General features: G+C 42.4%; 11 protein-coding genes across 13 annotated transcripts in view; 4 read left to right on the top strand and 7 right to left on the bottom strand.

Moving 5' to 3' along the window:
* Positions 1-1903, top strand: part of LOC121621515 — a 2659-nt gene extending 756 nt beyond the window's left edge. Inside the window, exon 2 of the mRNA XM_041958029.1 lies at positions 1-1903. This exon is cut by the window's left edge and continues 165 nt beyond it. Coding sequence (XP_041813963.1) covers positions 1-901 — 901 coding nt within the window. The 3' untranslated portion in view covers positions 902-1903.
* LOC121621514 (septin-9-like) overlaps positions 1-37639 on the bottom strand; it is a 67421-nt gene extending 29782 nt beyond the window's left edge. The window contains exons 1-3 of one of the 3 annotated variants that reach the window (XM_041958025.1): positions 37340-37639; positions 26945-27007; positions 7354-8100 (exon numbers count right to left, since the gene is read on the bottom strand). In XM_041958025.1, the coding sequence (XP_041813959.1) occupies positions 7354-8100; positions 26945-27007; positions 37340-37361 (832 nt within the window). In that variant the 5' untranslated portion in view covers positions 37362-37639. Of the gene's footprint in view, positions 1-7353; positions 8101-16283; positions 16537-23726; positions 23858-26944; positions 27008-37339 lie in introns of those variants that run through there. The other 2 variants (XM_041958027.1, XM_041958026.1) reach the window with 2 other exon arrangements.
* Positions 37640-42305: 4666 nt separating this feature from the next.
* LOC121621176 lies at positions 42306-45404 on the bottom strand. The gene is made up of 4 exons (XM_041957527.1): positions 45221-45404; positions 44751-45083; positions 44039-44154; positions 42306-42909 (listed from the first exon to the last, which is right to left on the bottom strand). Exons 1-4 carry the CDS (start codon positions 45285-45287, stop codon positions 42823-42825), a joined length of 603 nt encoding a protein of 200 aa, XP_041813461.1. The 5' UTR covers positions 45288-45404; the 3' UTR covers positions 42306-42822.
* Positions 45405-51925: 6521 nt separating this feature from the next.
* Positions 51926-61795, bottom strand: LOC121620678 (jupiter microtubule associated homolog 1-like). The gene is made up of 5 exons (XM_041956836.1): positions 61632-61795; positions 59058-59200; positions 55200-55348; positions 54458-54488; positions 51926-52482 (listed from the first exon to the last, which is right to left on the bottom strand). The coding sequence occupies exons 1-5, from the start codon at positions 61685-61687 to the stop codon at positions 52340-52342; spliced, it is 522 nt and encodes a 173-aa protein (XP_041812770.1). The 5' UTR covers positions 61688-61795; the 3' UTR covers positions 51926-52339.
* Positions 61796-62228: 433 nt separating this feature from the next.
* On the bottom strand, positions 62229-68486 carry LOC121620625 (small ubiquitin-related modifier 2-like). The gene is made up of 4 exons (XM_041956751.1): positions 68387-68486; positions 66850-66981; positions 63942-64013; positions 62229-62940 (listed from the first exon to the last, which is right to left on the bottom strand). The coding sequence occupies exons 1-4, from the start codon at positions 68405-68407 to the stop codon at positions 62878-62880; spliced, it is 288 nt and encodes a 95-aa protein (XP_041812685.1). The 5' UTR covers positions 68408-68486; the 3' UTR covers positions 62229-62877.
* Positions 68487-69235: 749 nt separating this feature from the next.
* Positions 69236-76760, top strand: nup85 (nucleoporin 85). The gene is made up of 19 exons (XM_041956748.1): positions 69236-69373; positions 69750-69840; positions 69946-70102; positions 70244-70314; positions 70404-70447; positions 70829-70898; positions 71063-71184; positions 71397-71531; positions 71960-72082; positions 73138-73269; positions 73365-73471; positions 73605-73688; positions 73821-73886; positions 74098-74249; positions 74360-74477; positions 74773-74873; positions 75661-75812; positions 76321-76422; positions 76555-76760. Exons 1-19 carry the CDS (start codon positions 69341-69343, stop codon positions 76651-76653), a joined length of 1959 nt encoding a protein of 652 aa, XP_041812682.1. The 5' UTR covers positions 69236-69340; the 3' UTR covers positions 76654-76760.
* A 66-nt stretch (positions 76761-76826) lies between these two features.
* gga3b (golgi associated, gamma adaptin ear containing, ARF binding protein 3b) lies at positions 76827-84759 on the bottom strand. The gene is made up of 17 exons (XM_041956386.1): positions 84699-84759; positions 84106-84190; positions 83952-84027; positions 83767-83865; positions 83543-83666; positions 83352-83455; positions 82561-82641; positions 82256-82393; positions 81799-81880; positions 81593-81718; positions 81232-81480; positions 80619-80701; positions 80375-80514; positions 79928-80214; positions 79607-79776; positions 78840-78950; positions 76827-78441 (listed from the first exon to the last, which is right to left on the bottom strand). The coding sequence occupies exons 1-17, from the start codon at positions 84736-84738 to the stop codon at positions 78331-78333; spliced, it is 2106 nt and encodes a 701-aa protein (XP_041812320.1). The 5' UTR covers positions 84739-84759; the 3' UTR covers positions 76827-78330.
* Positions 84760-84976: 217 nt separating this feature from the next.
* Positions 84977-86848, top strand: mrps7 (mitochondrial ribosomal protein S7). Its single transcript, XM_041956757.1, has 5 exons — positions 84977-85034; positions 85489-85680; positions 85788-85851; positions 85954-86121; positions 86227-86848. Exons 1-5 carry the CDS (start codon positions 84991-84993, stop codon positions 86446-86448), a joined length of 690 nt encoding a protein of 229 aa, XP_041812691.1. The 5' UTR covers positions 84977-84990; the 3' UTR covers positions 86449-86848.
* Positions 86733-91965, bottom strand: mif4gdb (MIF4G domain containing b). Its single transcript, XM_041956758.1, has 6 exons — positions 91844-91965; positions 90958-91073; positions 90683-90792; positions 90216-90371; positions 89680-89772; positions 86733-89393 (listed from the first exon to the last, which is right to left on the bottom strand). Exons 2-6 carry the CDS (start codon positions 91034-91036, stop codon positions 89166-89168), a joined length of 666 nt encoding a protein of 221 aa, XP_041812692.1. The 5' UTR covers positions 91037-91073; positions 91844-91965; the 3' UTR covers positions 86733-89165.
* A 187-nt stretch (positions 91966-92152) lies between these two features.
* slc25a19 (solute carrier family 25 member 19) lies at positions 92153-96191 on the top strand. Its single transcript, XM_041957693.1, has 7 exons — positions 92153-92250; positions 93126-93287; positions 93473-93628; positions 93755-93925; positions 94862-95042; positions 95137-95267; positions 95352-96191. Exons 2-7 carry the CDS (start codon positions 93156-93158, stop codon positions 95565-95567), a joined length of 987 nt encoding a protein of 328 aa, XP_041813627.1. The 5' UTR covers positions 92153-92250; positions 93126-93155; the 3' UTR covers positions 95568-96191.
* Positions 96192-97953: 1762 nt separating this feature from the next.
* On the bottom strand, positions 97954-131627 carry pitpnc1a (phosphatidylinositol transfer protein cytoplasmic 1a). The gene is made up of 9 exons (XM_041957653.1): positions 131580-131627; positions 111159-111307; positions 107702-107790; positions 105659-105666; positions 103016-103087; positions 101550-101645; positions 99550-99705; positions 98914-98977; positions 97954-98264 (listed from the first exon to the last, which is right to left on the bottom strand). The coding sequence occupies exons 1-9, from the start codon at positions 131625-131627 to the stop codon at positions 97954-97956; spliced, it is 993 nt and encodes a 330-aa protein (XP_041813587.1).
* Between the last annotated feature and the right edge of the window lie 11149 nt (positions 131628-142776).

The following is a 142776-nucleotide window of genomic DNA, read 5'->3' as shown; positions in this document are numbered from 1 at the left end:
CAACGAAGTTGACCTTGACAATAACAATGTCATATGGCTGACCTTCAACCCAAACAATGGAGATTATGGCTCACATCATTATGGCAACTATGAGGGGGTGTTGGACCCACTGCCTCGAGGAAACATCAGATACCGGTACTACACTGTTGGTAATCTCTATCAAGACACGTCCGTGCGACTTCCATCTTATGTTGTCAATTCCCCAAGAGAGTACGCAGGAGGAAACAGGGACAGGATCATAATAAGAGTCCAGGAGCAGAACACAGGACGGGCAGCTTTGCAGAGGATAGACCAAGTGTACATCACACAGCATTATGACACTTCTGAAGATCTGGGGACATCTTATGATCCGGATCATACCTACCAGATCACTACTAACCTCTTAAGACAGATCAGAGAGTTTTCTTTGAGAGACAACCAAATGCCACTGCTGTATCTCAGAAACCGCTTCAGAAGTAATGCTGATGATTTAAGCATCAGAAACACATGGGGTAATCTTGCTTGCCTTGGACTGCTCTTGTTTATTGTGATCGAGGAAAAGTACTCCTCCAACCAACACAACAACAGACCAGGAAACAGCAACAGACCAGGAAACAGCAACAGACCAGGAAACAGCAACAGACCAGGAAACAGCAACAGACCAGGAAACAGCAACAGACCAGCAAACAACAATAGACCAGCAAACAACAACAGACCAGGAAACAACAACAGACCAGGAAACAACAACAGACCAGCAAAGATCAGCAGCAGACGGGAAATCCACTACAGACCAGAAAACGACTACAGATCAGAAAGTAGACAAAGTCACTGTGGTTGTTGTGGTTTGGTAATCTGCTGTTTTTTAGCACTACTTTTGGTTTCGTTAATAATTTTTTTGTGCGTCTATTTTACAATGAGGTGAGGAGAAACAGGGGAGAGCAATGCTGCTAGACATTGTTTAAACCGACGTGTGAGGTGGTGCTTGGAAAGGATGATGAGGACCAGCACTACTTATAAGTCAACTGGGAACAATGAAGTTATGCACGGAGCCAGGACAGTGACTTTAAATTCTGGCATTGAAAACAAAACCTAAACTGAAAACAGAAACATTTGTATTAAAACACCTGTGTTTGAAAAAAAAAAATATTGGCATAGAAAAAAGTTCCACTAAATGATCAATGGTCTGATAAGGACAGAATCAGAGAACAGAATTGATAATGTATCATTTCAATCATGGTTTTGTATTCCTTCTGTAGTGTTGACATTGTGTGTTTATCAAATCATACTCAAGTCACTTTTAATGTCTAAGAGAACTTCCAACTAAATTAATGAATGTGACAAACTTGTTTATTATTGATTATGCACTTACAATCTTGTTTTGATATTGTTTCCGTTCTGATGTGACAATCTTCTTTTTTTTTATTCATGTCAGTCTTCTCTCTCTGACAGTTTTCTTTCACACTGACAGTTTCTATTTAGAGTCACTGCTTTGGTGTGAAGGGGAGGAGCTAGGAGAGTATGCCAACACGCTTGTGATCAGAGGCCCCCAGTTAAACCCACTCATCTCAAACTGTGAACCGTAAAAGGCTGAGAGACTTCAGAATTTCAGTCTTACCTCGTCAGTCCTCACATTTCATTCAGACTACAGGACCAGAGTAAAAACTATCAGTGATGAGCACATCTTAAAGGTGTCGGAAATAAGTTGGTGTCATGTTTGCTTGGACTGAAAACCTGCAGACTTTGTACTTGGCTGATGGAGAGTGCAAACTGCTGTGATGAACAAATGAAACAAATGAATGAAAGGCTCTATGGTCTGATAAGGAAAGTCTTCATTGATGAAGTATTAGCTTTAAAAAAACAGGAGAGTATTTCACCTGTGTTCTTTCTGTAGTGTGGAAATTGTGTTTATTAAACTATACTGTATCAGTCAGACTCCGTCCCTGTATCTGTCCTTGTTTTTATTTTAAGTTCAAGGAAGCTGGATGAGCACAAGTTATTTGTGTCTAATCATGAATATAGGTGAGTGTCTGTGTTTTACAACAGCATGTATGCCTCATGCAAAACACACACCCACACACAGATTAACAATTTATCAGCGAGACCATTTCCATCCCTTGTGACATGCACAAGTCCCTGTTTCTAGCCAAGTCCCAGGCAAGCTTATCAAAAGGCCTTTATGTTTGTGTGAAAGAGATGAATACTGTTTTAATGTGGTGAAACCAGGAGAGCACTCAGCAGGCCAGCACAAGACCCAGCAGATCATAAGATAATGAGTCACCGCTAAAAACTGTTGCAGACTCAGCTTTAAGAAAATACTAATCAAACGTTCCTCTCAAGAGTGATGGAGTTCAGTGCCAATTGTTAATGACAAACAGGCTCTGCAGTTTGAAAAAAAGTCTAAAAGCTGATCCATTCAATCATCTATGCATAACATGTGAATACATGTTTTGTTTGATAACCAGACCAATGCAGAGAAAAAACCTCTCATTTGTGCCACAAAATAATATGAATAAAATACAGAGGGACACTTGCTTTTGTTTTTGTGCTGATGAATTACTAACTCAACACCGAAAATCACCAGTCATTGACATTTGTGTACTTTTCTGTGCACAATGGTGACTTTTCATGCAGAAATGTAAAAAACAGAATAAATAATAATAAAATAAATTCTAAATAGTAGGCACAGTTTCACAGTTTTTGTCTGACCAACAATCCAAAACTTAAAGATGTTTAATCAGCAAATTCTTACATTTGAACAACTGGAGACTATCTGACTGGTGTTTTGAAGCAAAATCAACAATCAATCTATATAAAAATTGTTGCTGATTAACATTTTGACTACATGAAATAAGTTCTTCTCTCTCTCTCGCTCTCTCCAAAGGAAACTTAAATTGCTAAGAGGTCAGCGTCACTAATGACAGCATTTGGCAGGGTGGCATGGGAATGGATTATGTTGACATTCTGGTCTTGCAAGTGCTGCGTTTGGGCTCACTGCCACACACACATCCACACACACCTCGTCTTCACAGGTGTAATCAACAGCTTTCCAGTGCAGCCACCTTATTATTAATGACAAGTCATGAGAATAAATGGGTATTTTAGTTGATTTAAGAGGGTATAAACTCACTGGTATGGTACTGCAATATCAGTGTACGTCCATGCACAAACATGATATTAATTAATTCATTACCCGTGAGTGGTGATATCAATGTACTGAAATGACCACCCATTGTCCAAATTATCCAACAGCTAAGTAAACAAGTGAAGGGAAGTCAACTTTATAGAGCATTTTTAAATGCACTTCCAATGATTAATACCCCTGTTCAGACCATTTTATATAGTATTTTGTGTAATCAGAATTAGAATTGGCTTTAGTGGCGAAGTATGTGCACACATACAAGGAACTTGACTCTGGTTTAAACACAGCACTCATTGTACTCGCACAGGAAAGAGGATATACAGCACAACAAGGACAAAAATACAAAAAAATGTAAAAACTGAACAATAAGTGAATTATTTATAAAAATAAACAATACATGTTACATACAAAGAATGATAAGATGATAATAACAAAATATACAATGAAAATTACGATGTGCAGGCATTTATGTTGACAGCTAAAAACTGTGCAAAACTGTACAAGTATATAAACTGGCTCTAGTGTGTTTAAGCACAGGCCTTGTACAGCAAATAAAATGTTCCATGATATAAAGAGATCATTGTGTGTGTTGTGGCTAACATACAGTGGCTTTGGTCACTTGAGCCTCCTTATTTATTACTGTTTATTATCGTTCAGACGGACATAGACCTGAAGCAAAACACTACACAGGGCTGTACTGCTGTGTTGGCTTAACGTAGTGGTGAGAGGATGAAATATGACACAAGAAGTTCAGTTTTAAGGGTTATCTGACACCAAGGCACAGCACAAACCTGGAAAGTTAAAATATCAGCAATAATTTGCTCCAGGGTCTCGATGCTCGCTATTTAAACAGTAAAATTAGCACAATGCTACAAGATACACACTACAAAATATTCTAGCAGGAGAATTGTAGCAAAAGTTGAGCCAGGATCAAATTGTTGCTAGAGATCCCTGTGTCCTCCCAGCTGTGCCAATGCAGTGGTCTGACTGAAATGAACCTGCATTTTTATAAACATAGTTTGATTGTCAGAATACATACTAAATGTTCTATTTGTTGTCCTAATATAGTTGTTGCATTTAATTTCTTCACCTTATGTAAAGCACTTCAAAGTGCCTTTGTGTAAAAGGTGTCTCACCCTGCATTGTTTTACCATGCTGACCTCTGACCTCTGACCACAGGACTTGCCTTGCCTAAGATGAAGTGTATGCATCAATATCACCACCAGAAAATACCTGCAAAAACATCTTCTCGGAAAAAAAAATCTAAGATATTCTTTTACTTTCACCTGTTTGGATCACAGTCCGTCAGGGATCCATACTCCACAAGTCAGTCATCCTTATTAAATGTTAGCCAAGTTTATGCTTGCAAAATAAAGTGCCTCTTCCCAGATGTTAAATTGACTCTGTAATATGCATCAGAGTGGCCAAGACAAAATAAATCAAGGTCAAGGCATGGGACAGGAAACTAAGATGAGCAGTGTACAGAATGAATGAATGAATGTGTGTCTGTCTGTAAACAACATGAGATCATATCCTGTTGAAACACCACAAGACTGGATACAGCTGCTCGTCATTATAGCCAACAAATCAACCGAAACGGAGCATGTCATTACAGCACCTTGTACTTTACAGCCGCCACAAAAACAACCAGCTTATCGTTTATCAGCATGTTCATCAGTCACCCTCCCCTGGGCGAGACATTCTTAACCTCGTCATCTCTGTGAGGATGAATGTATACATTGAACATGTGTATGCACATGTGCACAGAGACACAAATGCACAAAGAGCCCAGAGGCAGGTAGATCCAAGTGAAATATCACATGAGCCCTCAAGCAATGATCTAATGGGCCACACAAAAACTCTTCACCAGCGTCCACTGGATACAGCGCTGAACAAGCTACAGCAAAAGTAAACAACAAGATACACAGTAAACTGAAAACATTCAGTTTTTCCTTCTAAAAACTACAAAATATTTACAGAAATATAACTACTTAAAAAAAGAATTTGTCTGAATTTGTCCGTGCTGTGTGTACTTATTGAGGAAATGGAAAGTAAATTGTAGTTTTAGGCATGTCGTCAAAGCAGTGTGGTCTGTCGGTTTAGTTTTACTCCCACATGGCTGGAGGTTTAAGTGGGCTTTTCTCATTTTGTTTTCTCCCTGCAGACAGACTTTACAATAAGTCGCACTCTCTTTCTTGCATGCTTTATGCCTCTCTCTGTTTTTCTCCCTCTTCCCTCCTGCCTACTGACCTTCCTCTCTTTCTCTCCACCTTCTATCTGCTCCTCATTTCTTCCCAAGCTTCTTTCTAGCAGGGCCTCCTTCCCTCTGCATGCACGACTGAGCAGGAAGGTGGTAATCTGAGCCAAACGTGGCAGAAGTTGAGACTTAATCCGCTCATTTTTCACTTTCCCTCCTTTCCCTTGTTTCCCTTCTACTGACACAAGGCCACATTTCAGATTTCAGCATGTATATTTGTTGACTAATTCACCAACACTGTGGTACTTAGGAATCTTTAGTATAGAAATATCCTCAGCAACGGGGCAGATATAAAATTAAATCCCTAGCTCTGTGCAAAGGAAGTGCGGTGAATAGACAGAGACACAGAGAGGCAACACACAGCATAAAAAGTGGAAATTGGAGGCTTTCTATTTTTATGTTTTACGACCTCCAGATTTGGAATGTATCACCTCCCAGCCGCCTACGCCTGGATACTACTCAGCCAGTGAGAGGAACCAATGAGCACAGCTGTCTCCAGATAACAGTGTTACACACACACAAACGCACGCACACACACACACGCACACACATGCACATGCACGCACACGCCAGGGTAAAGATGAGTTGCTCTAATGCTCTAAGGGAAGAAAACAGTACAAACACTTCACCAGTAATTCAGCTAAAGGTACGGAGTTTGTCCTGAGGGTGGTGCTAAAAGAAAGGTCATGGGGTAACCTTAATAATTTCAACCACTAAAGAGAAGGAATGTCCAGAGCATGTTTCATGGAAATCGAGCAAATAATTTTTGAGATACCTTGTTGTGCACTGCAGTGTTACTGTACACACAAGCTAAGATTGTCCAGATAGTGATGTTTTAACAATGTTTTTGGATCACTTTCTTTGAAATGGCAAAATTTCAATTACTACAAAAACATCTGATACTCAGTTTGAGCTTGGCATCATCTCCCTACCACATGTTTGGAAGGTTAATCAGCAGTAGTTGCTTTGTCTTGACAAAGATAGACTTTGCATTCATTTAAATAATAGCATTAAAACAATAAATATAGTGGTGAAGTATAACTTTTTACACTACAAAAGTCCTGCAAACAAGGAACAGACACACAAAAGACTAATACTCCAGTAGCTACCAAACGTCCAGTATCACTAGCATCTTGATAATAACTGATTAAATTACATCAACAAAATTAAACCTCCCTTTTAGAAATGAGTAAAAGCACATACTGCATATTTAACACATATGAACACAATATTAACAGTGATTTTAACCAATGACTGATTCAAGTTCAAGTGAACAGTTGCTTGCCTGTATGCGTTCTTTTTTAACTGCTGTCGTGGGAGCAGCCCTGTGATTCTCATCATCACCCTCCCTGACCTACATTCACAGTTAGTCTAGACTGACAAGCTCACAAGGACTTATGCTTGTGCTCTTTATGGTTGGTATTGTTACTTCACAGCTGCCTCATAGGTGTAATGGAAAGAGGAGAAATCCAGAATAAACACAAAATTAAGTCAGTAAAGATTTAAATTCGTGTCACACTGAATTACAGAGCTCTGTTTCATAAGTTTCAAGTGTTCAGTGTGTGGTGTGACTAGACTTAGTTTTAGAAAAAAGATAAATATAATGTATATGAATCAAAGTAGAAATATATTTAAAAGTGATTTATATAACATGACTGTTGAGTTTTTTGCAAGATTAAGTTAAAATGAAACAGTCATTATCAGAAAAGAGAAACTTAGCAGCAACACGGGAAAGCAATGATCAGATGATTTCATCACAGTGTAATTGCTGCCAAACTGTTGAAAGTCATTGAATTTAGAAAGACAGGCCATTTTGAAACTGGATACAACAGAAATGAGGACAGTCAAGCTGCACTTAAATCAAGAACACAAACAGACTGTATGTGTAAATACGCTAAAATGCCTGCTTGAGCAGTTCACTTCGACATAGTTTGCCCTGGACAAAAGCTAGTTTAGAAAACATACTGAAGGTACTTACTGTCTGTTGGTCTGGCAGTGGGCAGCTCCGTGACAGGTGACTGCACCCTCTCCACCCTGGGCTCTGCCAGGGAAGGCAGGGGAGCACTTGGTGCAGGGGGTGGATGGTTGTTGTTCTCCACTGCAGTGCCTGGGACCAGACCGTCTGGCTGTCTGAAGACAGGCATCTCTGGCCTCCTGGAAGTCCCCTCAACTTGGCTGAGGATTGGGGACGGGGGCTCCGCTCTTCTCTGAGGGGGCTCAGGGATCCTTGAGACTGGGGCTGAGGAAAGCTGTGCATCCATTCTCCTGGGAGGGGCGGGGGGCTCAGTGGATCGTGTCATGCTGAGCTCTGCCCGCCTGTTTGTGGAGCTGGAGATGGAGTTGGAGGAGCTGTCCAGGGAGCTACTCCGACTGCTAAGGCTGACCTCGGGCCGTTTGAGGCCAAAGCGGGCGATGCCAGCACTGGGTGAGTTGTCAATCTGCTTCGAGGAAACCTCAATGGAGATTTCTGTGCGGCGGGAGGAGGCTGTGTCAGAGTTGCGACCCGCTGCTAACTCAATGCGCCTCATGCCGGTCTTTGGGGAACGTGGATTGGAGGACTCAGAGGGGGAAGGCCTATAGTCAGAGTTGCGGGAGCTCAGGTCGTAGCTCCGCTGGCTGGATGTGGAGGAGGTGGATGAGCGGAGGGGGTTGGTGGTCCGACGAGACAGGGGTGAAGGGTGTGTGGATGAATCCGTCTCCTCCACCTCAAATGACCGTTTCAGCGCTGAGAAAACACAAAACATTTGTGGTCAGACAAATAACCCATACAGATGCTACACCAGCTCGAGTTGCAATTCATCCATTGTTAAAGCATCTCAAGATTATTATGTAGAAAAAACTTGATCACATTCAGATAACACCAGGACCTGAAGCAGTAATTATTCTCATGACTTTTAGTCTGGTGAAACAAAGCAGCCACATTCAGTGTTGGCACTGTACAGAGTTTGTTTTGGCTCAGAGAAAGTCATTGATACTCTATAAAAACTCTGGGGCAGCAACTCAAATCAGCAGCAGTATCTTTATAGGACAGGGAAAATGCCCAATTTAACCAAGTACGAGAATAATTTCTTGACTAATTCTTTGTTGTGTTTGAGCAAACGTATAACGCAACTAGAGATGAGAAGCAAATAATAATGTATAAATAATGTGACTCCGTTCAGCCTGACAGACAGGACAGGCCCAAAACACCTGCATACAAACAAATTTCACAAGCACGCTTCGCAAGTCAGTGAAAAATACAGTTAACCTCATTTTACATATTGTTCAAAACAAACTACGATGAACATGCTAATCTTACCGGATTTGACACGCTTCACGTAGCTCGATAGCATGGTGTTTGTAATTTAATGCACTCGATGAAAATATTTCTTTATTCTCACCGATTGTGCTTTAATAATACACGCACAAACACAACTTTGCCGGTGAACGAAAAAAGGGCAGTATTTAATCCTCTGACTAAACAGTTAGTTAATTCACACGGACATGTTCTCCTTCCTCTCGCTAGCAAGCCGGACACCTCGCGCACCTGTTGACATGACGACTGCCAGACTGACCACGCCTCGCGAGCGCTCTAATTGATCGCGAGGTTCCTCAGCCCCGAGGAAAGGGCAGATTCGTTAACGTCACTTAACTAACCAGCCCTCTCCTCACATATAAATGTAATGCACCAATATTACGCCACCAGTCTTTTGGTTTAGTTGTTGTTGCCTGGTAGATTTCACCTCACATCTCACCTCAGCTCAGCCCAGAAACTGGATCAGCTACAAACCCTGGAGCAACGCGGTCTCTGTCCCAGATAAACACCCGAGCCTGCACCAGCCTCTGGCCTGCTCGACTACTGACGAGCCAAGCACCAGCATGGTAGAAGACCCTCTTCCGGGAACTCACTGTTTTCACATCCTTAATTTGTTTTAACAGGTTTTTGTGTCTGATATCAGACAGGCAAGATCCAATGTATGCTGAAATAGTGGTTTCACTGGGTGTCTTAATCAGTAACATTAACCTTAACCCTATTTTCCTTTATAAACATATTATGTAATGTATTATCAATATGTCTCACCTTGTGACATTCACACTTCACACTTCCTTTGTATGTTAGGCCCTGGTGTCATGTGTCCTCAAATGTTTGTGGGATGGTTTGCCATGTTCTCAGTAAATCCTCCAGAATACAGGAAACCATAAACATAAAATCCTGCACGATAACTGTATGTGACAATTTTGGTACTTGTCCACTACGCCATAGACCGCTGACAGGAAAAATGAGAGACAATGACAAAAACATTGTGACTTAGACTCAAACTCTAGTGGTATATGCATGTAGAATGCATCACAGATGGTTCCCTCTCTGACAGAAAGCTCTTTATGTTGCTCACGTGGAATAACATAATTCTATTTGAGAAAACTGGCCTTGAAATTTTCCTGTAAGAAAGGCTCGTCAGTGTGCTCTGTGCTTCTTTAGGTATGAGAACTAAGCACTGGAACGACAAACCAGTCACAATGAAATTACATGTAAAATTCATTGGATGCAGTGGCGAAGGCCTGAAATATTTGAAGTTAAGGTGGAGAATTTCTTGTCAACAAGGACAGGAAATGAGCCTCTTATGGAGCAGTTTACAGTAGCTATCCATGTGATGCTCAGCTTTTAAGGGCAAGCGCTTGAGCTGTGGAAGTATTCAAGTGTGCCACAGACCACTTGAAACTGTGTTTGACTGTGATTTTGATATAATGACCTGTTTGCCTAGAATTGTGCGAACTGCATGGTGTGTGTGCCTGCTCGTGGTGATAGAGGAGCCCAACACAGTGAGGTCCTCATAGACACAGTGGAGACAGAGGCCCTGTCAGTTATGTTTCTATCTCTCTGTACGTGTGTGTGTTTAAACACAGCTGTAGAGTAAAGCAAACACAGCGTGGCCTGCCTTAGTGGGAGCCAACTTCTCTGCCTCTGTTAACGTCATACCACACTGCACCCTGGGATATGTGCATGTGTGTGTGTGTGAAGGTAGATGGGGAGGTCACACATTAATATCTCTCTCTTTGTGTATTTATGCAAAGAAGATGGCACTGTTACTTTGCCTCTTTAATATCTCAGTCACTATTAATGTGCCTGCATGTTTATGTATGACTACGTGTGTTTGTGTCTGAATGGAAATACGTGTGTGCAGGTTTGGATTTTTTTTTAATTTTATAGCTGTGTGTGCGTGCGTGCATGCGTGCGTGCGTGTGATATCAAGAACAAAACTATTTGATGTCTTTAAGCTGCTGTATGCTGCTCTGAGACTGATAGCGTGATCACAGCCCTTTCAGCCAAGCTAATACCAATGAGCACCAGTATAAACCAAATGTCAGCCTCAGTCCTCTCTCTCCCTCCTACTCCTCTACATAAGCTCTCTTTACCTCTCATTTAACCTGGAATCGAAACAAAATCTGCTTTGAAGATTTTCAAACCCCCTTAATTTTGGACACCATTCGATATACTGTAAACTTGCTTGCAGACTGAACTGCCAAATAAGGAAGGACTTGCAGCCAAGCATGATGTTTTTCAGCTAAGACACCCTGAAACATGGTTAAACTGCCAGAAAATCATATGATGATGACACTCCTGTTCTCCAGCGTAGCATGTTACATTATTGGATGAGCACCACATGGACATTCTCTATGCCCCTCTGAGCATGACAATAGATGACTTGGGCTGGCCAACAAGATTTAGTGCTGCCTTTTGTCTTCAAGTGTTGAGGAAAAGTGAGAATCACTACAGCATAAGCAGGGATAAAACTGCTAATTAAACTACAGAGTACAATCTCCAAACTGTGAGTACTGTCACAATCAGCCATAAGTATTAGCTCTAATCTATATTGTGGTATATTGCGCTTTTTCATAAAAACAGCCCTGTTTTCGATACTATTCATGATTGGCATGTGGTAGCAATAGCCATTAAATATATTTTAATTTTGTGGTTATTTCTCTATAGTGTAGTTTTAATTGTAAATGTCCACCGTTCTGATGGCTCAAATTGACTTTGCACGCATTGGGGGTTCCTGGGAAACGAGGCATGCATGTTAAACAGTGTTACTGCTTGTAACTCTCATTTCATCAAAGTCAGCCTCACTGTTTACTGTTCACTCTCCCACAACCTTATCAGAGCTCTGTTAAGTTCCCGCTAATGCAAACACAATATGTTTACCCTTTGCTGCTCCTGCTTCACACTGGAACTGTCGACTGCTGAAACACGGGATGGCTTTTATTGTGAAGCTGTCACAGGAAATGCAATGAATTTGTCACAGAGGTTAGCACCAATCATGATTGTTTCCGAAACGAACAGCCTTTTTCAGCATTTTCTTTCAGTGGATTTTTTTTGCAAGTGATGAAATCAGAAGGAGCCACAGATGAGGGATAAGGTGATATGAGGAGCTGCAGTGACAGGTTGCAGACCTCCAACTCCTTATAAGAGTAATCAATAAGTTTGTTTGGCTGCGCTGTAAACGTTGCACTACTGTTAAAGTAGCTGTTAATTGAGTGTTTGCTGCAGCATTAAACTGCTGAATTAACATGTCAAAACTTTACAATAAATCCAGTTTGAAATGTTGAACACTCACAACTGAAGTCACTCATGCTTGTGCACTCTCTAAAAACAGTTCTGCAGATTACCACAGTAGACTAAAAAGGCTCTGCATGTCAAAATGTCCTTTGGACCACTGAAAAAAAAAAGTCGGCCCTTAAATTATAGTCTTATAGCCCAGCTCTGTTTTCTGGAGGTGTGTATTACAGTTGTCGAACACTCTTTCCATTCCCTGCAGAAAAAAAACTTCCATCTCAATAAACAGGACGAAATCGTTAATCACAGGCTACTTGTTTTCAGCCATATTATGGAGCCCGCTAATAGCTCGCCTGTGGCTGGCTTCGGTGCAGGTTTCACCCCACGTGTCCAGCAGGGAGGAAAAACAGCAGAAGCTTTAAAGCCTGACAAAGACCTGCTGTGTTCGCTCTACCTCAGAGTGACCCTCAGTCCTTCCTAGCAGCTCCAATGCTGTTGGCGTCACTAGCAGGAAACCTGTCCTAGCTGGTGAGTATAGAGCGCCCTGATAATGCTGATAAGGATGGAGACTCCTGGGGACGGCTATCATCAGCCTCCGCCAGAAGACACTTCCTCCTCTAACACACAAGCTTTATCAATGATCCTCCTCATGGGGTTTTGTTAACCCCATGCTCCTGTTCTTAGCTGCTGAACCAGCGTCTGTCAGCTAAGGGGGTGTACACTGGAGCACAGCGCATCGTTGTCTTCATTAACTGTGTCCAACTACCTCACGTCTCACTCACATGGAAAAACACACCTCATATCATCATAATGAATGTAAACAACAAACATGGCTATTGTTAGTATCCACAGCTGTCAAGCCAACATGTTAGTATATTTAGAATAGTTTCTCTTCTATTCTTGTGCAATCACCACAGCTTTAGCAATAAATCTGCCTCGCCTTGAGGAAGACTCGGATCATGTGTGAGTGCTCACAGGTAGAAAACCAGACAGGCCATGAGATGATTGAATAGACTTATCACAGGCCTGCAACAGCCTCATATTTTATTTTATTTTTTGGTCAGATCAATTGATTTATTGATTGCTGTCAGGATGTAAAGAGAATTTCAACAAGTAGAAGAAAACATGCTTCTAAAGTACGCTACCAACTCTAGCGTTAATAGCACAGTTTGGGTGCATTATGGGTTACACAGCAAGTTCAGTTCCTGAAAAAAATCCAAGACCACAGCTAAGTGGCAGTTGCCTTATAATGACAGTTTTCATTATGAAAGGCGTTTGAAAGGCGATCCCTCGTCAAATTTCTCACCATCACCATGAAACACTTCTGCCCTACAAAACAAGGTGGGTCCCCTAATGTAGAAGAGATTGTTAAAATCTTGCTGTGGAGCGCCTTCGTAGCCGAATGGTTACAGCGCATGCCACATGGCCGCATGTCTGTCGCCATTTTATTTCCAGCTGGCGACCTCCGCTGCGTTTCGTACCACTGTCTCTCCCCATCTTCCTGTGTGCCTCAACCTGTCACCATCTAATAGAGGCAAAAAGCACCAACGTTAAACATCATGAAGGTGTTCTATCAATAATCTTCAATACTGCAACACCTCATGTCCTGACACGTTGATTAAAACTTTAACGCCATTTCATCAGCGGCTGTCAAAACTTGCGTTATTGTGATGGTTCGGATCTGTAAAGATGGATGGATGTGTAAAGAAAGGCCCGGCTGTGCTGAGATCCGCTCCTCCGCTGCCTGCCCCGACATTTTCACCCACCACAGAAATCTACTCCTGTGGAATTTCCTCTCACTGGATCAGTGAATGACCTTAACATGCAGACATACAGAGAGTAAGAGAGGGAACGAGACTAGTAGCAGTGGCAGCTTCGTGGTACCATTGCTTGAAATAGAGTCAACTTAAGCCAGCTATCTTGCACACATCTGCTTCATGGGATATTAAACTACTTAACGTCTCACGAATATAGGTATTATAATTTGAGAAGGGAACACAAGGGGCTTTTCCAAGACAAGAGACCTCTTGCAAGGAGCTGTAACAAAATGACACTGTATGAATGTGTGTGTGTGCGTGTGTGTTCATTCTGCTGAGTGGAAGGCTCTGGTCAATGATCTGTGTCGGTTTGCGAGGGTGAAGTCACAGCTGAGGTCATCAACCTCATGGACAAGAAAAACCCTGTTTTCTGTCTCTCTCAGCTCACTGGTATCATCGGCTAAGGGCCAGTTTTAGTGACATGGCAAAAACACACACTGATGAAAAAAAAACTTACTCTTCCTACTCCTATTCACAAATTTACTGTAGTGTATACATGCTGTGTTACAGTGGCAGTGGCTTGCACAAATGATAATGATCCATGTTTTTCTGCAGTGCTGTTTCAGAGCTCTAATCATTTAACAAGCATATGATGTGAATATATTTGTACGCACACCTTTCACAACCACTGCATTATCATCGAATTGTGATCTAATGATAGTATCTGACGTATCTGTGAGCACTGTGGTTTGTCAGCATACTGATACTCCATTGTCTGAAAGAGTCCGGGGCAAATATTCATAATGTACCATGCACTTCTATATTAAATCATGAGAGCAGCAAAAATGCAGCCATAGAAAATAAATCGTAGTCTGTACTGCACTTTGTAGGCATGGCCTTTTTTATCTGATCTTCCTCTGTCAGTGAAATGGCTCAATCAAAGGTTTGCTAACACCATGAGCTACTAGTCATACCAGACCAAGTAAGGCTGTAGCAGCAAAAACCCCTGAGTGTAGGGCATGAAGAAAAGGTGTGTTTTACTGCCTCTATATTCAGCTTTTTACTCGTAAAAGGAATATTGTGCTGTTTTTTTCTTTCAAACATTACATAGTATCACTTTAAGATGAGCTGTCGTGTAATATGGTGAATTAAAAAGCAAAATAAAAGTGCAAACATCTTTTTGAGGATGTCTCTCTGTGACATTTACTTGATGATGATATGGACACAGTGAAAAGGCCATGTGGCATCATGATAATAACCATTTTAACATGACTGAAAGTAGTGTCCAACTTTTCTTTATAACATATTTTTACAGAGAAAAGAGCTGAATGGAACAACCTCTTGACCGTAGAATACTCTGTTATTATTGCCTTTTCAAACACACTTTAATATTTTGTACCGTCCAATCTCGTGAAAGTGGAATTTTTAGATTTCAGAATGAGTTCTGTTTTTTTGTTTTTTAAAAAGCAAGCGAGAAAGCTACTCCGCCGCTGTAAGACAAGAACCTAGAATGATTTACTTTCCAAACCTGATTCTTATCGACATGTTTGCTGCATCTGAGCCACACAGGGCCATACATCATGGTGCGTGGTGGTGACACCAAGGTATTACCACACACTCAGCCCAAGCAGGGTCAACACAGACCATTGACAATCACAACAGTAAACCATTATGTGGGGGACGTCTGAGAGCATGACTGAACCACGTGGTTAAAGCACACTTCTTCACCCCGATGCCTCTCTTTTCTGGACACCACTTATCTTTCTGCTCTGCTGCACTGTGTAAGCCAGAGGTTTAAAGACAGGGGGCGAGGGAGAGGGAGGCCGAGAGATTCACCATACATACCACAAGCAAACTGGTGTTGACAGAGGAGCAGCTCCGGACAAGTGCGGATGCGTTCCTAATGGCTATGTGTTTTTGAGAGACAGGAGACAGATAGTCCGACAGACAGGTTGGGGGAGAGGTGTCGGCCCGTCAACCCCCGCCCACCCTCCTCGCATCCACCAGCAGGCCAAGGGGAGAGGGGCCGAGGATGGACGAGCTGCTGAGAGAGGAAGAGGGGAAGCTGTAGGATGAGGAGGGAGGAGAGGGATGACAGGGGGAATCTGTGGGCCACAGTCATGAAAAAGAAGAGGAGCAGAGGGAGCAGAGGGGGGAGGTGTTCCAGGTGTTCCCCTCCCAGCCGTATGGTCAGTTGCTGTCTCCTGAGTGCTCAGCGTACAGTATACACACACACACACACACACTCATATGGCCTCTCTATCATGAAGGTTAAAGGCTAAATCAGTTGCACACTTTCTTCTCACCCCTCTCACACTCGGTTACATACATGACAGCCATAACAAACACGCTCGAGCATCTCAACCAGAGTCAAAGGGCGGTAAAAAGCAACAACTTTTGGCACGATTTCCCTTTCAAAACACCACAGCTCACCGCAGAAGTCAACGAGCCCTTTGCACTCTCCGTTTGTCCAGATCCGCTCCCTTCTGATCAAACATGTGGAAACTATCTATAGTGTCCTCATGGCAAGGTTAAAGAACGCCTCGCTCCACAGAGTGACAAGAAGAAGAAAAGCCGTGGAGCAGCAGAGCTCAAGAGAGAAAAAGTCAAAAAACTAACCTTCAAAGTCTGATATGATCCCTTCCAAGTGAGCGTTGACAGTGGAATCAGACATTTTGGGGAGTAAGTGTGTATGTGCGGGTGTGTATAATGCGAGAGAGAGGGAGCAGGGTTCCCTTTCCCCAGCAAGGAAAAGTCTTCCTGGGGCGCAGTCCCGCTTTTAAACAAATCCCAAATTAGGAGCCTGTGCAAGAGAGAGGAGGGGAGAGGAAAAAAACCCCACAAGAGTTGAGCAGCTCACTGATCCAAAGCCCCTCTCTATCTCTCCTCTCTCACTCACAGCAGCAACTTCTTTTTCTCTTCTCCTCCTTCTCAACTTCCAGAGCTTGGAATGAAGAGCAATGACAAACCCCCACCCTCCCTCTCCTCTCTCTCCCTCTCTCTCTCTCTCTCTCTCTAGCTAACTGTCTTCCCTCCCCCCCATTTCTCCTTCCCTCCATTCCTCCCTCCCCTTCTGCAGCCGTCCTCTCAGACTGCTTCCTTTCTTTGAAAGCTCTCATTTTTGACTGGGCTGGTCAAATTATACGCAGGCTACATTCAGACACACTTCCTGTTGGCCCGATCACATGACTAACACACTCTGGGCAGCTGATGAAACGCACTGAGGTTTTTTGAAGCCTTACTCTCTTAAATATGCCAACATCAGCATCGTATGAGCACACAAATCAAGGCACTCAGTTAAAAAAGCATTGGAAAAAGACAGGTCTCCATTTAAACACATCTTACAGTGGATGGAGTGAAAAGTTGCAGTAGATATAGAAATAAACGCAGAGTGGACACAGAATGATACTGTTGACTAATATGGTCAGGACAGGCTCACGCAGGCGGTTAGCAGATCGTCTGACATGCTCAGTCGGTCTGGAGGCAGACATCAATAAATAAGTAGCCTAATGACTTAATGACCATGTGAATGAGCCTCTGTGTGTGGGGGCGGAGGGGGAAGGGTGGACAGGGGCGTTGGTCACAGGTCACAGGCCAATAGCGACGAACCACTGCTGCTGGAATCGTCATGAAAATTAACCATTTAGCAGTGGAGGAAGTGGTACCCAGACCTTTCACTTTGGTAAAAGTAGCAATACCACAATGTTACAAGCAAAAGCATTAAAAATTTTACTGAAGCAAAACTACAAAAATATTAGCATCAAAATATACTTACAGTACAAAAAGTACAGGTTCTTATTATGCAGAATGGCCTATTATATATCATATTATTCTATATATTATTCTTTTACTGATGTATTAATATATACATTAGTTTAATGTAACAGCTAGTAAAGGTGGAGCTATTTAACTATATATACTGTTGTGTAGCTGTGAATTTCATCAAATATTTAATCACAATTTATTTGTTGACTATATTTCATATTATTAATCAGATTCTGCAAAGTAGCTTATTAGGTTATGGAATAAATGTAGTGAAGCAAAAAGTCCAATATTTGACTCTGAGATGTAAAGTTCAAGCACCTGGAAATTAGTACAATACATTACTACAACACTGACCAGGCAGTATGTACTAACAGTAGTGGTGTGTGTGTGTGTGTGTGTGTGTGTGTGTGTGTGTGTGCATCTTCTCACAAAACTCACAACTCTCTTTTCAAACTGTAAAGATTTACTGCTTTCAAAATAAGGGCAGCCCTGAGAGACACCAACACCTGAGGCAAAAAGGCGTTTGGAGAGATGACAGAAAATAGAGAGATATGGAAAATAATTTGGATTTAAGCTGCAATAAATCATTCGGGCTGGAAAGTGACAGGAAAATGAAACCCTCACTAGTTGTTGTCCCATGTGTGATTTATCATGAAATGTTTGGGACTGAAGTCCTGCATGTCTGGCAAGTTTACAGCCAATTTGTTGCTTACATTGGAATCCAAGTTTGCATTTTCTGTTGATTTAGGCATGTTTACCAATCCTAAACACAGATGTGCGCAAGTGCACAAGCGCACGCTGACTGATTTAAAAACAAATATGAGGCTTTACTGTACTAAAACCTGCAATCAGATTAATCTTACAGCACATTCCCCCGCCATTGAAAGTATGTAACCCACAAAATGCGTGAGAAAACTCTCTAATCGTCAATGAATTTCTGGCTGACATGAAAACTGAACCTGGGCCAGTAAGTTTTAAGTCAGGACAGGTGAAAGCTTTTTAAATTGCCAGACTGTAAGGACACATAACTTTAGGCTTGATTGTTTGACAGAGCAAAGTACAGTGACCATGAAGACAGCAGGGGTTTAATGTGCTGCTCAGAAGTCTTAGGGCAGTCTTCCTAATCATCCACTTGCCCCACCCAAATGTACACACATCTGCATTGCTCATACTTCAAGTGTGTTTCCTTGAGGTATGAACCCCACAATATCTGACTTTGTGTCACTTTCTCCAGTAGGGGTCAGCGTTGCTCCTATAAATAAAACACGTCACTATGGGCAATAGTGGTAGTGATAGCCCTGCCACCAGCGTACAGTAATGTGATCTGGAAACAGATAAAGATGGAGACATGGAGAGAATCCTGCTCTGGACACACCCTTCAACCCACACACTTTCTCCTGCACATGTGTGTTAGATTCCTCCACTCCCTGGCACACACTCCTGCTCAGACACACACCGAGCTGCATGCACACAGGCAACAAATATGTGCGTGGCAGCATGCACAAATACCAACATGCACACACATACACCATGCACTCAGCCCAGCAACCAATCCTTTCACTGAAAGACACACACACAGACACACACACACACAAAGAAAAGCAAACTTCCTTGTACTGCATAGCCTTGCAAGCCCCAGCAAGCCCAGAGAGCGCTAATCCAATCTGTTATAACAACTGTCACACTGGGAGAGGACTTTAATGTTTTTTGCCCAGATCTGTAAGGAACTTAATTCATATCATAGCAGTCACAGTGATGCAGAATGCTGTGCACTGCTATGAAGACAGTTTCAATCTGCCATCAGCAGAGCAAACCTTGGATACGCTATCTAATGGCCTAAATGTTTGCACGACTGTAAAAGGTTATGCAAGGTCATGTTGAGGCCGTATATCAGTGCTGATATCTTTAGCTAATTATGGTGCGAATTCCACTACGGTGACTCTTCTTTCTGGAAAACTTTATTGCTGCGTCATAGTTATCTTCCTTCGAACAAAAGGGAGGAGGGGTTGCTTCTAAAAATCTAAATCCCTTCTTGTCATCGCTGATAATGAACTAATGAGGCAGTAAACATCCAAAGTCATCGGGAGGAGATAGAGACGCTGTCTGATCGTGATTCAAAAATTAGTTCTGATAGTGAAAGTGATGATAAGTGACGGCTGTTGAATCCAAATAATGAATCTCTTGGGGGCTCAGGCTTGCTGTACATTACTGTAGTGTATTTGAATGCACAGCTGCTGGTGTTGTATTGCACTGCAGCCCAGGGATGAAGAGAGACAGAAACAGCCGCCTACTGCTTAAAGAAACCCAGACCACCACGACTCTAAAGTGGGTCCTGCCCTCTTGAGAGCTGAAAAATGAGAGGAGCAGAGTGGGAGGAGAATAGGATAACTTCTATAAATGGATGCCAGGCCGGCGTGGCAGTTGCTAGGGCGATGCCAGGGCTACAGCAGGTTGCGAACGTCAGCAGTCGGTCTGAACATGAACGTGCGCACACAAAGGCAGTAACAGGCCCGCGTGCCTCGGCGCCAGTCTGCCCCCTCGACTGTGGTCCGGCATGTGCCAGTGGACAGACATCCTGCAATCTCTGGACGCTGACAAATGTCTCAGTGGTAACCAACCTTATCAACAACCTTATTTGCATAGATGCAGGTGAAAACCATTGTAATATATGAAATACCAGATTTTGATCACAATTATCTATTAAGGTTTTCTGCAGATTTAATGAATCATTTTTCACCACCACTTCAGTGGCAGATGGAATATGGGAAAATGGAAGAAATTAAAGGATTTATATAAATGACAAGTTTATAAAATTAGGTTTTCAGGAGGTTACGTGTGACCATCATGTGGCTGTTTTATATTGTGAATAATGAGCAGTGTTTGATCAGGTCATGTCAGGTTTAGACAGTCATTGTTATTTCAAATGTTCCCAGTATCAGCAACAGAGGAAACCCCAGCTTCCTGCTGAGTCCATCCTAAAACAACAAAAGCTTTGTGGGGCTCGATACAGACGACTCACCCATGAGTCAGGCTATATCAAATAAGCCATCTGGAAGAGGTAAAATCTGTGCGTGCTGTGTGTTGGCAAGTGGACTGATGTGACTAGCTGGCTACCTCAGCTCTGTTTACATGGCAACCCCCATAATAGGCAGCTTTACCTGGCTCTGGACTTCAGACGGGAGAGATACAGGAACAGGACATGAGAAGGGGTGAGAGGTGGGGAAAGGTGAGCCAGAGAAAGAAAGATAGATAGAGAGATGTGAAGTGACACTGAGCCCCCCCATGGTTTTAATGGAAACTAGGAAGTAGGAGCATTTGTCCCTGCTGTGTGTGGAGGAAGTTAGACTGAAACACAGAAAGAGAGCAGTTTTAGCATGACTAATGGAATCAGCACCGCAGGTAGTGTAAACATAACCAGAAATGTTAAAAAATGTTCGCAAACAAAAGAAAACAGAACACTGCAAGAGGGGTCTGCATTAAAGGGGGCCAGGCAGTTTCATAATATTACCCACACACACTCACACACACATATGAAAACCCCTCATGTGGCCCCAGAGCCCACATGGTGAAGTAGCTTCGTCTAAAGCATATGCACAGCTGTAGTGACAGCAGCTGCCCTTAACCAAATGTTAAACAGCAGCACCCAGCCAGGCTCTGCTAACTTTAATCAAATACAGCACCTGTTGGAAACATGGCTCGACTGGACTGCACGTACACACACACACACACACTGGCATACCCCCTCAACTGCTTTCACTCATTGGTTTTCTTTGCAGTGAGAGGTCCCTGTGTGTGTGCGTGCGCGCGTGCGTGTGTGTATCGACAGTCCGCACACATGCTGCTGCCTGCATGTGTGTGTGTTCTCTCACGCATGGGATGGAATGGCTTGGTAAATAGAGAGAGCAGCTGTCCTCCATCATAGATGACTCTCAGTAGGCCTCTCTCTCTCTCTCTCTCTCTCTCTCTCTCTCTGTCTTTCTCCCACCTCCGCCCTCGGCTCCATCGCTCCACCGGGTAATAACACTGTTTAGTACGTCAACAAGCCAGCATTGTGATCGCCATCCTCGCTGCTCTCGCCGCATTCACACATTGTTCTGCTCAGCACGTTGCCACGGCAACCCACCCAACAACACCAACCGTGTCTCACCAGGAAGCAGCATGGTTCGCAGTTTCCTTCAATAAAAACTCTCCTTAAACCTATAGAGACTCATACTGAAAACAAGTCAGCTGTGATGAAGAATACAACCAAAAACAACACTTGTTGCCTTGTGTGAGAGTTCACAACTGAGGGAGGCTGGCATAAAAGGAGTATTTTGGATTACTCAACTCAGCAGCTCCACCTAGTGGTAAAAGCACATTTTACAAATTAAACAGAAAACTTGCAGCACAGATTTAAGATGACTGGCATCTTTTTACTGAATTCATTGAAAGGTCTGAGGGTCAGCTAAGCTACAAGTCATGAGCCTGAAATCTCAGTCCGAGCTGACTGTTACTGCGTCATACAGACTCTCATAAAGCATCATCAGCTGACCTCACTCTGACTCGAATGAATGGGCCCCTTTAGGCTTCATTCACAATCTCTGTGTGGCTGATGGACAGTTTCCGTTGGGAGAGTCATCGCTGTTGATTCATATGAGAAGAAAACACAGGAAACAAATGGGGAGACTCGCAAATCAGCATCAACACCAGTGAGGGAGGAACATTACGGAGAGGTGAGCTGAACTGATTTAGCAGAGGCAGATGAGAGGCACTGTTGATACATGCCCAGATAACAGGACAGTTTTTATTCTATGTCACATAAAATATAATCATGTGACCACAAGTGATGGATGGGATTGCCATGAGCTGTGCACACACACACACACACACACACACACACACACACACACACACACACACACACACACACACACACACACTAACACAGACACATACACACACATGCAAACACACAGTGTATGTGAATGTGAGTATCAATGCATAAATACTCCAGTGAACATTCATTTAAAGCAGAAACATACACAAAGTATGTCCTGCTGAAGCTGTTACAGCTCCTTGGAGGAAGCACCTGGAGACAAGGGGCCAAACCGAGAGAGAGAGAGCGAGAGAGAGAGAGAGAGAGAAAGAGAGGAGGGAGGGTGATACCTCCATCTCACACACACACACACACACACACACACACACACACTTGTCAGTGGTCTCACCTTCATCCAGATTTCTCACTTCATGTAGGTGCTACAAGCTCTGCTCAAACTGTCACAACCGCACACACACACACACAAACGCGCTGCAGCAGCCACTTCACCAGTTCCACTCCAGCACAGTTTTTTTGTGCCGTTTTAACAACAAAAAAAACTCATAAAAATACCATTAAGAAGCAGACAGCATTGCCTCACTAATGACTTTAGCATAATGTGCAACACACACACACACACACACACACACACACATGCAGACAAACTCTTATCAATTCAATATGTATATTGTTTAGAGCATCCAACAGGGAAAATGATGCCAGAGGAGCAGAAAAAGTAAGGACTGTTTTTTGCAGAGTCGCCTGTCTCTTTGCTAGTGGACTGAAGCAGGGCTTTCTCTATCCTGTTAGCTAAAGGAGGGACTGACTGATGGCCGGAGCGGGATCAGAGCCACAAGGGACAAGAGTAGTACTGTTTAAACAGAGCTCTTTCCTGTTTTCACACCAAAGAAGAATGAGAGAATGCAGATGGAGAAAAAAAAGTGGGAGAAATGTCTAAGAAATAAGTGCTGCTTCTGTGTCACTCCACCACAGAACCGGCCCTTCAGAAAGTTGTTTTTTTTTTCCAGCAAGCTCGCTTTCACGCAGGGATCGTAAAAAATTAACACGCGTAAAGACAGGCAGACAGAGACGGGGACTGGAAAAGAGGTGTTGACCGAGCGACAACCTGTAAGGACAAAAACATTTAACTGGAAACAATGGGACAGAGGGGGTGGAGACGGTGGGCACAAACAAGCCTGCAAGCATAACAAGCACAGAACAGATAAAGACAGATAAACCAAAACAGGTCTGCTAAGCTGCTACACAAACCCGGCAGAGCTCCCGGCTCCGGCTCCAAACCCCAAAGAAAACATGCAGTCAGCAAACAGGACAGAATGAGAGAGTGGAAAATACCATAGAGGGGGAAAACAGAGGCAGGCTCTTACAAAATAGACACTCGATCACATTGAAAAAGCTGATTGAAGAGCCTTTAACTACACTTTGTTCTCCATTCAGAAGTGTGAACTCATCTGGGCTGACAGTTTCCGGAGAGTTTGTCTTACCTGAGAATTTGTCCCCCTCCATAACCAGATCACTCCCTCCACAGCCACATGTAGTGTCTGCTCTTTGACTCCACTCTCTCTCTCCCTCCCTCTCTCTCCCTCTCTCTGTCTTTTTTTGGACTTCCCTTTCTCTCGTCCCTCTCTCCCTCCCTCCCTCCCTCTGTTCCTCTTCCTCCTCTTCTTACTCTCTCTTTCCTTTCGGGCTCTCTGCTCTCCCTCCCTCTCCCCCAGTTTGATTCCTTCAGTGTGTCCTGCTAATGAATTCAGAATTACGACATCCCCATGTGCTGATCATATGTTGCATTCGCCGCTCTCTCTTTCTCGCTCTTACTCGCTCTTTCCTCTGATGAGACCAAAAGACTGAAGCAGCATTGTGTCTTGAAAATAGAAACCATTAGCTCTGCCATGTGACATGAACAGGCTCCTTACAGACTAAAATAACCGGCTGGACTTGCAAACTCTTCTGTCAGCTAACTTAAAAGGTTCCTTGTGTGTGTGTGTGTGTGTGTGTGTGTGTGTGTGTGTGTGTGTGTGTGTGTGTGTGAGTGCGTGTGTGTGTGTGTGTGTACAGTTTGCCTGATTCATTTGATACCAACAGCAATCTGGTCAAGCTGGAGTGAAAGACGTTCCCTGAACTACTTCTAGACTTCCTCACGATGAATCGCTCTGCCTTTGCGAGCGTGTGGAAGGATGACAGCCTGTTGAAATAATACTGACATTCAAAAACATTACAGGACGGAAGCAAGGACTCACTCTATGAAAACACACTTCCCAAAAATGTTTTCAAGGGTTAATGCAGGGGAGGAAAAATGACAGCAAGAGCAAATATTCGAGACAGAGGCAGAAAAGGGACTAGTGGGTGTGCGTCTCTATGTTCAGGAAACTCAGATGACCTCTGACCTTTGGCACGCCCCTCATGCTGCGCCGGGGGTCAGATGTCACATGGCAAGCGCCTGAGCCCTGATAGAGAGATCAAACACACTCAGACATGTCAGTCTGGTGTCTTGTGCAACACTCATCGCTCCAGTGACCTTGCGTACTGCACGCCCACCTGTGTGTACCATGTGTTTGTGCATTGTATTTATGTAGCTGTCTCTAGTCAAATCTTTATTAATTATATCATTAAAGCCAGCTGCCTCATTTCGATGCATTTGGTGAAGAAATAAGGAAAATTTGTACATTGGCGGCCCCTGATGGTCATAATATGAAACTCTCATGGCCTGCAAGTTGTAAGTAAACAGTTTACATTTTAACATAAATTCCCGCTTATTGAAGAATAAAGATAAATTTGATAAAAAATATTTTGCCAAATGAGATAAGGGGGAAAGGAAAATGTAAGTCTAGCTTGATGAGTCCTTATTAAATGTACTAATAGTAATAAATCAATAAAATAACATTAAATTATCACTGTTTGACAAAATAAGCTCAAAACAAGAGGATGCTATTTCACCTTGTAGACATGCACACCTCAAATTGTGATCAGAACTAATACTGTGTGCGTCCCATGCAGCGGGATCTGCTGACTGCCAGATGGGAATAAACTGCACATTGACAGACAATAGGGACAGTGTTGGATAGACCTGTGTGTGTTTATTTGTGTGTGTGTGAGAGTGTTAGTGTGTATGAGTGGAGGTTACAGTAAAGCATTCTCCCAAACACCCGCCTGCTGGCTCGTAAATCTGCCCCGCTGGCAGATGTTTTGTGTGAGGGCATCTCCCTCCAAATGCCAGTGAGCGAGCACACACACACACACACACACACACACACACACACACACTCACGGTGGCAACAGCATCAGTGGAGGGAGGTCTGCTGACAAGCAGGGCCTTATCCCCAGCCTTAAGCACCACCCTGTGTGTGTATCCGGTTATGCATATATGCATCTGTGTATATATGTATGTGAGTGTGTCAATGTGTACTTAAGTAAGTATACATTGACTCAAACTCACGACCAAATATTCTACCCAGATACTCATTTGTGCGGACATAAACAAACACACACAACCACCACGCACTGTCAGAATGTGTTTGCTGTCTCATTGCCTGTCAGCAGTCTGTGGGATGAGTGCACATCTTGGGGCCTATATGCTAATGCTAATGCTCATGCATGTCAGTTGATGGTGTTAAAATGAACAACAAAGGAAATGTGTTACAAGTCGCAGCCTGCATGCTGCAAATATGTTGAAATGAGCAACTGCATGACACATGGCCCCGCACATGGCGGGTTTGTGTCTTCACATACAGTCTACAAGCTATGCGTACAAATCTTGTGCATGTGTGTGTGTGGTGTGCGTGTGTGTGTGCTTCAGTCCCCCTCCTCTCCTCTGTTTCCCTCTTTTCTATGTGCTGATGCTGCAGAAGATGCCTTAGTGGTGAGCCACAGCTTCAGCCTGCATACCAATACTGTGTATTAGCTACACAAACACAAAACGGCACAAATGGCACAACTGTAACTTTTATCTATTTGTTGCACGGCTTGAAATTGACATTAAAACCCCTGAAACCATCAGAAAATTCCGAAAATGTGATTTTAGAAAGTTTTGCAAAAGTATTAGTGGGTGGAGGAGGATGCAAAATAAATCTTTAAAAACAACAAGTAGTGAATGAAGCAACAAAGAACTTTAATTATGCCACCTTGTTTGATCATCTGTTCCATTTAATTGACAGAAAGACAGACAAATAAAAAAAAAAATTGAAAAATAATATTAAATATTATATTAAATTTATGCACACACAGAACAAACACACATAAATACAGTCATGGACACAGTCACATCAGCATGTGCACCAAGACACATATGTGTTTGTCAGACACTCTGCCGTCCCTCTGCCTCTAAAACTGTGTTTATTACTGCGTCATATCTATGATCTGTTGTTTACCTGTTATCAGCTGTTGTCTGGGCTGGAGACAGTACCTGCTCTGCCCTCAGTGTTACCACATCCCTCTGCTGAATGTCAATGGCAGTGACTTGCGTAACACTTCACAGGAACTGTGACTGACTAAGTGGAAGCTGTAAAAGGGAGTGTTGACTTTGACAGTGACCAAATCTGGATGGATGACAGACATGTAGACATGGATCTGTCGGTGTCCTCTTTTTCAGATATATGGATGCAATAAATATCCGTTTGTACGACTACATACGTACTGAATGTAGGATGGAAGGATGAATGGATAGATGTATGCACAGATGAAAATGACAGGGGTGCAGTCTACTTACTGGGACTGGTGATGCCAGATCCCTCTCTTTCTGGTCTCCTCACCCGAGCGCTGGCTGATCTCGCTGTAAATGGGGACAAGGATGGAACGACAAATGAGTTGAGTCAAGAAAAACTGTGCTGCAACCAACAGATGTACCATTACACTTCATCAACAAGAGGTTCAGCTTTCAAACACGGCTATTGCACAAGCTCTGAAATTAAGATATATACTTCATCTTCCTCAGTTCTATGTTGACTACTTTTAGAAATATTAAGGCTTACAGAGGACCAGCCTCAGCGGCAGGTTTTTGACTGATTTTTAGCTAATGTTCTGGATAGGAGCATCGGCCATCTTAACAATGCAACAAAACATGTATAAGCACAAAGTGGAAACTTCTCATTCGCCTCAAGGCCAAATCATCTACAGTTGTCATGTGGAAAAACAAAGTCAGCCGATGTTTGAAAGATGGCTATTATTGTTTGACCACAGAGAAACTGACATTTGGCTATTGGAGGAAAGCCGGACATCTTTTTTTCCCCCTCAATTTCATTTGTGGCTTGTTTGTAGTTTTATAATTGTGTGGACGATGTGGAAATAACTCTTGCATGTGGAACAAAATGCATGAAGTAGCATAGTAACAAAATTGACTAAAAAGTGCCCAAGCAATGCAGAGGATTAATGATCAAAGCCACTATTTTTAAATCACTGTCAGCCAAATTCATCAGAGTGAAAAGTCAGAGGGGTAAAGGCAGAGAAAAAGCACTAAACACCAGCAAGTAAATCAATATGCTAACTGTAATGGTCAATAAAAGCATAGAAGAAAATGATGTCTGCAGGGGAAAATGTAAATAAAGCAAGGTTGTCTTCTATTGATTTCATCTTTTCAAAGGAGTGACAATTGTAGGGAACAATTAAGGATAAGAAGAGACAGACACTCTGTTGTCCTCAGTTGCCCGCTTTGTTATAGTTCTGGTCAGCGTCCAGCATGCTCATTTTGGAAAACCGAATGGTTGGCATCGTTCTTCATGCCCAGTTAACAGCTCCCAGCGCCAGCAGACAGGGCTTGCATGACGCTGGCTGGTTTAGGAATCAGAGGAATGCCACTTCCTCTTGGCCGACGGTCTGGTTCCTGACACTAGTGGAATGCTCCGAGTAATCTCCCATCGATCGGCTCTCGTGTGTGTGTGTGTGTGTGTGTGAGTTCAGTTCTGCTGAATCACCGGCCATTGAACGAGGCGGGGAATGAGCCGAACAGTGACACAAGTGTTGTCTGTTCAGATGGGTGATTCAGCTCCACTAGAAAAATGGTGATCTATTTTCTGTGAAGCACATGAGTAAATGGTTCTTGTGACTGTGCGCTTTAATATGTCAGGGAAGTTCTTATACCAAAGGTAAAAGGGTCACAAGGGGGTCACGTGCTATTCTTCATGATTTTGTTTTTCTGTATTTTTAGCCACAGAGTGAACATTGTGAATGTCGGACGGTGAGTTGCTAGATTGGTTGGGCTTTCCTTCGCTTTCCTACAGACTGAAATATCTCTTCAGTTATTGGATGGATTGTTCTGAAATTTTGCACAGACATTCATGGTCCACAGACAATGAATACTAATGACTTTGGTTATTTTAATTACTTTTTCCTCTTGCGCCAACAGAAGGTCCACATTTATCTTTTTTAGTGAAACGTCCCCCTTTGGGATGATTTGTCAATTACTCTGATGATTGCCTTAATCTACTGCTAAAAGCAGGTACCAATTTAATTTGGCCAGTACCTGCAAAGCTAATGACCAATGGCCAATCAGCCTCATTTTTAGTTTGTGCTTAATGCTAATTAGCAAATGTTAAGAGAGGGACGTAATGTCAACATGTTGGCACTGTGAGCATGTCATCACACTGATGCCGGAGTCAAGCCTCTCAGAGCTGCTAGCATGGCTGCGAACATGGCTGTAGACTCTTTGTCTTCCCTGATTACCGAAGACATTAAACCAATTAGTCAACCTAACATTAGCTTTCCTTGTGAACAGAAATCTGTATAAGTCATCATTTCATTATATAGTATGTTTCATGTAAGCGAAGAGTAGATAAAAAGATGTAATATAGTAGCCCTTCCTTGACGGATACACAATCTATTTATCAATAACAGCGCTTGGTGTTGAGAATAGCTTGATTAAACAGTGAAGCAATTAGCTCAACGATTCTTGGAACAGGTGATGGCACAATAACTAGATGCTGCATCTCTCATAGGTCAACCATGTACTACTTCTTCCCTCCTTTCCACATCAGCCAGTAGGGCTGTTCAGATGAGGTAAGTTCATCCGGTGGTGGGTGAGTCAGTCGTTCCATCCTGTTTTTAAGTTCTTAGAAATACTTCCGACCGCAAATCTGTGGGCAACGTGACACTCATTTTCTGCCAATAATGCCAGCAAACATGGTGGTTTTCTGCCTGTGTTTGTACTGGTTTCAACACAAAGACAGCTGGTTCGTACGTGCCACTGTATGACTGGAAGACGTGACTAAAGCATCTGTGAGTGTGTGTGTGTGTGTGGGAAAGAGGCAGAGAGAGAGAGAGGGAGAAACAGGGTGAGAGAGGGACTGGTTGGTCACTCTTTGAGGGATGAAAGCCATTAAAAGAAACTACTGTAAGTGTGGTGATGATGAAATGTGCAGTATTTGCTTGCCTCTGCGTCTGCTTTTTTGCAGAAACTCCTTCAGTACCTCGGCACGACCACTTCTCTCTCTCTGTCTTCACAGACACAAATCAGCATCCTATTAGTTCTGCTCCAAGAGACAGACTATTTGTGCAGCAGGTGAGACCAAACTAATCAAGCCAAGATGCTACTAAGCTACAACTTGAATGCTTAAAATATGAGGTTAAGTGCAGCTGCTAGTATGGTTCATCAGATTTCAATTTGGAACAACCCCCTGCTCACTGTGCTACCAACTATAGTCCTACATGTTTAAATTAATCAACATCATCATTCCAGGTTATACAGCAGAGTTGTGGTAGTGTGTTACAATCATATAATTCTTCTCCACACAGTTTGCTGGAGTGAAGACTGTGAATTAAATTGGCAGAGGAGCCGGGATGCTTTAAAAAGTGGAGACACTCTCATTATTTTGAATTTATGTCATGTAAAGATAAGAATATTGAAGTGAAATGAAATGGTCAGTGTGTACATGTCCAGATCAGAATAATCTCTCAATAGCAGTAAAGTCAGCAAAGCACTGAAACAGACTAGAATTACAACCTTGCAGTTTTACGTCTCCACCAACCAGTCAAGTTGAATTATACATGTCTGTCCACACTCAAATAATATATGTGGGGAAGACTGTGAGGGTATTTAACAAAATGTATTAAGTGTGTTTTTTGGTGAAATGGTAGTTGTCACTATATTGACATGTATGATTCCAGTAAATAATGTCCAGTGAGAAAAGTGTTTTTTACAGAACATTATGATGTTTCAGTGACGTTGACCTTTGAGCTTTTGGATAGAAAATGCCATCACGTCATCATTTTATCCTATGAGACATTTTTGTGAAATTGTGTCATAATTAGAGCATGAATTCTTGACCTGTGGCCAAAGTCATGTTCTATGAGGTCACAATGACCTTTGACCACCAAAATCTAATCAGTTCAACCTTGAGTCCAAGTAGACGTTTGTGCCAAATTTGAAGTAATTCCCGCAAGGCGTTCCTGAGATACGGGCAGACAGACGGACTGCCTGAAAAGACACCGCCTCCGGCCGCGGCTGTCACCAGCAAGGAGGCACACAAACATGCCTGTGTCGAACTAGAAGAAAAAGTCCATGTCCTGCTGTGGTTCATGGTGAGAATGTCTGAGCTCCTGCAAAACAGGTTCAGATCAATTTTCAACCATCTGTGCAGCAAAAAACAGGAATTTAACTGAAGAGACTCGTGTCAGCATCGTGGCGGAAATGTCTCCGCTAGAGTTTTAAGCTAAATGTTGATCTAATTGATTTAAATGTCAGTAACAGAGCTGCCTCTGACTTCAATGTTGATTCAGAGAGGAAGTATTGAGTCAACCTCTTTTAACTTGCTCTAAGTGCAAATCATTAATCTTCCACAAGCCAACTGATAGCACCGTCGGTCTATTATATGAGTGTGTACACATCTACGTGTGTTTCAGAGCATTACGCGTATGGAAAAATGACAGAACAAATAAGACAGAGTTAAGCCTTGCAGCCAAAAAGCATGCCTGTACCTATTTACTATTTTAGCTGGGAGTGCAGCTTGAGAGAGGTGAGGTGAATGCACACACACACCCTCACAACACAAAGTGCTTCACAAAGAGTGAGCAAAGTTTGCCATTGCAACAAAGTAATGTGCCACAGAAGCCGTAACAACACCACAAAGTTGTGTTGATGATACCCGGCATTACGGTGATAAAGTGCAACACAGCCAGGAGCCAAAGTCCTGACAGACATAAAGCAAATACACATTAGCCAATCACAGCGAGCTTAAATACAAACTGAAGGAGTGACACCTGCAAAGTTAAACTGTATGCTGGCACAAAGGCGTGTGTGTGTGTGTGTGTGTGTGTGTGTTTGTGTGTCTACATGCAGGAGCTGTGGATGTGCTCACCTGCTCAGTCTTGTCTGGGGCCACAGAAACACACCACACACACACAGCACATATCACAGCTTGAACAGGTTTCATAAAAATCTCCACTATGATCCACGTCTTTTTTCACCTCGAGGGGATTTGTAATCTTCTGAGGTCATATTTGCCTTTTGAAATGCTATGTATAACAGAGGTCATTACACACACATGATACATGAAAAGAATAAAAGCAGAGTTCATGACAAAAGGAAAAGCTCACTTCGAGCAGTTCTGTAAGTCACTAGATACCTGCATTTATTCTGCTATTGTGGACCAGAGCAAATGCATGACTGCCTGTGTATTTACTATAGGCCTCAACTGATTGATGTCAATTGCACTGCTGTGCACACGGTGAAGCCATGTGTGTTTGTGTGTGTGTGTGTATGTAACATGACCGGTCAAGTGCATGGCTATGCCTGAACAAACATGTCAACTGATTAGTTATTGGTCTCAGATGACTACAGAAGGTAAACGGAGTGCAAAGGGTGCAGCACTTTAACGTGCTTGAAACACAAGAGCAATCACACACACACACACACACCAATGAAGACCTGCAAACAGATATACATACCATGGCGGAGTGATGCGTTAACTTATCCTTTATTGATCCCTGTAGGGGAAGTCATTCTTCATTTAATTCTTCATAAGCTATATGAGGAGCAGTGGGCAGTCAGCTCCAGTTCTAAGCCAGTGTCTTGCTCAAGGGCACTGAGAGGAGAATTAACCTCCACGTTTTTGGGAGAAAAACCCACTCAAACACAGGGAGAACATGCTAACTCCATTATGAGGTATGCTCTGTCTCTGTCACACACGCAACTATCGGAGATTTTTGTGTTTGCATAAGGAGGCGACGAAGTGGATGAAGGATCCTCACCTTCCTCCTTTAGTGTCCTCACTCTTACCCTGTCCTCTATTATTTCTACTTTTCCCTTTCGGGCAAGGTGCTGTTTTGATTTGATTAAACATTAATCTACTGTGTGGCAGTCATTGTTGGAGTGAAGCTACAGTGCTTGTGATTTTTTAAAACCTAGTCAGTAATATCTGTCATTACATTCTGCCCACAGGTACAAATCATTCGTCACTAAGCACCGTTCTCTTCTTGATCTACTGGCTTTGTTTAAAAAAGCATTAAGCCTTGTAAGCTTTGTCAGATTTGTTGGAATTTATCAATTCATTTTTTAAATGATTTTCCTGAAATATTACTAAATCACGATATATATCAATATCACAATATATTGCGATTTTGATATTTTGATATATTTATATATATCCTTGAATATTCATTAAAAGTCACAAAAAATGTTTAAAATTCAAGCCGAAAACCCAAATGTTATAAGAAACGTGAGGTTCTTTTTATCAGATTAAAGACCCAGGAAGATAAGAATTACATTTTATAAGTGTTCCTGTGTTTATTGTTAATTTATCTCTTGTTATGTGCTTAAGATCTTTAGGTCTTTATTTCTCTACAACACCATATTTGAAAAGCCATTTTTAAGGGATCCAATCAAATTTAAAGGATCTGATATAAAGCTCTTGTAACTATACCCTACCCACATTAGCACCACTTGGAAATACATCATATGATGGAGACTAAAGATGTCCTAATCACCATGTGAAAATGCTATCATCACCAATCCCTCCCTCCCATGTTTCTCTGCTCATTGTGTTTTTATGGTCCTCATTACACATGTTAGGGGTATGCTGTAAACATGGCGTTTCACAACTATGTCTGTGAAATAAAAAAAAAGACAGCAAGACAAACTGAATGGCTAGACAACCATTTTTCAAGCTGTTTTCACAGTCCAGATAAGACCTTTACCTGGATGCATTCTTAATGAGGAAGGACCGCGCCGAACACACCCACACACCCACACACCGGCAGACTCGTACACACATGTGCTCACACATACACTTGAGGAAAGACATTGGCCATGACCCTCAGCTGCACTCCTCCCAAATGAATAGCTGTTGTTCTGGCGCCAAAGGTATGAACCGGCAACACCTTTTCCTACCTCTGCGCTTTCAACGCGAACCTATTCCTCAATCACCGCACTCGCTGAAAACCAACACCGCTTTGCCAAACACACAGTCACCTTTCAGTACTCTTCACAATGCAAACACAAGCCCAAATATATAAAAGTGTTTTAGGCCAGGGTTAGACAGGATACCACAGCAGTCTATAAAACAATACTGGTGCAGCTGATAAGGATCAGCCTTCCTTCTTGTAAGGCTGTTAAAACCCACAGAGTCATTTAAATAGTCAATAGGGCTTTATGGGTCGAAACTCCCTCAGGAGGCACGTAGTTACTGTATGTCACAGGTGAACTACAGAAAGAGTGTGTTGTATCTATGTGCATGTTCACAAATGTGAGAATGATAAAAAAAAAGAGAGATTTCAGCTTAATCAATGTTTTTAAGTGTTTTAGCATTTGTTCTTTTGCAGGGATTTTCATGTTTGCGTGAAGGCCCATATACAAACAAATATGCTTTTACATAATGTTCTTTCAACTCCCAGGTAGTTATAATGCCATAAAGAGTGGTTGCCTTGAATACAGCTCTTCTATAAATGAGATCAAGACTTTGCACGCTGCCAACAGCAAGGCTCAGTGCAACTAAGACGCATTATCGTTCTAATTCAGGAGCTCTATCTCCACACCAATAGGCTTGCTGAACAGATATGAATCACTAACACTTAAACTAGTTGCAATAAAATATTTATTCATGTCACAACAGGATGTGGTGGCTCCTGCCAAACAGCAGAGCTGCTATTTCTTGTGTGGGCTTTGTCTCTGTGACCTGTATATTAGTGGTAAAGTCCTTCTAATTAAGTCTATAAGTTAAACACTGAACTTAAATTTAAGGTAAGTATGAAGTATTTCAATTAATACAGCTATTTGAAATGCTGAAATATGTGTGCGCCTGTGCATGCACTTTATCATTCTAATACACATCTAGATGTCAGAGCACTAGTCCCACCACACACCAGAGCCTCTCTCAGCCTGCTATTATCTTTTTACAGGCTCTCTCCTGGCCTCAGGCCTACAGTACAGGCAGTCTGTTGTATCAGTTGACACCCCCAGCAGCAGCGGCAGCAACCAGCATCACAGAGCTGCATTCTTGGCTGCAGATAATAAACACAGAGTGGAGTGGACACTTCAGAGCAGGCTCCACATGGCTGAGAGGGGAGGACCATACACAGCAGAGACAAGACAAAGACCGCAGGTCTCCTGCAATCAGGGGAACTCCACATTCCAGAGCATATCTATGACACTGTGCTTCAAACGCTATTGAGTATAGTGTAGTACAAAGCAGTTAAAGTAATTGATAAGTTAAATACATCTAAGCCTTGTCCACAACCAGAGTGGTTTGCAATTTATTGCCTATCTACCTTTAAAGAAAAATCCATATTCATCACAAAAAATACCAAATTCTTCCAAATGGTGACCGAAATAACAAATGTAGCTCGCGCATTACAAACAACACACAACAACATACAACAACATTAGCTCAGTGGTTAAAATCTGTGACTCATTTTGAAACAGGAACCATGTAAATTGGCTCTAAATATCCACATGATGGCTAATACATGATACTGTGCTTGTGGTTGCTAAAATGTGACCGCAGTCAATTCGTCAAAGTGAACTTTTTGAAGAGACTACAACTATATCTTAGGGGAAGAAGGCTAGTTTGCTTTTACTGACAACACTGAAATCCACATTTTCCCTGACACCGCTATCTTGGATCATAGAGAACTGTACATGCATGTCCACGTGTTCCAATAGCTTATTAGTCCATTATTCACAGGCTTCTAGGAAGCCAAATTGAGGGTTAGACCATCCTCGGCATGCTCTGCTAGATGACAGGGCAAATATGTCTCAACACAGTTTATAGCTTGACTTTCAAGTTACCAGCTAACAATAGCTTTAGGCTCCGTATCAAAGCCGCGCTGACTCTCCAGTATAAACAGGCTAAAAGCCGTAACGCAGCGCGGAGTGAGGGGTTTGTCACACAGGTACAAGCAGAATTAGGTGTGTATGAGTGTGTTTTGAGTAGGACATAAAAGCACATACCAGGGGGAGTGTAGCCCATTTGGAAAATAATGGCTCTGTGTGTGCGTTGGAGTGGGCTGTTATTCATACAGGTTACTCATTGATCCAGACAACTTGAGGGAGTGGTGTACAAGGCAGGGATCGGCTCCACGAGCAGGGTTCAGCTGCGAGGGGTTGCATGAGTGAACACAGGCACACACATGTATTCATATAAACACCCCCCCCATCCCTGAAAAATACGATACATACACACATTTCAGTGCATAAACACTTAAACTTCATATGTGTGTTTGTGAGTGTATGTCTGCGCAAGGGTATTTGCCTACAAAACACAGGCCGACCTTCCTCTCTCAAAGTCACCCCTCCACATCTCTGATGCTTGTTTAAACACCCCTGCGCGATAGAGAGGAGGGCATTTCACAACACACATCAGACTACACACATGCTTTGTTATTAGACTATTCCCCCAGTGAAGCTCCGACAAAGAATGTGACAGCTCCACACATGTCGCACAGCAGAGGGAGAACACACACACACACGGGAGGAGGAGAGGCGGCATGACCCAACATGCACTTGGCTCTGATGGAAAACCGTCGGACAATCCATCGCACAAAGACTCGGGGAAGAGGAGCCGGGAGAGTCGGCATTCCGCGGGATATGGTTGTGTACACTGGACTGAGCCGGAGCTTAGAGGGAAAGAGAGAGGGGGGTGGAGGAGGCTCAGAAGAAGATGGAAGTGATAGTAAGCAGTACTGGAGAGAAAGAGGGGGAAGAGGGGGATGAGAGAGGAGGAGGTGGAGGGGAAGAGAGACAAAGTAAGGAGGGAGGAAGAAGATCAGTCAGAACGTATACGGCAGCGATGGACTACTTAAGGGTGACAAGGCAGCCCAGTGGTTAGTGAGACCATCCCTCAAACACAAAGCCTTGATTCAGGCCTCAAGGCAACAGTACTTTCTCTGCTGAGGCGTCTACAAGCAAGACAGCAACACCTTATCTGCACAATCATTATCACCACAATACAATGGTGCAGAGATCTTTGATGACTGGCAAACTGTCCCATATCCAGTTAACCTCATAAAAGACTGTTTCGCAATAAACCACAATCAGATCCAGCCAGTCCCAGAATAAACCCATCCACTGCGCACTGCAGATTTGATGCAGATGCATAAATCAAGTCACCCTCCAGGCTGTTAGTGGGGAGGAGTGCAGGAACTGCGCCATAAAGCTGTCAATCAAAAGAGATTAACAGGGTAACTGTCTCATGACTGGAGTAAAAAGGATACTTAAACCAACTACAAATTAGTCCTTGTTTTCTGTGGTACCTTTTCACCGTCTTCTTTGTTGTGTTCTTCAGTGCCTGAATTAAACTTACATTTTGCCTGAAGACTTAAGGCAGAATGAGCTGCAGCTGTCTGGGCCACCTCTCTGTCATGATGTCATGTGTGTGACGCTACAGTCAACACATCACCTGGCCTTTTGAGAGATTCAAAAGGAATAAGTTTGAAATGCTCACACCTGTGGAGGAGCAGCGATGGAAGTTATTGCTGTTAAACATTTACCTGTAATGTTGTGTTAACCCGTTCTCTATATGTGTTTCCAGCTCTTACACACTCATGCATACACACACACACACACCAGTGCTTTGCAAGTAGGAGCCTTTTCCTGTAATCAGGCTACAACTGCAGCCTGTTGGTGTCTTACAAGAAAACACCTTCACCCATTGTCCCTTTATTTAAAAGCAGCACTTACCTGTATATGAAGATTTCCTCATGATTGTTGTTTCCTCTCTTAGTCGGCACGTGTATTATAACTGATAGAGTTGGTGAGTCGCTCCGGTTTCTCTCTGTGCGCCAATGGGACGTTTTGCATCCGCAGCTTTTCCAGGTTGTTTCTTTCTGTGCGCACCTCTCTCTATTTCTCTTTCTCTCTGTGCCTCTCTTTCCACTTCAGCTTTCCAAACTCACCTGGGCGCAGCTAAAATAACCTCTTATTGAGCTTCCTGAACTTATTCCCGTCTTGATCTCCACCGCGAGCCACTTGGGGAGACAGTCTGTTGGGAATGGATACAATCACACCTGCGCTCCTGACGCACGCCCAGTCCAGGAGCGGGAGTGGTTTACTGTACAGTAACTGGGGGGGCTTTCACACGCGAAAGCTCTGTAAAGGCATGTTTGAATAATGTTTGATGGGGGCTTGTGGTTTAAAGGTAACTATCTGAAACAAGTTAAATTAACAGGACAGCTCAGTAATCCTGCAATTCAGACATGCTCAGGTCTGGTCTGTTGCGCAACATCCAACGCGGGCACGCGCGCACCCAAATGAAAAACGTCATCCAGCAGATGATCAGACATGATAATGATCATTAGAATTAAACACAGAGGATGACTCTGATCACTCTCCATGTGTGTTTATGTTAAAAGGAAAATTTATCAAGGAATTCGTGCCGCACCAACACATGTATGTTGTGTGTTGTGTGTGTGCGTGTGTGTGGCATGGGGCATGCGGGGGCAATTTGTTTGTCGTCTAAACACCGTGGAGGGGGTGGGGCCACCATGTGTTGAGTTAGCCCACATCCATTCAGATATTAAGCTGCGCTGACGCCCTTTAACCTTGCAAAATTCCGCGTGTCAAACTGTGGCGACCTGCTTCATGTTCATAAGACCTGAGCTCACATCCTGCCTCACAGAGCCGCAGGTCTGAGCTGCAGAGACCTCTTGTGGCTGCTGCCTGCATCCTCCTCCTCATCTTCTCAGGACTGATCTCTGGTCTGCTTTGACACAGCAGGTCTCTGTATTATCAGGCACGTCCACTTCTCCACCCTGCATTTGTTATTCATGCAGAGTGACCCCTGCTAAACTAAGTGGGACAACAGCTCATATTAACTTATTTGAAAGCATGCTCAGGTTTGTCCCTGATGACAATGCTAAATGCTAACATCACTCTTTGGGGTTTCATCAGTGGGATTTGATTAAATTGCTTGGCATGAGCTTTCCCTAATTAAAATGTTAACACACAGAACCAAGTCACTCATCGTGGTGCTTCTTGGAACTGATCTGAGTTTTCAAACAGGAAAAACATAATGGCAGTTCATCACATTTCGCCAGAGGTAGCCTTTGAAATCAGTCTCTGTTTTTCAGAAAAACAATGTGTTTTTCAGAGCGTGTTCGTCAGTGGCGTCATTAACTGTGAAACCCTGCTGCTGTGTTGACACTGAAATTTTAAAGAAACACATCAGCACTCACAACTGTGGGTGGACCTGCATGCTGTCTGACCCAGAAAAACATGTAAACAAGATCCCGAATCAGATAGCAGTCGAAGGTGTGAGCAGTAATTGCCATCATTGATTCTGTGGTTGTTTATAGACACTTATTTAGTACCTTAAAGCAAGACCTTTGCTGAACAGCTGCAACCCACAAGAGACGGGAAAATCTAGCATAGCAGTAGCACAAGGGGTGATGAGTCAGCAAACTGATTGAGTCATATTAGCTATGCTGGAATATTTACTTGAAGTTTGCTAACATTAGTTGATATTAGCACTATTAGCTATTGGTCATACCAGGTGGGTTTAATGGCTCAGGACTTTAACTTTACTTTGTGGGGGGAAGGATGCATTGCTTCTTTTAAAGTCACACAGTCTCTCTTTAAGATACAGGTTTGCAAGGGAAGCGGCACAAAAAAAGAGTGAGTCATCGCAATTCTCAGAAACCAGATGAATGTGCTTGTTGTGCAGCGACCAGAGATGGACCGAGTGTACCTCACTGTTAAAGGTTGATGAAGGTGTTGTGGTGAAAGCTGGAGGCTTTAGGCTCAGCCAGAGAGAATAAAGACATTCTCAATGATCACGCTGATGTCGAAGCCTTTCAGCGGTTCAGTAGTTACTGAATGATTGGATAAACATCTAAAAATAAAATAAATATGCACCAGAATAAGAAAACTCGAACAGTATCAGGTCACCTTTAAAATGTCTTTACTTCAAATCTTAAGTTGCCAGAGTGAAAAGGCCACGCTGAGTCAGTTTCCTTTGTGTTCTGTAAGGCTTCAAATGTGGGACGGCCTGGATCACCAGGAGACATGAATCTCTCGCCATCTCTCTGGCCTTCTGCAGGAACAGGATAATATCCCATAACTGCTGATTCAGAGGTTCGGTGTCTGTGTACCAGATGTACCAAACAGCGGTGGATCACTAAGATATCCAAGGTTTCATGTCTTTCATTGTCATTTTAAAACAATTAAAATGAACTAACTCACTGAACTGAACTCTAACTAGCAAACTGAACTCGGCCGAGTGCTTGTTAGAACTTGTGGAACAGCTCCAGAAGTATCCATGCAGCACATCACCCATCATCATAACACCTAATGATGGGACCTGTGGTCTGACACAGTGTCAGATCTCTGCAGCAGCGGGAGGATCCCAAACATCTGCAGCGTTCACGCCGAGGAGAACCAAGTCAAATGTTCAGCAGAGACACTTTGGCCCACATTCAAGATTTGCTGGAGGATGAGCGTGTGCTGCATCAGCACAGCGAGAACACCAGAAAACCACACCGTTCGCCAACCACTGAGAGGGGAAAGCTGCATAATATTGTTGCTCAAAAAACAAACCACCGTGCACACGCCATGATCTTAAACCCAGTGCCTACAATCTGGAGGCTTGCCATTCAGAATGGCTGCTGTAACTGTTGCATAAACAAGATGTGGGCAACACCTTCAGCGCCAGTGAGTCAAACGTTTAAGTAAAAGGAAAGAGTTCTTCTGTGAATCATATGTAAAACTCGACTGGGTTAGTTCTGATGGACTGGGCTTAACTAATCTGCAGAGCTAATCAATTGATGAAAATGCTAAATTCTTCCATATAGTTTCAGGAAATAGGTTGCAGCATAACATTACTTCTAAATATACCTGTGCAGATATAATTATGCTGATATACCCTTAGGAAAAAGAAGATATATGCAATACATGCTGTACATGTACACTTTAAATTAAACATTTACAATGTTACATTTTGCTTGAAAAGGCTGACTTGTGCCTCTGACCTATGCTACGACATGTAGGGCCATAACTACATCCTGTTGGTACAGTAAATCACCTGATCTAAGCCACGTATCTCACAGGCTTTAACTACATACACACGCTGAGTCTACCAAGAAGTCTTTCAAACATTATAGGGCTTACATGGAAAACACAAATCAGATAGAAACCAGCCACTTTGAGTCAAAAGTTTTTTTTCACACAACGTTCCTACATCTTTAAAAGCACCTGGTGAATGTCACATTTTCCGCTCTGACCTCTACTACTAAAAGCAGTTTCTCACAAATTCTGCAGCAGAAAAACAAGAAGCGATGTGTACAAACCCTGTGTGTGTGTGTGTGTGTGTGTGTGTGGGTGGGTGGGTGGTTTATCAGCCCTGATACAGAGGCTTCTACGTTAAATGTGGCTTCAAAGTAAAAATGGCATTTCCTCTCTTGTTTCTAAACATGCATCTCAGGACCTATTGGCTGTGTTAAACTGTACTAGATTATTATCTCTTCCAGTGTCATTCAGTATTTTTGTACCTCAGGTTCTTGCATACCTTATCATTTAGATGCTTCCTGTTACAAGTTATGGCAGGTAAAGGAAGTGCTGCAGTTGCACAATCAGAAGGTTTCCACACTTTATGAAATGGGACGTTTGAGTTAAGACAGAAGAAACCAGCCTCACATTAACTGGACTATCGTGGTGAAGATGTTCTTGACTTTTCGCTGTTTTTCTTGTAAGAGGGGTCTACATTTCCGTTCTTTTGCCGCCACTCATCTACCACAGTTTCCATTCCTCGCTGGACCCCTTTCAAGACGTTTGTGGTCCCCTTATACACATACGCACACACACTAACACACAAACTGCAAACTCGGCCTCCTTCATCCTGACACTTAGCCCACATACAGATGTAAACACACATTTCACACTTTAGCGCTTTGGCTGATCTTTGGTGTTCGCTGCAGCGAAAACAAAGTCACATCTTGTGACCACACAGACGCAGCACACAAGTAAACATGCTCGCTGCCACGACGACATAAGATTTTTTTGTGTTTGTCTGACATTGTTGACTCACGCTGTGTGTCTCTCAGGCCTGACTTATATTGTTTGAACTGCTCCTTGATTTACAGTGCTTGAAGACACGGTGTTTGCATTAGTGAACACATGCACTAAGCTCAACTTGGCACTGGTGATAAATTATTGCGCTGTTATTCAACAGGTTGTTTCTTCTTGTGTGGTTCAACGCTGACTGGGAGAAAAGACATTTAAAAAGATTTTCATGCAATTTCAAAAACAAGTTTTTGAATTATCCTCCATCATAATAAAGGAGCAGTGTGTCAATCATTATAGAATTGTCTTCAGAAAACCACATGACTGATGGGGGATGTGGTGGCTGAATCTGTGTTAGAATTTTGAACCACAGACTTGCTGTATGGCTCGTTTGTTGGCAACACCTGGGCTAGTTGCTGCCGTCTCACCTGCTCTGGTGCACCTGTTTTGATTTTTGCATTCATTTGTACAATATAATCTTGAAATGAACTCACTTCAGATCATTTTATGCCCTTTTTGAGTTGTTTTTTGAGCTGTGTCTCATTGTGGCTTAGTGTTGGTGCCACAAGCATCCTGGTATTATGAAAATCAGTTTTACCATTTCAGCTATTTCAATTAGGTATTTACGAAAAGTAAATAAAAAAGTAAATGATTTCGCAAAAATTTATTTTATTTATGTAGACAGCAAATTACAGTTATCATTGTTACAATACACAGTATCTATCTTTTATTATATTCAAATTAATCCTGCCTTTAGTAATACAACAAGTCATCTATAAAAATAAGAAATTACTGAAATTAAAAAAGACATATTTACATTAAACATGCATATCAGACTCTCATGACAAGGACATGTCAGGGTGCAGTTCAGGTTGTTTTGCCACTTAAACACAAGACAAACTGACATTTTGTGCTTCTTTACTTTCATTTGGAGCTGTGTTATGTATTTTTATACATTGTGCCAAACTGTTGTCGGAAAGTGCAGTTGTCCCCACGTTGTTCAGTAATACATTGCCTCAGATGTCTTTCACTGAGTACACTCAGACACGCACAAGGCCTGAAGAGATGGCGGAGAACATGCTGAGTTGCTACATTGCTTCACATGCATCACTTGCACCTCAGCAGTGCAGAGATGGAGTTTCAGGTCGGTTACTTGCAGGATGACATTTTTAGCGCCTGAGTGTTCCACGCATGTCCTCGTAAACATCATTGCTGGTGACGTGCCTTTTTTTCACTGTGCTGCGCAGAGTCTTTGTCTGGTAACAACAGATATTGTTGACAACATGTTAGATGCAGGGCTATCCCATGTGAAAAATATTATACTTATTGAAGAATGTACTAAGTACACTTTGTGTATTTTTGTCACCTTCAGGTATACTTAAGTGTACTCAAGTTGTACAACAGTGGGGATTCAACAGCATTCAAAACACACTTGCAGCACAGTTGCATTATATCACCATTGTGCTAGAAATACACTTGAATATACTTAAAATGTAATGACATTAAAGTACACTTTAATTAAGCATACTAATAGTGTACAACAAAGGATTGAAAATTAGTATTTAGTACATTTTATTATTATTAAAAGTATTTGTAATCTAGTACACTACAATTTATAACAAACAAGTACTTTAAAATTCCACTTTAATGTTCTTATTTTGCACCTTATTGTTCCTATTGTTCTTATTTGCACCTCCATTTGCTGTTTGCACCCCCCACCTTGTGTGTACTGTAGAGCTTCTGTAAAAGTGAATTTCTCCATTGTGACTTTAATAAAGTCTTATCTTATCCATCTTATCTTATCTTTAAGTACTACAGAGTTAGTATATTAATTTTTAATATTAATATGACCACGTTAAAACTACACTTTTTAAAAGTATATGTAGAACATACTTTAGATTAAACACAAAAAGTAAAAGTGTACTTGTAATGACTTTTCTTTACTTAGACTATATTTCTAATACACTAAAGTATGCTACTTTTGACCTGGGATTATACAATGAGTAATAGGATTATTGTTCTATGCATTTTTTGTCTTAGCTCATAGTTTATCTTTACAATGTGCCAAACCTGTCTACAAAGTGTCATTTTAAAGTGACACACTCAAAAGTTTGTATATATTCATATTCACATTCACTTTTTCCACAAATGATTTTAGGTGTATTTGTCAAACTGTTGTACTGTTATACTACTGTACTGTACTGTTGAGCATAACGAGAACGTGTTCCGTTGAGAAAAACAGGAACATGGAAACATCCCCCAAGATTCCAGTAGGACTTGTGAGTCATAACAAAAAACAGTCTAATCAAGAAATGCACACAGACACCTACACACACGCACAAACACACACACACGCACACACACGCACACAAAACACTTTGGTACCTTGAGGATGATCCATATGAGGAAGCCCATGATGATGCCAAGCAGCACAGCGGCAGAGATCACAACAGACACCAGGACCAGGTTCTGTTTCTCTGGCTCACACTTCTTCACCGTGTCTGTTATCAACACACAGTGTGTTTATCTGAGACTCGAGCTGTCAAGGTTTTCTTTTTTCATAATGCTATCGTTGTGTTGGAATTTTGGGTGGGAATATTTCTTTTGCACATTGCTGAGGTCACTTTGCATTTTGAGGGAAAATCTTCCAATTTCCTTAGAAAATGTTGTTTTGGAGAATATACACACTTTCTGTTGCAGTCTTCTGTTTGAAATGGTGCAGAAAAAGCACAGAATGCGTGTGAAGTGACTGTGAAACTATTTACCTTTTATTTAAATTAGGTCGAGGAGTCATTTGTCATTTGTAGTCATGAAGTTTCACTTGCAGTGAAGTGGGTAGAAAGCAGGGATTTAATCTAGTATAAATTACGTGCCTGTGACTTTGCAGTAGTATGAAATACTCCTGAACTGGTTACAGATAGTCTGTTAATGCTTATGAGAATACAATACATCAGTTGCCGACTACTGCAATGCATGCTTGCTGTGTGGATCATTATTAAACTGGCATTCAGAAGGAACTTCTGTCGTGTGGAATGATGATGAAGTTGAATTGTAAGAACTGAAGGTTTTGTGAGATAATATGTAAACTGAGACTCACCCGCCACCACCAGGAGCACTGATCCGCTGCCTTTCTTGCTTACGGATTGACTGGACTTGAGGTCAAACTTTGAGTAAAAGCACCAGTACGGCCCCGTGTCACCTGAGGTCAGGTTTCTGATGAGAATGTCCACGCTGGGGAATACTCCGTGTAGCTGAAGTCTGCCCGTGAATTCTTTAGAAATGGTGTTTTTTGATGTGTCGTTCTCTATGACCAAAACATGGTCTTCCCCGAGGCCTCTCTTCAGAGTCAGGAACTCTTGGTCTGGATCAGGAGATCTGCACTGGATAGTGACAGATCCTCCAAAATCTCTCCACACCACTCCACCGCTCTCTGTGTAGGGAGACACAAAAACAGTTTTGTCTCATTTCACATTTTAAAAAATCTTTCTGAATCCACCCTACCTGGCATTAATTATCACAACACAGATTCGTATCATCCTTAGGCATTATCCATGTGATCAGACTTACCTGGGCCAGTCAGCGCTGTGCTGGAGAGACAAAGGATGGTTACGAGTTTGAACCAGACAGCGCACATGCTGACAGACTGTCATACAAGGTTCACTTGAATTCTAACTCTTCCGTAGGAAATGTATATGTTTTCACCCACATCACCCAGCACGATTACTAGCAGCAGCACGTGACCTACATCACAGTGTTTGTGGGCGAGAAGCTGACAGCATAGACAGACTTAGATATACTGTAAAAAAAACAACTTTGCTCTGCAGCAACCCACTGAAAGTGAAGATGAAAGCAGGACTGCTTTTATCAGGCAAGACCTTATCATGGTATGTTTTGAGCGCTTGCACTAGTGCAACTGCAGCATTAGCAGAGGGTGAAAGGTCCCTGTTTCACAGCAACAGTGCCTGTTAGTGGCAGAAGAAGAAACAAGTCTGAGGAAAACCAGAGTGCTTGAAAACCAGAGGTGGAAGAAGCATTAAGATCTTTACTCAAAATACAACAATGTAAGACTAGAGTAAAATCTCTGCATTCAAAATCCGACTTCAGCTACATGTACTTCTAATATCAAAAGTACTCATTCAGCAGAAAATGAGGATACATTTTACCACACAAAATTCTGCAAGAAGGAACGCTACAGCAGGTCCTACAGTCCTACAGCTGTCAGAGTGTTCAGCTCCAACGTTGCTTAACATAGCACTGGTTTCCATATTCAGACTGTCTTTTGCACTGATGTATGATTTAATTTTTTCATACACAAATTCCCTTTCATACACAATTTACCTTCCAATAATTACTTTCTTTATTCACTCTCATTGACTACTCTACCTATCAGTACATACTGATATTCTACTGTGACATATATTTATTACTGTGCAATATCATAAATGCTGTAGTCACCTCATCCACCGTTTTGCAATTTGTGCAAAACCTGTGAAATCCTGTAGTATTTTTGGTAGTATATTTTTACGGCAATTCTTCTTATAGTTCTTGGCAGCAACTTATATATATATATTTTTTTTACATATTTTTCTTTTATATAGTAATTTGTATAAATGTACAAATATATTGTCAGCTTTTATTTTGTAGTTTGTATTTCTCTATCTCTGTTGCAATTTTTTTTCCAACTGCCGCTACTGCTGCTGTAATACCCAAATTTCCCCAGCTGGGGATTAAAAAAGTCCATCTTATCTTAAATTAGTATTTTTTTAATATTTGAGAAAATTTTACCTCTTAAAATAAAGCATTTTAGGAGTTTAAAGGGGAAATGCCTCTTTGGTGAGGAACCATTGTGTAAATGTGTAACATGTAAATGTATAAATGTATGAATTTTGTAAGCTTATGGTATATTTTTAATGTAACATTTTAATATCTAAAGTAACTAATAACTAAAGCTGTCAAATACATGTAGTGGATTAAAAAGTAATAATAAGCATTTAGCTCTGAAATACAGTGAAGTGGACGTATGAAACTGCATAAAATGAAAACACTTGCATACGTTTAAAAGGTGGGTTTACTCTAAGTAGATGCACTCATATACAGACAGCGGTGGTGTTAATGCCAGCCAATGCACATACATATATGAGGAGAGACCACATCCCTGGCTCAGTGTAATCACCAGATGTGACATCAATCAATACTCAGTTATATGAAATGAATTTAAAGGGTCAGTAAAATTCTGCACAGACAGACCGAGACAAAAAGTAGCACAGTCATCCCAGATTTGATAAAGCTTTATCAATTCAAAATGACAAATGAAAAAGACTTGTTGCGACAAATCATAGTTTAATTCTAAGGCATAACACATGTGATCGGTTTTACCTGAGGCCCAGGTCAGGGCTGTGCAGGAGAGACAAAGGAAGGTGATGATGGTAATGAGCTTTAACCAGGCAGCAGACATGCTGACAGTGACGGTATAAAAACACTTCACATGACTTATGAGGCCTGATCAGGAAACCTCAGAGAAATGCTTGTGCTCACACCTCAGGATTCTTGACCAAAACATGTGACCCTCGCGTGTGAGTCAACTAAATTGTGAAATGCAGACATGTTATATGCAGTTCATTGTAATGTGAGATTGGCAGCTCTCTTTTTTTACCGTCTCAGAAACAATTGTTCTCAGAAGTCACATGACTCACGCTGAAAGTGAAGCGGGACTGGTCTCCACGAGACCTCTCTGAAGCAGCAGACACAAAGAGAGACATTAGCACTGCCTGATGTGTTTTTCAGAGCTTGCACTAAGGGGATAGGGTGTCAAAGCATATTCCAGAGCGAAAGTAGGTCAGAAGTTTAGTTTTACAGTGTTTGCATTGCCCTCTAGTGGCAGGAGAACAAACATGTCTGAGTGGTAACCATAGAAGAAATACACCTCTAGTTAAAAGCTATTTAGCATTATCACTATATAAACCTTTGATAAATGTTTTATTAACACACTGTAGTTCCAAGCCGATAGAAGTGTTCCCTGTATGTGTGTACGTATTCGCCAACAGCTGTAAATCACCCTGCAGGCCCGGATGGAGGGAGTGGAGGCTGTTTTATGAACACAGAATAAATGACAACACAACACAATACTAGAAAGTCTGTCTTCATTGGAGAAGGTACAATTGTTGACAAACAGTAGATATTAATAACCACTTACATCTGCTTAAAACTACCGTATAGTGTGTTACAAACCATTTTAATGTTGATGTAGCGTTCATAAATGCTAAATCAGGAGGTTAAAGTGTTACTGATATAGGATGCATTAGGACACATGGATATACTCATATAAAGATAGCAACAGAGAAAATGGGAGCTAATGCTATATTTGAGATCTATAGGAGGATAAATCTCCAGATATGACAGAAAACAATGCTCAGTTAAGTGAAGACACGCCGAAAGGGTTGACTCATGCCCCCATGCCCGTTTTATTTGCTGAGATTTCTGCCTCCACGCTAATACAGTGGAGGTCAATGGAAATTTGTTATTTGTGCTCACAGCACTAAATACTGATATTGAACAAAATTCAACAACAACATGTCTTTGAAGAGCCTAAAAAGAGACTAATTCTATTTCTACTTATTCTTAATTCCAAAGCAAACAAGAAAAAAGTGGGATTGAAACACTAAAATGAAAAAAGCCAAGAACATGATCCTACAGTTAAAACCACCACACATGAGCCTCTTTATTAACCAAAACCTGAGCTCAAATTTGGCTCTTGCACGGTGTGTAAAGGTGGTCCCCCTCTGAATACATCCTCAGAAACCCACTTCCTCATCAGTAGGCACATTGAAAAGCATGAAATCGCATGGACTCTAAAATTCACTCAGGCATGCAGCCAATCTCTCATTTAATGACACAGAGTATAAAGTGAGAAAAAACTAAATAAACACATCATCTTTTTGCGTAACTTAATACTGAAACAAAACATCCCACCACATATCAGGACACAGTATAGCCATGTACAGATTGCTGACAAGGTTTAACAGCACAATTCTGTATCTAAGATGATGATGATTGTTGTCCGAAGCTGAAATGACCTCAGCAAACTCCATTAACATGTCAATGTCCTGAGGGAACCTGAAAAACTCCACATCAATAAGATCAATAAAGGCTTCCGCAGTCTTTGGAGATGAATTCAAAAACACACACCCACCTCCTGCTCCCTCTGCACCCCTCTGGGACAGAATAAAAAAGGTCCCTGTCCATCCCACCGCTCTTCCCCCCATCAGCTCCCCTCCTCCAGTCTCGTCCAGTTAAGAAGGTGCACTGTGAGCCGGAGCAGACGCTGCAAGGAGGGTTTTTTATGCTCCCTTTGTTACTACGGAAACAGCCCTGTCCATTTGCCAACCAGTGCTTCCTGTTTAGGGCTCCTGGTGGGTGGGAGGTGTTATGTGTTTTTGAGCCTGCAGGACAATCAGGAGGCTCTGTCTCTGGTCACAGAGAGCACAGGAAGACAACAACAATAGAACACAGGGACAACATTAACCTAATCATTTAGCTTTTTCTTTATAGGCCTACGATAACAGAATAATGAGTTATGAGGATACTGTTGGGCAGCTTTCATGTAGTAGTGTACTTCCTCCCACAGGTCTCCTTCCTCCTCCTGCCTGCTAGTTGCTGAGTCAGTACAGTATGAATGTGGCTGTTGATTGATTGACTGATTGCCATGCCACTCAGAGATGACTCATCTCATTTCCCCTCATCGCTTCCACACTCTGCCATCATTTTCCTTTTGAGACATCTCCCGGAAGACACACGGGCCTCATCTGGAGAGCACACGGTATAATGACCCTGTCAATACACTGACAGCACTGAAACGAGCGAGCATGCTTACGCATTCATCACAGACATCAATTAAATGACTCGGCATATGGCTCTGGGGGGAGGACAATGGTAATCTCCCGTCTTTCCAGAAAGATTAGCAGGATGATCGAGGGGGATAGACAAGAGAGTCTGTTTCTAATGTGGTTTTACTGATTAGCCGTTGACCAGGACAAAACAGCAAACTGCAGTGTTACATTTGTTTGCTACAACCAGCGATGGAGCCAATGTTCAGATGTTTTACTACAGCATCCAAGATCCATGAAATGTTCAAATGTGGATCAGTATATCAAATTATTTTCTGTCAACTGACAAATCAACTGATGGTTTTAGTTGTGCTTCTGTTATAAATAATAATAATTCTGTTATAAATAATAACAAAATTGAATTTCTAAGATGAGTAGTTGTCTAATCTATGTACGTTTTGTGTGTAGTAATCTTATTTTGTAAAGTAACCAGTAACTACAGCTCTCAGATAAATGTAGTGGAGCCTAAAGTACAGTATTTCCCTCTGAGATGTAGTGGAGTAGAACTAGAAAGTTTCATGAAAAGAAAAGACTCAAGTAAAGTACAAGTAACTCAAATTTGTACTTAAGTACTTGAGTAAATGTACTACAGCAGCAGCAACAACAACAAAAATGCTGTTGTACACCATCAGGCGAAGACTGAGGAAAGCACCAGAGATCCACGCTGACTCTGTGCCTTGTGTCTTAAGGTATAATGAAAGGCACAGGACTTTGCCTGTGGGTACAGCACTTACTGAAAACAAGCCTCCATTGACTGCACTCCAACATCCTGGCTTTTCTCCAGGGCAGGAAGTTCTTTTCCTGATCTTGAGTGACCTCTGCATGCCTTTCACTGCAGATGAGGGCTTGAAACACGCTGCTGCACCGCAGCACTCTTCGCGGGCTGCTCAGGGTTTGGCTCTGAAGGAGCTCCAGTTGTTGCTCAGGAGGCTGAAAAGAAAGGGACTGAAACTGTTCTGATAGCAACTTTTATTCAGGTCTTCCTTTTGGTTGACACCTACAGCATGAAGCTAGTCTGCAGGCATATGAAGCATGCACAATACAGCGGGAAGACACTGTTTGGTTAAGCCCATGATGAGCACAGCTTGAAAACCTGCAGAAAAATACTAAACTCTGATGCTCAAATGACCATTTCTGTCATTCCCTGTTATTTCTAAAGAGTGTGTTATCATTGCTAAGATGATCTGCCCTCTGGGCCCCTTCAGCTTCACAGTAAGAGGCTTACGAGGACTCATCAAGTCAACAATGCAAATCAAAGTCAAGGAGTTAAGACAAGATGACTTGAAATCCAAGAGGTTGTAGCTCTATGTATGATAAGAAGTGACATTCATGACTATTTATGCATTTGCTGCCAGTGTGAAGGTGTGTTGTGATTTCCTTTTTGCATTGCATACCAACAAAGACAGTAAATACAGTTCACTAATTCAAGGGCTTAACTGAGGTCCTGAAAACATACAATTTGCAGTTAATTCCTGAATTTTGACATGAGATACTGTATATGGATAATGACAGCAACTACGGGTGACTATATCTCATCATAATAAGGACAAGACAAAATTTCTTCTCCAAGAAAAAAACTTTCATTAATTGATGTCATGTTATTCTGCATTTGGTAGGTAAATCTGCAAGAGGGTTGCAGATCTACCTACCAACAGCAATGAGTCACCACCACTTGTGTAGTGCTTGATTCAGGCAGTAACTCATATGAACTTTTTACTGTGCTCTCTGAACATGTGAAAATATGAAAAGGGACAATATTGGATAAGTCTGATATGTCTAATTAAAACCAAACCAACAGATGCTGGTAAAGAACAACTCCTGTGAACTGTATGTGCTTCTCCTGGGGCTTAAGAAGGCAATAAACTCAGACAAGCATTTCCAAATAAAGCCATCTTTGAGGAATGCTGTTCACGGTAATGTTTCATAAGTAACATTACATCTTGCCTGAATCACATCACCTTTTGAATGCAACTTTTGTTTCGAAAATCCCAACTAGCCTTTTTGACAAAATGCAACACCTATCTGACATCAGAAACGCCGCGAGGAGAGCCAAATATCCAGCGTATGATGTCATGACAGATAGTGCAGTTTCTCTTTTGGCAGAGCTGGAGGCAGCTTTCGTGATTATTTTGCCTGGGCAGGTTTCCAGTCACAGAGCCTGTCTCTGCTCTCGACGGCCAGTCTTAAGACTCCATCTCACTATACAGAAATAATATTCAGCTCCATGTGTTGAGCCATTCATGCACGAGAAAACTGAGGAGAAGCAACAGTACTGCTGATTTTATGCCCACATTTCACGTTTTATCTAAGTCAATTGCAATACCCTACAATAAAGTAACTTGTCTGTAACTACCAAAAAAAAAAAAGAATCAGCCACAGGAAATTCATATCAATCTTTATTGTATTTAGAAATCCACGCATCAAATCTTTTTTATTATTTTTTCCTTTACCATTTACAACAGGGAAGAATGAGGGACAAGCTAATCGTCATGCCTTTCCCAGCAGGCTCGATGCACTACAGGATGGGCTGAAATGGAAGGGTGGGGGGAGGGGGAGATACATAAAGTGCTTTTGTCAACAGTTTTCTTCTTTTAATAGAAAAAAGGATCAAAACAAAAGGTTTGAGGGTGGAGGGAGAGGACACGGGGGTCCGTGGACGTGACAGCACGAGTGCATGTGAAGTAGGTGAAGGAGGGAAGAAGGTGACAGGTCGATGAGGAGGAAGAGAGTGATGGGGGTATTTATTTTTAAAAAATAAAAAAAGCGTTCGAATGAAAAAAAAACAAAAAAAAAAGGAGAGGTCTCAACCCAGGATGAGGCTGGACTTGCCCCCAGGTGGGTTTCTTCGGCCGCCCGTGGCGGCGTTGGCACCATCCGACGGGTCAGAGGGCTGTGGCATCTCCTTCTGCTGCTCTTGCTCCTGGTGCTCCACATCGTCAGGACACTCTGCAGATGCAGCGAAGAGACAACATGTTAATCCAAAGCATGCAATAGTGGCTGATATTTAATGAATGCAATCACAGGGTGTTTCCGGATCTTACTTCAGAAATCACTTCAAAGAGAACTGCTACTCTTATATTTAAAAACAAAAGTCAAGACTCTGATCTTAACTAAATGTTGACTTATGTATTCACTGCTTTTTGGTTGTGAAGGCTGGAGTACTAGAGTAAGGTTAGGCAGCTCTGTAATGAAATCACAGTGCTGAATTATTGGGCTCTCGTTGTCCATTAGTGCCCGAATTACTGTAGAAATGTGCAAATTCAAGAGGACTTTTTCAACTTAAATGTCAAAAATAAGGTCAACACTTTATTTCATGTCTGTTTTTAGGCTGAATGGACACTCAAATATTCTCAGCTTGATATAAGAACAAGTGGAGTGCTGCTGTGACGCCTGCATAAATTATGGGTTTATGAAGCTGATGACACAGATATTGGGGCTGCACAGGGCGGCCTGGTCGATCCAGAAGCTCCCATATTTAAAATATCTGGGCCAGATTCTCTAAGGCTTTTGCAGCCTTTTGTCAGTTGCAGATATGACTGGGGTTGAAGCAGGATACCGGCTTCATGGTATACTCCTGGTATGAAAATTGACAGTTATCATACCAGGTACATTTGCTTGTCTACAGTATTTAATTCTATTGTATTAGATGTTATTTAAAAAATTAGCTCAAGTTGATATGAAGATTCATGTCTGTCAGGACAAAACCAGTCCAAACAAACCCCAAAAACCTCCTGATTTAATTAAAGGGTCATTGTAATCAACAACAATAATATTGTAATAACATATAAGATGGTTATTGTACCATGAAAAACGGTTTCAACCCTCTACCCCAAACATGTGTGCTGTATTTATCAAACAGACGCACCTGGAGTCACAGTTTACGAGTCATTTGTGCTTGTGTTTAACAGGTGTGCCTCTCTCCTCATCTCATATGCATTTAAAGGAGGATCGTGGGTATAACAGCACGAGACATGTTAACAGAGGATGACTGTTTTCCACTGGTATAACTGTTATACCTTTGTGGAGGAAAATAACAGTAAAATAAAGCAATGAGGCTTTTATCAATGAAACATAATATCTGATTACTGAAATGAAAGCTAATAGTGATCAGTGTCTTGTCTTGTCTTATATCACTTAAGATCCTTTTTGTGCCCAATTAATGTTTTTATTGCCTAATGTTGCTAATTAGATGTATGCTTAAGATTAGAAAATTAGAATTCTATGAGTAATATCTTGAGTCATAGTAACAGTTTCTTCTCAGGCGGAGTTGAACCATGGCCTTGTTGTTCACTTGTTTCAAAGAAATGTGTGAAATGAAACAAATCACTCGTTACACTGTTGATAAACTGGCTGAAGCCCTCACCATTTTTTGATGGACATATTACCAGCAATACACGTATATAACGCACTTCAGAGAGCACACACACATTCCAATCGTATTCAAAAGCAGCAGTGAATAAGTGGTTTGATTTCTAAAAGTCCACTGAGATGTGCGGTCAAACCCTCCATTATCTGAGGAGCCAGCCGCTCTCTCACAAACATGCACCTGGAGGTTAATAAAAAGCTTTTCATACTAAGTGAAGCCTGCCATCAAAGAACAGCTGCTTGACTACAGACCATCCTGCCATCATGACAGGGGGAAAAAACACATCAAAGAGATAATGTGTTGTTGAATTAGAAAGGGAGATTGTGTGTACTGTATCTTCAAGGTACTGTAAAAATGATGGTATGCCATCAGCATATTGGACAAGACAAGTCACCAGAATCTGATTTTTCTGAGGAAAGGAGGAAATACCTGATTGGTTATAGGGCACCATTGAGCTATTCACTGAATAATCTAAGCCATGGACATTGTGAGACTGTGACAGTTAAAAAAGTTCAACCCCTCCTTATAAACATTTCAAGAGTTCAGGATACTTACCATCATTTGCTTGTTCTTGGCCATTTTCAACCTACAAAGAAATCATAGGACAATGATATCAGCTATTGTTACTTAACCAAAGTGACTTTTTTCATTTGTAAATAAATAAACATGTTTTTGTCCATGTTCCTGTTTTGCCATATCTGAATCCTGTTTCTTCTACTTTGTGACAACACAGTGACCTCAGCAAACAGGCTCTGGACTGTGTTGATACTGTTACAACAAAGCCAAAACAGAAAGTAATGCTTCTTTATCCAGACGCTAATAACAGCAGCTGTGCCATCACCAGCTAATTATCAATAATTAATAACACACCTATTGAGCCCTCTGTCCCTGGACATATTATATATTTTTAGTAGATAAGTCATGCCTTCATTTACCAGGTGGACCCCTGCCCTCGCATTATATCTCCTGACAGATACCCTGTCTGACTGTTTCTTCATGGCTCTGTTAAATTGGTCATTTAGAAAAAAAACCCACCCATGTCAGGCAGTGAGGACTGGCACACTCCCAGAGTAAAAAATTAAACCTCCATAGGGATTACAAATGTCAGTGGAGAATATCTATCAAACAACATCCTGGGTCAGTTTCAAATAGATGGATAAAGTCATCCTTCCCCCACTGAATTTTCCACTGAACTGTTTGGAATTATACTTAATCTATGACTGAGTGCTTTTCAGCTCCCAAACTAGGCTGTGGCTCTGTTTTGGAAACAGCGCCTGTCAGACTCAATGAGAGGTACCTCTTGTCTCTGGGTCCAGACCAAGGCTGCCCCAGAGTTGTGGATGGTGGTCAGTTCCGGTTGAGGGTTCTTGGGGAACAGAAGAGGCTGCTGGCATCTCCTAAGTGGGGCTGAGGGCTCCCCGCACAGGGTTCCTGTGGGTGACCCGCCTGGGAAGGTAGGAGTGAGACAGACAGAGCAACAAACTTATTTAAGCAGAGTAAAATACACTAGCTGTCATGCGTATATTTAAATGATCCCTTTTTGGCCGGTGGATAAAATTTAAGATAGATAGGAAACTCAAGAGACAAATGATGAAACATGACTAAGGCTTCCGAGCAGCAGAGTCATACCATATGGACACTAATCCAATTAGCTGCAAAGCCAGCCAAGACCCCAATGTTTCTAACACATGAGTCTAACCATGCTCACCACAAGATTCATCTTCTCAAATTTGATAAAACATCAGCTTTATGAGGGAACTGGACTGAAAAAACATGAGACAAAATCACTGAGAACCAACAGGAAACATCACCAAATCCGCTTGGGCGTCTGCAACAGACCCAGAAACATCGTGGAACATTTCCAGGCAGACGATCTGATTGCCAAAACTCACATAACCCTGTAGCGCCTGCATTTTCCTTTAGCAGAAAGAGCATTAAAACCCAGTGTTCAACCCACTGTGGTGAAGCAGGCCGTGCTAACCAAAGCCACATAAGGTAACAGCCCAGCTCTAGCCCTGAGGGCCAGGGAGGGGACAGACTGTCTTTGTCAGGGGAACAACGCTGCTGAGGAAGCAGAGGAGTGGCCATTGTTGTTAATAGACTGAAGTGAATCAGCACTGTTGAGAGCCTCTATCACTCAACAAGGGCTCCTTCATTATTGGCTCCACATTTCTGTGTCTGATCAATTCTCTGGACAGTGAACGACAAATAGCAAACAGAAGAGGATTAAACTAGATTCACGGGCTGGACAGAGATGCATTATGTTATCATCACTACAGCACATAGCCGTCTACTTAACCTTATAGCTCTCCTGGGCCCATGATATAAATGTATGATAACGCTGACCTCACCGGTCAACAAGCCTGGTGACAGGAACAGCAATCATGCTGCTGCTGATAGTCTTGGTCTCCTCTCTGATTAGGGAGTGCTTAACATGTGGTCAGAAGCTGAGGGCACTTTAACAAACCAACAGCTCTGGTATCTGAAAACCATAGAATCCTGAACAACAACCTGCCGTTATGAATAAGAATAAGCTACTCCTTGTGGAAGCCATGAAGACACCTTTAGGTTGGTTTACTCAGCTTTTGAGATATCAGTTTCTCTGGTTTCTGCCATCACCCCGACACCATTAAAGCAAATGAAATTTCAAATGTTCAAAGCATTAAAAGACAACTCCTGAAGAACCCAACAACAGGTCTTTCAAGAACTAACATCTTAGTCACTCTGGATAATCCACAGATGTTACTGTGAACAGTTCTCACTGGAAATATGAGTTACTTAGAATTAGTCCCTATTAACTGTTCACAGTGCGGTCTATGGATAATCCAGAGTAAACCGGACATTATCCGAGGCTGAGTCAGGGAGTGGATATTTGAATTCTGAACCACAAACTACAACATAAGCTCTTCTTACAGTCTATGTAGACCTTCACTGGTCATGAAAATCAGGCCTGCCCGATGGCTCAGTGGTCAAAGATGTGTGGCACTAAAAGGGAAAATTTACCCCGAAATCAAAAATACATTTTTCCTCTCTTACCTGCAGTGCCATTTATCAATCTAGATTGTTTTGGTGTGAGTTGTTGAGTTCTGGAGATATCGGCTGTAGAGATGTCTGCCTTCTCTGAAGTATAATGGAACTAAATGGCACTTGACTTGTGCTGTTCAAGGCCCCCAAAAAATACATTTGAAAAACTCAGTGGCAATATGTCTTTCCAGAAATCATAACCCAGTTCCTCAAGATAATCCACAAACCTCATTGTGAGTAGTTTCAAGTAGGAACTATTTTCTTTCTGCCTTTCTACACCTGATAAAAGCAAGTTAGCCCTTATCTGACATTGCTAGCTTAGTATATTGTTTATAGCTAACTGATACTGCTAGCTAACGTTACCGCTCAGCCGAGGAGGACACCATTCATGTTTAAGACCCATGCAGTCATGAGCATGACTAGATGCTCGCTTACAGATATACAGTTGGTGGGTGTAGCTGGGTCATGATTTCTAAAATGAAACAGTTGTTGAGTTGTTGTTTTTGTGTATTATTATAGCACATTGAGTAACATAAGCCAAATGTCATCAAGTCCCATTATATAATCAAGGGAAGGCAGACATCTCTACAGCTGATATGTCGAGAACTTAGCGAGTCACACCAATACTAGATGGATAGATAGCATGACAGGTAAAACGAAAAAAAAAAAACAAAAAACAAACACACTTTTTACTGTTGGGGTGAATCATCTATTTAAATGCAACATTTTTTTCTTTATATGTCCTGTAATTCTAATTTCAAAAAAAGGCTAAATGCAAAGAAGTATCTTCCAATTTCTGCAGGTGTACACAATGACAATGTCTTTTCATGACAAGGCTGATGGTGTTGCAGGACAGTATTCACAACAAAGTGCTTGTTGTTCTAGATACTCGAGACATGTACTAAGCATATAAAAAGGTGTATTTTAAAAAAGGATCTTTGCAAGAGAGCGTGCCAAAGCAAACACACCTGTTCATCTAAAATAGGAGTTCATATCCAGGTCAGACAGATTGCACAATGCTTATAAAACCTGTTCGAGTAATAAAGTTTGCTCATTCAGGCATAAAGAAATATCTTCATCCAGTTGTATCCGTTAAAGGGGGACAACTATGAGATGGCTACCCTGAACATGACCTAGACCCAAGTGAAACAATGCAAGCAGGAAAAGGTTTTGCTGTGAGCAGCTGCAGGCTGTAGAGGTCAGAGGATGGAGTAATGATTTTAGGGTAAATGCTTCATTGTCCACACACCAAGAAAATTTGATACACCATGTTTTCTATAAAGTGGCCAGTGTGAAAACATGTGATCCTTGGCTTGTGAGCAACTTCAAAGCCCTGAGCTGAAATGGAATCCTGCTGCTGAATTTTCCTCTTTACGCACTTTATCAAATCTTTGAGCCTTAACCAAACGTTGCAATAAAGATTATGCATACTGAAAAGTGATTTATGGCTAAAGCTTTACCTGGATTATCATAAACATATTGGCAGGCCCAATAATGACAGACTGCATTGATTTTTCATTCGAGCCTCTGTGGCTGTATGTTTGCAGTGACCTTGACAACTCAAAGCCATTTACAGGTCTCATATCCCCTTCTGCTGCGATTGCCTGCTGCTCCTTGTGTACTCAAAATAAAGCTTCCCTCGTGTCTATACAAGGCCACACATTTCACCAACTGACACATTTTTTTAGCTGACCTATTTCTTTCCATTGAGGGCCGATCCTCATCCCATTTAACAAAGCCTGGCTTCAAATTACCCTTATCCCAGTACTCCAGGGCTTTTTGGCTATTACACTTGTGGAATGTTCTTTCTGACAACCTAAATGGAAAAATACTAAATAATACTCCACTTTGTATCTTTTCCTAGCTCAAGTTAGAAGAATTAATTCCATGGTACTTGGTGCTTCCACGGTGCTTTTTGCTTACTTAAGGCTTCTGGTAGCTCGGTCTAGTTTTGCACGATTGATCTTGCCCTTACATAAGTGCTTATACAGCCTCCCTTGTGCAAAACTCAAATGATTATTAATTTTAATTAACATTAAATCCAAACCCTTTTGTCTTTATTCAGTTGGCTTTGATACGGTCACATGGAAAATGAACTAAAATAGGCTAGAGTGAAATTAGATTGAGTTACTGGGTGGATTGTTCCTCCGATGAGCATGGGGGTCCTCAGGTTCTGCAAAGATGCTGGAGGCCATCTTGCTCTTGCGCTGGGGGGTTGCATTGTCATCTGTGCCGAAGGAGAAGCTTGAGTCCCCGCCTGGCGGTCGTAGTACCCTAAAGAGCAACAAATGACGGATTATAATGTCATTTGATTGACATCGTGCTCACATGCTCCCAACTGCCACCTTTTTCACCAGACTAAAAAAAACTCATGTCACATGCCACTGATCAGCTGCACAGTGGGGGGGGGGGAATAACATGAACTAAAAAAATCAATAGTCAAATATAACATGAGGACGCCTCAAGCTACGTAGAGCCTTCTCCCTACTCCACCCCAACCCTTTTATACACATACCACACACACAAAAACTCACAAGCTACCAGCAAGGTCTCTGCTCTCTAAGCCCCGGCTGTCAGCCTGTCAGACAGACAGTCACAATCTCTGCCCAGCAGCTGACTCCAGTCGCATATAATCACAGAGTTAGCTGGCTTGCTGCTGCCTCTCCTCAGCACAGATTCCTTTGCAGTGACACAAGAGGGGTTGGTGTAAGTTCCTGGTTGCATTATTACTCCATTATTAAACGAGTAAATGAAATTTGATGCCTCTTTTGGGTCAATATTTCACAACAGAGGTGAAAAGTCTGAGGTGCACAGCTAATGTAGGTCATCTAATAAACAGACGCTTCTAGAACACTATAGAAGGCGTGCACGCAAACCAGTGCTTGATAAACAAAGCCCACTTTACACTGACATTCCTTCCACCACAGGCTGAACAAAAGGAGCACGATAATGAGCAGGGAAACCCTTTTTCCTTGCCGTGCTGAAGGACAGTTGGGGTGGACGACAAAAACTGATGTGTTTGCAGAGGCCGTGCTGGACCCCTCCCTCTTTTTTTCCAGCAAACTCTCCTCTCCTCAGAGTCCCTGAAGCCACCAGCTGACACACTGAGCAGCTGTCCAAGGGCCAGGCGGGCAGATGGAGTCCAAAAAACAACTCTGCTCTCCAAGCAGAACTACAAAAGAAAGCAAGCAGAGGAGGAAAATCCACGCAGGGTGGACTGCACCGACGTGAATTTTCTCAATCAATTCTTCGTCACACTTGGCTGTGACAGTAATGCCTAAACCAGACTTCACCTCCCGGCCAGAGAGGATGAGCTCATGCTTTCCACACGGATTGCGATGGGGGGAAAAGCTTTCAGCTGCCTGGCAGCAGACCCCACCCTAGAATGAAACTGCAAATAATATCAATGAAATGGCATTAATGTTCAGAAGCTTTAAGGGCAGCTTCAGGCAGCTGGAGCAGCTCAGCTCCAAAAGCAAAGATGGCATGCCTGATAAGGCAGGGCAGGAGGCTTTTGATGGCCTACTAAGATTTTAGCCTAATTCTGCTCAAGTTGCTGCCGTACGGATCTTTTCCGTCGACCAGCAGCAGAAATGACCAGCAGCTCATAAGGGGGGAGGCTTTAAGGAGCAAAAGCGAAGAGCTAAGGAAAGATTTACAGGCTTAGCTAGCTCAAAGCCCCCACCCAAGCCCCCGCATCATCCGAAAACAGCATGCGGCTTCAACACGCTTAAAGACTGGCCGAGATTTGACGCGATCACTCAGAAAGCGCTGGTAGTAAGTTATCACTTTTCCCCAAAATCTGGTTTATATGTCTTTAAAAATCATGCAACATTACTGAGCCACCCATAATGTATAGTTGTTTTCTTTGCATTGTTTTCACTGTAAAGGGGGCAGGAATGGATCCAGACGAGACGCATCACTTACTGGAAAGCTGTGACTGCGTGTTTGGAGGATGAGTGGCCCTCTTAAGGTGTTTTCCATGAGTACAGAGGTGGTACAGATAGTGTGCGCCAAGCGTAGACAATAGCGCAGACATATCTATTGAAAGTACAAATTGACATTATTTTAATTTTCTCTAAACTTCCATTGGCCGTAACCAACAATGAGCCGTATCAGTGATAATGACATGTGCAGACCAAATTCTCGTCTAGGATTCTTCCTGCAGTCAACCACATATTTGGACTCTTGCTCCTGAGCTGTATCTTTGGTCCTCTGTTGAAGAAACTGCTACCAAACCCACAGATAATAGATTAACTAACGTTCAACGTTCAGCAAATCACCACAGGGGAGCAGCCCGGACTTGAACTACAGAAAAGTTACCTTGCAGTCGACCACAGCCAGTCGAGAGGTAACGTTACGACCATTTCTCCCAAAAAATAGATGGTAAACATCCCTTCTCTTCCTTCTCCCTAAAACTCCCATGTCTAATTATTCTACAGCGCTCAGACAGGCTAACCTAACTAACTTAGTGTAGCTAAAGGCTATATGGTGCATCAGTCACCCAATAAGATTAACTTAATTGGCAAGACGATGTGACACTTTATCTAAATCCAGAGAAATCCCTCGCCATGCCACCAGCGTGCTAATGTAAGGTAGCAGGCTGCCTTTCGGCAAACGCAGAAAAGAGGCGTTTGCTAGCTCCGAGGCTTGCCCGCATCACACTTCTTTTGTTCCTCCATGAAACGTTTTCAGCTTCTTTTACCTGGAGCTGCTTTTAGAACCGGGGCTCATTCCTTGAAAGGTGGTGGTCGTCGTCATCTTTATGGAGTATTTCGATGTCTTGGCTGTAACAAATAGTCAATGAGAAACTAATTTAAAAAAAAGTCCTACTCCTTCCCCGCAGAGATGCGACAGGATGTAGACTCCACCCGACACTGAAAAACATAACGAGGACCAGATCCGTTGGTTCTGCGGTGCCAGCCCACGAGACCCATCCCACCAGCGTTCGGTCAGCTCTGATTGGACAGAACATCACAGAACTCCTCTCTCATTGGACAGAACCTCAGAGCTCGCCTCTCTTGTTGGTGGCAGGGCTCGGCTTCATGGCAGTGATCAGACAGCCCACATCCTTGAGGGCTTTTTTCCCCCGTTATGTGGTCTACTGGCATTGATCATGACTATCTGCGAAATGTTTTAAATTGTCAATAAAAACGTCGGTAAATCTGGATCCTCGGTTGAGGATGATCCTGGGACTATACGCAAAAATGACTGCCTGGACTTGTGCTCTTGTCATACTTCCACAAATACATTTTACAGTGGTTGTATTTCTGCCCAGACAGACAGCCAGACAAAATTAATGGAAATTTGGAAAAAGACAATAGCTTTATTTTAACAGGCATCTTAAAAGACAATACAGTCGTTTATTTAACTGAAACAACTTTTCAGGCTTCCCAAAATTCAAAACTTGGCCTAGTTAAACAATGAATCCAAACATTTCTCTACACGTCCACTATATAAAAATGTAGAAAATCAAATATTTATTTCTGATGATAACAGAAAACAAGTGACATTCCAGCCCCATTCCCAAGTTGGGTATACAGTTCACTAACACGAACAGATTTGCTGGACACTGACCAAGCCTGGCGCAACAACCTTTGATCAGTTCAGTCAGTTTTATTAATTCTCACTCTATCACCCGTCCTATCAGTCTGCAACCTTAGAAGAAGCCCTTCAAACTGCGAAGGGAAGTCCTCAACATTTATCACAATACAGCATGAATAAACAAAATTCAGGGTGATCTGGATGTGGTTTATGTACAAAAACAGAAAAGTAACAAGGGAAAGAATGACATTACTATACAGCAGTTGTGTGTAGCAGAGAAAAGACGACTTCTTCTGCATGGAATTCTGTTGCGACAATAGGACAAGTTGCAATGAAGCAGCTGCTGTGTATCGCAGGCTGGGAAGGTTGGCTGTGTTAAGAAGGAAAATAGTGATGCGTGTGGCTGATTAAATCAGGCCTCCCGTCTGTTGTTGAAACACATCAATTGTATCTTCATCTTCCATTTCCAACTGTTAAGAGAGAAAAAAAATATTTAAACATGTGTCACGTGACTGAAGTTCTGTCCAATTTGTGATAAATTGGGCTTATATTAAACAAAAAGCGTAAAGTGACAGGAGATACACTGTATAGAGGGGAGGGGGGAAGAGCAAATGTCAAATCAAGATGTTGCAGTGACATGGTATGTGCCCCAAGGCTGACAGCATGCTCTATACAAACTCGACTTTGTTGTTTGCATAAGCAAAATGGTGCCATTGCGACCCAAATGAAACACTGGATTTGGATGCGATGACGGCCGTGTGCATAGACAGGCTTGCATAGCATTGCAGTAAAATGCAATGACACACAAGTTGTGTCTACACCAGCCACTGATTTCAGCAAGTCTATCGGCATCTGTATAGTGTCATACTCAACACAAGTTCAAGAACATGGTAACTAAAGTTTAGCTTTGTGTGTTCGGACGGCCTGAAGCATCTACATGCTTGCCATGCCAGCACTTCCTAAACTGTGACTGTCACAAAGACCTCGTGTGTGTCTGCTTTCAGCCTACAGACATTCCTACCACATACTGTGAGGCGACCTCCTGTATATTTCACTTTTCTCCTGTGTATTAAACTTTTATGTCTGTGAGTGTCTTTACGTTCTGCAGTTTAATTCAAGACCTGGTCAGACACTGGACAGATTCTGAGGTATGTGTGGACTGTGATTACTTTGTTTTCCATCATATTTTCAACATAGTAGCGAAAAAAGGGAACACCAAAAATGACTAATATGAGCTCCCCCATGAAAGGCCACAGAACAGAATGTATGAAATGCAGCATCTACGCCTGATGATTAGGATGCTTCAAATGCATCAGCACGAGTGATGACGCACGTGGAAGTGCATGAAGCTCATATGAGTCTGCTACAAACCCCCGGCACAGAGCGCCCCATCAGTGTGCATTGTTTTCAAAGCACACTATTCCATCAGTTTTAGGTGTTTACACTCATTGTTTCACGACTTCACACTTACCTGTGCTGGTGTGTCTGTCTCATTTATTGGCTGTCCATCAAATCTGAACCTGATTTGCCTCATTGCAAGTCCCTGGAGAGACATACAAATAGAAATGTTTGTTGTAAATCAAGCCTGCACCACCAATTTGTTACACGGACAGTGCTAACCAGACATTTACCAACTCTTTGAAGATTCAACAGCCTGTGTCAGTGGCTATGACAGCTATTTCACACGTTAAACCATTTTTTAAAGTTTAACTTTTAATTTCCTCTGTGAACTTGATGTAAATATGATATAAGATTAAACGGCCGAGAACCACCGAAAACGAAATGTCACTGTGAGGTAAATGCATAAAACCACTGAGTTTTCTTTTTGTTTCATTGTAGCTGAGCGGGTCTCACAAATGATGGGCTGGAGTTATCACCTCTATTAGTACTACAACTACTAATAATAATATAGAAATACATTTAAGCGTGCAGCATATTCCAAACAAAGTTATAAAGTGTTTTACAGTCAGACGTGTAAACAAATACAAGCACAATACATTGCTATTACTTTTGGGCAAGACAAAGAAAAAGTGGTTTGATTTATAAAGATGTAGCAAAATCAATTAGACAAGCCACAAAAAGCACATACAGCAGATTTTAATGAAACCTCTGTTCTAAAAGCCAAGTAAATAACACAGATATTATATTATAGCACATTAAAGGAAGTACTGTCTTGTTAAACGTATGCCTGCTGATGTTTGAGGGTCACAGAAAAATAGTGAGTTACACTGTCTGCAGCGAAACACGAATAAAGGAAAAATGAAAAACATCTGGTTCTCACTGATTTTTAAAACTAAGCTGCATGACAAACATGTCTCTTTTCCCCGCTGGCAGTCAGAGGAATAGACAACACTGGTGTTGGGTTTCCATTCTTCCAGAGTTGAACACTCATTTGACTTTCAGATAAAACAGGAATGTCAGAGGTTGTGTTACATTAGATTTTCTCTTCTTCACTTTTAGGTACAGATACTTCACAATTTATTGTTATCATCAAACCTCAGGATTGTTTTTGTGGCCATAACAGTGATTGTACAATTTTATGAACTGAACTGGCACACGTCCCAATGTTCCCCAAACTCGCTAGAATAAGTCATAAGAATACGTCAGCATTCTTGCATCCCATTATAGGAAGTAATCTGGCAAAGGACAACTTCAGAAGTGATTTAGCTCATAACGGCTGACAGAACAGATTAGATATCTCTTGTGATTAAGAAGTGGAATCGCAGAATGAGGAGCAGATAAGGAGGTTTGGTTTGGGGGGTAGAGAGAGGGACCTAAAGTCTCTTAACTGTGTTCAGCTATCAAGGGAAGATTTGCATTGACTCTGTAGCCCTAACAACATTCAAGCAGAGCTGGATCATACCCAATAAGCAATGAACAATAACTCTTTCAGGAAAAAAATGAATAAAACACGATAGCGATGAATTACTCTTCAATCAGCATCATGTGGCTTTTATTTTAGTTTTGAACTTTCAGCAGACTGCAATATTTTTAGGTGGTTTATATGTGATGTGTTGAGTTCTCCAACATACCAAACCGTGACCTTACCATTAAGTAAATATCTGCAGTCATGTCAAATAAAAACCACAGTCAAAGCTTTTCTTTACCACATCACTTATATGGTAAATAGGACTTTAAATTGCCAAGACATAAAGAGGTTAAGATTGCATTATTTAGAACACTGTGCAACAAAAGGTGAAATTACGAGTCAACAAGTGCTTGCAAGGGTAAAAGGGCTGAAAAGAATTACTCTTATCATAGCCTTTTTAGTCTTCAAACAAGATTAAACATGTGCATACTTCAAAGCTGTTGCTTCGAACCATCAAGCAGTTCAAATAATTATTTCCATATGATGTAAATGCAGCATAACTTAGCAACATGGCTCTTCCCAGCCCTCCTCCACACCGTCTATGCAGTTGGAAACAGACTTCTCTATTGAATGGGTGAAAATTCAGGGCTACAAAGTCTGTGCTACGTGACAAATATTCCACTCTGATGTCTTTTTACTGGCAAACATTTTGACATGTCATGGCAGGAAAAGCTCAGGATAGTTAATAAAGTTAATGATAGCTGCATTACATTCAGGTGAGCCAGTTCCAGGGCCCCATTATTTTGCAGGCTGACTCACTGGTGCGACTTACTGGGACACTTGAACGGAAGGGAGCCACCATTCAAATGTTATGCACTGCATGGAGTGAAAAGGCCAGTTAAGAGACGGCAGGAGTTTTGCTAAAAATTTAAAAGAGGGACTGTAGGTGTCATTATCAAACATACTGTTCCTAAAATCCAATAACTAATAACAATACAATAACAACTAATAACAAATCAATGGTTGCATTAAATGCAGTGGGTGTGAGTAATAGTGGAGTTGCTACACCTTTTGGCTCCAAGATTAAGATAGTTGTTGGGGGCAATGTTGTCTCAAAACTACAGCTCAGCATTAAAGACAAATTCAGAGCAACTCCAACGTTTTTTTTACCTACAATACAACATTGCTCATTCCATTTGAGATGTTATAGTGGTAGCTAAACACATCTTTAAAGCTTAACAGCTTATAACAAAGTAAAAGTAGGCCACAAGATATTTTACTCATGTAGTATGCTTTCTTTTTGATTGTTAACAGTTTTCTTGGGGTTGAAATGAATTAAAACATCTCAACAAGCACACAGGCGATGGGGCGAATATCATAGCTAATTATCTTTGCACCACCATTTGCATTATGTTATTTGTTACACATGTTTCACAAGTCAAACACACACCATACAATAGCTCTATGCCCCCCCAGAACCACTGCTTCTGTAATAAATTTGCAGCATCATCCTCAGCGCTCACAATCAATCAGTGGTGCTTGTTGTGTGAAGATGTTGCGCCGTGCCCACCTGTCTCTCGCAGTAGGCTTTCATGAGCTTGATGAGCGGCGTGTGTCTTTTGATCTTGAACTGCACTACCGATCCATCCTGACCCGCTACCTTCAGGTTTATGTGTTCGTTGTTTTCTGTCTTGACTGCTTCCTGCAGGATGAAGTCAGAGAGAGAAGAGCAGTTAACATACAGTTCTGGAAGGAACCAGACTGGGAATAATTGACCTACAACAAAAAAATATTCAACAACAATACAGTGTATTGGCAAGCTCTAATTTGGCAAAATCTGTACATTTTATCGATCACAAACACATTTCCTGGTTATAGCTTCACAGATGTAAACACCTGCACAATTTCCTGTTACTATCAAAAACCCAATACTTTATCAGGTGCTGCAATGTTAGACCAGTTTGGCCTCTTGTAACTCAGGATGGGCAACTATCATTATTGCTGACATTTTACAGACTCAACTACACTAAATAAGTAATTGATAAAAGAAAAAAAGGGAAGCAGTCACAGATTAGATGAAGATCTACAGCAGGCATCTCAAACCGGTTCCATAAAGGGCCGCGTGGCTGCAGGTTTTCATTCCAACCCAGGAGGAGAACATCAGGCCGACCAATCAACATCAAGGGATCACTTAGTTATCAGCTGAAGACTGAGATCAGCTGATTAATTGATTCCAGCCAGGTGTGCTCCTCCTTGGTTGGAATGAAAACTTGCAGCCACACGGCCCTTTATGGAACCGGTTTGAGATGCCTGATCTACAGGTAACAGGTGCTTACTTCAGAGTGGATGAACTTCACCTCCAACATGTCATTAAGGCAAGTGGGAAGTATGATTACATACTGTGAGTCAAGAGGCTTGAAAACTGGCTTTGCTCTGGAGTTTACACTCAGGCAGATATCCCTTTAGAACATCTGGTTGACTTACAAGATAGTGCCAACAATATTTTAACAATATTTAATATACTAGATCTTTGTATCAATCATGATGATTAACATGTTGTTTAGTTCTGCTAAAATATGGTTTGTAAAATGTATTTCCAGAAAATGTATTTTTGTAAAGATGCACATTTTTCCCGGAGCACATTTTGCTTTTTGTTTACATTCTTCTTCTTTCAGCGTCTACAAAGTTGGCCACAGCCTGATGCGAGCACCAGCAAAACAAAAGAGAAGACTGTAGTTTTGGTGGCAGCAATTCTTCCACGCATACCACATCTGAGGGCACAAACTCTCTCACTTGCAAAAATGAACACACACAGCATAAGCCATTCAAACACGACAACAAACCCTCGCACTGGTAAACTGAGGCATGCACTGAGGATGACACCACCTGGTTGGCTGTGATCAAGGAGAAAGCGATCTGCGCGCCTGTGGATGCGCGTTCACAAACCTTCCGGTCTATCAAAGTAGGTATAGCTGGTAGTTGAAATTTAGCTCTCAACTTTAACAAGGTAAGGAGAACATGTGAAAATGTCCCTTTTATCTATGAACCTCTATGCCACAGATCTGGTTAAATAAAATGGGATATTGGTACAACGTGGAGACACTCACCTTTGGTTTTTCATCAGCCATGGTCACTCTTTTGGCGCTTCTCTACCCTGCCACACAAAGAATACGAGTGCGCGCACGGTTAAATATTTCGAATCTAACGTGCGCGGCCACGAGCCAGTGCGCGTCCACAGCACCGGGCTTTGACTGGCTGCAGGTAATCACGAGGATGAAAGCGCAGTCTGGGCATGGGCGGGAGAGTCCCAGTGCGCGTTAAAGAGACACTCAGCAACACATGAACGCGCATAGCGATGTTTTTCTTTTTCTTATCAGGTTTGTGAAGGTATAATTATGGCACAGCATACACCTCATTACCCTGCTGACCTCTCATCACTGTTGCATGGTTCAGTCATCATCATGATACAATTGACAGACTAGTAATGTAGTATTTGCACTTTTTGTTTTTCTTTTTTTTAACCCTATAAATCCCAGCGGCCATCTTGTTTTTCCGTGTGATGATGAAGAGCCACTAAAGCTACATTAAAAGGATTACATTTACACTTAAAGAAAGGGTATTTACATAGGTCAAATCAAAACACTGATTCTTCACAGAATTCAGCAAAAAATATCTGTATGCTTTGTTTGTACATGGATAATAGAATAAAACAATTTCTATATTTTGATAATTCATTACTTCCCTCTGGTATGTGAACCCAGTTCGCACGAGATTTAAAGCAATTGATTATCTGTATTAATGCACTTATTCATTATGTATTTTATAGTTATCTATCTATATTTCGGGGCAAAACCATTAAGAGCCAAAGGCAGCAGATGGAAAAACAGGCAGGAGGAAGGGCAGCCCTTTCATGGCGTCATCACCCATGCGCCGCAAGGGCTTTCGAATGAACGAGAGAGGCGCGTAAGCAGCATTGCACCTGTAGTTCATGGCGTGAAGTGTTTACAGCCGAGTATTTAGTCATTTTCTATACATCAGTGTATTGATTAGATTGTTCCCTGATGGAGGAGGTGGACGTTGAGCCGGCAATCACCGTAAGTAGCCGCTGTAGCTTAGCTTTCTCTCTTTCCCTCCACTGAATAGCATTGCTAACAAGCTAGCTAACTATCGCAACAACATAACCGAATGTCCGTTAGTGTAAGTTGAATACGTATACAAACACAGAAAGTCCCAAAACGCCTTTCAGAAAAGTCAGGCACATTAACGCTTAATAACAAAAATATATACGTCTTAATGCGTGTCAAACGTGTCAAAGTAGTATAAACATACATACATACATATATACATTATGTATACAACAGTAGGAGGGATTTAAGTACAATTTAAGTTGATACAAAGTTGGAAGATTTGCTATTTTGCAGAAAACAACTTGAGTCAACAATTTACATCTTTGCATTACCTCTTTTACAGAACATTCCTGCAGCCAGTGATGGGACACATTTAGGATTTGCATGGGGACCTGGTGATATCCTTGTGTATGAGACCCTTTACAAAGCATCAGGTATGTATAGATGTTGATACAAACCCTCGCCTAAGGTCTCACACTCTCTCGCCCTCATTCTTGCCTAATGTCACACTTTTATTTCTTCCTGTCCTGGGTTTTCAGGTGCTGCAGGATCAGGATTCCCCGTCATCCATGAGGTCAGGAAAGATGAGGACATATATTCCCCTATTTTACGCAAACTCTTCAATGAGTCACATCACATCTTTGTTGGCCTCCAGACAATTAGAGAGGACCTCCCCAGCAAGAACAAAAAACCCCAGTAAGGACACCTGATGAACAAGTCCTCTCTTCCTGTGCATGTTGCTGTATTGCTTTCCTTTTGCCATATACTTGCAAAAGGTAGATGAAAGACCCACATAAGTGACTGAATATCATGATTTGTTTCCATCTTGCTCCTTAGATTTGTTAGTATCAGTAAAAACTATAGATCTGTGATACGAGCCTGTATGGAGGAGCTTCAGCAAGTTGCAGGTGATAATTTTGAAATATAATTTTAACATTTTAGTTCTTAATGTGATAACATGTGGATAATAAAATTGACCCTTTACCCTTTTCTGCAGTTTCTACAAAAGTTGCAGAAGTGGCAATGCAATATGGAAATCAGGTGTGTACTACTACTGTATCTGTGTGCCATACGATGCAGAGATGTTGCTTCCTTATGTGAAAAGCATGCAGGATGCCATTTGTGTATTTTTGTATAGTATTGTAAAGTTATAGATAAATATATTATAGAGTATAGTTATGCAATCATTTAGTATTACCATTAGTTATCTTTTAGTTGAATGGTATTGTAATGATATAGTAATGCACAATTTGTAATGGCAAGAACATTTTATTTGTAAATAATCTACAGTAAGTGAAGGGACAATTAATGCTATGGTGCTATGGCAGAGGAATACATATCCGTTATAGGCTGAAATTCACTATTGCATTATTTTGTTTCTATTTACACGGTCCTAACTCCGCCTCTGTTCTGGTGTGACAGGTGTCCATCCTTTTGGCCATAGAGCTGATCTGGAATCTGTGTGAAGTGCTGTTCATTGATGCTGCTCCTGGTTAGTTTGATTTTGTGCTTATTGCGAAGCTCCCTCTTTATTTTAGGTATACATTTTATAACTTGACTTTGAGATTATGAAAACACCTATATGTGTGCGTGTGCGTGTGTGTGTGCGTGCGTGTGTGTGTGTGTGTGTGTGTGTGTGTCCGTCCCTTCCCTCAGCGGGTTCCCTGCTGCTCCACCTTCTGGACTGGGTAAGGTTACACAAGGCTGATGTGGATGAGAAGGCGCGAGAAGTGCTGCAAAGTGAGAGCCCTGCTGAGCACCATGACTATTGGGATGTGGTAGGTGCAACACACTCACTCACTCACACACACACACACACACACACACACACACACACACACACACATTTATGTCTTAAACCTGAAAATATAAAATATGCACACCTAGCTATATGCACACCTAGCCCTCATTTTGAGCAGAGAGGCTCTCTCCTCTCAGACTGATCCTCAGCATTTCATCTGTTACCTTGTTTTATGTCTGGACTGTGCAGGTGGTGAGTTACGTACTGCAGGGCAGGTTGGAGGAAGCCAGACAGATGCTGGTCAAGCAGGCCACCCTGCAGCCTGCTGCCAGGAACATGTACAAACTAATGGACACTCTGCTCAGCAAGATGCCCTTCTACAATGTAAGATCATCTTTCAATGATTTATTTCATTGTGTGTCTTCAGTTGACCTTGGTAAGATGATATTTGCATGTTATTTTATATTCCTTCTAGCCAGAATTGGTTCACACATGGTTTGTCAAGTGTAGAAGGTGCACAACAAGATTTACCTGACAAATTGGTGCCGGATTATTACAAGCCATTTTTGAAAAAATGCAAGGTAGAGGACAATACATAGAAAGACAAAAAAAAAACAAAAACTTTTCGCTCATGCAGGGAGCAAAAATACACACCAGTTCCTGATACTGGCACTCCCCCTCTGTTCACAGATATCAAACAAAAGCTTCAATTTGTTCATTCAAAACAGGGTTGACTTTTATATGATTCAGACTAGCTCATAAACCAACCAGTTGAGACATTCACCTCTGAACTTCCTGTGATAATCCTCCAGCCTGGTGGCACCCAGACTCTGACAGAGTTTGATGTGAAGTGGAGACACTGGCATGAAGAGGTTGACCGCTGCCTGCAGGACAACTCTTTTGCTAGCAGCAAACATCTGGAGCTCATCTGCAAGGTCGGTGATCTTGTCTCACTAGCTGTTGTCTATCTACTTCTTACATGTATAGAATATGTAAAATGTTATCTTTAGTATATAGGGCTGGGTGATATGCCAAGAATATAATCCTGATAGTTTTTCCATATTGATCAATAATGAAATTTATTACAATATATGATTTGATGATGCTGCCAGTTTAGAGCATACTGAGAAAGCTAATGGTTTAGAAAATATTTTGTGATAAAATAATATATTGAATTACATCTAAATGTAAACATTTAACTCTGCAAACATGTTTTATCTGCCTTAACAAAAGAATACAAGTTAGTTACAATTTTAGAGGGAAAAAAGAAAAGGAGCACTATGCAAAAAATTAGGGCACGCCAAAAGATTTCAGCTCTCAGATAACTTTTACCAAGGTTTCTGACCTTAATTAGCCTGTTAGGGCTATGGCTGGTGCTCACAATCATCATTAAGAAAGGCCAAAAATACCCTTACTCCTCAGATGTTGTCCCAACATTCAGCAGCCATGGGCTCATCTAAGCAGCTGCCTGCACTCTGAAAATTAAAATATTTGATGGCCACAAAGCAGGAGAAGGCTATAAGAAACAAGTAATGTGGACTGCTGAAGTTGAAATAGATTATTTTTGGCCGCAATGAGCGCAGGTATGTTTGGAGAAAAAAATGGTGCAGAACTTTGTGAAAAGTGTGGGGCCTTTCCCTTTTTTGTTATTTTGAAACTGTAAAAGATGGAAAAAAAGTAATCTTGCTCGAAATATTAAAGAAACATGGCATTTTTAACTTTATGCTGTTTGGACATCAGGTCATCTTTTATTCACTCAGCTATTCACAGCAACAGAAATTTTGACTAGCGTCATCATTACTTGTGCATGCCACTGAATATGCAATGATAAGTCCTGTTTAAGACAGTGGAATGTACTGTTTTGTTAAGTTCTCCATACATCTGTGCACCTATACTTGCAGATTTTAGTGCTTTTATTGCACTTTGTGAGTTTTTAGATCTCAAGTATTAAATCAACACCTTTTCCCACCTGTCCTTCACTTAATTTTAGATCCTAGTTGGGGATGAAGACACCTTGCTGGAGCACAAAGAACTGCTGAGCACCTGGTACCATTTCCTAGTCACTAGACTGCTCTTCTGCCACCCCACAGTCAAACCCACTGAGTTACACTACTATGCACAGGTAAGCTATACTAACTGCTGCTGCAGAATCCATACTCTCTGCTACTACATTCATGTTATTTACTCTGTGTGTGCGTGTGTGTGTGCACATGGCAGTCATGCATGACCATGTTTCTGGACCCGAGGAGTGTCCCAGAACCCCTGGACAGCATCTTACTGGCTGCCTTTGAGTTTGACATCCATCAGGTCATCAAGGACTGCAGGTAACATGCAGGATTACCTTCGTCTGTACATACATTTATAAAGTACACACAAGCCAGTACGTGTTTATGTCAATGCTCTATAAACTTTAACACTTTCACCATCTCCTAATTTCTACACCATGTGTCTCTTCAGCATTGCTCTCAACAACTGGTGGTTTGTGGCCCATTTGACAGACCTGTTGGATCACTGCAAACTCCTCCAGTCTCACAATCTCCAGTAAGGACTCTGTTCGGCTGCGTTGGTCCTTGCATACACTTTTAATCTGGAGATAACAAGATTGGACATTTGAGTAACATGTACCATGCCATTCTTCTGTGTGCGTGTGCGTGTGCGTGTGCGTGTGCGTAGTTTTGGCTCCAACTTGAGAGAGTTTCTCCTGTTAGAATATGCTTCCGGTCTCTTCACTCATCACAGGTATGTTATCTAACACTCAGTAGACTCATTAGGTATGGAAATTCTGGTTATTTCTGTCTGGAATTACTTTTTTCATTTAAAGGTTTAGATTTTAAAAAAACATGAAACTATAATATGTTTATGATAATTAATTTGCCAGCAACAGCAGCATCATAATATTGTAATTGGCCTCCAGAAATGTCTCACCTTATGGGATGTTTTTTGTGTAAAGTCTGTGGCAGTTGGCCGTGGACTACTTTGACCACTGCCCAGAGTTCGGCCATGTCTACCTGGAGCTGCAGATTGAGCGTGTTCCTTTAGACACGGAGCGCAAAGCACTCAAGGTGCTCAGGATCTGTGAGCAGAGGCAAATGTCAGAGCAAGGTAACTCTTTAACTCTCGGTCTGTCTCATTCTCTAGTCTTGCACAAACATAGACATGAATATAATCGCATGTTTTTTATTTGGACCTTTTAATTTCTTGTCCTCCTCCAGTGCGGAGTATCTGTAAGATCATGGCTATGCGTGCCCTGAGGAACAACAGACTGGGCTCAGCTCTCTCCTGGAGCATCAGGGCCAAAGATGCTGCCTTTGCCACCCTCATTTCAGAGAGGTGAGTTCCCTGAACAACACACTTATTGTTCCAGATGTTTCTCAGCACGGTTGATGGCTGTGCTGGAACCTTTTTAGTAGAACCATCTTCAAGCCAGCACTGAAAAAGGACTTTCTAAACTTTTGCCAGATCAAAAAGTGGTTTGTCTTTTTCTGCTCAACACTATTCTGAAGCATCAATCAAGGACAGGCTCCTGTGTCCTCCTCAGACTTTGTTGTGTGTTGCTTCTTTTCCAAGTGGTTTTAAAAGTGTGTGTGTGTGTGTGTGTGTGTGTGTGTGTGTGTGTGTATGTCAGGTTCTTACAGGATTACTGTGCCAGAGGGACCTTCTCTGATTTGGACCTAATAGACAACTTGGGTCCAGCGATGCTGCTCAGCGACAGGCTTACTTTCCTTGGTATGAACTAACCACACACACACACACACTCTGAAGTACTGGTAGCTGCTCAACTTGTGACTCAGCCCCTCTCGCTAGTTAAGCTCACACATTAAGCGAGGGAACATTCAGTCAGGGCAGATCTTCTCCTGGACTTCTTCCCTTGTCTCTTAGGCTGTCACATGAGACATGAGTGCACAGAGAGCTATAAATAAAGCTAAGAACTGCTTAATGCAGCAGCATGTGACGCCGTGTTTTACTGGAAGAATATCTACAAAGAGATAAAGCATTTATAGTTGCAAGTGCAGTACATTTAAAGAAATGGCCTTTCTATGGATTATGTCCTATTGTAAACTCTGCTATTTGGATCGTGCAAGGTGTTTGCCTGTCTGTGTGCAGTTTGTCATTATTATATCGCCATCGCCAGTGTAAGCCAGACAGAGATCTGCACTCTACTGAGTGCACTCTCTGGTTTGTGAATACATATGTGTATTTATTAAGACGTCATACAAAGTTCATTATTTAGTGTTTGCCGTTTCATTGCTGAAAAAGGAACATGCACAAAGGCTTTGGTGGGTATCAGTGATGCTCAGAGCACTGCAGGAGGGGTGTTTAGTAAAAGCAGATTCGTTGTAAATATGAGTGTGAGCAGTTCATTTAGATGAGAGGCAACATGATGCAAAGTTATCAAAGTGCACTTCTATACTGTATGATCACATCTATGGTGGCATTAGCTGAGTTGTAATCAGGCAGTATTGACTTGGGCCTGTGTCGCAGTCTGAACACGTTGCTCCGTTGCCATCCGTAGGGAAGTACAGAGAGTTCCACAAGCTGTACGGAGAGAAGCGCTTCAGCGAGGCGGCTAAGCTGCTGCTCTCCCTCATGACGGCCAAGATCGCCCCCCGAAGCTTCTGGATGACTCTGCTGACCGATGCCCTGCCGCTGCTGGAGCAGAAAGAGGTTGGTTACCACAGAGTGTTCACTGTACTGTGGATATGGACAAAATCATAATAATCACAAGATATTGGTTTCAGTGTAGATATATAACCAAGTTATATTGGAATATCAAATTGATATTAATGTTTTGCTACATTTCAGAGTGATCATGATTCAGTTTGAGTCTCTCCAAATAAAACAACATATGGTTTTAGTTTGATAAACATCTGTCTCACTTGCAGCAGATTGACCCAATTCTCTATTTATTTGTGCTTATTCCTGTCTGGGAATTGTCTCATAGTTTCAGAGAACTGCGTGTCTGTGACTGGATGATAAACGTGTCCGATCATGCATTTTGAGTTACTAGTCTCAAGACTCAATCTTGAAGTGGATCATGCTTCTCTTTTGCATTCTTTTGACAAAATGAATTTTACGGTTAGAAAAAGCATGAATAAAGGTGGAACATCAGTGTTTGGTCTGTGGCTTATTTTGACTAAAGGGTTACTTTGTTGATTTTTTTTTTTTTTAAAAGGTGATCTTCTCAGCAGACCAAACCCATGAGCTGATGTTCTGTTTAGAGGAGCTCACCTCCTCACTGAGCACCACCGCTCCCAGCACAGACAGGCCCGTGCAGGTACGCATCTCCTCACGCAGCCGTAATCCTGCCCTGGTGACAGTGTTGTCCTGAGTCTGTTCATTGTTTGTCTAAGAAAGTAGCTTTTAGTTGATGGTGCAAGATCTGTTATCTGTGTTTTTGTCATTTCAGGATGAGGACATAGAGCTGACCAAAGTGGAGCTCCTGAGACTCGCTCTGGCCAGGAATCTGGCTATGGCTATAGTCAAAGAGGGAACTGTGGAAGCATGAATGGTGACTTTAAAAAGAAAGGCTGTCTTTTGCATTTTTGTACTGTACATATATTTCAAGTGCTCAAAATGTGCTCTTTGATAATAAAACACTTTTCATGATGTATGTTGTATTAAAATCTGACTTGTGGTAATCCTGTTTGACAATGGGGGAAAAAAGCTCAGTATCAGACATCCACTGAAAGAAATATTTATTTCATGCAGCGAACACATGGCACATCGTACAGTATGTACAGCCCGAACACTCTCTCAAATTTACACGTCACATGTTCACGTAACTTGCCATACAACAAACAATTGGTACATTACATACTATGTACATTTAACACACACTTCTGTACATCCCACATGACAACGAGTTGAGGACTACGGGAGGATCAGGTGGACTGATGTATGAAAATTTTACTCAGCACAGTTCCACTCTATCCCATTGCTGCACACTGCAAAGTTATTTGCCTCGTGACAGATTTTCCCTTCAAGCTATCAAATTTAAATTCAGATTTCTCAGTTCACATTTTCTAGGTTCAGTGATGCACTGAAATACTGTAACAGAAAATAAACAATAAAACAAAAATACTCTCAATACTGACACTGGTCGAAGAGTCAACATCTTTAAATACATAACACAAATATGGATGCTCACTGCTAAGACCACGACTGAAATCCTGACTGTGTGAGCAAATAATTTACTTTCAGAAGAACAAAACTAATCATATGAAATAAAACCAGTTGAACTCAGTAGACTCAAGTCAAAACGAAATATTCATAATTAGAAATGACGATCAAAAGTGCAGTTTGTTGCCTTTACAACATAAAATTCAATACTGTAGGTCCACTAATCTAAAATAGGGCTAAATTAAGTAGAACAACTGATAAAAGTTACTTAACCATGTCAGACATATTGATGGTTGGAAAAAGTCACGTCATAAATACATGGACACTCCTCAATCTTCCTGCAGCAATGACAATGTGACAGTACTTTTCACTTATTATCCAGTTTAACTCCATCCGAACACATCTGCTAGACCCCACTTTCTTATTTCTGGATGTATTCAAGTATATTTTCTGTGGGCTGAGAGAGTGCTCAGCCAGAGGAATGAATAAAAGCACAAATGTTGTCTCTTAGGCTCTGTTAACATAAAGGGCCAGTGTGAAGGATTTAGTGCCATCTAGTGGTGGAGTTGCAGCTTGCAACCAACAGAGTACCCCTTGCCTCCTCCCTTTCCGTGTAATGACAACGTACTTATGAATATTATATTCCATTTCTGCCAATAGATCCTTCTAAACCTTACACACTGGTGCTTTTCAGAGGTTCTTTTGCAATGCATCCTGTCAGTCTGAGGCTGAACACTAATGCATTGATTATTTACAGTACATTCAAAGCTGTATTCATCTTGGGGAAAATCTATTAAAATATTTATCTCAATACCACCGACCTGTAAACACCATGGCTATCTCACTTGCCAGTGTATATCTTTAGTTTGTTAGCTATCTGCAGAAACATATACAAGCACTGTATCAATGAGTGTCTGCTGTTAGCTTCTCGCTGCCAGGAATAACAAAGGCCAAAACAAATCAACAACGGTAAGGAATGTGAAGCTGAAAGGTAGCACAACACACCCCCTCATGGAGCATGACCTGGTCTGTCCCTGCTGAGTGGCAGCAGGCCTGCGCACTGCTATAGCTGACCCCATGTCTCTTGTGGGGGGAACTGGTCCACCTCCCCGACCTCATTGCACAGACGGTCTCCCAGCATGAAAGCCAGCTTGTAGCGCAGACGCACCCTGTCCTGTGAACACACACACAGACACAAAGATCTTTAGGCACAACAGCTACGACAGAACGACGCATGGCTCAGAAATTCTTTGTGGTTTTTGTATTTATGTCCTCAAATGCATAGTATGCAATGTCTGCGGCTCGGGGTCTCTCAATCAAAACAATAACAAAAGATGGAGTTTGATGGTGTCGTGAAGTAGCATGGGATCATGGGAGTTATTGTCTACATTGCTAAACAACCTCCATTGCCAATTGATGGTGTTTTCCATGTTTCCCTGGAAGTTACAGCAAGTAGAGGGGGTAAAGGGGATACAGCACCACTGACAGGCGACCGGATGGAGTGCAAGGTTACCTTGAATAAAATTACAAATTTCTATGGGTTTAGCCAGTTAGTGTTGTTATGTCACCTACCTTTGTTGGATTGGCCAGCAACATGATCTGGGTAATGGAGGCTGGAGGTAGGATAGGGTTAAACGGTGCCAGTTCTGTTCCTGATGGAGGCTGCAGCTTCACCTTCATTGACTGGTGGAGGATGAAAGGAAGAGTCAGTGCTGTATTTTTATGCCTTAGTTAAAGGATAAAATTCACTTTTTGTTCAAGTGTTTCCACCAACAGTGTTTGCTTTCTGAGGGGTGGCTGAGGGGTAGGAACACAAAAAGCAAATTTTGCACAATAAACACACACTTATCTCTGAAAGGGAACCATTCATGCCTGAACTCATGGATGTATTTTTACACAGAATGAGGGCTGTGGATTTTGTCTCCCATCACTTATATTAAAACTCTGTTAGAACAGATCTCATGACAATCTGTATGTAGAGGAGGAACGACATAATGTCATGATGGTATGTGAGTATTGTTTCAAGACTAACTAGTAAAAATGTGAATCTATCCTTTAACAGAAGGTACACGACACCCAGCAAAGACCCCAGGCAGGAATTGAACCTTGGACGTTTTGTTTCTGGAGCTTTAAACCACAAGGACACCAGCGCATCCCACTCTGTTACTATTAATAAGTCCCATGTTACGCATTATTACACATCAGCTGTATGGATAATGGTGTGAAAAAGTTAATACTTGTATAGTTCTTATATTCTCGTGTAGATTTGTGATGAATCAGGAACAAAAAAGGCTGTTCATTAAGTAAGATGAAAATGTGACTGGAGTAAATATGTGTACCTTGGGGACAGCAGCCTGCAGTACCACATTGTGAACAGGCAGGGGTGCTGTATTGAGCATGGACACCACCATTACCAACACATCAGGCCTGCCAGGGGGACAGTCAGAGGCAAAGTTGAGCAGCATGCGAACACCGTCTTTATCGTAGGCCGTCACAGGCAACACTTTACCTGAGGACAGACAGGACACAGCCAATCAGGAACAGGCAGACGTGCTATTCAAAGAGTCTACATCCAGCTATGTATTTCCTTTTTATCATTTATCATTCCTTTAACCCCTCAAGCCCATCATTCCTCGCTCCCTGCCGTCTCCTGTCCTTACTCGGTCTGACGGCCTCCAGAGGGACCTGCACGTTGCTCAGGGAGATGTCTACGGCTCTGGCTGGGCTGCCCTGGAGAGGAGGGTGGCAGGGGGACAGCGAGCGGAACAGTGGGCTGCCCGGGGCGGAGCCCAGGCTCTGGGCCTTGGCATGCGACAGAGCAGGAGAGCCGGGAATTGTCCCCTGGAGAAGAGAGGGTGAGGAGGGACAGCCCTGCCCAGGCACGAGGGTTGGTGCTGCTGCAGGCATCCCAAAGCTGCTTCCTCTGGTCGTCATCTGGCTGGACAAACTGAAAATAACACTTGATGAATTTCTATGACTATATATCTGTATCTATATAACACTTTAGACTGGTCAAATAAAAGCACAAACATGAATTTTAAACACAGTAAAAATCTGTACACAAATACAGAAAAAACAGAGAAAAAACAGTCTAGATGATGGCGTACCTCTTATGATCTGAAAAGCCAATCATGGCCAGCTCTTGCAGAGTCTGGAGACTGTGCGTGGCAGCGGCCGGTTCAGGTGGGGGCCCCACTGGACCTGAACAAGCTACACTGCCAAACATATGCACAGATGAAGCCGGAGCCTGCAGAGGAGACGTGGAGACAAGATCATTCACCCTCTGCCGTTACACACTGACTGACACGCTGCGGTTTGGTTAAAGTTGTTCACAAGTTATTTTAGATGTACCTGCAGGGAAGTCCACTGATTGGGCAATTCACTTAACTTGGGTTTTGATTGGCCACTCAGAGAAGAGGGCGAGTCATTCAGTCCTGAAAGAAGGTTCAAAAGAAAGAAAATCTTTTATCCTAATGTACTTTGTTTGAAGATTTTTTTTATCTGTGAGCTCAGGTTTTATTTCAATACTCGGTATATTACCACATAAAGGAAACTGGAGTCTGACTTTAAAAAATACACTTTCTTCTTCTGGAGGACAGTTAAAGGTGAGGCCATTGAATAAAATGCGACAACTACAGCTTTAAAGCTCACTACTTAACACATCGTGTCTAATTTGTTCTTGTTTGTTTAATCCATACAGAAACTTCAATTCACCGTTTTACGGTATAATGCCGTCAGGGAGCAGTTGCCAGGCAACCAGTGGAGACTCCATGTAGTTACTGCTGTGGATTAAACAAACAAGCCATCACATGTTTTTTAGTGAGCTTTAAAGGCGCTGGGAGGAGGATTTTGTTTTCACTGGTCAGAGCCAGGAGCAGAGCGTATTTGCCAAAATTAAGAATTGTTCCTTTACTTAGCAGCTCGAGGTAGAACCACCTGCACCACCTAGAGTCTTATGTACTACCTAGAGACAGCAGCTCATCATCAAGCAGAGAGAGTGCAGTGGAGGCCTTGTCGAGGGGGGGGTGACTCGGGCTGCTGCTCTGACTACCATGCGAGCCGGCCAGGCGTTTGGGAGGAGGAGGCAGGATAGGGATGGGGGAAGCTGTGGGATTGGTGGAGACAGGATTAAAGGACTGGGAGGGATGGGCGGCAGGTTGAGGGGGGCTGGGAGTGTCAAGGCCGGCGAGGTCAATCAGTGTATCTGTGGTCTCTGTTGGGTGACAGAGAGAGGAAGATTAACTGCAGCAGAGGAATTAACGGCAGGACCATAAAGCAATCACATAAAATGTAAAAAACGTGCAGATAGATAAAAGGCCTCTAACCACTCTCACTGTGACCAGCTGTAGATCGAGGCTCTTCACTGTCACCATTGATGGGCTGCCCCTCAACAATCTTCTTATAGGAGTTGATGACCCTGGAGAGGTCATCGCTGGCCTGCAGGATGTCACCTGAGGGGCCACAGGTCAGGGGTTACAGATCATACACAATGAAATCATCAAAATGTGTTCTCGATAAACAACCAACAAACCTAAACTGGTGTCATTGTCCTCTGTCTCTGTGGCCATTTTGAAAGCAGTGCGCCTCAGCTTGTCACACCGCTCGTAGAGTTCCTGAGAGGAAATACAAAGGAGGCACTGTACAGTTTAAACAGAGCTTTGACACCAGCTGGTGTGTACTGGTGCTCTTTCAATTTCAGTAGTTAGTTAAAGGTCCAGCTTGTAGGATTTAGGGGGATTTACACTAATCAGCACACACAAATGAAAACATATTTATGACTATTATATTCCATTTCTGCCACCAGATCCTCCTAAATCCTACACAGTGGTCCTTTAAACATAACATATATAATACTGCAGCGCAGAGTGAATAGGGTTTGTTCTTCCTCTTTGCTGTGAGAGGGAACGCCAGTCTCTTCCATGTATTAAATTAAAGAAGTGATTACAGTTTTTGTGTGTGTGAGTGAGCGTGCGTGCGCAGACACATACCTTAATGATCTCCTTGTCTGAGTCAGTGGAGCTGTCTTTATTGTAGTGGGACAGCATCTCCGTCAGCAACTTGACGTTGATGTTCACCTCCTCCAGTGTGTGTATACGCTTTGTAACCTTGTGCACTCGAGCCTCGTCCTGACGAAAACAACAAGAGTCGGTGTATATTACACAAAGAAATGGTCACATCATGTGAAGAGTGCTAAAGTAATGTCAACCCCGGCAGAAACTCAAGAGCAAGAGCAGCTTGGAGGTAAATTTGAAATGAATGTGATGAATAAATGTTCAGTTCTGACATGCGTTACCTCCTTCACCATGTTTTTGATTAATCTGTTGGCTTCCTGGAGGTCCTCTGGATTTTTACTCCGGAGAAGCTCAGCAAGCAGCTACACAGAAACGTACACACACACACACACACACACAGTCGAGTTTCCATTATTTCAGAGTACATTACATTGTCTTACACTAATTTCCTGGAGATGTACCCTAACCTTAAACCAAGGCTTCACCAAGCAGCAACCTAGAGCACTGAAAAATGAAGCCAACGCATAAGTGCCACAAACTGCAGTTCCTCAAATGGCCACTTGAGGCTGGTTTCAAAAGCGAGTCAATCCCCATAGACCCCCATATTATAAAATAAAGAAGTAAACATGGTACAAAAAACTGTTTTGGTATCTATGGCCATGTCCCCCATTCATGACCACTGCACAGGAATGAATTTTTATATAATTCACTTGTTAAAATCATATTGAGGCTTAAAGCTATGCAGAATTATGGACATGGCTGCTTTGAGTGAGAGCTAGCTGCCAGGTTCCAGAAACCAGGCTTCATTCTGCCTGCTTCAGCTCCACCCACGCTCCACCTCTTTGCCCGTTATCAGATTAACTGGGAGTTTGGCAGAGTCAGGCACTGCCAAGATGACATCTCACAACATGTGTAATACATGTCCACACCCCCACCCACTTAAACATCCGATGTTACAACTTAAACAAACAATTCTGCTACATTTTTTGTGACGATGGCCTTCAAGAGCCAAACATTAGTTATTTAGAGATACAACATCAGCAACACATTTGGTTTTCCCTCAATCTCTTACCTTGCCCATGTCCTCATTATCAAACACTGGATGTTTAGGTCGTGTCGGAGGAGAAGGAATCAAAGTCCTGTCCAGCGGTAACTCCGGGTCACGTGTTACAAGACCTGGTGAAGAGAGGGAGGACTGGATTGATAAAATACCTTTAGGGCAGAAGTAGTTTTACGTGCATTACAATAACCATGTGAACACACCCTGTCTTCTCAGCGTCTGGTAGGCTTCACTGATTTTGGCCTCATTTGGAAAAGCCACTGTCCAGCTATACAGCATCTCTACAATCTTCATCTTCACCTTCTCCGGTGCACTGTCACCCATGTACTGGAAACGAGGGGTGATTAAAAAGAGGCTGGATAGTAGGACACACAGTCAGCACACTTGTCATTTGCTAGAAATATAAACCTATTTGGAGTCTGCTCACCTTTGGAGACACCACTTTAATCAGCTCATTCAAAAATCTGTATTTTCCGACTTCATTATGAAACCTTCTCCCGCAGTTCTTCATGCATGCCTCCAATACCTGCGCACAAAATCGTTAAGATTAAGTGTTTGCGTCAGTCGTTGAGAAAAGGCTGCTTGCTGACATTTACTTGAAGTATTTCTTACTGTCAGGGCCTGAAGGGCTTCCCATTCTTGTGGTGAGTGGATTTTGTGGACGAGCAGAGGTACAGCTATTTGAGGGCTGTAAGAATAAATTCCTGATGAAAAACTTTTTCTGAGGTGATGGACAAAATGGTCTGCAAATATTTCACAGACATACCCTTCCAGTTCCTTATTGATCTGATCACAGAAGCCTATGATGTACTCCCAGTCCTCCTGTCTGTTTGTTGGATGAGTGGCTTTATCTGTTGGGTAGAGACATTTTCACTATCTTAACTGTTTGAGGGGCATTATGCTGTACAAAATACATCTGAATGCACATTACATCCTACTGTGAATATGGCTCCCTCCTTGTCTTGTGACCACCATAACAATGCAGTATTTGTTAACATTCTAGCACTTTGTAAATACTGATGTAGTGTTTATTGTCTTGGCAGGGCTGCCCATTCATCATTCTATCCTGCAGCAGCAAGTATTAAGCTGTACTGAGGGATACTCATCTGTCGAGCTTCAACAATCACTGCACACACTGAGCTGTCACAGGTAAATGTGACCCAGATAGTGTTTATTAAAGCTCTCCACCCATCCTGCTAATGATGCAGACAGCAGACTGTCATCCAGGTCCCTCTATTAGCAGTGAATCAGCGCGCTGACAGCTTCTGTACTCACGGATTTACCGCCCTGTCACCCGGAGCAATATGTCCAGCTAATTATCTATATTATTTAATTCATAAAACGGGATTAATCACTCACTAAGCCAAGATTCAAGCGACTCCTCTTCCTGGTACGCCATAGCACTAAAAACATCGCGTGATGTCACCAGCGCGTGCGCGAGAGTCCAAAATTACTGTTGGGAATTATTTCGAAACAACAAAACAAAATACAGCATCAACTATTAAAAAAAAAATACAGAGAGACATGTTTTGCCTTGGTTTTGAAATTAAAATCTGCTGAATGCAATTTTGATTTTGTAATTCGCTTTTTATTCGCAGGCATCTGCAGGACATACTAATCCGGGGTCCTAACTGGTACTCACATTTTCAAGATGGCTGCTTCCATCACAGGATTATTAAAACCTTGGACACCAAGGTAATTGTTTTTGTAATGACAAAAATAAAATTAACAGGTGGCGTTAGCTGTCTATTTATTATATCTGTGCTATCGGTGTATTTTTTGTGCAATTCAGAATCAAAACACTAATGTAAATTGGTTGGTTGCATAGCGAGCTAGCTCTTATGCTAAATATCAGCCATGAAAGAAGAGCCAACGCAAACGTATAGTAGCAAGGATGCAATAAACAATTTCTTCATTATTAATCCGCTAACGTTATTAAGGTCCATCTTTTTTGAATCGGTCAATAGAGAATTTTCACTATAAAGTTTCAAAAGTAATGACTTTTCCATGTCACGTTAACAGAACGAACAATTAACTATTTTATCTCTCATTCACACAAGTGCTGAGTTTAAAAATGGATCTCCTGTCCTAACACATATAAACAGTTTAAGAAATTTGTGAAATTCTCTTGTGTGTCCTTTGTTTGCAGAGTGTTTCTGGTGAGATGGAGCAGATACAACCCTTACTATCTGGAGCCAGAGGTCAGGAAGGAGGCCTACAGCAAACCAGAGACAGAGCTGAGTGCTGAGGAGAAGGAGCAGCAGGAGCTCAAAGTGGTCAGACCCATCAAAGCAGCAACAAATTCAGTCTCCAGCTCAGTTTTCGACGACCCAGTCATCAGGTAGAGCAAAAGCATCCCAGCTTACTGCAGGAGGCTGTTACTTGTTTAGTCAAAGCTGTGCATCTGAGAGCTCATGTCAGGTGATCATTTTTATTTTCACTTTTCAGTAAATTCATCAACATGATGATGAAACATGGAAACAAGGTTTTGGCTCGAGAGATCTTCATGGAGGTGAGAAAGCGAACATTGTTCATAGTTTCAAAGTGAAGCTCAAAGATTCGCCATTGGTCTAACCAGTAAGAGAATTACCATAATTTCTCTTTCTGCTTCCAGACCATGGAGAACATAAAGAGGAAACAGGTGGAGAAATACCACAAAGCTCCAGATGGGAAGAAAGAAGAGATTGAGTGTAACCCCTACGCCATTTTTCACCAGGCTATGGAGAACTGTAAGCCTGTTGTTGGGCTGGCCACCATACAGAAAGGAGGAAAGAACTACCAGGTCAGTGATGAGGCAGATTTGTGCTGTTTTTGTTGTTGATCTTGTGCCAAGAAAGAATAAACAGAAAGACTAAATATATTCTGTTTGATCTCCAACCTCACCCAGGTGCCCATCCCTCTTACGGACAACCGACGGCGCTTCCTCGCCATGAAATGGATGATCACAGAATGCAGGGTCAACAAACACAGACGCACGCATTTGTATGAAAAACTTTCCCAGGAACTGTTGGCAGCCTGTGTGAAGGAGGGTAACGTTGTCAAGAAGAAGTTTGAGCTGCACAAAATGGCCGAATCCAACAGAGCTTATGCTCACTACCGTTGGTGGTAGAAAGAAACTCTTGGGACTGAAACGCTGCCGTTTCAAATGTTTCTTCAGATTGACAGACATTGCATTGGCCACAAAGTGTCATGGAAGATTCAGTGACATGTTTTGTTGCTCAAAGCGCTGTTGGAAGTTGTGAACACCGTAAAAATCCTTTGGTGGAAGGACTGTACTGTAAATATATTGGGTAACAAGGATTACTTTTCGTATTGAGAAACTGCATTCTGTACAATAATAGTGCTCAGTTGTATTGTTAATTCACACCCAATAAACACACATAAAAGTGGTTTAATGAAAAACGTCCAAGATTTATTAGAACAAATAAGTTTGCAATAAATGTACAACCCAACCGTGAAAAATGGAATTGAGTAAAATGTAAAAAAGTTGCAACGGTGTAATAAAATATATAAACATATATTACAGTCAGTTCTGTGCTCTTTAGAGACTAGTATCTACAGCATTCCATCGTGGTTAACTTAACTAGGATCAATTAAACCCACTTCTCTGTTTTATGGACTTGGTCTGAATGTGGTGACACATATTTAAGCCTACACACAAATTTCCAAACAGAACTAGAAAAAAATAATGAGGAGATATAACATATCCTAATTCCTGACCATGGCTGGGCTTTTAATTCAGTTCTTTTAATTTCTACCTAATAGCAGTCTGGAGGGATTGGCAAGTAACCAATTAAGCTTGATCAGTGCTGGCAGCGGTACAACAGGGGGATACATTCTTCTCCTAACATGTTTGGGGATAAGGGTCAATACTCTTTTGAAGACCTCGCTGTCCAGTTTAATTTACAACATTCCACTTTTTATTTTTACCTACAGTTGAGAAGAACTGTGGCATCCTTTAGTGGGCTCCACTTGAAGAGCTCTCATTGCTCAAAGTATCGCCTGAGACTTCAGGAACAAAAGGAATTGTCTGCAAACTACATGGCCATAATCTGGAGTAAACATATTTCCCATTGCCAGTAGACTCGTTATGGTGGGCAGTTATCCCTCATCCTGGGCTTTGATTTTGTGTGTGAAAGCCAATTCTATATTAAGTTAGACTTTACATAACTACAGGTGCAGCGTTTCAAAAATAATGTCATGTCAAAGACTTGTGTCGGTCTGATTCCAAGGCACAGCTTTGAAGACAAAAGCTGTTACTGAGTATCAACAAAGGTGACAACAGACTCGGACGTACAACTAAGCTCTGCTACACAGGCTGTAGCAGACCTATGCTGGTGGAAGCTGGATTCAAGGAAAAAAAACTTCTACAAGCTTTATGCTCATAACTGACCTGTGTATATGTGAGGGGAGGAAAAATACCAGCAGTGGTGGAAAATAACCGAGCACATTTACTCACATACAGTTTTTAGGTAGGTCAATATTTCCGTTTTCTGCTACTCTATATTAGTATATTGTACTTTTTTTAAAGCCCTACATTTATTTGTTAGCTTTAGTTACTGGCTAATTTGCAGATTCAATTAATAGTACAAAATATGAACAAATAAATTCTGTTTAATTAAGGTACGACTTTATTGATCCAAGGGGGAAGTCCACAAGCTACCCAACAGTATATAAAGAATTAAAATTAGCCCCACCCATACAAGCTGCAACATTAAAGTGATGTAATCTGAATGTTTCTGGGTCATTCTGCAAGAATGAGCACTTTCATATTCAGTATTTTTGGATGCTAATACTTTTGTACTTAAGAAAAGATTTGAATGCAAGTCTTTTACAAAGTGGTACTACTACTTTTACTTAAGTAAATGTTCGGAGTACTTCTTCCACCACTGTCCTCCTAGACTTCAACTACAAATTAAGGGCTTTGGCTTTGTCAAGTGTCCTGTATTGGATCATGCTGTTCTTATCATATTGGCACAACTTGTGTAACAAACAAAACGTGTGAATCGAAAATATCTGACTGATTTATCTGTAGAAACACAGTTTAAATATGAACTATAACCAATCTCTTGGTCTTTTTTCCTTCTTTTTAAGTGGAGCTTTCAGAAAACAAAAAAAGAAAAAGATCCCTGAATTAAGACACAACGCTTCATCTGAAAAAACAGCCACACATAATGAGATGGAAAGAAACAGTAACAGGAATCCTACAGGACAAAGGGTTAGGCAAAAAACTCCCCTGAACTGCAAACCATTTGTAAAGTTCTACACAAAAATATTCAACTAAATAAGTAAAATATTGATTTTCAATTCAATTAAAATGTTGGTCATACAACAGTAAAAAATAAAGCAAAGACCAAATCAGCTTGCCTCTGACTGGAATGTCTATTCCAAGCCCTTTGGATCTGGTATAAAATAAGTCGGACTTTGAAATGTTTTCTGAAAACAGGAATGCCTGCAAGATTAAAAACAACAATAAAATAAAAAAAATCTATCCAGCTTCTTTAGCTGCAATCAAACCTTAAACAAAGTGTACCTGAATGTGGCTAAACCTCGTTAACTTAACTTCAGCTCCTTGTGAACTATTGCACGTTCCACATCCACGGCACCATGTCTCAGCAATATTCTCAAACGCAGGAACAATCCAGCAAAATGAAAGTCTTTTTACAGTTTATGAACCGCACTCTTCACAAAACCCTCCACTGACTTCCTGGAGGATGTTGCTGGTTTCATAATCAGTGGTGACTTAGGAGAGGTATTCAAGGTGCTTGAAGGTTGGCCAACGCAGCTGCAGAACAGCTGTTCAGCACCCTTGTCCTTGCAACGATCCTAGTCAGCAATTTCACTGTAGTAGTACTTGTGGGCAGTGCTGCTGAGCAGCCAGCCGCCGGCCCTGAACTCCAGGATCTCCAGCAGCAGCAGACGGGCCATGGATGAAAGGCCCTCCTGGAGCAGGAAGCCGTCGCGCAGCAGGAAGAACAGCTCGTCCATCCGTTGGCTGTTCACCTTCTCCAGCTGCTCTCCGATGCGATGCAGCTGCAGCACCAGGCAGTCCACCTGCGCAGAGAGGTGGAGGACACGTTGGTAACTTATAGGAAAATAAAGATGCCCTCGTGAAACACAAACTCTGCTAGGTATGGCTTCTTTAAATGTATTCTAACTTGAAATTTGTACATTTTTGGCTTTTTTTCCCAGTATTGTTTACCATTACCAAGGTAAAGAGTACAAGCATTAAAGCAACAATATATTCAGAGACTATTATGTATTCTCTTGTATGATGTGGTTTACCTAATAAGCATCTAACAAAAACAGGAAGAAGATATAAATATATACTCTTTCTCACCTCCTCCTCATTCATAAGAGCATCTGGTTGGGCCAGCCTCATCAGACAGTCAAACACAGGATGGACCAGGGCCACCATCGGCATGTTGTTCACCTAAACGTGAATACATACATAGCGTTTACTGAGGCTGTGCGATATGACAATATACATTGTGTGATGATAAAAAATTGTCAGCTATTTGCACTCAGTATAAACATTTTAGTATGTTTCAGCTGCTGTTGGTATATTTTACTGTTTATTGTTTTAGCATATTTTTATTTCTGGTGTATTTTTATTGCATATATACATATTTTACTGCATGTTAGTTTATTTTTATTCTACTATCTTTATCTTATTTTATTATCTTTCTTATTATCTTGTTTCTAACACGGGATTGCAATGCAAATTTCATTGATATGTTATGCTCAATGACAATAAAGGTAATCTTGAATCTCTCGAATCTTGAATTTAAAAATACTGCTCTGTATTCAGGATTAAGACAATATGATAACATGATGAAGTTTGAAATATCTTAAGGCGAAACAAGACTAACTTACTTTGAGGTAGTCAAAGATGTTGCAGATGAACGTGACGTAGCACACCCACTCGTGCAGCGAACGGCCCCTTGTCTCCTCACGGTCCCTGAACTCCTGCTGGAGCCGGTTCAACAGGTTCCTCCTGAAAACATTTCCATTGCTCTGCTTGGCCTCGGCCTAAACAAGGTGACCAAAAGAGGGCGGACAGAAGGTGGAGTATGGACAAAAAGTCAGGAAACATAGTGGTGTAGTTAAGATGGTTTAAGAGCCTCCTGTTGCTCAAGTGTAAACTACAAGTTAGGCATTAAGATGAGAGGATTAACAATTTAGTTAAAGAGACTCAATCAGATGTTTAAGTCCTGCTCTGGTTTCTTTAATCCCTCTGCCTCAATGGTGCTCAGTGTCTTGATCAAACAAACTAACATGGACAACAATTACTGTTAAATGCCGATGAACAGTCAGCTCATCAAACTGCAAACAGCATGGACCTGCACAATGGTGTAGCAGATGCGTCCGGCCTCTTTGCTGAACACGTGGTCCTTTAAAGACTGATCCATGATGATATTGGATACCTTCTCCAGGTTGACTGAACTTGGGTCTGAAAGAAACAAAAACGCAATTACAATAAGATGGAGTGGTCGTGTATCGATTACGTTTCAGCAACAGGTCTATGCAGGTAAGATTAAAAAAAATGTTTGATGCGTTGACATGATGCTAAAATTCCTATAAATCAGTAATAATAAGATTACAGCAATATGCTGACCTTTCAATGCTGTTTTCAGCAACATCTGGGTGTCCAGGTCAAATGATTGGATCCTGTAGTCGTCAGCTGAGTTTTCCATGATGGATGATAGCAAATTACACCTGAGAGCTGTCACACTGTGAAGACCAGACAAGACTTGTTACTGCATTATAGAGTGGTAAAAGCATAAAAGGTGTTTTTTAAAAAAATGTAAGCTTTTTCGCAAACAGACTGGGGTTCTGCGTCTAGCCTGGGTGCAAAATACATTACAGACAGAGAGGACACAACGATTTGTGTGACAACAATAACTGCAAAATCCTGTGCTGTCATCAAACTGGCTGCTCCCCACAGCTCATTCACAGGGGGATAGGAGGGATTACATGGGCAAACTCAGGTCAACCAAAAGGTCACCTGATACCCCAAATTAACAGATTTACCGCACAACACAAGAACAAAGTTTCATTAGTGAAGTATTCATGTCAGCATATTAGCCGCATACCCATCTCAAGAAACTTTCACTCATCGTTAACGTTACATCTAACGATAGCGTTGACGTTTGCTAACGCGACATCTAACGTTAGCTAAACGTCAACTTGGGTACCGCTATTTCGCTGGGTTCCCGACAGCTAATGTAACTTAGCGTTAACAGTTTTGCTGTCTTTGTAGCAACAAGCTAATAGCTACCATTAGCAGAAATAGTGAAATAGCGAATTTGCTCGTGTGTGCGTCTGCTCAATTGCAGAACCGCTGAACGTTAGCGTTAACGTTAAGACGACTTAGCGTCAAGTTGAATACCTCACGCTACTAACCTACATTTACGTTACAACTGCTCGTAAAAGGAAGAAACGGGTTGGCATTAACTACATATCGAGTTGGTAGAAAAAAACAGAACAACTCAGTTACTTACATTTCGATAATTGTCTGCGAAATTTGAATTAAAATTTACGCCAATTCTTTAAATCGATGCTGGTCACTCCACTTGGGTAGATATAAGCAAACGTTACTCAACTCAGCCTTTCAAAGCTGAAGTGCCACGGCAAGATAAATATCTGACTCTCTCTACCGCGACAAAAACAAACACGAAGGAAACCATGGTTTACGTGGTGGTTATGTTATTTCCGGTGTGTCTAAAATGAGGCAGTGATACATCTTAACGCGATATTTCTGCTTTGCAAGGTGGAGTCAGTACGCGTCACCTGACCCGGAAGTAATATCAGTAATTTTTGGCATGCAATGGATACATGTTCATGTTCCGTTAGTGTTGGATTGTGCGTATCGGGGTTAAGTATTTTATGAGGGACATAGTATAATAAGGTAGGTGTCTTTCTGCCTATGTCACCGCTGTAGCCGCGTGCTTCGGTACAAAGTAAACAGCAGTTCTGTTGTTCATAGTTTACCTTAGCTAGTCCCAAGGTCCCAGTGCATGTCCTCTACATGCTGTGACTGTTACCTTCTCTGATCCTCCGAGTGTTTCACACGTGTTTTTAGTATTTATACTGTATTATATCACGGTCTTGACGATTTGAGTTTGTCTTAATATTGATCGACAGTATTTTAGGCTTAACAGCATTATGTAAGATGCCCATGGCGAAAGTTGTGCCACTAACGTCTGAATGAATGAAGTTATTAATAATGTGTCCTGGAAACAACTACTAGACTTACAAGGCATCACAAATTACTACTCCACATAGTAGTACAAAAACGTAAGAAAACGAATGTATATGATAATGCGCATCCGCATATTTCCACACGTTCATTTCTGCAGCAAAATTCTCAAATCTCTGACAAAAAATGTGTTTTCTTGGACGTAACTACATGCGTTTTTGACATATCTCTATCTATATGCCTTTTCTGGACAGCTATCTACTTTGCAGATTGAGATTTCACGTAGAAAACACATGGTCAGTGTATAAAATATGATGCAGTTCAAAATCGCTTTACCATAACTTGTTACATCATTAAAATGGTACTGTCAAGTTTTTTGTATTTGTTTGTGCAACAACTATATATATTTAATATATTTGAATCTGCCAATAGACAAAGGAATTAAGTGAGATTCCGGGCCATACTTGTTTTTATATATGATGGTATGATGGTTTCAAACAGTTTTTCTCTAATCTTGAGTAAAACCTTACTTTTAATTGAGCTAATATTACAAAACACAAATTATTCATGGTTTCTGTTTGCAGCGTCAGCAGAAATCTTGAGGCTGTGGAGACATGGTGGGCTATGACCCCAGCAATCGGGAAGCAACCCCCTCTCCAGAAGAGGCAGCGCTGGCTGGGTCAGCTGCTGGGATGGTCACCCGAGCCCTCATCAGCCCCTTTGACGTGCTTAAAATTAGATTTCAGGTAATGATGTGTCTGTGCACTTACTATGGATTCATGCTGATTTTTGGAAACATTTGAATCAAATCTTTTTATAATAATGAGTTTTCAAACATAAATTAAAGCATTTCAGTAACTGAATGATCATGAAAAACTGGGCTATAGAAATTAAATATGCTGTTAATGCTGTTTGCATTTTTTACCCGCAGCTGCAGATTGAACCTGTGTCTACACGGAGGGCAGAGGGGAAGTATCGGGGATTGTTTCAGGCGTCCCGCTGCATTCATTCAGAGGAGGGACTCTCTGCTTTCTGGAAGGGCCACATCCCTGCACAGCTCCTCTCCATCTGCTTTGGGGCTGTCCAGGTAGAGCCTGTAAACAGTAAACTGCATGCTCACACAAACAAATAAACTCCTCAAAACCATCTTACAGTAATGAAGCAATTACCCGTATTTTCAAGATTAACTTACTTGTGCATGCGTGCTTTGCAGTTTGCCAGTTTTGAGTTGCTGACTGAGGTGGTCCACGAGACGACGCCGTATGACAGCCAGACAGCAGGAGTTCACTTTGTGTGTGGCGGTTTGGCTGCCTGCTCTGCTACAGTGGTCTGCCAGCCCCTGGACACACTGCGGACACGCTTTGCAGCTCAGGGAGAACCCAAGGTAGCACTTGCCACTGCTGAAATACTGTAGCTGTCAGAAAGTTTTAGATAGCTGTCAGAACTTCTCACGTCAACTCGTAGTCGTAGTTCTTCTTCTCGTATTTTTTTGATTGATTTGATGAGTTGAATTTATTGAGATAGCTATCAGCCCATGTTCAGACAGAAACCAAACATGGACTGTATAAATAGTGGACTGAGCTGAAAAATGAAGCCATGGAAGTACCTTAAATGTGTATTCTTTTCTAATGGCCAGCAGGAGGCGCCTCCACTGGTTGGAAGTCCGATTGTACAGTATGTAAGCTTATGAGAAAATAACCCCATTTCTCATTGCATTTACCACCTCAGTAAACAGTTTCCCATTTCTCGTCCAAACATCTTCACTTCTGGCTCCAGAAAACTAAGATGGCGATGGCCAAAATGTCATTAAAATGGTATTCCACAAACCAATGAGTCACAGTCGGTTTACACTCGAAACCAACTGTGAATGTGGTGAGGGAGGAACAGATGAATAACCAGCGGCTGCAGTGAAAATTCTGGTGGGAATACAGACTGGCTTTCTGTCATCAGGTGCCTAATGGAGCCCAATATGCTTCTTTTTATAATGATGCAAATTTGATTAAACTTTAAAATGTGGGTTTGCTCGGGTGCTTATTACACGATTACTGCAGCTCTTGAAAAGTCTTAAAAATAATGTAATTCAGTTTCCTCAGAAAGGCTTTAGAAAGTCTTAAAGTCTTAGTTTTCATTAACAAAAGTCACATATTTTTTCTCCTGCCTGTTTTGTGAATTCTAAATGTTTTGTATGTGACTGCGGCTGTGTGGAGACGTTACACACCTCTGACTGCTGGAAAATACTGAAAAAATGGCATATAATTCACTTACTTTGTCCGGTATTTAACCTAATGAACCCTGCATTATGCTTCATCTGTCCTCTCAGGTGTACAGCAACCTGCGACATGCTGTGTCTACCATGTGCCGCTCAGAGGGAGTACTGACATTTTATCGCGGCCTGTCTCCAACACTGATGGCGGTGTTTCCTTACGCTGGGCTGCAGTTCTTCTCCTACAACGTCTTTAAAAAGCTGTTGGCTCCACCGCCCAAAGCTGGAAACTCAGGAGGTCAGAGGAGGTCAAGCTCACTGTCCTGCCCATCACATTCGTTACACCACATTACGCACATGTGAAGTATTCACTTTTTATGTCCCCCATCAAGCAAACCTGAGAAGCCTGGTGTGTGGCAGTGGAGCTGGAATGATCAGCAAAGCAATCACATACCCCTTTGACCTGTTCAAGAAGAGGCTGCAGGTGGGGGGCTTTGAGGCAGCTAGAGTTCACTTTGGACAGGTAAGCTCCTCTGCATCATGTTTCACATTTTCGGAGCTAATATTTTGGGCATTTCAGCACATTTCACCTGTTTCTCCCGTGCAGGTGCGAAGCTACAGAGGCCTCGTGGACTGCATGCTTCAAATAGCCAGAGAGGAGGGCGTCCGAGGCTTCTTCAAAGGCCTCTCACCCAGCCTTGTGAAGGCTGCATTGTCAACGGGTTTCACGTTTTTTTGGTATGAATTTTTCCTCAATGCCATGCGAAACCTCAGGGAGGAACAGACAACAAACAGCCTCGCCAAAGACTTCGAGGAAAGATAATGAAGGGGAAGAAAAAAGTAACGACGGCACAATCACGCACACGGGAAATGGACTCATTCCTTGTTCCCTGCTAGCACTTAACACATTTATCAACAGGGTCGATGTTCTGTGGTGGTTTCTATTGTGTTTACATGTAAGGATGGGAAACATAACCTCATTTTATTTGTCTTTGTGCTGTCATTACACCTTGTGTTGTACAAGCATTGAATTTTTAAGATGAATTTAATGTTTTAGGCTGGATTTCTACGGTTTATGGATGCTTGCTTTTAATGTTAATGTTATAATATTTCATGTTCAAACTGAGCTTGCACATTGAAACCTCCAACTTTTATTATCGACTCATAACTTTGCCATTGTTGACTCGCATTTCATTAAATTGGAAGGGGAGTATTCAGAAAAAATGTGCTTTGTGGTTGTACTGTGTGAACACTGAAGTGGAATATTTATTATATTATGTGTTGTGGTGGGCAAAACGGCATCCCGTTAACTATCGGCCAAATGAACGGCTAATTAAGAGTTTAGTTGGTTTGTCCTGTTAAGTGGAACTCTTAAAAGTGCCTACATGTCTGTCCAACAGTGTAACTGTCAGGTCATTATTTTTAAATAAAGGTTTTTTATAAAGTCTGAGTTCTGCGTGGTGCTTTGACAAGAGGATACGTGAATGTTTGTGAATCACAAACAGCAGCCAATTCACGCTGCCGTGTGTGAATGCTCGTGTTGTTTTAAAGGTATAAGCCCGTGTAAGTGTGTTTGTTTTAGGCCTCCATGCTTTCGTCAGCCAAGGCTGGAGTCGTTATATTTTGGGGAAGACTTCGCCTTCAGTCAGATTCACCTGCTTGGAACCAGTCGGTTTATATTGCAGCAGTATTACATTTGGTAAAAGTGCATTATAACTCACATATCACACAGTACGACTCAGCTTTTCATGACCACAGAAATGACTGTTCTGTGTTGCTACTTGATTATTTACTTTGTGCAAAATCAAAGGCTTTTAGTAAATGTTTCAGTTGGGTACTTGACATTTGGTCTAAGTGAAAGCAACTTAATAACAGATGTCAGAACTTTACTTTTTAATGCATTACACATGTAATTTGATTATTGCATTTATTAAATTCAAAACAAAAAGTTAATTAGGGCAAAATACGCATTGTGTTGGTCCTTTAAACCAGTCTCATGACTTTATCACACATCTAACAGCATGTTTTGAGTGAATGAGCACTTTGCATATCTTAGGTTTTAGTTGCGGCTTCTGAGCTACATTAGATTATGAGTTTATTTGTTTGAGTGGTTGTATTTGATTCCATTCAAATAAACGGTATAAACAGAGACTCCACGCGGTTATTGAGACAGCAGGATTTAATTTAATTTACTGAATACAAAATCCATCAACAGTATGACTAAAAAATGAATAAAGCAGCAAAACAACATGCAAACCACATGACCAGTCTGCAAAAACTCAGTTAAAACACAACATTAAGTATGAGGCTGAGATTCAGTAACAAAGAAAACACTGAGAACATTTCAAATTCACAAATATTTCAAAGATCATGCAGTTCCAGAGATCATTTACAGACACTGAGGCTGACAGAACTCACCATAATAACCAAACACTGAAAGAAGATAGAGAGTCCTGTCCTTTAAAACACACGAGAGCCGTTTCATGGCAGCATCATCACTGAATATGATATTCCTTTTTTGAAATACTGACATTATACCAGTTAAATAATGTTCATCCAGTATATACAAGAATACACAATCACCTTACAGCCGTCTGTGAAAACCATAATACTCAACTGATACAGTGGCAAACAAGGATCTGTCAAGAAGTCCCAACCGCATAAATATGTAGATACATCAAAACCACAAGCACCTGCTAACAAAGTCAGAGACTCTGATGCTTAAAGCAGAAATAAAAACAAATTCTGTACATGTCAAGTTTATGTGCAGAGACTGAATATCAACATATCTTGTCAACACACCCTGAGCTTGGATGAAAGGAAGGTGATGCTCTGTGGGATTAAACTTTTTCAGGAATGTACGCTACACTCAATCTGACTAATTGGACTCCGTACTGTCTGGTGCACGGTGCTGGTGGTCTGTTTTCTGAGGAGGAGAGAAGAATGAGGAGCCTCCAGCTGTGACCTTTACACCTCGTAGGACTTTTTTGCTGTGGAGATCAGGCTGCCTGGCTGTACGTATGAAGGCAGTCTGAGAGCTGCTGGCTTTGCTGTAACACCGGCGAGTCTGCTGAAGGGGCTGGGGTCACCAGGACAGCAAAAAGTCTCCTTCGCTTCCGCTGGCTGAGGGGGCATTGTGGGATGTGCTGGGCAGGCATCCTCCGCTGATCCACAGGTCGAGGGTGTTCACCAGTGGCACGGCCCCGCTCTCATTCTGGCTGCGGACTGGAGTTCCAGGAGAAAAAGCTGGGCAGTTTGAAGATCGAGTCCCTGCGGCCCGGATCCGGCAGGGTCAAGGTCTCCGGAGCTGACTTCTTCCTGGGACGCTCCTTTGGCACTGACAGGAACTCGGGGGCTTCTGTGGATAGGGGAGTGGACGGCGCGCTGTTAGGGCCACTGCGGGTGCTGGATGGCAGGGGGGTCTCTGAGATGCAGATGGAAGGGGGGAAGGTGCCAATCTTAAGGTTGGTGGCTTCTTGTGTGGCACGCTCGTACTCTCTGACTTCCTCCATGGTCATGTCTGTCGGGATGGAGGCCGTACACACTTAGAAAGAGTAACAGGACTGTTTGATCTGTGATTATGGTTCACAATTTAATTCTACATAAGGCAGTGATACAATGGACAGTGGCTATCTATCTTTTTTTCCACCTCTCCTTTATATTCTTGCTGTTGCAACAAGTAAATTTCCCCAAAATGGGATCAACAAAATCTTGGCTATGGTTATGCTTAATTAACAGTCCAATTATTGTCAAACATGTTCTATGTAAAGTATGGTTAGTTTTATAATACCTGTTACACACGTATTCTTTGATTTTACACTGATGATTCAGATATCCCTGCAAAACCCTACAAGCCTTGGTATTCTTCAAACAGAAAGCTGCAAAGCATCAAAATGTGGTGAGTACAAAGATCAGAGAGGGTTCCTGCTGTGTGGTTCAAAACCAATATCCATCACATGCCTAAACTTGGTGCTTTTCAGCGTACTCGCAGAGGCTTTTCTACATAAAAATTGCTGTTCAAGACCCTTTAAAGACATTTCATTAGCTGTATCAGTTATACAATACTTTCTATGAGGTATACTTTGAATTAGAGTCACACAGATTGGCTGCCTCACACATGAAAGAACTAAGCCATGTTTCATGAGCACTGCCGTCGCTAATAAGCTTACCAATCCACTCATCCACCCAGGCAAAGGCCTGCCTGTGTCCTAGGAGCAGGACATCTCGAATCACCTGTGCAGAATTAGAAAAAAAAAGAGAGTGAAAGGAAGCGAAGGAGGCAAGAAAGAGGAGGAAAGAAAGGTAAAGAGGGACAGAGGCAGGGAGGAAATTCAGGGGTGAGTTTACTCTGAAGGCTGTAGGGAGTTTCAAAACCTTTCAAGATCTAAATGTTCACCCAGGAAGACTGCGATAAATATGAGTCACCCCCGGTGTTTAATGTGAGTAATGACCCTGCCTGTGTGTGTGTGTGAGAGGGAGTGTGTGTGTGTGCCTCTGGCAAGGAGAGGACAGGGACAGTTCACTCCAGGGACAGATGCTGGGAGATATGAAGTTTAAAATGTGCTGCCAAGGTAAAGGGAGGCGGTGCAAGGCAATCTGTAGTGAGTGTGAACAGGGCACATACTGTAGAAGGTGATAATGAACTGGATGTCACATGTTTTCAGAGCAGAAAATGAAACGCCTCTGGCACTGACACTGATCTACACGGGTCGAAAAGTTTCTCTGAGTAAGGAAAGTGTATTTCTGGGAGTCTACAACTTGTCCCCACAAACAAAAAAATCACACAAGAACTTTTACATCCCAACCTTGTGAACAAACTGCTCCACACGTGTTTGCAGGCCCCAGACTTCAAATTTGACTGTGACCAGCTTGTAGGAGCACATGATGGGGTCCTGGTTGTTGATCCATCCTTCCTGCAGGAGGCCTCGGTTAGTCTTCTTCGACTTAAAATACCGCAGGTCCTGCAAGATCACGAGATGCCCGGTAAATGAGGAATTCTTCCTCAGGATAAAAAGGTTTGCATGAGCATGTCTGCAAAAGACCAAATATCCTCATAACCAATATCTAATCAAAATGTTGTTTGCAGTCATTTGTGTCTCTGTCTCTCTCTCGCACTCACACACACAAGGATTTATGTCCCCACAATATGAGAAATACATGGCCACACACACACACGCACAAGCGCACCTGCACAGCTATAGGACAGGATCACCTGCATTCATTATGAGCCCCATGCAGAGTGCAGCCAGCCTACACAGCAGAAGTCTCTAATCACAGACTTTGCGTGCACAACTCACGGCTCCCTATAGACTAATTACGCTGTCGTGCTCATTTGTCTTAGGGTCATGTGTCTGACTGTGAGTGTGTGCGTGGGCGACACACAACTCTGCTGGGAAAGCACTCGCAGGTGGAGGTGGAATATGCCCGTTGCATTTGTCTACGCGTAAAATGTGTCACAGAGTTTCTTGGCAGACAAAAATGGAACTGATGAGAAATGTTGAAGAGAACCTGTTCTTTTTATAATGTTTGCATAAAATACCACATCAGTGTTTTAACTTAATATCGTCTGGATTTACTGAACATCTTCTCTGGTGTTAAAAGTGATATTTCGATGTCATAGAGACTGAAATTTTATATACCGCAGTATGACTTACTTTTGCCGTAACATCACTACAAATGCCTGGGGCTGGAAAACTCAGATTTTTAAGGAAAGGTTTGACATTCTGGGTGACATGCTTATTCACTCTCTTGCAGACAGTTAGATGCAACGATTGATGCCACTCTCCAGCCTGTAAGCTAAATATGAGGCTGCAGGCAGCAGCCATTTAGTGTAGCATGAAGACTGGAGACAGCCGGCTGTGGTTTTATGGGGGATAATGTGCAGGGTGCAGTAACTTCCTGAAGTCTCTGCTGGGCGCCTGGCAACCTTATAGTGACAACAAAACTCCAGGAAATGACTGCACCCAGCCAGGAAATAGTCCAACACAGAGTTACCGCCTACTTAAACAACAACGTGTTGATTTTCTGTTCCTTTTTAATAGAAATGAATCTGGGGAAAGTACGAAACAAGTATGTCTTTTATTAGAACAAGACAATCTGTGTGATGAGTCCAGCACAAAAATACACAAAAAACATGCATGCTATGAACGCATTGTCGCCTTCCACGTGTCTGATCATGCAGGTAATGTGGTTCGTTCATGTGTGACACCGGTCTCCATGGTGCATTGTCAGGTGTTTATCTGGTGACTCTCCGAAACCCGTCTGTCTGCAAAATTCAGTGATCACAAGATCCATTTTTAGCCCTGAACAGCATCTCTGTGCTATTTTTAGCTCTGACGGAATAAGAGCAGAGGACCATAAACCCAGCTGGCAGGTGTGTACACACGTGTGTGTGTGTGTGTGTGTGTGTTTGTGTGTGCGTGAGCGAGGGTGTCAATAATAAAACACAGCTGCAGTGACATCATGACCCCTCTTGATTATTAATAGCTCAGCTTTTTATCACCATCATACCCTGATAGATGGGCGCACGCACGCGCGCATACAAATGTCACATCACCGCAGCTGAAGTCCGTCACCTCCCCCACACACACACAAACATGCGTTTCCATCACTCCGAGGAGGCAGATGGCGAGCCGGTGGTCAAAAATGAGCTGGTGCTGCTCGAGAAAGGTCTGCTCACACGCCATCCCTTCTTCTGTTCCCCTCCACGCTCTCTCCTCCACACCCTCCTTTCCAACTTCCTCTATGTGCTCCTGCACACACAAACAAGTGTGTGTCCGGAGATCAGCGACTTGACCCCCCTCACCTCTGACTCCTTGTAGTGGCGCTCGGGGATCTCATCATAGGCGATGTCCACGAACCACACCTCCGTTTCCTCGTCTCGGGGCTCGCTGCCAAAGATCTGAGGAACAGGGAGCAGTTCAATGTGTGAGGAGGACAGTGAAATCAATAGTGCACTTCAGGGGTTGACAAATGTTGTGGGAAGATGTGCTGTGATTTCCCCTGTCACTTGGTATGGCTCAAAGAGCTTTTAATTTCCTGTTAAATGCACACGATGCGCTCCCTTCTTTTCTCCTGGCTTTACCTTTAGATACACTAAACAAAGTGTGAGGGTGAATGTGACTCACTCTCACCGTGTGGCCACTGATTTCTCCCTGACTGACTCACACAGGAATACCAAAGCAGCGTCGGCTACTTATCCGCTCCTCTCAGAGCAACTTTGCCGCTCCTGCGTCACAGAGGGTCGATCGGGCGTCCTGCGTCCTTGGAACTTCCATGCAGGTGTAGCGGAAGGAAGACGGGGCAGTGGGTGGGATGAAAAGGCTATTAAAAGCAGTGAGGCAGAAGAGTCGAGGGAGAACTGTTCAAATGGTGAGGGCGGCGGGAGATGGTGTAAACTTGAGAGCGGAAGGAGCAAACACTTCTATTCAACTCAGTTGTAAAACACCCCCGCTTGTTACGGTCGCTTTCAAATGTGAAATCATGACCGTCTGTGAAACCATCATAATGGGTTTGCAACTCCCATGAGTCACCACTAAGTGGAGCTGCGGCCTTCAGTTTTCAGCATCAGTCTTGATCAGGTAGTATTGCATAACCTTGAGAAAGTAGTATGAAGTCAACATTTACCTTATAATTAGTTTTCTTCAAATCTTTTTTGCTATTATTATTGTTACGTGATTTATTAATATGCATTTGTGCCGTCCTCACGTGCTTCTGCAATCATGTTTCAAAACTTTCACGCCAATGACGTTCATTAAGTTGAGCTGAACTGAGTAAATGGTTCTGGGGTGTTTGTCAGCTTTAGGGTTTGATTGTTGCATAGTCATTGAACAAGAGCATGAGGTGACATGTTTGAGGCTGTTTATGTTTTTGCTACTGATGCTCTGCCTGCACATTTCCTTACATATCTCCGTTTTAGTCCCAAGAATGTTTGAATAGAAAGAAATCAGATAGCGTTGTAAGATATAAGCTGTGTGTGAGTGAAGAAGAGATTTATTTCCAGCAAGGCCACAGCTGTTTAGCTTGTGTGAGGTACCGATGAGGGCCAATGAATAGACAAAACAGAGATTTGATCACCCTGTGTGTAAAAACTCTACAGGATTGAGAACACAGTTGAATGAGACTGGAAAAGGTACAAGAAAAGAGTGTGAAACACTTCAGAAACAAGTAAAGCACTAATATGTTGAGAAGCCACACTGAGATCCCCTCTTTCTCTGTCAGATCCACCCACACAATACCCTCTCCACCACATTCACTCTGAGCTCCACTCACATTATCATTGCTCCCTTTGTTGTCCTCGTATTTGGTCTCGATGTGGATGGAAAACTTGGGCAGGAAGGAGCACTGGAGGGAACAGAAGACACAATGATAAGTTGGTCAAATTCTAGTCACACAGCTGAGATTTGAGAAAGAGGAAGACTTCTGTCGAATGATCCTCAGGATGAGACGTGAGACTAATGATGTGCTTCTATGTCTGTGTTTTATTGGCCGAACCAGATGAGCAATAACGATTATTCTCTCACGGTGTAGATTTATAGCTGCACTGCACACGCTTCCTTTCTACATGAGTACCACACACACACACACACACACACACACGCACACGCACACACACACACAAGCTTTAATGCCTTTGACCATGTTGATTGCTGTTCATCAGCTCTTAAACACACAGTTTGATTAGATTAATGCTTAACACCACCAATTATTCTAAACCCAGAGTGGAACACTGGTTACATAAGCTGTAGGTGTAGAAGCCTGTGTGTGTGTGTGTGTGTGTGTGTGTGTGTGTGTGTGTGTGTGTTTATGTGTGGCACAGCAGGGCAGAGACAGCACAATGGTCAGGAATGGTTGTAGGGCTTGATGCTGGGAGCTTAAGGTGAATTCTTTGGTGTGTGTATGAAGACAGGAAGAAAGATGGGGTGGGGGTGGGGGGTGAGCAGTGCACTAAGTCAGTGCTGCACAGTCAGTGTTACTGGCCGTGTGAGTCTTAGGAGACAACATGAACAGTGTGTGTGCAGGTGCCCAGGATTTAACACATTTAAGACTGGTTCTGGTATCACATGTGTCTTTCATCCTCTGGGAACCTTAAATGTCTGACATTTCATGACAATCCATTCAGAAGTATTTCATATTTCAGACAAACAGACTGATAGATGAGCATCGCCATCCCTTGACGACTAACAACTGCAATCTGATAATGACTGTGTAACGTGACCACGTATGTGAAATAACGAAGTCATTGTCACTGCCAAAAATGATCCTCATCTTTTGCATCACCACCACCCACCTTGGGCTAATCATAACAAAACATTCCCAAGCCTAATCAGTCCCATGAGGCAGCGTGACTACACAAGCACCACCAACGCAGACTATAAATACTTAATCTATAAGTGGACCTCTTATCGGAATCATGATAATTGCTGATTTGAGAACAGTGAACGTCTTTGTTCAGCATATTTTTCCAGGGAGACTAATTTTTTGCGACGCACATATTCTTAATCTTAGTCAGAAAAAAGAACTTTTAACTAATCAGCTGGCGTCACATTCCTCAATCGTCCAGATGCTCCATGTATCTGTTCAGACGCAGGGAAAAAGATGAGCCTGCAGCTGATTTCATTTGAGCTTCATTGATGTTTCTTTGCTGCCTCAGACATAAGGCGAGCAGGTTAATGTTCCTCTAATGTCCCAGAGCAAATCATTAGTGCTTTTTCTCAGCGACAGTCAATTAACCAGTTATTCCCGTTGAGAGCTGTGGGGTTTCCCGATGTTTTTAAGGGAAACTTGCTCGATTAGTTGGTATTGACAGGCAGATTGGTGCAGCAGTTGTATCAGACGATTGGTGGAGAAAGATCTTGGCCGGAGGGTGGAGCTCTTACAAGTCGACTTTACATTTCAGCCTTCACCTGTTGTCAGGAGCTCTAGAGCAGTAAACGAAACAATTTGATTTCAGATGCAAGCGGATGAGATGAGATTCCTTCGCAGGGTGTCTGGGTTCACTTTAGGGACGTGGTGAGGAGCTCAGATATCTGGAAGGAGCTCAGAGTACAACTGGTGCTACTTCATCTGTGGATCTGACCAGGATTTGTCCTTGGAGAGTTACTGGACCCCCCCGAATGACCCACAACACAACAGAGGGGTTCCACATACGACTTGGCCTGGGATTTCTGAGGGAGAAGATCAGGGTTACGTTGCTCGGCCTGCTGCCACCATGACTCTGACTCAGACACCCAGTGGAAAATGAATGTTGATGCTGATTACTACCAGGTTACACTTTTTGGTTGACTGTGCATAATTAAGTATGACACAAAATAATCATCAAGTCAAAAGGAGGGAACAAAACGAAACGCAAGGTTGGGAGCGAGCATAACACTTCCTGCTTGACTGACTCAAATGAAACGTGTTTCAAAGATGGGATGGTCGTCGTTAAAGGTCACTGCATGGGAAACGCTAATAACTGAGACAGTGTGTTGTTGCTGTTTGGATTACAGCTCCATCTGATGAACGAAGGTCACAATAATATGAGCAGAATGCCACAAACACCACGCACAAGTCTCTCACTTCACTCACACAATATGTTACCTGTGACAATGTGTCTGCGTACAGACATTCTGTCTTACAAGATAAACATGCAAGCAGAGATAAAAAAAAAAATACCTTCAGTTATATTACCATGTGTTGGATGTGGCATCACATCCTCTCAGGGTTTTATAAGTTCTGAGATGAAAGGCTCAACTTCTAGAAGGCCAAACACGTTTGTATGTCACTAGTCAAGTAACCATTTTATCAGCAAACGCGCCTCACACACACGTGCCATCCTGTGCCGCAAAGTTTAACATGTGAGCTTTTGGATCAGAGTGTTGTTCTGTATGTGGGATGCATGTGCACGGGTGCAGACACAATGACAGTACTCACCGTGTACTCTGGCCACATTCCCAGCAGAGGCCATCAGTGTAATGGACAGACATGGGAGGTGTGTGACAGGGGGGCAGACAGGCAGAAGACAACAAAGGAATGAAACGAGAGATGAGGAGAAAACAGAGGAGAAAATATCATTCAGCTCAAAATGGAAAGAGCACCATTACGCCTCAGCAATAGCACTTCAGTCCCGGCGAAAGCGCATGAGAGGAGCCGATTTTGTTACGACACAATCCCATTTTTTACAATCTGTGACACTGATCATTTTTACATGAGCATGGTCCTACTGAGGGCATACTTAGTCACATGTTTCAGTCACACGGATGATGCACAACTTACAGAAAAGCTACACGTCCCTTTGTTGCTCTGCAAAATACGTTCAAAATTACACTTAATTAGACTGCGATTTGCTACATTCTGCTAAGTCTCCCTTTAAACATTTAAAAACAGAGCAAGCACAGCTAAGTCCCAAACATAGTCACCAACGCAGGTGATCTTGCTCTTCATTTTCACGCCATGTATTTACTGTCAAAGGGGATGGACTGAGTATTTCAGCCCAACACGGAGGTGGAAGGTTTAAGTCCACCAGCCACGTGGTCAGATGTCCCTCTTGAATGAATGCTGGATGTCTGGACATAACTGCAGAAAACTGCCAGGGACGGATCAGGCATGCAAAATATGCTTTCCCAGGTGGATCGTAAGAGAGGACATAAGGTGTGATGTCTGCACAAATATGACTTGTGGCAAAATGTAGCAGGTGCGAAATTGAATCTGTTGCTCTCCTATATGTACGTATAGTGCATCTATACAAGTTTGTTTTTTACTGAATTGCAGTATCTTAACAAAATAAAACCATCTGAAGCAGGCTGCAGCATTTCTTTTTCATTTCTGTATAACATAGACAATAGTAACCAGTACTACCAGTTGTGGGACTTGTTTTAAGTCTCCGTGAGTGACAAAGTGTTCCTGTTGGAAGACAAATGCTGTCTGTGTTCTGGTTCAAGAGTTGAGTGTTTTGGTTGTATTTGTGCATTTTGGGTGTGATATCAACAGTCACGCTGAGCTGCATGTTGGCAAAGAGAACAGCCTGAGCAGTTCTGAAAAAGGGAGCTCAGAACAGAGGAGTGTGTGATACTGAAAACCTGTGAGACAGTTCTGCTTCTACTTAAAAAACTGACAGGGTGACTTTAAAAGAAGCAGGAATTCCTCCACACGACACATACTGACACCAAGTTTGTGTCAAGTTTCAAACCTTCAAATCTGAAGGACATTTCATTCTGCCATTAACGGATGATAAAAACACCACTTAAAGTGTCAGATGTGCTCAGTGTGTCACAGCAATATATGAAGAGCTGCAGAAAACAGGTTCAGTCACATCTTGTCTAGCACATCACACAAACTCGATTTTTGTGTGATGTGTTTCATGTCATCCCTTTTAAGAGTACCAGCAGAGAAACATTCATCACAGATAACTGAGAAATAAGACAAAACATGTTTCATTGTCAGACACTAACTACAATCAAAAAGCACATCGTGGGGGTTTTAAACTCATATTCATGTTTAGCCTTACACTTCACTCGTTATCTTCCAGTTCAACCTCCCTGTCCTCTCCCCATCGCTTCCCCCGTCCATCCTGACCTCCTTCCCTCCGCCCCTCCCTCCCCTCTGCTCACCCTCGACTCCGTTGCACAGAATATTGCTTCCATGTGCTTTTGCCCTCCCAGTGATCCCATATAATGGCTGCCAGCAGATGAACAGACTCATGCTTGTAGAGGGCTGCAGAAAATGGGAGTCTGTGTGTGAGTGTGTGTGTGTGTGTGTGTGTGTGTGTGTGTGTGTGTGTGTACATTGTTCTAGTACAAATCAGCAGGAAGCCTTGCTAATACAGGGAGAGATCCTTATTAAAAGAGACGGCGGATGTCTGCTTTTTTAAACAAATGCTAATTTTTGTTAGATAACATAACGTTGCATACAATCACGTTCTATTTCATGAATGTGTTTTCTTCCTGATTGTAGATAAAAGCACCATTACTGCCTTACCTGTGATAGTGTACGGGTAATAGTTCCAAGCCTTCTCTGTGACATAGAAAATCTTAGGGACCACTGCTCTGGCCCAGCTGGGCAGCTTGCTGAAACACAGAAAAAGGCAGAACAGTTAGAGGACAAATAGCTGGTGTGCTGTACAGTCGGGCTGCTTCACTCTTTTCCTTCGGCCCTATCAGCCAGAAAAGACAATGACAAGCATCCAGCTGCGCGGAGCCGTAATGGAGGCCATGCAGGGCAGCCATGATGGCCCCCAAGAAAGTTGATTACACTGATTACACCCTGCACACTGCGGCGGCGTTTCACCGGAGCTGGCACGGTGGCAGATACAGAGAGGGGGGCACGGAGGGTGGAAAGTACAGAGAACGAGCTATTACTCAGCACAAATGGAGTCTGAATGCTGACCGTTGCAGCAAAGTAGCCGGGCACCTTAATGGCATCCAATCAAAGTGAGAATGATTCCTGAGGAAAGGGAACAAGGGGGGTCGAACCTTGGTTAGCTGGAGGGAAAATGACCAAGCCACAGATTTGAGCAGTTCACAGGCGAATATATTTTAGATTTTCTTTTTGAAACTTTGATACTTTTAACAATGGAACAGTCAGTCCTGATGGAAATGGAGGGAAGAAGCGAGTGCATTCTGTCTCATTATTGAGTCCCATAAGGAATAGATCTCTGCAAACTGTACATCAGCCAATCAAACACGCACACAAACAGCACCATAACTGGACACACAGCTGCAGCAAATTTCTGATTATTTTAACTGACACATTATCAGCTGCCTGCCTTCTTATTTTGTGTCTCGCATCTGCAGTTGAATGCAGAGATTACACTGTGAGACTGTACGGACCACTGGGACATGGTCCACACACAGCAGACTGGTCACATGTCCTCACACGGCCTTAAATACAAGCCACACACACACACACACACACACACGTACACACACACACACACACACACACACACACACACACACACACACACAGTGCAGCTATAAGATGGTAACAGGTGGTTTGTGGGTGGAGAGAGGCAGGTGCGACGTCCGAGAGTGACTGCTCAAATTATCCATCACTTACACTGACCTCATCTCTCTCTGCCCACCCCCACACACACACACACACATAATGGCACTAAACTTTCCTCTCCTGAGTTTGCCAGTGACACTTCACATTTCCCAAAGGCCCACTTACTCACTGAACCTCACCCTCTCTGCCTCTCACTTGCTCCATGTGTCCCATTGTCTTACTTTAGGGGAATGAGTGGCTGAGTTGTCTCTGACAGTATTCCATTCTGCTGAATGTGGACTTGTGGACTGTGAAATTCTGCAGAAATACTCTGAGATAACTGGCCATAACCTTTCTTCAGTTTGAGCATTAAAGAACTAAATGAGTGGAGCAAATGGTGCACCAAAGGGCAATTTTGTATGATAATGGCCCCATTATCATGAGGAGAGGTTATAAAATTGCCCTACACTCCTATAACGCAATAATTAGTATGCACCTAAAATGGTCAGATAGATTTAAAGGCCTATTTTATGTAACAGTTTCTTCCTCTGATTTAACACTTTGTTTACATGCATTACTCTAACATCTCCTGTTGCTACAGTGAGCTATGATGCAAGAAAACATCCACCTCCTGTTTTGTCTCTTGAGCTGTTTTGTGTAAGTATAATAGCCAAGTCTCTGGTGTTTTCTGTCAGGTTTTCTGTCTGACAGTCCTGGAAAGAAAGCGGTGAGTTGAGTTAGTTTGAACCTGATGTCGGAGCTGCCCTGCGGGACTGAACTGTGACCCCCTTCATTCTTTTAGGTCCTGCAATGCCCACACGTCCCACCTCGGTCCAGCTGTCCATGTCGACAAGCGCTCGAGCGAGACACTGAGCACTGCAGCTGACCCTGTGCTCCGAGCAGTCTATGGAAATCAATACTTTCAAATTACATTATAAGAGTTGGCTGAATTGATGGATGTGGGCTCCTGCCAAGTCTTTGGTGTGGATTCATTGAACCAATTGACTGGGCGATGATAAGCCTACAGTGTATGACTGGCCATGAGCTAACTGAATTATTGCTGTAGAGGTAAGCCATGAACTGATTAATGCACAAAAATCAGCTCAGATAAAAAAACTCATTCTAGTCAGGAGGGCAAGCCAGTAAATAATAAGAGGGCTGTATGAGCGTGAAGTCTGCAGACAGAGTGCACTCGGTTCACACTCAGTGTCCACTTTATTAGGTACACCTGTGTGGTCTAATGCAAACCAACACAACTGTCCTGCCATAAAACCTACTTTTATGATGCCTGTTTTTGTTGTACATAGCAGGTTAAATCATACATCTCAGCACTGGCATTATGGTGTTGCTGTACTGGACTGCATTATGATCATGCTAATCGTGTTTTTTATATAATCGTCTTTCAGTCCAGTTCAACATCACCACTAATTATGATGAATAATAATGTATTATGAGCTTTGTAAAGACAGACATAATGGCAGAGCTGCTGTATTGGACTGTATTGGATTGTCTACCAAATAGAGAATTGAACCTAATTGAGTCTATAGAATATTAACAAAATATGCTGATATTAACTTGCAGGCATCTCTTTAAAATTCATGTTTCAAATGTCTCAGACCTCTAAAATTCTTTTCCAAATCACGCATTGTGTTTTATCCCAGCCTTTGCAATTGTTATAGATTTAATAAGGGAAATCATTACAGTGCTGAACCAGGTTTTCACTTGGATTCACCTCATCGGTGTCCTCAATGAAGAGTCTGAGTGGCTGTAATATTATGTACAGATGTGCATAACCTTTTTTTTTCTCTGCTGCACAGAAAAAATGTTGCAGGTGCGTAACGACGGGGTCACTTTCAGAGCAAATTCTCAAATGAGAGTGAGGAGAACACATTCCAGACTGCAAGCAGCAGCTAATTCAATCTTCAAAAAATATTCAAAACAAGAAATCATATGCTCAATTTCATGCTTATCAGGTTTAACAAAGCACAAGGCCAGCTCCGAGCTGGAGATTTTGCTTGGCGAGAGATGAAAAGAGACACCTAAACACATTTTTCTCCTGCTCATTCCTGCAACTCAACAGCAATGCTTAGAGCAGCTCGCCAAGCCTTATGATATCTGAAATCTTAATATGTAATGATCATCACGTCCTTTGTGTGACTATATATACTCGCCTATTTATTTTCATAAGACGCATCATTAGACACATTAACCAATGACTAATCTGTGTCACTGTCACGTCATCTCCTGAAAGCCTTATCAGCAGCCGAATGAGCGGTGACTTGTGACAGAACGCTGAGGATTATTATGAAATATGAAGAGAATTTTAAGTCTTCCGCAGAATCTGTGGGCAGGTTTCTCCTTTTGGGATCAATGGAATATCATATAAAACACACAATAACTCATTCATTTAAACCAAGCATATGTTACATGGCAAGAGGAAGGCACTCACTTGTTGAGGTAAATCCGTTTCTCTGTGAACTGGCCTGATCCGTGCACGGGGTCCTCATACGGCTCATTTTGGACCACCTCCACCCCCTCCCCACGCTCACTCTGCTCAAGACTGTGCTTACTGATCATATACAGCTGGCCAATCTGGTACTGAAAGACAGACAGGAGACAAACATTCATATTAGATTGATTGTTTTATTAAATCGATTATCCTGACATCTTAACATTGTTGCAGCAGCAAACATCTGGAGTACAATTCTCATGAAGCTACGCTGAATGGAAACAATACGCTCTTGCTTTAAGTGCAATGACTGACTCAACTGTAGAAATTTATAGCTGCTGTAAAAATAGATGCAGAAGGGAAAATACCCGGATTATCACTCTCACTGCACCCTCCTGACACCTGGGGACAGTCGGCATTAGGAGCTGTCTGCAGCATAGTGACAGCATAGTGGCTTCATATCAGGTCGCGACTAAGCTGCACAACAATAGTAACAGCAGCACCAGCAGCCAGCTAGGTGACCCTCTCCCACAGCCCCTTGTGACACATCAGTCAGCACCCACATCTTTCACTCCTCAGCCCACTGACTGACCCACTTGGCCCACCGACAGTGTCACTTCTGGTCACCCTGACAGGCTGGACTGGGGCGTCACACGGAAACTATTTTCCATACGCTTGGAAAACGACAAGCGCCACAGCGAGAGCGCTCCAGGACGGAGATTTCCGACTACTTGGAGGCCTATTTCCGGGCCCGGGGAAATCGATCCGGCCCTGATGGTGACTTATGCCACTCTGCTGGAATGCCAAGGGTTCATGTAGGACTCAACTGCCAAACACACACACAAACAGAGCTCCAACCAAGGATAGCTGTGTTAAGCTAATGGAAAAAAAAGGACGAGGACTGCCTGGGATCCCGACTTGTGACTCTACATCCAGCTACAAAAAGCAAGGAATGGGGAGAAGAGAAATGTGATCGTGTGGTGGAAAAAAAGCAGAGCCAGTGTGTGCCAGTAAACAAGCTCAGGGTGTAAGTTCTTATATCACAATGTCAAATTTTTCCATCTGCCGACCATGACAGAAAAGCAGCGGGGCTGACAGAGAGTATTCCCAGCAGGAATGTTGGAGCGGTGTGTTTCTGACTGAACAGCTGTTGGAGTCTGGCATTTTTCCGTCTCAGGGCAGGCATAACCGTAGAGGAACCTGTATCTAGTCACACACAAAAGCACATGACAGACACTCAAAGCATCAGCCCACTAACTCGATGTCTTGTTTTTATGGCCCTCAACTTCACTGTTTTGGTTGAGTCCCACAGGTGTCATTTTCAGAGAAAAACAAAAGACGCTCTAAAAATTGATTGTCGGCCACCTGCAAAGCACCAAGCAGCAGACAAAGTTAGCAACAGTGGAGTATTCAGCAGCTGAAGAGACAGATATTTCCCTCAGGAGTTGGTGGGGACCAAAATAAAATGATGGTGAACATTGGCCTTTTGTTGGGGTTCACAAAAACGACTGAATGAATGAATACAAATGTTGCTCTGTTTCTATTGGATGTGTAAATAAGCCACTGTTTGCTAACGCATTCTCGACACTCCATTGTCCAACTGTGGAGGTTAATAATTTGCCAATTTTGTGTTTACAGTCCACTGCGCTGCACACAAGGGGCCAAAAACATAACGCATAATGCAGGTTTGAACAATTAAAAAAACTGCTCTACACTGCAAAAAGTAAGATAAAACATCTTAAATCAAGGCAATACATGCTTGTTTTTTGTCCAACGAGATCGATCTTCTGACCAGGCGGTTTTTCTGTTCCGCTTGTTTGAAGTGTTTTGTCCTTAATATAATATTAGAACTTCTTACAAAGATTTTATTACTGGTTCTGAGTAACATAGTGCTTTAAGACCCAGAATTATAAAGCTGTTTGATCAACACTGACAAGGCTGGATATTTCCACTTGTTTTTAAAATCTTGGTGAGTGAAATTTTCCTGTTGTGTCGGCACATAATTTTGCTTATTTTGAGTAACGTTTGCCTAATTTTACTGCTTTTTTTCTCAATGTACAACCAGTCACAAGGTGAAACTAACCAGCAGTTTATAGCAGCTTCACAAAAACATCTATTGACCTCAAATGACCAACATTAGCATTTAGTTATTTCAAAGGCAAAGTAACTGTTCTAATGAATTGACATTATCTTGTCCACCCCTTGTAATGCACCACAGCATTGCAGTATTATTTGCTGAATATTTCAGACAATGTACTGTGAGTGTCATTCGGGCGTGAGAGATGGAGAGTGGAGGAGCTCACGACATCCAGACAGCAAACAGAAGGAGGCGGCTGATCAGTAATTGCATTTCCACAGATTGCTGTTAGGGAAAAACAGAAATGAGAGAACAGCATACATCAGCCTCCCTGTTTGATGAAAAGCATCAAGGCAGAGCAGCCACTCGAGAGGACCCCTGAGTGCCACTCTGATCACACTGATGGCTGCCAACATTGATGTATTAGCATTAAGCACCATCTTTCCTGTTCCCCTCGGCTCATTCAGTGTTCTGACATATTGTGTAAACATGCCAGCTGCTGTGATGTTCTTCCTACCGGCCATTGTATACCTGACGGCTGCTCACCTGAGAGCGGCGGCTGATAAATGAGAGGCTGTTTTCATTGTTGTTGTCTTTGGAAATCTTGTCTGATGTCACCAATGACTAATTGCTGACATTAGAGTGTCCATAAATAATCTCTTAGCTCTCTTTCTCTCTGAAGACAGTAGAGCAATTGGGTGGGATCGAGAGCTGACAGGACTTGAAACTGACTAATGGCAGAGCATCATTACACAGGGAGCTACTCTTAGTGCCAGTTACTACGGGGGTCTGAGAGCTAAAAGGCCACTTTTAACAGGGACACTGGCAGGGCGAGCTGACCCAAGACAAATAATAACACCAAAAACATATCCGATTTAAGCCCCTCTGCTACTTTCCTTTCAGTCCCTTTGTGAAAAACATCTGTTTTCACATCACAAATTCAACAGTATTATGTAGCATGGAATAAGATGGAATAAACAGTGGAGAAAGCGGTGGGGGACAGTATTTCAGGTAAAAAAAAGGAACGGAATAGTTGGACATTCATGAAAATACGCTAATTTTCTTTTGGCAGGGAATTAGATGAGAAGATCAATCCCACTTACTATAAAGACTGGAAACAGGTTAGAGCCAGCTAGCCTCACTAAGAACAATGTTACATTTAATCCCATTAAAAAACAACAATTAGCTTTTACGGCTGCAAGCCAAGAAATAGTCCGGCACATAATCCTCTATCAAATGGTGAGCCGGCGGGTTCACACATTAGCTTTTGTACGAATTAAACAAAGGAGATGTAACGTGTCAATTAGTGAGCTTTAGGGGTGGGTTTTGTTACCTCTGGACAGAGCCAGGATCGCTGTTATCACCTGTTTCCAGTCTTAGCTTATTGCTAAACTAAGCTAACAAGCTGCTGGCTGTAGCTTTATATTCCAATAGACAAATATGACCATAGTACCAGTATTTTCACCCAAAGCTGGACTTATTCCCCTCTGAAGAAACCTAAAAAGAGAAGGGTGTTGTGGGTAACTGTGGGTCACAGGTGATAAACTTGGAAATTGAGAGTGATTTTTCCAATAAATGCCAAAAATGTAAAAAACACAAAACAAGAACAACAAAAACAAACTACAGAAGCATGCTGGTTGCAATTAATACAAAAAAGTGAGTGATCAAGACTTCATATGTATATATAAAATGCAGAATACAGCTTGCACTAAGCCTTTTCTATGATCAAACTGGGCCTATTTCTGCCTTCCTGGCTCTCTCTTCCAACACAACAGCAGGTGGTGGGGAGCTGTGGTCATTGTACCACAGCCAGCAAGCATGTTAGTGTGAGTGTAAGATAAGAGTCCCGACAGAGCGCGCACACAGAAGACAACACTGGGCACAATGCGAACATGTAATTAAAATTCAACCACAGACGGAGTAATCCCCGCTGTGACCGCTCGGCATTCTTTAAATGACTCCTGTTGAGATGAATAAGCTGCTGCGCAAAATGTCCATTTTGGGGCTGCGAGTGTGTGAATGAGGGAGACAGACAGAGATCTGCATGCGTGTCTGTGTGCGTAGGCAGATCGTCCTTAATCTAACTCAGTGCTCTCACAAAGGGGATAAATAAAACATCACATTATTGTCACAGTTATTGGCCCCGTTCATTTGGCAACCATTGTGTAATAATTTATACGTGAAGTGTTCTGTTCCTTAGCAGTGATTTGACTCACATTGCACACTGTCAGTACCTAGAGTTCAACACACGATGTGCACAACACAAAGCCTCCAGTTCTGAGTTATTCCTCATGAAACACCACATGTTGTTGCATCTTTGCGCAGTCCATCCATATTGTTTTATCTCATCTGTCCATATGGTGAATGAATTAGCTTAGCATCAGAGGGTGCACACAGAAATAAACACGCAGCCTCTCACAGCACATGCACACAAACAGTGGCCAAGCGAAAACAGACTCATACATGCTGGCAAAGACGCATCCTGATTTATCAAACCATATGCTAATAAGCATGTTCCAAAACCTGGACCACAAATACATTCAATTAAAAAAAAAACAAAAAAAACATTCAACATGTGAGCTTAAAACAAGTTATTTCCATTCAGTGTTCACATCTTGTTCTCTTATACCTCCATATGCATGGGTATGCACTCGACTGGTACACCATACACACAAAATTACACTGTAAACTGGGACTGCTTATACATTTTAATGTAACCATAATCACCATAATGTAAGGTCATACTAGGTAAGGACATTGACTGACATATTACATATAGATTTGCAGGAGCACAGCATGTATTTCTACAGAGTTAGCTGCAACAAACAGACTCAAAATCTGCCAACAGATGAAGCAAAAAAAAAAAAACAGACCCAAACACATACAACAACACTGCATCGTGCCCTCAGGCAGTGTGAGAGAGCAACCTCCATTTCCTTCTTCATCTCACAGACTTAATGAAACCAGCCAGCATCATGGTAAACAAAGAGCTGCTAAATATCAAACATAGAGATCACAGAACTCCATTAAAAATACAACCAGGAGGCCTGGTGGCTGGCACAGCGTGCACGAGCTCATACGCTGCTATAACTGACATGTTCTCCAGGGCAGAGCTGTGTCGGGGGTGTGGGAGTCCCATGCAGGACCTCTGCCGCAAGAAACATACAGGAGGAAAGTCTCATTCTGTTGATGCTGTGGTGGACATTAATGTTACCATGTCGCTCGCATCCAGCTGATTGAGGGAAGTGATAAAGAAACAGCGGTGCATCAGATCTAACACACACAGCTCTAAACGGCAAAAAAAGTCGAGACTGTAGCTGCACAGACAGCTCTGTGGAAACTTGTGACAGTAGTGAGAATTTTTAATATCAGTGCAATAAAATCAAATCACAGCCAGGCTGGAAGGCTCCAGCATTTCTCATGGTTGAGCACGGTTGAGAACATGAAAAAGGAGTTTTGTAAAATATGTAGAAACCATTCCTGATTTAGCTGACAGCATGACCTCGTGAATCGACCCATTTCCAAACCCGACGACAGAGACACGAAGGGATGCCCGCTGAGCTTGTTCAGGCGCAGAGCGTGAGTGCTGCTAATGATCACCAACCCCTCAGGACACAGCTATGGGCTCAGTTTCACAGAAATGTGGTCCTTTCTTTCATCGCACCGATGACCGCTGAGTACTTCCTCCCAACCTGACAGTCGGACGAACCTCAACTCATGTGAGGTCACCTCACTTTGCAGACATTCCTTCAGCCTTGAGCTTTAAAACAGTAACTCTGTTTTTCACAAGGACTAAAGGACAACACACACACACACACACTTATCACACACTGCTGTTTCAGCAGAAATGCTCCTGCGAGGAGTGGAAACGGTATGACTGATTGCTCCGTTTCACACTGATTCAGCAAAATGTGAAGGTGAATGTTAACTCCCTGTAATGGTTTGATAAATTCACATGCCGCAGCACTGCTGGTCACATAGGCAGCGAAGGAGGATGTCGAGGATGACAGCCGGCTTGGGGGAAGCAGTGTGGGCGGTGGTATACAGCTCAACACTGTGGTGTGTGTCGCAGGACACCCACAGACAATTGCCTTTCCTAATTTCATGGCGTCAGTCAGACAGTCCGGCAGCCAATGGAGTGTGACAGGTCTGAGAGCGAGGTAACCTGGAGTCAGTGCCTCCCCTTCATGAGGAGCAGCAGGTTCAGATTCCAGGAGGCTCTTTTTGCATTTTGAACTGAGTCTGCTTGCTCCTTCAAGTCAAGCGGAAGAGTATTTTCTAGACTGTAAAGAAAAATCCTATAGAAAATCCCTCTACACAAGATATATTGATGCAGTCACATGTCCTTGTCAACGTAGTTTAACTCCAAAAACTCAAACACATGGATGGAACAAACCACATACTCGCCTGCACTGTAGTTTAGTCATGTTTTGTGCTTCTTTAACATTCAGGGAAAATTAAAGGGGAAATGTAAATCTCTACACTGGTGTCCTAAAATCACCCACTAGACGACCTGCATGCATCTCCAGATATATCACAGACTGCATAACTATCACTTGCAGGATCCACAGCAACAATATTGGAAATCTGTACAGATATTGGTTTTGAGACACACCTCAGCACAATGGAGGGGGATTTAATTTGTTTTGCTCAATGAGCATCACTGGGTGAAATTCATTTGCACTTAAGTCGTGGGAAAAATATGTCCAACCACTGTTATGTATAGATTGGAGTGGAGACGCCACCAGCCCTTGCCACGAGAAAAAAAGCATTATATAAACTATGTCAAAGACGTGCGGAGGGGTGTAACTCATTAATTCTGATCGCTGCAGGTGGGAGCAAGCGCTCTCCCGTTGCGCTTCCCTCTTCATCCATCTCGTCTTATCCCGCAGAGGTCACTGAACCAAAGATTACATAACGTCAAGATCACTCACTACAGATTACTCCACCGTGCATCATCTCTGCTTCCCCCCCGCCTGGCAGCACACTGGGTGTTCGGCTGAAGTGGTGTGTGCATATGCATGTATGTAACAGGAGAGAGGGATGGGAGAGGCCTGGTGCGTGGCGCAAAGAGGAGAGAGCTGAATAAGAGAGCAGGAGGAGGAAGTGTTGCAGAAGAGAGATGTTCAGGAAACTGACAGACCAATGTTGAGCCATTACATAAGAGGATTTGATTGAGGACAGCTGTCTCTCTCTCGCCCTCTCCTCTACTCCTCTTCCCATTCATACGATGCATGTCACTTTCTCCTTTAAGCTTTTTTAAATTTTTCTTTTTGCATTATTTGACTTTGCTCTTTCCTTCTTTCTAGTTTTCTCATTTCCTCCCCTTTCTGTCTTTTGTCTCTTGTATCTGCAAACCAGGTGTGGCAGCATCATTACGTCGGACATTCTCCCGATGCTACAGTGACTGAAAGCATTGCATCGTCAAAACTGCTTCTGTTTATGACCAAACACCTGCAAAATAATAATACCACCAGCTGTGCTTTGTGATTAGCAATTTTAGCATGCTAACACGTTAACCTAAGATGGTGAACATGCTAAAGATTATACCTGATAAACATCAGCCTGTTAGCATTGGCATTGTGAGCAGGATAGCATAATGATGATAGCATTTAGCTCAAAGTCTCACAGTCTAAATTCCACATTTTCTCAAACTTTCTAAAAGTACCTTCTTTTTTTTTTTTTGCCATTTTACCTTTGATGTTTAACTGCTGACACCCCGCGATGCCGGTTCATTTAACACAGTGCGATCCTAAAGCGCAGGCTGTGTTATAGTGATGGGGTCGATATTTGAGCGATGTGAGAAGAGGATGAGAGGGACACACACAGAGTAAAAAGTTATTACTTGAATGAATGAGTGGATGAACGCTACGTGCTGCCGAAGGGTTTTGGGTCGCCATCGACTGGCGATGCTAGATTAAATCCATTTCCTCATACGGGTCCAGTACGCACACAAGCACACATTTGGGAGCTGTTTGTGATGCTCAGCTGACTGCAGCAAGGAGAAGCATGTTGCGAGCCAACTCGCATATTGAATAGAGCAATTTAATTAAGAACAAATGGAAATATGGATTTTACTCGGCTATCCAGCCTGTTTAATATAACTCCCTGCAAAAGCTGAATTTAATGTCAGTAAAAGGCAGGAGCAGGAAGCACCCCACCCTCGTGGAGAGTTAAGAAAGAAGCTAAACCCACAGGTGGATGCTGATACTGTGTGGTATACGTTAGCAGCGATGCTGATTTTTGATTGATGTAGTTTGTGTAGCAAACATAACGTACGGGCACACACAACATCACGTACGGGCACACACAAACAAAACACTGTTTCAACTCATTTTGGAGCTGAATCATTTACTGCACCAGCAATACACGCTATTCTCAGTCAAATATTCACCTCTACTTTGTCAAAGAACTCTACTTTGAGCAGGAACCAGGTGATTTTTTTACACAGACCTCATTCACTTGGTTGATAAACAAGTCTCCCTCCATGTTGCATAAGCTTTTTGCCCCTCTGCTCCACTCTGGAGTGTTTCGGCACAACTTGAATTTCTGGTTGCTTGGGGAAAACCACCTCATTAATTATGCATAGATAGAGAGAGCAGAGTGTGCTTCTTACAGCCCAGCTGAGATAGAGAGAGAGGAGAAAAGTGAGCACAAGAAGCCAAGCGAGGGAGAAAGAATGAGAGAGAAAAGGGTTGACCACAAATGTTATCTTGGTTTGGCTGCACATGCGATATCAGCCTCTCCATCTACTTCCTACCACCTTATATCTTCTCTGCCTTGGTGAAGCCTGTAACCCACAAGAGCTGTGCATCTGGGAAAGGGCAACGCAAATATGAAACACAGATAAAGTATAAACTGCAAAAAAAGAGAAAGAAAGATAAGTTTGATTAGATCATGTGTGAAGAAATTGGTTTGGTTCTCGCAATGCTTTGCTTGCACCTAACAGCCTACCAGCAATAGTTGTTAAAAGAAAAAGAAAGCAGAGGATTCTCTGTCCATTCTTGGCTTAATGACTTTGGCAGACTTAACTTAGAAGAGTTTTTTGGCTTTTGCCTTTACCGATATCGATTCTCTACCAGGTGAGCTACCTGGGAACCCCTGAAAAACCACAAACATTAGCTTCATCGTGGCGCTACAGGAAAAGTCAGGGGGTCATCAAAATCAGAGGGACTCATCACCGTCAGGGGATCACCAAAGCCTTTAGGTGTCATTCTCACAGCATCAAGGACACCTGCAGCACATTTCAAGGCAAATCATCCAATAGTTGAGATATTGTGTGATGATTTGCATCCCATATTTAATTGAAAATAGAACAAAGACAACAAAGACATCAAATGTTGAAACAGAAATTTCATTGTTTTTTGAAAACTGTATCCATAATCTGAGAGAAATGCGTAACTACAACACATGCTAAACCTTAACTTCCTAATTCAAACAAATTTAAAGACAATTAATTTGTTAGTACACACACCTCCAGTATCTTTCCAAACATTTTGTTTGTCCCTATGGTCAAAAAGCCGAATGTACTGGACTTCCTTGTCCATCGCCAATTCCACCTGACTGGCCAAACTGCTGAAATTTAACCTACAACTTGTGTTTTGTCTTGTGTTTGCACTGCTAAAACCAGAAATATTAACAAAAAATGATATTACATCAGTTCAAATAATGATCCTTGTCTTTGTAAATGGAGTGAGCTGCACAACATACTGTTGAGCATATGGAGCTCACAGGGTATGCCCAGACAGGAAAATGAGTCATTAGAGCCAATCACAAGCTATTCTCCCTGACTATCAAGAACACAAATATATCATATTCACATCATATTACTGAGCAGTTCACAGTCTTCTCACATATTCAGCAGTCATTTTCTAACATGTATAATGTCTTTCAATGTAAATTCTGAGTTTCCTGTACCTGGACTTTAAACAACTATCTCCTATAATTGGTAATGCTGCTTCTAGCTGCTCTCACTGGCAGTGGCCAAATGTCTGCTCTGAAAAGGGTCTATATGCATGTTCAGAGCACCTCAAAATCCATTTAGTACAATCACTTTAAAGCAATCTTCAGAGAAAATGCTCTTACCTAATTTTTGGAGGAAGTCAATGTTGTCTGCACATGATATTTTATTTTCAGATGCTCTCTGTAGTGCAGCGTGGGGACTGCTGTTCCACAGTTTCACCTCTTCAGTTGAATAGGCTGTGAGTCTGGTCCAGTTGCCTCTTTTATTGTTGTACTGCATCATTAATTTCTCATTAAAGTGATTGATAATGATATACTCTCTGTCTTTAAAACCTGGACCATTGAATGTACAAGGTGTGAATTGTGAATAATCTTCATCAAGAAAACAGGTTCACTGACATGTCAACAAAATGAGAGAAAGCACCCCCCCTTTTACCTCTGTCCATTACAACAATGATTAATGCTGATCATTAGTATTCCTGATTAACATTACTATTGCTAATTTTCACTAATTTGCTAAGTTTTATCAAGAAATTGTTTCTTTGGTTTACATCTTTAAAGGATCTGCCTACAATGTGACTGTGTAAACCGATTAATGTCCCCACAAATGAGTAATACACGTACACAGAAACACACACACACACACACACACACACACACACACACACACACACACACACACACACACACACACACACACCTGTAGGATATTCAAATGCAATTACAAGTGAATCTTGAGTAGCACTCAGAATTTAATCAGGCAGAAATGGGGCGTTTGATCAATTAAAGCTCTGATGGGAGAGGAGAGTGCAGGTGAACTGACAAACTGAGCCATTTATTGTATGGATCTGCATTAAGCAGCTGCCACATTCAAAGTTAGTGCACATGTGTTTTTGCATGATTTAATTGAGATACAATGATTGACTCCATCCTTTGAAATCTGTACCAAAGCTCTTTTTCCTCAAAAGATGAAGAAAAATATTCCCTTTAAGATCAGCTGTGATGTACTCATGATAGTGAGTGTGATTTTTCAGTCCACGGATTAAATGACTGCCATTTCAAAGACGATGTCGAGACCTTATGAGGCTTAAATTCAAGAAAAAACATACGAAAAAAAATCAGCAATTGTGGGGCTGAAGTGTTTTTCCAACACTGAAGTGGATGAATAAAAGTCTAGCACTAAACAGTCACAGCCTTTGCACATAGCACACAGATAATATAACACAGCGTCATGCCTTCACTGCTTCTTCCAATCTTGTAGCTGACAAACAGACCAGAGAAGACTTCTGTCTGAAGTCACGTCAGGAGTGCATGCAAACAGCCAATCAGACACCGGGTTACACATGTATAGCATATGGGAGAGAAAGTGGCTTTCTCCAATCACACTGGCGGCAAAGAAACATGGGAGACGTGGATACGAACATGCACAGTCGTCAGGCTCAGTGCTTGAGGTGCGCTGGTTTGGCTTGCATCACAACAGCTGCAGAAAGGTTTACAGCAACCTCTCAAATGCACACACACACACACACACACAACCAGACTCACTCACATGATCCTCACAGGCAGTCAGCCAATGATATTTTACTATGAGAGCAGTGTCCATGACCTCTGCGCCAAAATAGCTGGCACACAAGAATAGTGCATGTCAATGAAAGTGCATTCAAGACTGACATAGCATGCGCGTGTGTGCGTGCATGCCTGCCTGCGTGTGTGTGAATAGAAACAACTTGCCACTCTAAATTTCTCCTTACAAGCACAAAATGATTTTGGGCACAAGGTCACACCACATGTTATTTTGTCTGGTTAAAGATTGCGGTCATACATGAACACTGAGGCAAATGTCACTTGGGGATGGGGAAAAACATAACTGCAACACAGCGCTGAAAGCAGCTCCTGGAGAAGTCACATCACTGCAATTAAATCGGAATTGGGAGAGCGGAGAATAACTAATAACTGGAGTCTGCTGACAAAAGCAACAGACGCAGAGGGAGGAAGAAAAGGATCCATGCTGCTGGCCACCTGCACCCTGACTAGCCGCCCAGGAACAATGAGTCACAACCACAAATACACAGAAAGAAGAAAATATTGTGTTGGCAATACAAAGGGAAGGACATACACTGCGAAGAGTGCCATAATCGCCTCATGTTCTACGAGATGAGAGGATTTTCATTCCTTTTGACTTGGCGGTTTAAAAAATTTATGTCACGCAAAAAGCTTGTCCAAATTACTTTCCAACTCTTCGTGCACATGCTTGCCCGCATGAGTTCAGTCAAAGATGTTCTCCCGGGGGGGCGACGTTCTTCTGTTGTTTGTTATTCACAAGCTCTGTGCCAGTTTTCTGATGTGTGACGCGGCTTTGTCGCGTCTCGGCGTAGGTGACATTTACTCGTTTATGGAGATAAACAGAGGAGTTGCTCTTTGTTCCACTGGGACGCCGAAGCCCCGTTTTCAGCAGCTGTTCGCCAGTTTCAGGTCTTTCAAAAACAATTAAAAATCATTAAAGGTGGTTCTGCATTTTATTCATAACTTCACATCTTAATGTGAGGCGACAATTGCTGGTAATTGTGTGGCCTTTAGCGAACCCTCTCCCACTGCTGTTTCTGCTCGGGTCAGTCACGTTCAAGCCTGCACACACACACACTCAAACCCTGACACACACACAGACGGCCACTTCATCATCAAAGAGATTTCTAATCAGTCGCGAGCTGCTGATGTTCCTATAGCAACCAGGGACACTTGTACCAATTATTCTAGTATGCACATTGTGTATCTGTGCATACACCCACACAATGTAGATGGGTACGGACATACGTTTGTGTGTGTGTGTGTGTGTGTGTGTGTGGCTGGTTTGCAGTGAAGCAGACCTTTGACATGCTAAGAAGGTTAATGGCACAGGCAGAGAGAGCCGTACGTTATACACACTACTGTTGCTGCGTCTTGGTGTGTGAGGAGTATGGAGCACGGCGTCTTCTAATTACCCTTTGAAAGCGAAACCCTTTCAAAGGATCAGATGATAATTATGCGGCTCATTGACTGAATCAGTCGAATCTCTTGCTTTGATTTGCTTAAGGATACATTTTAATTGGTGGCACATGCACTTGTCCCCCCACCCCTACCAGAATAAGAACGCTACAATGATTAGCTTCTGCATCTTTGTGTATTCATGGGACGGGGGAGAACAATGTGCAAATGCAGATTCTTAAGTCCAAATTGAAATCATGCTTCTGCAGGACGCCCACAAGTGACTGTAAACTGCTTTTTTGAATGGGTCACGTCTTTCTTAGCAGAAGCCTGAGTCGTGTAAACCTGATTTAACTTAAGACTGAGGGCTGAATATGAGCCTGAATTACTTGTTGCGATGGAAGCGCATTGGGGGAGTCAGTGTAATTTCAAATACAGAAAATGACTGATCCACGTCACTTCCCATTATCTTATAATGAATGTGATCACATTTACCCTCACCAATCAGAGTGCGCAATGCGTCCTGATACACTGTGATCGCATTATAGTGTGGCATGCACAGCTGCTCCCCCTCTCATGCCGCATCTTTTCTAACACCTGTCCCATAACTCTATTGACACGTTCACAGTGTGTCAGGGTGGCTTCTATTCTCAGCAGCTATTGTTTCTCCTTGTTTAGACAGGATGCTGACAGTAAATAAGGTTTAGGGGGACAGGAAGCGAGGAGGTGGGGTAGGGGGAGAAAGGGAGGGACAGGTGATTAAGGGTTTCCTATTCTGATGAGGGGAATGATGATGGGAGTGCTGCTGCAGCACTAATTCAGTCTGCATCAGCTGTCAAAAGTTTGATTTTGATGTGTGCATGGGGTCATAGGTGTTAATTAGAGGCTGGAGACCCAATGAGACCCCCAGCATTGCACACATCTGGTTTAAGCTATGATGTCGTGTTAGGGGTGTAAGATCAGAAAACGTTTGTATGTGTTGTTCTATATGAGTCCACACGTTCATGGGAATTTTTTAAATATGGGCATTTTCCTTTCTCTGCTGGTGCACATTCGAACTAGACACTGCAAAATTAATAATATATCAAGGAGGCTGCTATTCTCTGGAATTAAAGCAGTGTACCTGGGTTCTTAGGGGGTGTCAGTGCATATGTGTCTGCGGCGTGTGCAAGGGAGCATTAAAAATGTGTCACTGCTTTCTCTAACCCCACAGGACCTCCGCCTGAAGCTCAGTGCTGCACTTCGGAGCAGTGCCAGAAGCAGCAGCAACTGGGTACAACAGATGTCAAGCTCTGGCATGACATGGGCTACGGCTGTGATTTCATGTGAAGTTCATTTTCAAGTTAACAAGAAGATGAAATGAGATCTTTTATTGGCTGCAAAAACTGCACTTTTCTGTGGCTTTCACGTGTGTGATGGAGCCAAAAGACAACCAACTGACTGACTGCTGCTTTATGCACTGCTGTTTTGGACAGTGCACTGAGGATTTCCTTGGACATAAACATGATCAGATCAGGCATCTCCATGTACTGTGCCCCAACAATGACTTTATGTATTTCTTTTATTTGTTTTCGATCATTATGTCCCTTATTTAACACTTGATTATTTACTGACAATTTCTCCTATCTTGTTGGACCTTTATCTTCACTAGATCAATGAGATCCCACACCCAGGCTTGCTTTTATAATGCTCAACACCTGTGAAACTCCAGCACTAGGGCTGTTTAATGATGTGGCTACTGTCTAACTACAGGGATACACGATGTTCCAGCCAATGTTAAAGGCTACTCCATGCCTAACTGGGCTAGCCCCTCGTCGCAGTGGTTCCCACAGCCTTACCTGACCAACTGTTCCTGCACAACTGCTCTTGATTTATTCCATAGCTCTCTGCTATAAATAGAAAACTGTTTACCACATTGTTAATGTTGCTATGTAGCCAGTTCTGCCTGCTTGTCAGTTCCAGTATGTAACCTTGGCACGCCTTCTCAGTAAATTGCCTCGCAAACTTTCCTCTGCCTGGCTTATGCGCATAAAACTAAAGCTTTCAGCGCCCTTGATGGTCCGCAGCTCCATCTGCCCTTCTTTCCCTGAGGGGATTTCAGACATGCCTACTGTCTACTGTAGGTGATCTACTCCACCAAGCTGCGTTTTAATAAAAAACAAACTTTATATATGTTTTGACATGATTTGTAGAAGTATTCTTTTGAATCGGGGCATCTGCATGCAGGCAGGTGAGTCTGGAGAGCGCTGTGTGCCCTACCTCATACTACGTCTTTCCTTGTGGGCAGGTGAAAAGAAGCAGCTGGCAACACTGTGTGTCATGGAGGCATGTCTCTCTACATCCTCCCCAGGCAGTGACAGCAGAGAAGGTGATGAGAAGGGCCACAATTTAAAGGGAAACTTGCATTACAAATTGTGGGAAAACAGAGAAAAAAATACCTTTTAGACCAGTGGATCACCAGATCCATCCAATAAACGGACAAAAGGACCCTTACTTACTGCTGGTCACAGCTAAAACAGATCCATTTACAGGCCAAGTCAGAAAAAAACTATATTATATGGAAAACTTGGAATCTGCATCTGAAAACATCAGCATGTTAGAATATGAAGAGAGAGAAAAAGAAAACACATTTGTAAGAAGATGCATGTAAGAGTATTCTAGCTCTTGCTCAGCTATATAACATCTCTGTGGTGACTTTCCACCGCTTCACTAATCCAGTGCACCAAAATCTGAATCCCCTCAGTCCCTCATCTCATCAGAGGGGCACAAAACATGCCAACACAAACACACGAGGTAGCTCATTAAAATTATTATGTAGCCTGAACACAAATATTATATAAATTGCCTTAAATTGCACATTAGCCATCCTGAACACAATTTAAGGCACTTAAAATGGAATTCCTTGATGCAGGATCCCAAAATAATGCATTAGAGAGAAAACAGCAACAGCCAGATGCAGAAAAAAGGGTCCTCAGCTGGAGAAGCACAGAAAGTTAGCTGTAATAGAGGAAGCATAATCTGAGACAGAGTTTGTGTGCAGCCTTGAAAATACCACCAGGGTTTCAATTATCCTCACAGCGGGTGCTGTCCTATGAGTCAGCAGGCTGGCAGCTGTATAACCATAGGAGTCGAGCAAATGGAAGCAATTCAAGTAATGGTATGTAGATAAATAATCACACCGACTGCAGGTAGAGGACTGATCAGTAACAACCAGCTGTGGAACGTAACAAAGCTGTACACTGATCATAGACCACTAAACACGGTCCAACAGAGAAATACAACTCGTTAGTGGAAAACATGAAGTCCAACTGGAATAAGCAAAGAGGGAGAAAGAGAACCAATCATGCATTCTTGCCATGAACTGTCTTTCTTTTGTTTAACGTTCAAATGCACACAGCAAAACTGAAAGAGCTATACATGTACTTGAGTACTCGATGCGCAAGTGACATATGGTTCATTCAGGGAACAGTTCAGTGAAAGCCTTGAATGAGCTATGATGGGTCTGGACTGCTTTGACAGTGATGTTCCTCTACATCACTGAGAGGCAGCATCGGAGGTGGTCTTTGAGGTTTTTAATGAAGATCCAAGGCCAACCTGATCAGTATCTTAAATGCTGCCACTGCCTGAAAGTGGAGGCAAGCTCCATCTTAACGACACAGGGGGCTCATTTACACTGGTGCCTTTAGTGGATGATGAGGGTAAACTGACACTTCCCGTGTCTACGCAGAGAGAAGGCGACATTGTTCCCTCAACCCATCGTCCAAAGCTCATTACTCAGGAGCTGATCAAGCAAGTGGTGAGAGTGATTCAACCGCTGCTCAGGTGAAGAAAAGACACTCGCTGTTCTTTGAATGGCTGATTAATTGCAGAGGAAATTGCATGGTAAATGATGAGGCAGTGAAAGCTCTGCTCTGTGTCGTCTGAAAATGAATGTCAGAATGGATCTTCCATAGCTGCATGAGAGATTTGTTTTAGTGGGCACTGAAGATATCATTGTTATAAAGCTGATTTGAATTTAACAACTTTTTTTGTTAGTTTCTTAGCTTAGTTTAGTTTTAAAAATGGAAAGGGGGAAACGGCTAGTGTGGCTCCATCCAAAGGTAACAAATTTACTTCTAAAAAAAAAGTTTTGATGTGTGGCAGACTACTATTTGACCACAAAACACACCTGCACACCACCTCCATAAAACAGCAATTTGTTGCTTGTACACTTTTTTTTAATTCAGATTAAACAAATGAGGTGAGATTAGATGCTATAATGTGTTTATTAGTCAGCTACTGTATAGAGGTGCTGGTAGGAAGATTCTGCTAGAGCTAGGCTAGCTGTTTCCCCCTGTTTGCAGTCTTTTTGCTAAGCTAAGCTAAGTGCAAGCACATGATGGATATTGTATAGTATGTTCTGTGTATTAAAATGCTAGTCATGGCATGGGGACACCACATCCTCAAACCTCCCCCTATGTCTGTGCCTATACAGACGCTCCTGACAGTCCTGCAGAATACTTACAGTGACCAAAACAAATCATGCTGACTTCAGCAGACAGAACCTGAAGCAATCAATCACATTCTCAACACACAAGCCTCCCCTCTCTCTCTCTCTCTCTCTCTGACGTCCAGCAGATGATCTGAATAAGCATGTTTCCCTCCATCTGGTGTGCGTGAGCCAGGTCACTGTCTGGCTGAGCTACGAGCTCCTCAGGGAACAGCGAAGGAACAGGCTTCTCATTAGTCAGAGCACAGAGTCTCCTCTCTGGGGATGTAAACAAGATCTTGGGTCCGGGCCTAGACGTGCTGTGGTTCATCTCAGCGTGCAGGGACAAAAACAAACATATGGAGACCCCCCAGAGGCTGACCTTACACCGACTGGCTGACGTCATCGTGATCAAAACAGGTGTTGGTCTCTCTCGCTGCAGTAGAAGATTCCTTACATGCTTCCTTTAAAGTCCCCCATCAAACTATGTCAGATATGAATGTTTGACAAAGAACACTGGTATGTAGTATGAATGAACAGTTATGCATCATTCCAACATGAACTGAGGCAGCAGCACAAATCACACAAACATATGCACAATATGAACAGAAACATCTGGGCAACGGTATATTTGCATATTATTGGCATGGAAGAAAAGAGCACTGCAGCTTTAGTTGCATGTTTTTTTTGTAAAAGAAAAAAATTAATTGCACTTCTACCACGAGGAGACCATGTATCAGCGTCTTCAACCGGTTTTCTCAGCAGTGCTTCAACTTAATCGCCAATCGAAGATGAGAGTCTCCTCAAGGGCCTATTGAGGATTGCTGGTGATACAACTTAACTTTTAGCTGTCTAGTGATGTCTTTGTGCACAACAGTGAAATTCACTCAGAGACTCATACTTATCTGAAGAGGAGCATGTTGCCCTCATGCTGCAATGCCATTCCAGGAGATTATGATTCGTGACTCTTATGATGGGTGTAAGCAATACGCACAAAATAACCAGCACATCAAAGCACTAAATGAAGCATTACTCAGGAATCTGAGGAAAAAAATGCAGTTTACTGACTCTGTGAAGATGTTTTATCGTGCATCCAGTTTTCACAGGAGCACACAGCAGTGCAGATATGTAATTTGCACCATTCCAGATGGCGGCACCACTGAAAGATACTGGCCACGTGATTGGCTGCTGCTCAGTAAAGAGCAGTAAATGGTTATCCTTTCACTTGATGTTTGCATTAGAAAGGAAGACATCCACTCAGAATCACTGTTTTGTCATTTGTATGTTTCCCGTGTCTTTGTGTGCAAAAGTGATTATATGCATGCTGCAAAAGACACAAAATTACAAAAAGCTTACAAACGTTCATTTGTTAAGTCAATGACAGATCAATGGATGAGGTTGGGCCCCATTATTATCATTACAACAATAGATGTAATAGCCTTTAGCTGGCCACAGAGGACTGCAGCATCTTCCATCACCACTGGAGCACAGCAGGAGCACAGCAGAGGAGCCAATCAGCCCAAGGACAAGATGTGATAAAGCAGCATCCTGGTAATTATAAACATGAAACTCACAGAAACTACTTAAGGGTCCAAAGCAGGACGATTGAGCAAGATAAGGATCAATGGGCTTCAGGAGAAGCTGTTCAAATCCCTGATTAAAAGTACAGATGGCTCCAATTTCATCCTCACCCAACCCAAGAGCACAACAATGGGCTTTGCTTGACTGCAGCGAAGGATTGATTCTTCACAAACAGCACAGCACACTGAGGGACAATTTAATGGCTGTGACTCCGTGAGCCACTATGGTAACACAGTTATTCAGAAGTTAACTGGTTCTCTGTATCAACTGGGTTAAATGGTGTGTAAAACCAACATCTGCTGTTAAGGTTCAGGCAACACTAGAAACAATCAGGAGCTTTACAACAGGAGGGTAAGTCATTGCACACAGCCACAAATGTGTCACACCTCTTATAACATCACATACCACCACTGTGTGAGAAAAGTATAGGCATGGAGCGTGGGTGCCCATTCACGCGATTAATGTCACTTCATTAAAAGGCAGCACTAGAGCAGATAAAGGACGGAGCAAAAACCCACTGAGCTGAGCACTGAGTTTAGAAATACTGTGTCTTATTTGCATCGTAAAACGTGAAAACGCAGCAGCAGCACTGCTTGATCGAGAAGCAGTTTCTGTGTCACTGTGACCTGAAGGGAGCCAGCAGAAGCTTCCCTCCCTCATCCTCTCCTTCACCCTGCCCGTCCTCAAAAACACAGCTCCTGCGTGTGAATGGGTCTCCACAACAAAACATGATCTGAAATGTGAATTAAATCTGCACTTTAGTCATTTAGCACTGAGACAGAGTGGCATATAATGCATGCAGCAGTTGCATAAGCATTAATTCCTGCATGCAAACACAAGGAGTACAAAGGTAACAACAGGTGAGTCCTTATCATAGGTGATCAGAGTTTAATTTATGGTGTTTGGAAACATAATAAGAGTTGTGAAAGAAAGCATTCTTTCATCTACTTGTAACCACTCACACAGCATCCAATCACAATGCAGACACTCAAAGTAAAATAAAAGCACGTTTTGTCCTTCATTACCTATAATAATCACACTATTCTCTCTACTGCTGCTGCTGTACACAATCTCCCTTTCAGAAAATAGCACGAATGGTCCTGAACACTTGGCAGTCGACTGAAAGAGAGACAACAGTAGCGCCACCCCGCGGTGGCTGCCTTACCGCGCCGCGGTTGTAGGAGCTCAGTCTGTCCTTCGGCGCAAAATGATAAACGCATCACTGACAACTTTGCAGTAATCAGTTCCACAGCTAGAAAACAGTGGATTTAACAACCTGCAACCCTGCACCGACTGGTGATGGAAGAGAAGACAATCAGCAGACAGAGCGGGATGCAAAACATTACAAAACCCCGAGATAAACTTCACCTACCTCCTCCACTGTGAGAGGCATGCAGATGCGGTACTCCTTCATCAACATAGTCCTGCACAGCGGTGTCGGCAGCACGGAGGAAGATGCAGCGGGTCGGATTTGGAGTCTCGGGGGCGATCTTACAAATCAGTTATTTTAACTGTGAAATACTTTGTACAATGAAGCGAGGCCACTGAGACTAATTCATGAAATTCCGTCCTCACTTCTGCATTAGCGACACCTGCAACGGTTCTGCCGTGCCTACGTGAGTCTCTACACACACACGCGCGCGCACACAAACCAGATCCGAAACAGAACCGAAGTGCAAGAGGGTCTTCCAAAGGCTGCAATAACCCTGCTGCCGGTTTTAAAAATTACTCAAACCGCATCATTTTCACTGCCTCTGGATAACGCCGCAGCTGTGGAAAGTGGAAAAGAAATCAAACTCCAAAACAAGTCCTCGCAACAGCAGCCGCAGCTTCGTGCGTCTTCTTGGAGCCGCCGGGACAGGGATGGGGTCCTCCGTCGTCTTCGGGATCTTCAGCGCCTCGTTTCGCCGCGTCCACCTGAAAGCACTTGTCCAAATGTAGGAGCGCGCCTCGTGGTCCTGTGAGCTCTCCTGACAGCTCCGCGCAGGGACGCGCAGCCGTGCGGAGCTGCTGCGTCAAGCCAGCGAGCGATAGAGAGACGGGAAATGTGAGGAGGGTTTGACCCTCCCTATAAAAGCATCACAATAAAATAAAGGATGCAACCTGATCTGCTGCATGAGAAATATAATGAATGCTGAACGTGTGTTGTAGCTCCTTAACCTGAATACCACTGATCGAACCATCGATTCAGTGTCGGTTTTTGCGTCAAACATGATCTTACTTTGAAAATCGTGATCGGAAGTCCCGCGTGTTTTTCTGGCTCATTTATCACACGGCAGCTCTCCGCACAGGCGTTGAGCCTGAGGAGTTCAATGATTTAAATTCACAAAAACAGGACGATAACCCTCCCTTTAACCGGTCATGCTATGTGATAGTGTGACACCAATCTCCCAAAACCTTGGTAGAAGCAAGATGATGAAATGTAACAACAATGTGCAGCATTGCACAACTGTGTTTCAAAATTTGAATCAGAATAATTTGGGATTATTTTGTTTTCTTCTTTTTGCATCATTAAGTATACCAGAACCCCTTTATTTGGGTTATGAGAACCACATGAGATTCGTACATAATCTATATAGAAAACATATAGTGCGTATAAGGTCTATAAGAAAACATATAACATGGTCTATGGTCTATACACAGGTCTTGTCCACATGATGCTCTCCCCTCTGTGTCATGGTTTCCACAGACTGCACATAGTCCCTGGTTCTGGTCTGGGACTGAACACAGCTGTAGAGCTGGCCCTGGTTCAGGACTGGAGCTGTCCATGGTTCTGAAATGTAGCCGGGAGTCTTTAAATGTATGAATGTACCACCCTCTAATGGCTTTGTTGGTGGTTAATAAATGATTTGATAATGCTTCATAGATCAGTTATAAGGTAACAATAAGAACTATTTTTTGGCTGCCAGGTTGGGAAAACCTTACCTGACTGGTGACTAATTAATATTCATTACTCAAGTAATTAATTAAAGGTCCTCTCACTTTCTAATAAGCCAATAATTATTTTGTTAAGTTACTAGAAAATTATGCACAGTATTGTGAGCCATTAATATAGAGTGACAAACATCAAGCTCATCCATAAATCATCAATAAATGTGGTGAGTTTCTCATTAATTAGGCAACAGCATAAGTTAGAAAGTCAACTTAGTTAATAAGTCATCAAAAAAGGTTTGTTGCAATAATCAGTGTCTGCAGTTTTATGTTGTTGTTGTTGCTGCTGCTGCTGCTGCATCTGGTCCAGGTCAGCTCCTTTGCAAACTCTCCCAAACCGTTTGATGAATTAAAGAGCTAAAGAGGCAAAGCAAATGTCCTGGTGGGGGATAAACACCAGCCACAACCTGGCAACCCACAAATTCTTCATATAACTGATCTGTAAAATATTAATAAAGATGCTTAGAACCATTGATGAAGCAGCCATTAGTTGCACGTATGATGTATATTATTGGACACATTACACATTATATTATATTTAGCTATTAAAGTTTTATGTTGTGCCTTGGTAGTCTTATTTTAAAAACTTTTATAACGTCATGAACAGAGTAGGAAATCATAGCATGCAGTACTGTTTTTAATCGGCAGATGTCAGCAGAGATCTTCATGCAAAGTAGTTGTTTTATTGGTCATTTGCACACAGTAAGGTAAGGCTTTTCTGGTTATTTGATAATGGGGAGCACGGTACAGCCAATAGCAACTTTAGTTACTTAATATGTGTTATTTACTGTGGGAAAGGTGTGTTTTCATTTTTGATTTTGCTCTGCATTCATATTATGTTCTATGAACCGATGAACCTACCTACATGAAGTATCAGTAAGAGAACCGGAACACCACATGATTAATTTGAAGATGCAGCATGTTCAGGTTACATGGTTACACCTTAAAATTGGAGTGAAATAACTTTAAGCAGGCAACATTTTCTTTGATCCTGCATTACAATTTCTTTCTTTAAAAAATGACTCATTTAGCTATCCAGCATGTACCACTAAAACTACATTTCTCTCTGTGTATGAATAAGAATCTTTTTTTGAAAAAGTTGGTATGGGGTATACCTAATTAATTAGCCAATGCATAATGCATTAACACAGATCATTTTCAGTGTAATTTGGACCATATTTGCTTTAAAAATATTTGCACATCTCTAATATTGTTGTGCACAATGTTGTTTGCCAAGACAATGAAACATCAAATCAAATGGGGAAATGAATCAATAAAATTAATAGCAGCAGCAGTTTCCTCTCAAGTCATGACAGTTATGATGAATCCGAACTAGTACTCATTAGTTTTATATAAATCATCAGTCAGTGTTGGTGAAATAACTTTTCCTCAGTGTTGCAAAGGAAGGAAAGTTCTTATGTCTCAACTCAAGAGGGTGCAATGCGCTCGTGTGTGTTGTGAACGTGAAACACATTTCTTACACTGCACAAGACTGCACAGAGGCAGCAGCACTGACACAGGGTCAGATTCATGTGCACAGTGCACCACAAGCTACCGCAAATATGAAGGTCTGTATGTGCCATGATTCAAAAACACACACACAACTCTGCAGCACTGTTATGAGAAGCATGCACACACTGGACAAATTAGGACAAGTTGCAAGTCATTGTGCTGAGCAGCATACATATACAGCATACATATACACACATGTATATATATATATATATATATATATATATATATATATATATATACACACAAATACACACACACACACACACACACACACACAGACACACACACACACAAACATCACAGATTTATTAAAGAGCAGTTGACTCTTGAAGTTACAGCCTGAAATCTCTCCGACAGACTGTTCTCCAGCTGAATTCGTTACCCACACACAAGGCAAACCCTAACACATGCACGCACAAGAAAACAAAGGCGATTTCTGGTCCAAGTTGCCACAAGACATTATGCTAAGCTGTTTGTAGTGTCAAACTGATGACGCCTGCTACAGCAGACACATATATCTGCTCAAACAAACACACACACACACCAACTGTGTTTATTCCAGCAGGTATCAGAGTGTCGGCAGAGAGGAGAAACTGTTGCTAAGAGACCTGGCTTCCTCCCCCCTTGCCGCTCAGCTTCATTAGTTGGCCTACTGTCACTTTCCCAACCTCCCAGCCCAGTCAGTCCAGTGCTACTGTGGAGAATGGAGCTTGTTTCTCAGCTTGTTTAATAGTGGGGACTGGGCTGGAGTCAAAATTAATAAGGGGTTTATTAGAGCCATCAGTCAGGGGGGAAGAAACACTGGTGTTCGATGGGCATCACAGGACAGCTTAATGATCGCATTACATTCAGGTGAATAGACAGTGAGGGGGTCTGGGGGGGGACAGAGGTGGATGTCTTTTCACACTTCATTTGTGTGAGCACTGAATTTCTTGCCACTCGAGTGGGACATGATTTAATCCATGTAACTTCAAGATGGAGCTTCTGCTTTTCAAAATTAGGCTATTCAGAGTGCACATCAAGGATTTTGTTTTAGCTTCCTCAAAACTATGACTTCTTTGATCCTCCTCTTCCTTGGTGGAAAATTTGTCCGTGGGTTGTTCTGCTTTTCATCTTATTCTGCTCTTGCTGAGAACACATCAGAGGGCACTGAAAATCCTGACCAGCTGTGGTAACACACATTTTTAAAGGCCCTAAAGAATATTTTTTTCTTCACCTATCATGAGTGAGGGGGTCACACAATAACAAGTGTAAAACCTCTGCAGTTTGGGTGCAGTAATTTTTTTTTTATCTCTGTGCTTTTCTTGCTGGTGTGAAGTGGGTGGGGTTTCGTTGGACAAGACTTGGACAAGTCTTGAAAAGATGCATCTGAAGCTGTCACAGCCTGTATCTCTCTACTTTCCACCCGTCCGTCACATGCCTTCGCACTTTTCCCCCCTTCCGAATCACCCGACTGTCCCACCCATCTACACACCTGTTCCCACTTCCCTCATCTGCTCTGCAGGTGGGCGGGGAAGGCCAGCTCACCTGCATCTCATTTCCCCCGTCAGCCTCACAGATACTTAACCAGCCCATTTACGTTCAGACTTTTTCAGTTTGTTGCAATGTTGGTTTCTTGCTTTCTATTTTTGCTTTTGAGCATCTGCCACCTGAACCTTAACCTCAATCTTCCTTCCTTCCTGCCTGCCCGCCTACCTGTATCAATACCTACCTACCTGCCTGCCTACCAGTACCTGCCTGTTAGCCTCTCTTTGTCACTGCATCACTGAAATCATCCTGAACCTTCGCATATTACAAAATAAATACATGATCCTGAACAGCACTGTTTGGTGTAGACCAGTGGAGACTGGGACCCATCCACATTAAATATGGTTTCTTTGTCAATATCATTATAAAAATCAGTCATAGTGGGCTGTCAGCTCAGTTTTTAGTGCCACAGCAATGACTGGCCTATACCTTACATAACCATGAGCCCAATGACTTCTCATTTTTCATATCAGAATTAATATCACCAGGCAAAAATTGGGACTGGTGCAACCCCACAAAAGGTGGATTCTGCCTCTGCAGACGGCCAGTTCATTAGTGAGAGAAGACGGGTTATAAAGTGGCAGGAAGGTGAAAGGTGATTATGTCACATAATTAAGAAATCATGGAGGGTGCTGTTCTCAGCTGTGTGTGTTTCCACCACAGGGATTCACACATAGATGTGACTGCTGCTCATCAGCATATGATACATGCATGGACACACGCACACACACACACACACACACACACACAGCCCATCCACAGTGTTGGGGAAGCTATTTTGAACGCAAAGCTTTGCAAGCTATACATCACACTGTCAGAAGTTACAACAACAGTAAATCTACCCTTGGGACAGATCTAAGCTGGTTAACTAAAGCTACTCAGAAAATATAGTTCAAGTTATCCAACAAAAATATACTTTGTAATAAACTTGAGTTTATTATAAAATGTGGCGACCTGTTCACAGATCACACCTGCCTTTCAGACACTAGAGTCCAGGTGGGGGTACCGCAGCAGGCAGGATTACTCACTTAGCCAGGTGACTTCCAAAATAACATGCAACAACTTCTCTGAAGATTAGTTAAAAATAGCAATTATCAATACTGGGGCTGGTCAAAGGTGGTTCAACTAGAGTAGAGAACCAATGGTCAAATAAAAAAAACAACAACAATGTTCCTTTTATGGAACAAAATTGTTGTAGTTTCAGTAGTTTACAGCGATAAAAAGGCAAAAAAAGTAATTTAACCCCTTGAATCACTATGCGCACATGAATGTATCTGAACTACCAGCAAACTAGTGCAAAGCTACTGCAGTTAAACTACCAGCTTTTTCCCAACATTACCTGTTCCACACTGTGTGCAGACAGACACTCATACACACAAAAGTACAACAAACTTCAGTGCACTTGTTCCAACACACTCCTTCTGAGGCGTGCTGTCAAGTTCAGAGCTGAAAAAAGACATAGACAGGGACACTGACAGCAATTTGAAGACAGAGCACCTTTGAGGGACTGTACGAGTCGAGGTGATGAAGTTTGTCTGCAGATAAATTGCTGTCTGGCTCTGGGACTGTCAAAACAGCACCTTCTGCAGTAGCACCTGTTCCTTGCTCTTTGAGGCCAGATGTTGTAAGCAGATAAAGGGAAGTGCATACGTTATAATTAATACAGGGATTAGGGCATGTCTAATCAGAGGTACGACAAGCGTCTTATTGCAATAAATGCAGCAGGATAATTATGTTTTTTCACATAAAATTTGAAAAGCATTCTTAAGGGCGGCTGTGCTGATGTACCATGAATGCAGGAAGATTTCTGTGGGAAGGCGCAGTACAGAGCACTCATTCACAATCACAGAGAAAACCCACAAACGGCAGAGAAAACATGGAGTTGAATGTCCCTCCATCGCCTTCTAATATGGATAATTTACAAATTGAGGATGAGATTTAAACAACACGTCGCTCGCAAGCGCTCTTCCTCTTCGTCTGCCACATCTGCACTTATCAATCATGCACATGCAACCTTTTAGAGTGGAGATTGACGCTTCCATGTCAACACCGTTTCCATGGATACACTGAGATCCAATCCACTTCTCAGTTTTCCCTAATGCTGGTCTACAACCCAAACATGCACAGTAGGGAGTGGTGGTGCTTCAGGCCCAGCGTTACCAAGAAGAAAAATTTACCAATCCTATGAACGAGGCACCCATAATGTGTCTTGTTATCTGGGTAATTTTAACTTCCCATTTCCCAATCTGCTGGGTCAGACAGCCATCTAGGTGTCATGCACATTTCATTTAGAGCAGAAGATTGTCTCTTGCATAATGTATAATGAAATCTGAACTTATTGCCAGCGGAGAGATATTGCTGTGAGAGATGTGGCATCTTTTTTCATTTGCGGGGCTCAGCTTGAATTTCTCCTCCAAGATTAAACGACGGCCGCTCAATATCACAGCTATTTGGGTGTGATGCTGGAGGGAGACGAGTGGCTGGAGATGTGTGCGTACATGCACGCACGTTTGTCCTCCGTGCACGTGTGCGTCCCTGTGCGTACGTGCTCATACTGTACGTGCTTGTGCGCACAACCGCGTGTGCTAGTATTTCAGACGTAATGGTTTTGCTTTGTCACCGTGGCCGCGGAGCATTTTAGGGCTGCTGATCATCCCCTGCTCACAGCCAAGCTCCTGCCTCCATGTCACTATGGAGACACTGGTTGCTATACGTCAGCCAATCAGTGCACAGCAGGAGACGTTAAAAAAGTTGTCCGCGTAAAGATTCTCTGTGATGTTTGGTGTATGCTCAGGAGGTTAATCTGTGTCAGTTTGTGCTTCCTTCTGTCTCTGCCTGTTCTCCACCAATGAGGAACAGACATAACAGAATTCAACACAATGTTCTCATTACCGGGAAAAAGTTTTCACCACCACTTGAAGTGGAGAAGTTGCTGGAATCTTTTAGAAAAGGTGCAGCATGCCACATTCTGTTAAATGAATAATGAGTGACTTGGCACAGTTGGTTCAATTAGAATTAAAATTCATTGTTGGATGAGATTATATCTTCTCTTTCTGTCTCTGTCAGATCCCTCAGTCAGCTTCATGCTGTGTGTCCACTGAATTCAGGTCACATGAGGACAGGAAGTGAGGTGTTCTAACTGTCTGTTTTGTTCCCTGAGAAAGTCCAGGGGATGAGGGGAGGAACATTTAAAAATGATCTGGGAACAAAGAAGCTAATATAAAATATATGCATAAAGAAAATGAATTTATAAACAACTACAGGTAAATAACAAAACCAGTAACCATTAGGTTAACAAAAAACAATATTCAAACATGGCCCGTGCCTACTCAGTCGCAGCTCTCCTCATGGCTTTTCTCTCCAGGCCCTGATGAGATATTGAAGGCACCTGCGTGAGGACAGGAGGAAAACCACACAATTATTTCCTTTGTTACGTGAGGCGACATTTTGTGCTATGATGGACGTAACCAAAATAGTGCTGGTGCTAATGTTTCTGCAGTTTCATATCTATGAATTTGAGGTTTTTGTCCACGCTGGTTGTGTGGGCTGACTGTATCTTAAACTGACCGTTGAGAGAATTATGGTTGCTTTTTAAATGATAGTCACTGCATGAAGTATGGCAGAATAGCAGGAAGAAGATGAAAGGAAAATGAGAGAAAAAAGGAAGCGCTGAGGTAGAGAAAAGGGATGAAAAGGAAGGAGTGGAAAGAGTCCAACCAAGTAGGGTTGTGAGAGAGAAAGAGATGGGAAAGGTGAGTTAATGATCCTTCGGATAGAGGCTAATGAGTTCATCTGAGGGGCTCTAAGGTGCTGTCTAGACCGTGATGAAAGTAAGAGACACACACATGCGCGCGCGCACACACACACACACACATACACACACACACATTTCAGTCACTTTTGGGGACATTACATTGTTTTCTATTCAGTTTCTAACCCCGAATTGACCACTTGCCTAACCCTAACCTTAATTCAAGTCTTTAGCATAAAACTGAATTTACGTTATGGGGACTTGTCCCCATAAGGAAGGCGAGTCCCAACAATGTGACTGCAAACAGAATCATGTCCCCATATGAGTAATACACACACACACACACACACACACAAACACACACACAAACACACACACACACAGACACGCCTCCCCTCACCCCTCCTGTTCCGTCTCACCTGTGGAGTGAGAACAAAGACACACCATGAATTGATGAGTTCCTTCCTCCAGCATTAATGATTTTAACAGCTTGTCTCTGGCTGTTCAGGCTCGAGCACAGACAACTCCTGCTTCTTCTTCACAGAATTAGTTTAAAGAAGTTTAAAACTCAGGTGTGTGCAAAGAACCTCTTTGCATTTTACCTGAAACTGAGTTGCCTTATCTTGGTTCAATTTCCACTTTGCAATTGATTGACAAAGAAACCCTGAGAGGATGACATGTTCTAATGGCTGTCAAACAACAGGTTTTCAACGGAGGAGGATTGTTTTTTTCTCACACACCATTGATTTATCCTCCACCTTCCAGATCGCCTCTGAAATTACATCTGAGGTGGCAGGCAGGCAGATGATGATGGCGGTGGTGGTGGTGGGGGCGGTGGTAGAGGTGAGGTGCACTACAGCCATCTCCTCATTGTAAACGGTTTGCTGTCTTTGAAAGCAGGCTCACTCACCTGCGTCAGCCCCAAATGCAGCAGATTAATAATGCAGGCGCGGCGCTCCTCCAGGGAATACCAGTGATTGGATGGCTGTCGCTCAGTGTGCTCCACCTCTCCTGCGCCACACCAATTAAACATACTGTATACACACACAGACACACACACATGCAGATTATACATGCATGTCACATTTGGAAACACATACTCAGAGATGTGATGAGGTTAACACATGGGACACGCACATGCTCAGACAGAGGCAAATGTGACTCTCACCGTCTGTGACATGTGTCTGTTTCTTCATGGACATGCTCATCATTTGTCTAAGTCTATCCAGTGGAAATAATGGGCTGAATGATGACACAGAACAGAGTGCATCACCATTCAAATGACCACAATAAAGAAATGTCCACCAATAATAAAGCATAACAGAACAGGAGAGGTCTCATTCGTCACAGTGTGTCAGCTTGACCTCTCCCAGAGCAGGATGCAACACAACCCCTAGATTTGATTTAGTGATGAAAGTGGAGCATTGACGAACTCGGCTGAGAATGCATCAGATTCTGTCAGTTTCAGTCTGTCTTTTTAGGTGCACCTTCACTTCATGCAGACAGGGTGAAGAGTGCTGCGCAATATGCTTTTGGCCAGACTGGAGCTCAGCCTAAAGTCTGTGAGATAGAAGAAACCAGCTAATGCAAAATGTTGCCATAAAGCAACTGTTTCTGAATAATTGGGATAATTTTACATCTTTGGGCCTCAAACAATAATTAAATGAAATCATATGAGAGGTTCAGTGGAAAGATCACAACTCATAGACATCTGTGACAATGGGCCCAAAGGAAATACTGCTTTTTTATATGAGGTTTTCTATAAGCTGATCATATGTTGATGTGAATCTTAGAGCAGTCAGATAAATGTAGTGGAGAAAATATACAATATTTATCCTTGAAATGAAGTGGAGTGTTAGAATAAACTCACAAAACAGAAATACTCAAGTAAAGTACAAGACCTCAGAATTGTACAAAAGGTTATATGCTTGGCTACTTCCCGCCATTGTACACCAGTAACTATATCTAGCTGATGTACTTAAGAGCTGCATTTATCTTTCAGCTCAGTGCATTTTGTGTAAATGTCATAACTCTGTAAATAGAAAGACCATTTTACTGCCGGTTTAAAATAACTTACTTTCTTTTGACAGCCAATATTTTAAGTCACAAAATGTCATGGCTATTTCTTTTCAAGGTGACAGAGTTGAGATTGTAGAAAATTTATAAATACAAAATAGAGCAAGTGCTTAGGCAGAAAGCAGAATGACGACCTAAGAAAGAAAAAACCCGAAGACTGGCAGGCTGACAGATGGAGTCAAATACATGTAAAACAAGGAGCTGGGCACATACAGTACTCAAAACTGTGACGCACAAACTTGATGCAAATTAAGACAAAGTAAAAATAAAACCAGTGCCAACACAGGCTTGATCATAGGTGGGTGGACAACCAAGCAGGATAAAGCAACATGATGGAATAGTGAGCCAGCATTAATCCCATTCACGATTTCTTTATTGGATGCCATGGAACTAACAACTCTCGTCAACCCTGAAACAGCTACGCATGTTATGGAGGAAATGCCCTTTAGCCATGGCTGCCACGGCTGCCACGGCCCGGCTGCAGAACCAGAGGAGGCGGTGGGACGTCTGACGGACGCGAGGGGAGCATGTCGAGCTGAATCATCACAGAGCATTGAGAGACTGTGGCAGCTCCAGTAAAACACAGCTCCGCTCAGCTGAAGGCACGGTGAAGCCGCTGTGTTGTGTTTGACCCTGAAGAGACTTTAGTTTCGTGGGAGACCTGAAGTGAACATCTGCGCGTCTCTCCTTCTGCTCACTGACGCAAAAACATTTAAATGAATCACGCTTGATATTAAAACGCCAAAAACTCGAACAAATTAAATACCTT

The sequence above is a fragment of the Chelmon rostratus genome, chromosome 17, assembly GCF_017976325.1.
Source record: "Chelmon rostratus isolate fCheRos1 chromosome 17, fCheRos1.pri, whole genome shotgun sequence".
NCBI lineage: Eukaryota > Metazoa > Chordata > Actinopteri > Chaetodontiformes > Chaetodontidae > Chelmon > Chelmon rostratus.
The sequence above is the reverse complement of the archived record's forward strand: the minus strand, read 5'-3'. Positions and strand labels throughout refer to the sequence as shown.

Excerpts from the sequence above, each read along its gene's own strand:
- LOC121621176 (XM_041957527.1), bottom strand. The coding sequence starts at position 45,287 with ATGTGCGCTGTCTGGTTCAAACTCGTAACCATCCTTTGTCTCTCCAGC. Across the intron at positions 45,084-45,220 it reads CACAGCGCTGACTGGCCCAG|AGAGCGGTGGAGTGGTGTGG; the intron begins GTAAGTCTGATC and ends CTCCCTACACAG. Across the intron at positions 42,910-44,038 it reads TCATATGGATCATCCTCAAG|ACAAAGACTCTGCGCAGCAC; the intron begins GTACCAAAGTGT and ends TGTTGTTACCAG.
- LOC121620678 (XM_041956836.1), bottom strand. The coding sequence starts at position 61,687 with ATGACGACGACCACCACCTTTCAAGGAATGAGCCCCGGTTCTAAAAGC. Across the intron at positions 55,349-59,057 it reads TCGGAGGAACAATCCACCCA|GCGGGTCACCCACAGGAACC; the intron begins GTAACTCAATCT and ends CTACCTTCCCAG. Across the intron at positions 54,489-55,199 it reads TCTGGACCCAGAGACAAGAG|GTTGAAAATGGCCAAGAACA; the intron begins GTACCTCTCATT and ends ATTTCTTTGTAG.
- LOC121620625 (XM_041956751.1), bottom strand. The coding sequence starts at position 68,407 with ATGGCTGATGAAAAACCAAAG. Across the intron at positions 64,014-66,849 it reads AAGCCTACTGCGAGAGACAG|GGACTTGCAATGAGGCAAAT; the intron begins GTGGGCACGGCG and ends ATGTCTCTCCAG. Across the intron at positions 62,941-63,941 it reads AGACAGACACACCAGCACAG|TTGGAAATGGAAGATGAAGA; the intron begins GTAAGTGTGAAG and ends CTCTCTTAACAG.
- nup85 (XM_041956748.1), top strand. The coding sequence starts at position 69,341 with ATGGAGGAGGTGGACGTTGAGCCGGCAATCACC. Across the intron at positions 72,083-73,137 it reads ATCTGGAGCTCATCTGCAAG|ATCCTAGTTGGGGATGAAGA; the intron begins GTCGGTGATCTT and ends ACTTAATTTTAG. Across the intron at positions 73,887-74,097 it reads GGTCTCTTCACTCATCACAG|TCTGTGGCAGTTGGCCGTGG; the intron begins GTATGTTATCTA and ends TTTTGTGTAAAG.
- gga3b (XM_041956386.1), bottom strand. The coding sequence starts at position 84,738 with ATGGCGTACCAGGAAGAGGAGTCGCTTGAATCTTGGCTTA. Across the intron at positions 81,719-81,798 it reads GGACAATGACACCAGTTTAG|GTGACATCCTGCAGGCCAGC; the intron begins GTTTGTTGGTTG and ends GTGGCCCCTCAG. Across the intron at positions 78,951-79,606 it reads TGCAGGCTGCTGTCCCCAAG|TCAATGAAGGTGAAGCTGCA; the intron begins GTACACATATTT and ends ATCCTCCACCAG.
- mrps7 (XM_041956757.1), top strand. The coding sequence starts at position 84,991 with ATGGCTGCTTCCATCACAGGATTATTAAAACCTTGGACACCAAG. Across the intron at positions 85,035-85,488 it reads TTAAAACCTTGGACACCAAG|AGTGTTTCTGGTGAGATGGA; the intron begins GTAATTGTTTTT and ends CTTTGTTTGCAG. Across the intron at positions 86,122-86,226 it reads AAGGAGGAAAGAACTACCAG|GTGCCCATCCCTCTTACGGA; the intron begins GTCAGTGATGAG and ends AACCTCACCCAG.
- mif4gdb (XM_041956758.1), bottom strand. The coding sequence starts at position 91,036 with ATGGAAAACTCAGCTGACGACTACAGGATCCAATCATTTGACCTGGAC. Across the intron at positions 89,773-90,215 it reads ACATCTTTGACTACCTCAAA|GTGAACAACATGCCGATGGT; the intron begins GTAAGTTAGTCT and ends ATTCACGTTTAG. Across the intron at positions 89,394-89,679 it reads CTCTTATGAATGAGGAGGAG|GTGGACTGCCTGGTGCTGCA; the intron begins GTGAGAAAGAGT and ends CTCTCTGCGCAG.
- slc25a19 (XM_041957693.1), top strand. The coding sequence starts at position 93,156 with ATGGTGGGCTATGACCCCAGCAATCGGGAAGCAACCCCCTCTCCAGAA. Across the intron at positions 93,926-94,861 it reads CAGCTCAGGGAGAACCCAAG|GTGTACAGCAACCTGCGACA; the intron begins GTAGCACTTGCC and ends CTGTCCTCTCAG. Across the intron at positions 95,043-95,136 it reads CAAAGCTGGAAACTCAGGAG|CAAACCTGAGAAGCCTGGTG; the intron begins GTCAGAGGAGGT and ends TCCCCCATCAAG.
- pitpnc1a (XM_041957653.1), bottom strand. The coding sequence starts at position 131,627 with ATGTTGATGAAGGAGTACCGCATCTGCATGCCTCTCACAGTGGAGGAG. Across the intron at positions 111,308-131,579 it reads TGCCTCTCACAGTGGAGGAG|TACCAGATTGGCCAGCTGTA; the intron begins GTAGGTGAAGTT and ends TCTGTCTTTCAG. Across the intron at positions 98,265-98,913 it reads CTGGGTGGATGAGTGGATTG|ACATGACCATGGAGGAAGTC; the intron begins GTAAGCTTATTA and ends CCATCCCGACAG.